The sequence below is a fragment of the Vidua chalybeata genome, chromosome Z, assembly GCF_026979565.1.
Source record: "Vidua chalybeata isolate OUT-0048 chromosome Z, bVidCha1 merged haplotype, whole genome shotgun sequence".
Taxonomy (NCBI): domain Eukaryota; kingdom Metazoa; phylum Chordata; class Aves; order Passeriformes; family Viduidae; genus Vidua; species Vidua chalybeata.
This window is the reverse complement of record NC_071570.1, coordinates 31,314,071-31,455,678: the sequence shown is the minus strand read 5'-3', so window position 1 is coordinate 31,455,678 and position 141,608 is coordinate 31,314,071. Positions and strand designations below refer to the sequence as shown.

The 141,608-nt window shown below is 39.1% G+C and overlaps 3 protein-coding genes across 9 annotated transcripts; 1 reads left to right on the top strand and 2 right to left on the bottom strand.

The window, feature by feature from the left end:
* Positions 1–21,498: 21,498 nt before the first annotated feature.
* ERCC8 (ERCC excision repair 8, CSA ubiquitin ligase complex subunit) lies at positions 21,499–50,906 on the bottom strand. 6 transcript variants are annotated; one of them, XR_008428651.1, is made up of 13 exons: positions 50,782–50,906; positions 48,717–48,812; positions 48,465–48,566; positions 40,198–40,321; positions 38,491–38,572; positions 37,756–37,824; positions 35,187–35,253; positions 33,836–33,939; positions 32,682–32,806; positions 30,075–30,272; positions 25,128–25,212; positions 24,205–24,262; positions 23,588–23,674 (listed from the first exon to the last, which is right to left on the bottom strand). XR_008428651.1 is itself a non-coding variant. In XM_053932240.1 (12 exons), exons 1-12 carry the CDS (start codon positions 50,856–50,858, stop codon positions 21,796–21,798), a joined length of 1,200 nt encoding a protein of 399 aa, XP_053788215.1. In that variant the 5' UTR covers positions 50,859–50,906; the 3' UTR covers positions 21,499–21,795. The 6 variants fall into 6 exon arrangements, 5 of the variants coding, with proteins under 5 accessions (XP_053788215.1, XP_053788220.1, XP_053788216.1 ...); XM_053932240.1 differs by lacking the exons at positions 24,205–24,262; positions 25,128–25,212 and adding an exon at positions 21,499–21,864; XM_053932245.1 differs by lacking the exons at positions 24,205–24,262; positions 25,128–25,212; positions 50,782–50,906 and adding exons at positions 21,499–21,864; positions 50,418–50,503.
* An 83-nt stretch (positions 50,907–50,989) lies between these two features.
* NDUFAF2 (NADH:ubiquinone oxidoreductase complex assembly factor 2) lies at positions 50,990–118,686 on the top strand. Of its 2 annotated transcripts, XM_053969103.1 has the most exons (4): positions 50,990–51,228; positions 95,220–95,309; positions 104,346–104,386; positions 117,594–118,686. In XM_053969103.1, exons 1-4 carry the CDS (start codon positions 51,102–51,104, stop codon positions 117,849–117,851), a joined length of 516 nt encoding a protein of 171 aa, XP_053825078.1. In that variant the 5' UTR covers positions 50,990–51,101; the 3' UTR covers positions 117,852–118,686. The 2 variants fall into 2 exon arrangements, with proteins under 2 accessions (XP_053825078.1, XP_053825077.1); XM_053969102.1 differs by lacking the exons at positions 50,990–51,228; positions 95,220–95,309; positions 104,346–104,386 and adding an exon at positions 116,284–116,623.
* A 1,260-nt stretch (positions 118,687–119,946) lies between these two features.
* On the bottom strand, positions 119,947–121,435 carry SMIM15 (small integral membrane protein 15). The gene is made up of 3 exons (XM_053969104.1): positions 121,352–121,435; positions 121,177–121,233; positions 119,947–120,455 (listed from the first exon to the last, which is right to left on the bottom strand). The coding sequence occupies exon 3, from the start codon at positions 120,427–120,429 to the stop codon at positions 120,205–120,207; it is 225 nt and encodes a 74-aa protein (XP_053825079.1). The 5' UTR covers positions 120,430–120,455; positions 121,177–121,233; positions 121,352–121,435; the 3' UTR covers positions 119,947–120,204.
* Between the last annotated feature and the right edge of the window lie 20,173 nt (positions 121,436–141,608).

Here is a 141,608-nt window from a genome sequence, read left to right as displayed (position 1 = left end):
GGATTTGAACTGAAAGAGGGTAGGTTTAGATTGGATATTAGGAAGAAGTTCTCCATTGTGAGGGTGTTGAGACACTGGAACAAGTTGCCTAGAGAAGTTTTGGATGTCCCATCCCTGGCAGTGTTCAAGGCCATTCTGGAGAGGGCTTCTGAACAACCTTGTCTAGGGAAAGGTGTTCATCCCCACAGGGTTGGAAATAGGTGCTCTTCAAGGTCCCTTACAAGCTAAACTGTTTGGTGGTCCTATGCCAGCTGGTTTTCTAACTATTGTGAGACCCACTGGTATGGTGTTAAGGGGTTCTCCAGATGCCCATAGATCTCAATTTCACTAGCATGGACAAGGGAAAATGCAACATGGCTTCTTGGTGCTGCTTTGGGATCTGTGGCAACTAAGTGTCATGCAAGGCAAAACCAGGAAAATGTAAACATTCCTTTTTTAAAAACAAAACACAACTAGTCAGCTTTGGCTCACTGCTTTAGGGAACACTCCCACCCCCCAAAAAAATGCAGTATTCCTCTCATAGAGGATACTCAGGATGACAGTAACTGTCCCCAGTGACTCCCATCTAGAGAAGTATAGAGCACAAAGAAAGGTAACCAGGAATTTTTAGTGTGTAAACAGGTGCTCCATTTTAGTTGGTCTATCACTTTAGTCCATACAAGGCTAGAAATGACAGCCTTTTGAGATGGTTAGCATGGAGATGATTGAGTCAAAGACTGCAAAAACAAGGAGTAGGGAGAGGATATGAAGGCAACTTGAAGAAAACGGGCAAACTTATTTGATGATGTACAGAAATGCACAAGATGAAGGGTCTGTGAGCTAACACTGTGAAATGAATACATGGTCAATGTCAATGCAGAGATGCATAAAGAATCTCTGAGTTGGAGGACACTAAGAAGCTCAAAGCTCAAACCTGAAGTTTGTGATAACAAGAGGCAGAACCAGCATAGAAAGCTTGTTAAAAGTGTGGAAACATTATGAGAGGCTGACAAATAGATGGTGGGATGTGGAAAACTTAGCTTGTAACAGAGATCCCACAGAAGCTCCATAACACTGAGTGATTGATTAGGGTGGGGAGTAGGAAGAGGATCTTGTCCTTTAGGATTTGCTTCATGCTTCTATTGGAATTGTTAGGATTATGACAGATGATGAAATCCCTGGGCTTTTGAAAGAGCACCTTAATAAGATCATAGGGTTTGGCCAAAAGGGATATGTCAAAATATGATAAACCATTGAGCAATACTGTATGTCTCACCTAGGAGGGGAAAACCAACATAACAAAATTAAATCATCCCCTTTTCCCTTCAGTATTCAGAAGTTAGAATCATTTTTTATTTCTTGGTTCAAACTTTTTTTTTCCCTAAAATATTGGGCAAGAAAAACCACAAATAAACCAAATAAACCTTAGAAACCACCATATCCCTGCTCAGAGTCCCTTTGGAACCTGAAGAGTAGTAAGTCTTGATTTTGTCCAGAGGGATGTGGCTTAGCCACCAACTATTATTCCTCCCGTGTTGAAAAATCTGTTTTGCCATGCCTGATAGGGCTGCCTTGAGTGAGAAAAATGTGACACTGGGGTGCATAGCAATAAAAAGTAGGTTACCTATAGGCTTCAAAATTACACAGCTGTTGTCATTCATGAGAAAAAGAAAAGCAAGCCAAAAAACACTAACCCGATACAAACTAACAGCTCTAACACATTTGATGCCAACAGTGTTAGCATCAACAGCTTTTCTTTCTTTGGAGCCGATAAAGACAGTAAGAATCCTTGCTTTCCATGCACTTCAGGAGCAAAGGTAATTTGAACCATCAAGCAAGTCTGTGAGGGTTGGGAGAGGACAGAAATAATGGTTGACCTGTTCAGGGCAGGTAAATCATTAATATGCAGCAGGAAAAAGGCAGCATAAAGGAGACAGCTGTGCCCTACACACACAAAGAAAACCGAGACACAGAGCAAGTCAGAGACATTTACCTTGTAAAAGAGGGAGCTAGTAGCAGACAGGTTTTCTCACTTCTTAGCATGTGAGAGCTGCACATGATATTTACTGTAAATTTAAGTAATCTTTTCAGTTCCCTACATGCCCCATCCAAGAATAGGACAAGAGATAAACATAGACTCTGGAGACAGCCCAATGGACTTTACAAGATGCTAAAGACTTAACTACTAGTGTATAATGAACGAAGAACCGTACTTGCCATGAATAGTGATAGCCAGTGCTTTACCTTATTTTTTTACCTTACTAGAATCCAAGTAGCTCATATGCTTTAAGAGTCTTTTAGAGATAAGTGCTCTCTAGAGCTGTATTTGAAGCCTTGAACGGCTGATTAGCAGGAGAATCACAGGAACCACTCTCTAGTCCAGCAACAGTGTTAGGTGCTTTTACTGACACAGTACAACAACAGATTATCTGAACACCAACAGATATCTGCACACCAATCTTGAAGAGATGCCAAGGTAACCCAGATTTTGTTTGCAAGCTTTACTTTTCTGGAGAACACCTGGTTTGCCTGTGCACTTGTAGTAGTGTTCTGAGTCACAACTGCCAAACCTGTCTGAGGCAGGTTCTGCTGCAAGCTGTCACAGCACTGTGTTGGGCAGCTGGATTGACAAAAGAAGGGCCTTCTATGCCCCCTCTCATTTTCCTGTTGGAGTTACTTTCAGACTTTTCTTACTGATTGTTGCAGAAAATATTGCTGCTTCTTCTAATCCTCTGAGCCAGAACAGTGCCTTTCATTTAGCTGAGGCTTTCTGGTAATTTTTCTACCTAGGTCTCTTCCAGAACACCATGGATGGCCCCTTGTGACTTTCCAGAGCACCACAAAGGAATTCTTCCTCAGACATGTATCATCAACTTTTCTATGGGACAAGGTGAGAACATGACTCAGTCCTGTTCGTATCTCTCTGGATGAGCTGAGTTTTGCTTGAGGTTTCCCCTCTGTCTGGGGACACAGACTGCAGGTGACTGTACAGAAATGAGTAGTCACTGCTGGGTTTGCATGGCTTCTTGGCACCACAACATACTCTGCTATTGTCAAGTCAGCCTGTTTCAACAGCTATGTATTGACCTACATGTTGAGTTCCAGTTTTGGCATTTAAACAATAGTGAATTTGATGAACTCTTGCAAATATGACCAACCTATTCAGATAGAGAACTTTCCATGTAAACCCACCTATCTCAAGTAACAATTTTAAAACCATTAGGTCCATAGGAAGTTCTTTTGCCTCTGAGATTGATGTTAGGCAGGAATGAAGGAAGAAGGGGCCACAAACGTAGGGTGAATAATGACTATTGCATAAGTATAAGAAATAAGTGTATGAAAAATGTCACTAAAGGGAATGTTTAATAGAAGCAGTGTCATGGTGTCATACATATACAATATACATATGTAATATATATATTCTACTATATATGTATAATATAAACTTTTTGCGTAATGTATATAGTAAACACATGTAGAATATACTGTAAATACAAATAAACTTAGAATGCATACACGCATATATAATGCACTTTATTATATACACACTGGGCTTCTCAAATGAAAACTGGTAGTGACTCATCTCCTCAGAGATGAGGACTGCTTGAATGCAGGCTGATTGCAACTCAATCTATACCAGGAAAGAAAATTAAATCACCCGCATAAAGTGCATTGCAGTCAGCCAAAGAAGCCTGACTGAACATAATGAGAAAACCAAAGTACCCCTGGCCAGCCTGTTTCCAAAAATCATAATCTTGAATCAGCAGATTTTTCATTTTAGTCTGCCCCATCTCTAAAAACTGTGAATGGAAAAAAGAGCTGGACAGTGGCTGTTCTGGAGCCTACATCTTACAGCTTTTCACAGCTGAGAATTCTAATTCAGATGCTATCTACCAACTGTTTTAAATCTTTCATAAGTCAAATTTTACATGTATGTGTTACTGACAGTGATGGGAGCTAAAATTTTATCCTGTAGGAACTCACACAGACAAAGCTAAAGGAAGTAGCAATCTTTTTAGGATGCCGGAGGGCAATGGGACCGTTTCCTGTTCCTGGGCCAGAACAGCATGCTGTATTCACAGCCTTATCCATGAACTGGGTTCATAAACATGTCTGGAAACATAGGCTCCTTTTAGAGAGTAGGAACTCCATTACTCCAAAAGGATTCTAACATGTATCATTAAAAAAAAAAAAAAAAAAAAAAAAAAAAAAACCAAAAAAAAACCAAAAAACACCAAAACCAAAGGTCGACAAAGTGAACACTAACTTTGCAGAACACCTGCCCAGTGCTGGTTAGGCTACAGTTGGCCAAGCTGACAGGTGCATGCTGTGGTGCAATCCACCAGAAGAGCTTAGACCAGTAACCAGTAGGAAGATCAATAACAATAAGTACATGTTACACCATTTCTGAATCAGAATAATCAACAAGGATTTTACCTGATTAAAAGTTTGTTTTGGGCTTTTAAAAATAAGCAAGATAATGAAGCAAGCAAAGATAAACCAATATAGCCTATGGAAACTCTTTGGTGCTAATGAAGATGTAGCTGTCTGTGTCATCTCCACACACCATGTGCAGCACAACATCTGCAAGGGTAAGAAAAAATAAGATCTTTGGTGTAGGCTTGAGTACTTGCTGGTTTGCACTTTGAACCTGAAAGAGACAGACTCTTTATCCAAGCAGCATGCGGTGACACAGATGCATAAATAGCTCTCTGTCATATAATTTTCCTATTTCTTCATTACTGAATCATCACACTCTAGGAGCTCATGGGCTGCCGTGTTCCACAGGAGGGAAAGGGATGCTGTTAAAGAGTTCTCTCTCTGCTATGTTCAGACAAAAGCTTCAACTAATTTTGCCAGATTGCAGACATTTTGCTGTGAGAATGCATTACAAAGATTGTACACCTGGGTGAAGGAATGAGAACTGACCTTCAAATCAAAGCCCTTGAGTTATTTTGTTTATTTCATACTCAGACCAACAAGGCTCAGGGCATAACTTGTAAAGCAACTGAGTGTCAGAGTGAGAAAGAGAAATGTAAAAAACTTCTGAGGAAGCCGTTGAAAGCTCACCTCTCCCTATTCAAAAACCAACCATCTACGTTTTCCTCCTGTTCCTTCTTGTATTTCTTATGCCAGTGTCTACAAAGACTCCCATAAAAGCCACTAAATTGCATAACCTTCCTAACAGTGAAGCAGTTTTTCTTCCCTTTCTCTGCCACTCTCTGAGATATGAAGAAAAATGTAAGACTAGAAAAGGGAGCTTTATGATTAATTATAACAAATCCACAGTCTATTCTACCTTGACAGATATGACATTACTCAAGGAATGCAAAACTACAGTAAAATTATACCAAGAAGTTACTTTCTAAAATTGATTCTTGATCACATTACATGCAGTGAACAATACATTGTGGAAACCTAATCCTTTAATGGATTTTCATTTATTTATTTTTTATAAAAACATTCTGCAGATGGATTGGGAAGAAAAGCAGGAAAATAAAAGTAAAGAAATGGATAATCAAGGGAAAGAGGTACTCAACACATTTCTGCGAATATGTTACAGTTATGCCTGCTTGGAGTCCCCATCTGATTTTAAACAAATAAGGTTGTTTTTGTTCCCATTCTCCCCATGACAATTATGTCACCTATGCTTGTTAAACAGTCCAGAGATTAAGAAGATACTTTGAAACTGAAGATATAGCTACTAATGCTCAAGGCAAGGTAAACCATGGGAAAATAGTTATGAGACAGACATGCTGTTTGAGACACTCAGGAAAGGAGCCATAGGCAAGATAAGTTTCAAATGGATTAAAATAAGTACTGCCTCTTTCTAAATAATGGTTCCAATAAATTTAGAAGTGACTAGTTTATCAAATGCAAGAACTTGCTAATTTAGTTTAATTTTTGGAGAAAATGGTGAGAAGAATAGGCTGGGAATTGCAACAGATTTTTAATTGTGTGGCATGTAGTTTGTACTGTCTTGTCATAGCTGGCTTCCACACACAAACAGATTGGTATTGAAACTGAGCATCTTCATTGACAACATGCCTGTCAGAAAATTCCTGAAAAAGAAATTGCATAAGCTAATTACTAATCAATCAAACAGAAATCTTTGTTATATTTCATAGTTAATGACACTTCTGTGGTCTCCCATATGTGTAAGACTAGGACACATCAGGCATTTTAAATCAGGCTTTTGAAATGAAGCAGAAAGAATAAACAACAAAGTGAAACTAACAAACAAGCCCCAACCAAAACAAAACAAAAAATGTGCCCAAAAAAACAAGAAAAAAAAATCTCCAGTCATGTATTTGTTTTTCTAGCAGTGTTGCAAAAGGCATAATGGATATCTTTTCTTATGATGCAGAAATGTGGACACCCAATGGCTTTCCTTTATGAAAGTATGCACTGTGCAAGCCTGTAGTTACATCCACAACTTATTAAGAGTCACAAACACTTAAAAAGTCACGAAACCTCACCATCTTCCAGTGCATCTTCAGATGGCAGGTGTACTGCAAAGTAGCAGTGGCAGTCATGAAGAAAATGCTGGAGGAGTCATAGATCTGTTTTAGTCTGGAGAGTGAGAGAGCACCATATGCCACCCTCAGTGGGAAGGGCATTCATGTTTCTCTTTGGACTGAGGAAGACACTGATCAGAACAGTTAGATAAACTGCCTCTAAGATCTTATAAGGACTTACCTGAAGCATCTTGCAGAGATCTGGTGCTAGGACAAGTTACAGTCTTCAGTCCCTTCAAATAATGAGTTGAAGCTGTGCAGGGAAAACAGCAAATACAGAAAATGTGTACAACAAAACTCTGGATGGAGAAGATGACAAAGATCTCACCTCATGCTGTTGTTACCCAAACAAAAACTCTTTCATGCTCTGTTCTGCCCATGGTCTTCTCCTTCCTTTTAGGCCAAGAGGTCATGCCATGGAAATAGGCATCAAGAATGTCCTTTCTTATAGGACATATAAGATAGAAAAATCTTATCTCTTTAGTGCCTTTTGAACATTCTCCAAAGGGTAGCAGAGGGTTTTAAGACTTCAACAAAACAAAGGGAAAATAAAACCACATGCTCAAATAGCTAAGATGTACTCAAAATTCACTCTACATAAAACTATCTCTAGCCTTCTTCAAACAAAATATTCTGATCCTGTCTACACTCTCCTGACCAGCTAACACAGCCATGCATATACCTCACTATCTTTTCCTCCATGGGGTAGAAGACACTGTTACAGAAACTTTTATTCCTGCATTTCTTGTTTTATCCCTCTTTTCTTTAACCTTTACAATCAAATCTGATATTTTCATAGGAAAAAAACCCTGATGCACCACAATGCAGCCAGCACATCAACACATGCCTTCCTATTGTGATTAAAATTCTCCTTCTAAAGGATATTCATTTACTTATGCATGTCATAAGAGTTCATATAAACATATCTGAACTCCTTTTACTCTTCCTAGCTCTTCCTAGCTCTGTAACCACAGCAAAAGTAAACCCAGAGCAAGGAACTAAAGCCTGCCTCAAGGACTAAGTAAACTCTCTTCAGTTTGACTAGTCTGACAAAGCTGAGCTGTACTTAATAAGCACCATGTCAGGAGGAGAGGTGACGGGAGAGGAGCTGGCCCTATGAGGTTATCGAACAGTTGCCTGGGCTGTTATTTGTCTGTGCATCAATCCACTTCGGGGATTTTACTGGCCTGACTTTATTATCAGCTCAAGCAAAAAACCCTGTATACCCCTTTGCAGGCCAACACAGATTCATTTACGTTGCTGTTATTATCCTTGATCTTCCAGACAGCCATGAGAATATCTTTTAAGGAGACACTAGTAGCAGGCAGAGTTGTGACATGCTTGTAGAGACTAAGTAGTCTGGTTTTTTTACAAAGTGCCTGAAGTTCCTTTATTCCATTCCACTTACCTAAATGGCACTTAGAACATTTCAGAACAATGAATTTTACAGATAAAGATGCTACTTAATCTGTTTAAATGAGGGAAGCAGAGTTATCAAACTGTGAGGGTCTAGGCTTAAATATATCAATAGGTACATGCCCAGAAAAAGACATTCTGCCTTGGAGAAGCTGGAGCCTAAATCCAGTATTGAAGAAAGAAAACCCACCGAACAAACTAGTGAAACCTACAGTCTCAGAAACCAAATGGTTTCTTAAAACAAACAAACAAACAAACAAACAAAAACCACCAAAACAAAAAACCAAAAAGAACCACCACTATCTCTCTATTCTAGCTGAGCAATTCTACTTGTCAGCAAGAGACTTAAAATGCATCAGGGCATATTTTTGTTACAGGATATATCTCAGGCTTATATTGATGCTCAGAACCTTTTCCCAGGCAGACTTCTGACATTTTTCACAGCTGCATCTGGGGACATGTTAAGCACCTGCACAAGGCACCATTATGCTTTAAATAAATAAATAAATAAATAAATAAATAAAGCCTTAAATAAATTAATACAGCACTACAGCTTCAGTGTAGTGCTGTATTTATTGCTCTCCTCCTACTCCTTTTTTTACTATGGTTAAATAGTAAAATTCTAGAGTAAAATAGAAAATATCAAATGGCAGAGAATTATTTCACTTTTAGGTGTGGATGGGCACTGAGAAAAAAAATCATAGAGTGGTTTGAGTTTGAAGAGACCATAAAGACCATCTAGCTCCAACGCCCCTGTCATGTGCAGGACACCTCCCACTAGACCAGGCTTCTCAGAGCTCTATCCAACATGGCCTTGTCACTACCAGGGATGGGGCATCCACAACTTCTCTGGGTAACCTGTTCCATTACCTCAGCAGCCTCACAGCAAAGAATTTCTTCTGGAGAAGTCCTTTTAAGGGTGCTCGTTTTCATACCCCTACCCATTTTGACATGCCTTTACACCCATTCTAGAGTAGCCAGAGGCAAAGCAATGGGCTGTAAGAACACTTCAGAGATTGGCTGAGCATAATGCAACTGTTTGCAATTGAATCTTATTTTAAAATCTCAACATTTCCAAAAAAGCTGCACTTCCTTCATTGTTACCTCTGCATCAGTCTAGGGACTGTTATGGAATAATACATAGTCTGATGTTTTTCATATGGAGACATTTTGGGGGCTAAATCTTCAGGGAAGTTTGCAAGTCCTACATTCATAGACCAGTTCTGCACCTGAGGTACTGTTTTCTCCGTGCATGTGACACGCACAAACTCAAAAATTATTATTTTTAGACAGAGCATAGGAAAAATTCAGTACTTCTAGAAGTTAAAAATTTCTCTTAAACTGGGTAGCAGAAAACGAATAACTGATGCTACTTGTAATTTCTGTGATTTTGACATGGCTTCTCAAATATTTCTGAAGAATATTTTGAAACCTCCTCTTTAATCTTTTCCCTTCCTGAAAACTATTGTTTCATAGAGAGACTTACTGCAGTTGAGGTATTATATATATTATATTTGTTGTGCTCACGTTTTCTATTGAGAGATGCAGTAAGAGAACAAAATGGAAATTCTAAACTTAGGTCAAGATTTTCAGAGACATTTCATGTTCTTGAATGCAGCTGAAATGCTTTTTTGGTAGATATAATATAATGACTATTACTTACTGTTACTATCTAGTCACTCTTTCCTTTCTAAGGCAGCTTGTCTCTTTGTCAGATACTGAAGATGAGGAGAAGAAGTTACCTTCAAGTACTTTTGTTTTTTTCTGGTGGCAATACTTTGATATATGAAGCCATACAGGAATTAATGACCTTTGTCAGGACATGACCTCTAATTTTCTGGTCTAATCTTCTGGTCTAAGATTCTGCAAATTGCAGAGAATACTGAAGGAAGTTATCCTACATATATATAGAAATTAATGTTACAACAACCACAGCAACAAAAAAAAAGTTAAAAATACGTAAATGAGAAAAACCAACAACACTCCCTTTCTCCCACTCTCTTTTTGATTATCAGTTGGGTTACTTCTTGTTTTTGGATATCTGATCTTTGTCTTTACTACAGGATTCATAAGCTTCCAGATCACAAATAATTCAATCTAAATTGTGAAATGATTTCTACCATGATTTTATTATGACATATAAATAAATATTTTGATATCATTAAAAGAGGACTATGCAAAATGCCAAGTGGAAACTTCTCAATGAAATTGGAAATTGCTTTTCATCAAGTTGTATACAGGAAAGGTCAAAATATTTGTTAATCCTGTAAATTCAGATAAAGTTGTAAAGTTTTTAAAATTTGAACCACATTTGGCCCCCAAATTCAACATGTGTGGATACCTTTTGGAAAATGCATATCAATGCCAGAGCATTGAGTTTTCTTGTCTGAAGTAATACCGTGTGATCTAAAATACTAATTCCAAAGCTTTGCTTTTCCAGCTGTACATGTACATCATTGTATAGGGTTTGTGTATCCAGGTTCTGGTAGCAGGAGTGGCTCCTGTGAGAAGCTGCAAGAAGCTTCCCACGTTTCAGACAGATCCAATCCTAGCTGGCTTCAGGATGGATCCACAGCTGACCATGGCCAAATCAAGAAGGAAAGGGAAGTTGTTGCACAGATGTTAATACACTCAGAGAAGAGCAGAGTGAGAACAGGAGAGAGGAACAGCTCTACAGGTGCCACAGCTCCACAGTGCAGGGTGCTTCAGGCACTAGAGCTGAGGTTTCCCTGCAGCCTGTGGTGCAGACCATGGTGAGACAGCTGTGCCCCTACAGCCCATGGAGGTCCCTGGGGATGCAGAGATCCACCTGCAGCCCCTGGATGACACCCACACTGGAGCACGTGGATGCCTGAGAGGAGGCTGTGACCCTGTAGGAGGCCCATATTGGAGCAGGTGCTTGCAGGGACCTGCCCACCCATGGAGAGAGGAGCCCATGCTGGAGCAGGTTTCATGGTAGGACTTCTGACCCTGAGGGGGACACACTGCAGCAGGCTTTTCGTGAAGGACTGCACCCTATGGAAAGGGGCCCACACTGGAGCAGTTTGTGAAGAACTGTAGCCTGTGGGAAAAACTCTTGATGGAGAACTGTCTCCCATGGGGGACGCCCCATGGTGGAGCAGGGGAAGGCCTCTTTTCCCTGAGCAATGACAAGAACAACAGGTGATGAATTGACTATAACTCCTATTCCCTGTCTCCCTGCATTATTATGGGGAAGGAGATAGAACTGAGAAGAAGGGAGGAGTAGGGGAAGGTGTTTTTAATTTTCTCATTATACAGCTCTGATATATTTAGTAATTCATTTAATTAATATCCCCAAGTTCAATCTGTTTTTTGACCTAGTGGTCAAAAAGTGGTCCCTTCCCCATCCTTATCTCAACTAATGAGCCTTTTATTTTCTCTCCCCTGTTCAGTTGTGGAGGGTAGTGACAGAGCAGTTTTGGTGGGTACCTGACATCCAGCAGGGTCAACCAACTACCAACTACTAAAAAGCCCTTTTAATGTCCCCTACCTGGGCCTGATTTGCTGTATTCATCCCTTTCCCTCTGTGCACAGGCACTCATGCAACCCTCCTCTGTTCCACTCTCAAAGTGCATAAGCCACTCAGAAAACCCACTAGAAAACTTCATTACAGTCAAAATCACCAATAGATTTTGCCACTGAAAGACATGTCCTACACCCGTTCATGGTTAGGGGCATTTGCGGCTCCCGACATTAGGTGGCACGACATTAGCCTGTTTTCATGCCTTCAGGTCAATCTGGTAAGTATGAACAAGCTATAGAAGCATTACAATAGCGGAGTTTCTTAATGTGGCAGGATGGGGTCAAATGTCAGGGAAGTGCTTGCTTTTTCACAGATGCTTTACTGGTTAATCTTTAATAGTTAAAAGGTTTTTAGATTAGAGTTTCTAAGAAAACACCTTATTTTTTTTTAATAGGCTACAAAGAAAGGTGGGGAGAAGAACAGTCTAAGTAATATAAAAAGGGAAATAGATAAAGGAGAAAAAAAAAAGGAAGAAGAAACCAGAGAAGATATAGTGGAAGACTTTCTCTACAAATTCCTTTCATTATGCTGCATTTTATTTTTTTAAGAATCTACCAAGACATAAGAGGATTTTCATTCATGGAGACCAAAGAAGCAATCCAATTTTGCAGCAGAGCTTGCTTTCTTGCCACTTGAGGAGAGGTGACACAAAGTAAATTTTAATAATTTTGAACTCTATCACCCAGTTGCCAAGGACATGCCTGTAACCAACTGTACTGTCTTTAACAGCCCTGAGGAGTTCAAAAACTGTAGACACTGTGGTTCAAAAACTGCAGGCAGAGATGGCAGAGTGGTAAACAGGGCTGGCTGTCCCTGATTTTGTCATCTCTGGTAATACCTTTGTCTTCTTGAATAGGTAATAGCTCTGTCTGTAATAACATTTGGTGGATTTGGAATAATACAGAGTAACTACTTACTGGCAGACTTGTGCAGAGTTTGATCAAGGAAATCTTCTCTGGTTTGTGTAGCATGAGCTCAGATTTTATTAAATTTGGGAGAACTCTTACTTTCCTTTATTGTCAAAGCTTTTTGACAATAGCTTTTAACGAAGCCAGGTGTCTCTGTCAAGGCACTGTAAAGCAATGCTACTTAGACAACCCCTTTATTTCTTGGCTAATTATCCCATAACAATTTATAAAAATTTATAATACAATTCATAATATTTATAATCTGTGGATGCAATAAAATGCTTTTTTGCTTTCCTGTTAGCATTAGATTAAGGTTTTCATCCTTTATGAAATCATTCATTTGCTTAATGTACCTCTACTAATAGTATTCAGTGGTATGAGAACTGAAGGGGTTAAAGCTTTAGGATAGCAGAAAGGAAGAGGAGTGGGTGATATGATCATGCAAAAGAAGCAAGGTCTAGTATTTATCAGCTATACTCAGTTATCCATTTTCTGCGTTAACACTGGCCTGGGACACCACAACAACGGGATGGCATGGGATGCTGTTGAAAGCACAATGCAGAATCATCTTACAAAGTGGTAAAATCTCAATTCTGCATGGAGCAGATCTTGCAGCTCAGTACCATGGAATCTTCTGTCTTGGACATAGTGACAAGAGACAAGGCAATGACAACATTTTAAGACAAATTAATTCTGTTTGGACTAGTGAAACTAGTGAAACTTGAATTTGACAAATTAGATTTGCATTCAACAAATCCTGATGTGAAAGGCAGCAATATTAATTTGGGTAAAAAAAGAAAGATCATCTACAAATGAGCATAAACAACAAAGCTGACGGTTTATATTGCAAAAATTATTATAAAACTGAGAAATACTTTAATATAGCAGTTAGTAGTAGTAGTAGTGATGATGATTTACATCATCAAAGATTTCTGTAATATCTCAGCAATACTTTTATTTAACTCTCTTCAGATAAACTAGACATTGATTTATATAATCATTTTTGTATATGACTGCAAGATTTTAAGAAGCTGCAGGTGACTGAGGAGAATAATGAACACAGATCAATTATAAGAAAATATTAAAATGCCAAGTTTTCAAGACAACATTTTTGACTGACTTTAATGAATAAATGCTCCAGCTGTGGAAACCAATGAACTGCTAGCTCATAGAAAAATATTGTACTTGGTCCAAGCGAGCTAACAAGCAGCCAGTGTGATTCTAGAAACTGCATGTATATGTTAATACTGAGTTATAAAAAAGCTAATGAACTCTCCCTCCCATTTTCCTTACTCTGTGGTAACATTTCTGCTCTAACAATGTCTCAGATCAATGTTCTTCTGCTCAAAACACTACTTCCTCTGTATGCACCTAAGCACAACACGTAACCAAACGGAATTCGAGAAGAAAGTGGAGGACATGCCTAAGGACTGCCCAGAGAGGCTGGGTGATACTTCAAAGCAAACAGAACTACCAATTTTAAGATAAGCTTGATGAATTACATTGGATATATAAAGGACTGAGGACTTTGGTGTACAGACAGGCAAAGATTATGTCCTGGCTTGGAGAGTTGTGTGGGCATGGCTATGTGCAGCAGAGAAAGGAGATGCAAATTAATAGAAAATATTATTAACAGCCTGCTGCGGAGAGAGGAGACATGAGCTAGGAACCATGAAGGACCTTGATTTAATTTACCCTAGATAAAGCAATGGAGATAGAGGGAAGATGGAGCAGTGTAAAAAAACATTGCTTTCACAGCTCCTATGACCTGCTCCACATGGAGGAGGACTTTCATCTCCAGGCCTGGAAGATCAGGACAACAAAGAAGTGAGCACTAGCCATGGTGATGCACCACTGTAGCATGGAGGATTGTCCACACCCTGTGTAACTTGTGGCTTTTGCATATGTAAACTAGAGTGGCTCCTTTGTTTCTTGTATGTGCTCATATTGTCTGGGGTAGAGTTATTTTTCCCCACAGTATCTATCATGGAGCTATGTTTTGGATTTGCACTGGAAACAGTGTTGATAGCAAAGGGATGTTTTAGCTGTTGCTGAGCAGTGCTCACACAGTGTCAAGGCCTTTCCTGCTCCTCAATGTGCCTCACCGGGTGGGGGACACAAGTAGCTGGGAGGGGACACAACCAGGACAGCTGTCCACAACTGACCAGAGGGATATTCCATACCATATAGCATCATGCTCAGTATATAAAGCTGAGGGAAAGTGAAGAATGGGGAGGGGCATTGGTCAGGGGTGAGCAATTGTTTTTATTTGCTTCAATTGTCTTTCTTGAGTTTTATTTCTATCTCTTTGTAGTTTGATGTTTTCTTTGGTTGTTCTTTTGTTGTTGTGGGGATATTTTGTGTATGTTGTTTTTTCTTTTTAATTACAATTTAAAATTACAGTTGTAACTATTTCAATTATTTAAAAATTTTTATCTCAACCCATGAGTTTTCTTATTTTTATCCTTCCAATATCTGCCCCCCCTCCATCCTTCAGGGTGGGGGGGAGTGAGCAACCAGTAGTGTGGTGTTTAGTTGCTCTGAGATTAAGCCATGACACTCTTATTTTTCTTGTGCCTGTCACACTTAGTGCTTGAGCAGTCTTGTGAACTACTACCTTTTGACTTGCATAATTTTTCCTCTTTCTGGCAGGGAAAAAACTTTGCTAACACAGTTTTCAAGGCCACCAGAATATATAATCAGCCTTCTTACTGTGATATGAGATGTACCAGTAAGACCTTTTACATGTTTAGGCTACACAAAGCAAGCCTCCTTAAGTAGTGAAACCTATAGTCCAACACAGGGGAATTCTGCTAAGCAGCAATATAATTCTTATACTACAAGATTCAGCAATTATCACAGGTATCTACATTTAATACAGCAGCTCATTGCTGAGTGTTATTTAAATTACTTTGATATACTTCATTAGTCAACCTAAACTTCAATAGTTAACCAGAGTGGCAGAACAGGATGAAGCAGCTATTTCAGACATTCATTTAGGCCCTCAGGTATATTAGCTGTCTGCGAAACAATTAAGTGTTCTGGAAACTTACTTTATAAATAATGATGAATAGTATTCAGATGTCAAAGTTCCATGCAACTCTAAACTAGACTACTTTTTTCTTGGGAAATAATTTGTGCACTACCCTGAGAACATGCAATACATTCCAAGGACATGCCAAATGTGACCGTTTCCCACAGATGTGTAGGAGAATCGCTCCGTCTAAGGCTCCTGTTGCAGTAGTGTCAGTTTAAAACCACTGAACAGCATCAGCCTGTTTGAATACTTAGCTTAACTTCAACTCTCATAGGCCATAATGCACAATTCAGGTACAAAAATATATTCTCTGGGCCATATATTCCACCTGGAAGAACTACTGATGGGGGAAAATCTATCATTTTATTAAGTCCCAAGACATTTTTTTTTCCATCTTTGCTAGCATGAGAATAATCCTCAACTGATTTCCTGTGGTGTTACAGAACAGTGTGGGAGGTGATAGCAACAGTAATTAACTGTTGAGCAACACAAGACACTCCCTTTCTAACTGCCACAAAACATGAGAACTTGATATTCTTAACATACACCTACTCTCTGGTGTATCTTTTATCACAGCAAATATGGGCTCCCCAAACAGCCACATTCATTGTGTCCTTTGACACAGTGTGCCTACAGAAAATAGGAAAGAAGCCTGTCAACAAAGCTCCATCCATCTAGGTGAACCAATGCAGCATCCCCAGGCAGGTGGATCAGCACGTGGTGGGGCTGCTCACATCTGCTGAACTCATCAGCTTTGTGTCACGCTGCTGCCTGCAGAAGACATACACTAAGCCCGACAGAAGGATTATCTTTTTTTCTGTCACTCTGTTTTCTTCCCAGGGGTTTCTGTCCCCCCTTTCTTAAAATGGCAAAGACATGTTACTCATACAGACCAAGATATATTTATGTGGATGAAATTAAAATACTGCAGGCAGGCATTAATAACTGTATTTCTTTCAGAGGCCATCCTGGACTACTACACAGAAGATTAAGAATCAGCTTTAAATTCTATATACAAATGGAACTGGCTGGGTACCAAATTTAAATTTAATTCTTGTCAGTGATCTCCAGCAAAATCATAATATATTTCTTCATTTATAAGGAATATGTATTTTGAGGTAACTTTTCTAAAAATATGATTCAAAATTTTCTTAAAAGGTTTTAATAATTCTGTTGGGAGCTAAGACCTTTAATGTAAAATAGTCTATTCAATGAAAGCCTTGCAATTAGAAACAAAAGAAAGGGACAATACTCAGTATTTTCCAAATGTGAAGAGAACAGCAAAAAAGTCTTTTAATAATCCCCTTTTCTCTGCCTCCCACATTAATCTATTTTATATTAAACAAAGGCATATACATATCATTTTTGTTGCTGAATACATTACCTGGTTCTTGCTTAAACATGTTACTTTAGATTACAAACATATGGCTGTAAAAATAACTGGTTGGACCGATTTAAACTGCTGATTATAATCTCCATTTTGGCATGAGGAAATTTATTACAAAACCTGTTTAGGACTGCAGATGTATCTCTGCCTCACAGCTGTAAGAAAAGGGTGGATTTGCAATCTTCCCAGTGTACAAATCTTAGTGAGTGTTTGAAAGAGTCCTTAGCACAAAGGTAAAATATTTCACTAAAATATATTGGTTTTTTTCTAAGTTGGAAGGCAAATGGTGATAAAATGAAAATTAGGAAAAATGCTATATGCCTATGCAATTAAAATATTCTTTCATGTGTAAATAAAATGCTTCCTTAATAGCCACAAATATTCTTTTTCAGTCTTTTGGGCTCAATGGAATTTGGCAGGACTGGGCGTGGGTAAGGGCTGCCGGCATGTTGGATGACATTGGTTAGTTGTCATCTGGGCAGAGCCTGTGGGCTGGTGGGTAAGGCTGACTACACACACAGACATGATTAGAAGGGATGAAGATGTGGAGAGTAGTTATGCACTTGCCTGAATTCCTGGCCACTCAGTCATCCCTTTTTATCCTCCATTCCCATCATTTTTATAAAATAGACTAAAAGAAAACAAAAACGGTGGATGATGGAAGAAGGCATATCCATTTCATAACTCAGCCTTAACCATACAAAAGGACTTTATTGATATGTTTTACATACTTTTGTTTAGTTGGGTGTTACAACCACTAACTGCTGACCACTGAAACTAATATATTGCTTTTAAGAACATCTCTCAGGTGTCAAAACCTCAGCACCCATCTGGGTGGCAAAGTATGAGAATAACTGCATAACAATAGCACTTAGCAGCCAATACTCAAGCTCCTTCTTTAAGGACTACTTTAACCATGCTAAAAAAAAACTCTATTTGCACAGATGTTGTTGTTTAACTGGTATGCCCATAATGTGACTAGGTATTGCAAACTTAATGTGTACTAAGCTAGCAGTAAGCTTACCCATTCACTATGGCAGATGCTAGGCCAATGTGCACTAAAGAGCCTACAATTCTCAACTAGTGAACCAGACCCTTGCCTCCATGTAAAAATGAGGTAGGACCAAAACCAAGAACTATCCTCCAAAGGTGCCAAAGCAGCTGTATTTCAAGTACTTCTATATCTTCTGTGCATAGATATATGTGTATGTATATGTGTTTACATTCAAGGTAGGATAAGAACTATAATACAAGTATTTAAAAAAAAAAAGGGAAGAAAAACATAACAACCAATCCTACTGATGTTGGCAAATCTGAGATTTTTTCAGGTTTACTAGGATGGGGTTCTTAAATTATGGGTCCTAAGCTGACGGAGGAAATCATTCTTGATTAAAAAAAAAACAACAAAACTGTCTTGTGAGAAGCTTGGCCTGACAAGAAACCCAAACAATGCAAAAAAAGGTGGCAAACAAATCCCTAAGTTTCAAGACTCGTCAGTCTGTGTGCAAAAGCTAGTACACCAGGCACAGAAAAAAGGGCAAAGGGAGGTAAATATATGGTGTCAACCTGTAATTACTGGAGAGAGAGCTATATAGAAATTTTCAAGTGCTAATGCTTTCTTCCAAATCTGTGAAGGAAGAAAAAAAGAACAAGGTTTTTCTTGGCTGTCTTAATATCAGGTACTTGTTGAGCATCATAACCTAGGCATAAATAATCAGAGTTCTATCTTACAGCCTCCACATAACTCAACTTCCACTTAAGCTGAACGAGACTTGTCTTAGGCTCTTTGTATTTCTTCAGTTGGACTAGCTCAATCTGACTCCACCTTCATTGTTTCCTTAGGCTAGAAGGAAAAGAAAACTCTTTGATCTCTTGTAAGAACAAATAAATTTTTCTCCATCTTTTGATACTTACTGTATCAAGGTCAAATAAAAATCTCTGCCTTGGCACACAAAGAAAGTCTAAGCAATATTCAATTCCCAGAACAGCCTGAAGAGATTAAATTCTCTAGAATCTAAGATTAGATTCTCTGTGTTCTCTGATACAGCATGACTAAATCCCAGCACCACTAGTGAGATAAGAATGCAGTTCATTGCAGCCTAAGCTCTCTCCTTAAACTCTTAACTTTTACTGTTCTTAACAGTAAGAATCTAGCTATGAGCTAGTTGACTCTCAAGTGAGTAATTTTGTTTCAGTATGAACAGAGCACCCATTTTGACATCTGATTGGATTTTTATATGTGGTTTTTTTCTGACCGATGGGTAAGGATGGGAAGTGTGATTAAGTCTATACCACTTTACTTGTTCCACTTTGGGTTCTGAAAGAGTTTTGATACTATAAAAATACATGTCACAAGCATATAAGCAGAAAAGCATAAACAAAGGGGAAAGCTCAGACTTATTTCTAACATTTAACTTACACACAAGAAAGATACTGCAGTTGCCGCTGATATTGTTGGCTTATTACCTAGTTCTTGGCAGTGAGAAATCATATACACTGTACCTTCACTGTTCTTTAAATCTTTTCATTTTGAGGACACCAATACTCAGTAATTAAGTACAGCTGCCATAGGAATGCAGAAGATATAATTTTTTTTTCTAAAAAAAAAAAGCTTAAATAAAAAACACAACTATGGAATGAAGTAGTGAAGGAAATAATAGCAAAAATGCTATTCTTCAAAGTAGAATTTTCACAGAAACTGGTGTTTGAGATGCTGGCTAGTACCAAGAGGTTTTGAAACTTGCAAACTAAACACCGCATGTCAGCAACTGCCATTATGTGGAAGGCTTGCAGGTGCTGGGTTGTAGAATGCGTCTGGATTCTTGCCCACATGAGAGACAGGTGTTTCTCATTTTCCTCATCAGAAACACCTCTCCTCCAGCAGAGGACAACAGTCAAGAAGGAAAATAATACCACCAACAACTGGTATCAGAAGAGGATTTGGAAGGACTCCTATGAAGAAAATATTAGCTGCCAGTAGGTGCAAGAAGCCCTCAAGGCAACTAATTTCTATTTTCAACTGTTTGAGACACTAAACACAAAGGTATCTGGGTAAGAAGATACTTGGACAAACAATTCACAGCCCACCTCTTCTTGAGCTGACTCCTTCATTCATGGTGCAACTTAAGCAAAAATGAATGTTTAAAAGTTTGTTTGGCAATAGTGCATCAAATCCCTCTCCCGATGTGATCTGAGAAATGCTTCTTAGGAACAGCACCCAGACTGAGCCTCTCTTGACTTACCTGTAAAACCACTGTCTGCTCCCAGGAATTTGTGATATCTAACAAGCTCCTGTGTTTTAACAAACAGCCTTGGACACTTTTTTTGCCTGAGTAAGAACCCAAGTGTGATAATATGTTTTCTTCTCACACTTTCAAAGGAAGTGTCCAACCCAACATGTAGCCAGGATAGAACATTGTTATGACCAAAGCCCCTCTCCTGCAGCCCTACAAACAGTGCTCCAAAGTGAGACCCTTTGAGATCTCCTGGAGTGGCAGCTGAGACCAGCAAAGCCCCTGTGAGTGGGGCCTCTCAGAGCCAGGGAACTCCCAAGTTTGCTGTTCTCTGAGGATCCCTGAACAGTGATACCCCCGATTCCTTGAGGCTCCACCTTTCACAAAGGCATCTGAAGTGGGTATTTCACTACTTTTGAGGGGAATTTTTCACCTTGTACAGGCTCTTTGTGTCTGTGTGTGCGCACGTATGCATATTCTGTACCAAGTGCACAAGAAATGCTGCTCTCCTAGATTTTCTAAGTACTTTCTCCTAGATTCTCTAAGTAAGTAAGTTTAGTAAGTTAAGTCTGTAAGTAAGTTACTGCTGTGGTATAGTAAGTCCTACATTAATCCTTTGCTAAATCATTTAACTTCAGTTATAGTTATGTGGCATAGTTTTTTGTTTATTTTGGACTGGATTGATTGAGTCTGGGTTTTCATTTGCTTTTTCTCAGTGTGCCCTTAAGAGTGAACCTTTAAAATTAACCTTGTCTTGCTGTTGCTTTTATACTGGACCTGTTTTTACCAATACTTTTACTGGTGATGCTTTAAGCAATCTGAAAACATTCTTTAGTGACAAACTACATTATGTCTGAAGCACAAACTAGTGACTGAGATTAGACAATAACCCCACAAAACTTCTCCCTTTCAAAACAGAGCAGGCATTAGGACTACAAATTGTTTTAGATGAAAACAGTTTGGAAGGATTACATTCAATATTTTTAACGTGAAATGTGATCTATTCTCTGCTTTGTACTGTACCTCAACCCTGTTTCTGTCCAGGAATCCTTCATGTTTGCTAAAGATGTGTGACTCATACATAGAAGGCTGGTCTTAAAAACCTGCTAACAGGAGCAACAAAAACTCTAAACTAGTTTCTATTCTTAGCTTTCTGGGGCAGATTCAGGTATTAGATGATAGGGTCACCATATAAATACTTGAATAGAGGATCCCTGCTATACCTCTTTCTGAAGTGAATACTGCATTTATGGAAAAACATGCAAAACTGAAAATGCAAGAACAGGCACAAACATCTGTTGACTCCCACAGCACATAAGCACTTGAGAATGGATACAATCTGCTCCTTCAAGACATTGATAAAAGTAAGCTGGAAGTATTTCTGAGCTACTCCTCTTTAACGGAAAATCTTCTGTATCATGTGTCTTGGAAATGAATGGGTTATTTCCTCATGTACTAAAGATAACAGAAACAAGGTAATTTTGACTGGTCCCAAGGGCTTTTATTTTTTTGCTTTATCAGCTGTTCAGCACTGAATAAAGTATAGTGATGTGTAAGTACAAAAGTCAGCAAGTATGAAAAAGTAATCCTTTAGATTTAAATTTACAGTGACAGAGAAACACAGAGAACAGTGGAAAGTTATTTCTGAAAGACCTTGCTCTAACAGAACTGTACCTAAAATCCAGTTGTGATAAATCCAACAATATCCAATTCTGTAAAAGTCTGTGAATGCAGTGCCAGAATGTCAATTTTGTATCAGCTCATCATTTAAATTCAGCCTTCATCATCACTGCTGCTCCATGCGTCTTCATATGCTGGATTTACATGTTGTTGAGGCAGAGACTAGGGAAAATAAAAATTCTCAGTGTTTTGCAAAATTAAAAATACTACAATAAAATACGGGCAAAGCTAAATGCACTTTTTAAATTACTACATGTAGACAAACTATTCTATTTCTCATAAGTACTGGATTATTTTTAACTACTTTTTTAGACATTGTGCTGATTAGACATGATAAATTATGAAAAGAAATAGTACTATATTTAATTTCAATTTCAGCATAAAATATCTGGAGGACTGACTGGAAGTATTACAAATATTTGGTACAAAATGTAACAAATGTAGTAACTGTGTTTATTGTGTGCGACTGGTTCAATTTAGATCATAATATCCTCGGCCCATAATAACTTAGCACTACAGTTTCAGGAAGCAGCCCTGGCCTCTATCCACATCCAAGAAATATTTCTCACCTCAGCCCCACTAGGGTCCAACTAAAGGGCTTGTGTAGCTGTGCACTGTACTGAATCACAGTGACTTAGGGTAACTTTTTTTCCTTGTTTACTGCTATTCTGGGTTCAGATTCTGGTCATACAAGCACTCAAATACCTATTCTAGCACCTGAGAGGAAACATGAATTAATGGCCTGTGGACAGCAAAACAGCTTCTTACAGAGACATCTCATCTACAGGGCTCATCTACAGCATTTGCAAACAGCAGCTGTAGCTTAACAGATTTCAAAACAATGGCATATATTACATACTGCCACTGCGTCTAATTTAAAAGAGCAGTTCTAATCAGAGCTAAGTAAATAATCTTGTTGCTGTAGATTTTTGTTTTTCAGACTAAGAAAAATATAATTTTTTCACATCAAAATTTTCATGGTAAAAATGTTAATTTCAGGTCAACACAATTTGGGTTTAGGGTATCAAACCTTTGGAACAATTTTTCTTGCCTGCTTAGGTGCAGGATAGTTTTGAAACACAAAAACTTAAAAAAAAGCAAATATTACAACAATTTTATGGTTTTTATAATTTCTTCATCTAAAATGGAATGATGCTGAAATTTTAAAAACTGAAATTTTCACATGTTATGGGCCAAAACATTAATACACCTTCATTTTTCAGCATCAGTACAGTTTGTCAGACTCTGATCCCATGAATGGTTTCAGTTCCTTAAAATATAGACTTTTCCTCACTCAGGCTGTTCACTGAAGTATTTCTTGTCTGAGAGAGAGAAAGTATTCTACTGAAAAAGTCTTACATATGATCTTCCCTGCAATCAGCCTGAATGTCTTACCATGGGCACAAAAATAAACATATTTAGAAACTCCTTTATTGTATCTTCACATCAAAAATATTTGTAAATGAAGTGTGGTATCCCTAATCTTACTACTTAATATGCAGTATATTCTTAAACAATTTAAAATACAATCTAGCACCTCTACAATTCCAAAACAGGACAAACTGCAGAAAGCAGATTGGAAATTAGAAATTAAAGAAGCAGAATTTGAAAGACCCATAGTCAAATGACATGAACTACTCTTAACAAAGTAGGAAGCTAACAGCCTGCAAAAGATTTGACTAGACTACAAGAGAAAGCGTCTTCTCAAAACCCTAAAAGAATCAAAAGATTGCACAGAAATGATAGGTGATAGGTGACTCTCCTCTTAATTAGAAATTGTTAAAAATGTTGGTGGTGAATCACATACTTCATACTAACTTTCCACGCAACCTTCCCAAGTATAACAGCCATAAAATAATACAGTTCAAACTCAAAAATTCACTACCTTTTCAGAAATATCATCAGGAACTGGCTCTCGGGGAGATGGTATCCACGCAAGAATATTGCAGTCTTTGCTACCACTATAAAGTTCCTGTAAAAAAACAAGCAAAAGTTACTTTCATACAAATTTACTGAATAGTGACATAGATACCATACTGGGCAGAAAAAAAGGTAGTGAATATTATTTAAAAATAAAGGCAAATAGTCAATTTCTAATTTATTATAAATCTGGATAAGTAGCATTTAAAATAATATGCCAAAACAAAATTAATGTTTTTATATTTTTTCCCCAGATTGCTCACCATAACAGCAAAACCACATTGAAATTAACTGTATTGCTTAAATACATTTTTCTTCTTCCCTCTCTCTTAGCTCCTGAAAAGAAACCTATTTTAACAGTTAGGCACCTTAAGAGATTGTTTATGGACAAGTTAAAAAAACTTGCAAACAAGCAAGAATCTAGCTAAATCCAACACAAACAAACAAAACAAAACAAACAAACAAAAAAACCCAAACAAACAAAAAAAAAACAAAATAAAAAAAACCCAACCAAACAAATATTTTATTATAATTAAAAACCAGGAATAAACTCAGAAGAATCAAGGATCTAGTAATACACACCAGAAAAGAGAATATGTATGGAACAAAGAAGTATTAAGTAAATGTAGTTTCAGTATGCCTAGGGAAGGAAAAGAAAAAATAGAGTACAGTATGAGGCTTATACCCTGTTGGGAAGGCACAGATCAGAAAGACTAATTTATTACTTTTAATATAAATAACTCTTATTAGTTATTATGGTAATGACTAAGGACTGAGATCCTATTGCACAAGGTGCAACACATGGCAACAAACAGTCCTTATGCCAAACAGCTGTAAGTCAAATATATCTTAATTTTCTTACTGTTCTGTATTAAAGAACAGTTCTGTACTAAAGGAAATACAGACTTCTCTGTCACTTTAAGATGAGATTTTGTTGGTGAGAAATACTAACACAATCTCTGCAGTAAATTTTGTACCTGTAACACCTGCATTTTCTGATGTGCTACTTAAATTAACAGGTATGAAGATATTCTCATATGCCTGCAATACTGAATTATATTCCTGCCTATTATATGTGATGTCTGACAACACTTGAGTATTGTCATGTGTTTAACTGCCTGAATGAGCTACATAGTTTTTTTTTTTGTGGTATTCAAGCTGACAGTATGAAGTATGAAAGGCTTGCTTTAAGTATGCTGGCTTTTACACTTAAACTAGCAACTCTCTGCATATGTGTATGAGTATGTCGATTCAATGTAAGCTCAATGCATTATCACAGGTCTGTCTTTGCAGGAAGTTTCCTATATAATTTATATATAATTAGAACTGCATGAATTATGTTGACATTTGGTGCAGAAACTTAATTCCTACAAACATTTATGTGGATAATCTTATTAAAGCAAGCTGCCATACTTTTCAAAAACTGGTACTATGCAATAAATTGTTCATGCATAAAAAAAATTCAAGATTAGAGTTTACAATTTTGAAATAACCATCCTACTTACCTTGCTTAAAAGAAGATATGGTACACCAAAGTATAGGTCAAATTCTACTTTATTCTGTCAGCAATACTCTGCTTGGGCCTTCTGTCTTTGATAGAATACAGAATATCACTAAGAACTTTAAAAGATCTTTCTACGCCAAAATATCTCATGAGCAATGTCACGGTGACATCCGCATACTTCCATTTTAATCCTTCTTACCACTTGTCTCACTTTCTGATCCTGGTATGGCAAGATCTTCAGCTAATATCCACGGCATTAAGCAATACTTACAATTAATTATTACTACCTGAACTGGTGACTCACACCATAAGTCAATCAAAAGAAGAGCTAGTGACCTCTATGTAGAATTGTGTTATAATACAAGACAGACACATATATTGCACTACAAACATGCTCTATGCATGCTTATAGTACAATATATGGAAAGACTGCAAATAAAACCCAATTTAACTTTCAGTTAACTTTATGTAATAGCCTACTACTGGATTTGCCAAATACCTTTGCAGATGTCACTAGCCTTTCTTGAACAGTATGAGCAGCAGTATGATTTAAATAAAAATTGTTTCCTATTGTATGCCTACTATTTTATGACATGTTATTAATACATGATGATTTATGTGATTTCTTTTTCTGAAAGGGAAACATAGGTCTTGTTTGTTTATTTAAATCATTCTAAGCAGATAATATGGCACACTGGTATCTAGTGTGTTAGATCCAACTGTAAACATCATCTAAGATATTGCACAATGAACATTTTCTCTTCCACACCACCCTTGAAATTACTGACCTCCTATTAAATTAATGCTTCTTATAAAAGGGCCAAATTCTGCAGTTCTTATTACTCAAGCAGTCTTATTAACTTTACAGAGATATTTATGTAAGAACAGTACAGGCAAACAATAATATAGTGGATTTTATGGTTCTGTTCCTAGGATCAGACAAGGCATATATACACACATTAACTAAAGCTCATACCAGTCTCTGGAGACAGCTCCGTACTGTACCTCAAACATAAAGGGTATTTCACTCAAATATGCTAATTAATTTGGATAAGAAGAGATAAAGACTAGTATAATTGAATTTCAAATAGTTAGCTGCTTGGTTATCAGTGATTGTATTTGATTATATGGTTCCAAGGAAACATAAGACACTTCTCTTCTCAAATACATAATTGGTGCAAAGTTTAAGTTAGAGCCTATTCTAGTTATGAGGTGAAACAAAGATAGCAATTAAAATACAGTTAATGAACAGAAAGAACATGAGGGACTGATAGGAATCAATATCAGTAAGAAATTCTGAACACAGTAAAAAATAGTGAGAAATATCTAAGGACCAGACTTGAGGATGGACAGTCACCAGGGTTAAAGACAGCAGGAAAAGTTTACAAGACTGTTAATATGGAGAACACTTAACAACAGAGAATACTAGATGGAAATGGCCGAAACTACAGAGAAGATACAGATCTTGTTTCTCATAAACACAGGGTACTAAAGTCCAATTAAGTGCTAACAAGTAACAAAAAAGTTACAAAGCCATCCGCTTCACATTTCACTAGTGTATACACAGATTACATCAGACTTAGAAGAGCCACCAAGGAAAACTTCCAGCTTGCTTAATTATATTTTGATATGTATTTAAAAATTACAAAGCTGAAAGTGAGATGATAAGCCATTCAGAAAGAAGAAAAAAAAAAGGCAGAATAATATAGACAAGAATGAACTGACATTTTTATCCTAAACAAAACAATGGAATAGATTATTAAATTATTAAGTTACTGTAGAGTTAAAATATAGGTATATAAATATCACTCAACAGAATTTGCAATACAGCAGGTTTTGTTAAGCAGAAGTATTTTACTTAAAATTAGTAACAAAATACAAATATACAGTTGTGAATAACTTTGCAGCATATTGATTTAAAAATGCTTGAGAGAGTAAAATAGAAGAGGTGACTATAAATTTTACAAACAATATTACATTCTCAGGAAAAATCTTACTGGCAAAATCATAATTTCCATTGGAATTACAGGAAGACTGATGAATGCAGTTAATTGTGTCAAGATAGGATAAGATACTTGGAAGTGCATGTGTGAACACAGTGAAAATAACAGTAGCACTACCTTTGGTGTTGACATCCTGATTAGAGTCTGTGTATTTGGCATGGCCTTGGCATGGTTTTTTGGTAGCAGGAGAGGGGCACAGGGGTAGCTTCTGTAAGAAGCTTTGACCATGTCCAACAGAGCCAATCTCTGATGGCTCTAAAGATGGACATGCTGCTGGCCCAATTAGAGAGGTTGATAACGCCTCTGTGATGACATTTAAGAAGAAAATCATAACAGTGCACACACATTTTTTTCCCTGGGGTGGTGAGGCAGCATGGATGCCACCATCTGGGTGCAGCCCATGGCTTCCCCTTGCCTGGCCCGTGCCCCAAGCCAGCTGTGCTGCTGGCAAAGAGGGCAGGGGCAGGAGGGGCTTCCCCCTCCCAGCATCCTGCAGGAGGAGAAGCGTTAAACAGTGCCAGCTCTGTGGCAGCCACCACTGTTCACGTGGTGCTGGCACGGCCATATGGCTGATGGCGAAAACACGGCAAACGACTCCCCAACACGGAACCTAGGTGAGATCAACTTCTTGGTGCTGTGGGATCCTGCAGGAATTGTTGCATTAGTGGAACTTGTTGGCAATGGTACCTACGAACAGCAGTTTTACTTCTAGATAGAGGAAGAAGTGAGGAGATGTGAAGGAAAAGAACATGGCAGCACCAAGGTCAGTGCAGAAGGAGGGGGAGGAGGTGCTTCAGGTGCTGGAGCTGAGATTCCCCTGCAAGCTGTGGTGAGGACCATGGTGAAACAGGCTGCCCCCTGTAATGCATGAAGTCCACAGGTGATGCAGAGATCCACTCACAGCCCATGGGAAAAGTGCTCATGCTGGACTGGGTGGATGCCAGAGAAAGCTGTGATCTAGTGGGAGACCCATACAGAAAGAAAGGGCCCCCACTTCCAGAGACAGAGGGCCCTTGCTTCCAAAGTACAGCAGCCCATCCTTAGAGGATTGCACCCTGTGGATGAATGACCCACACCACACCAGTTTTTGGGAAGACTGTTTGCCCATGGGAGGGATGCCATGGCATGGCAGAGAAAACACCGCTCTCCCTGAGTGAACAGAAAATCATCTCCAGTGATGAACTGACCAAAACCCCAGGCCCTGCCTCCCTGCACTGCTGGTGGGAAGGAGGGAGGGGGTGAGGTAAAAAACAGTGTTTTAAAGGCCTATTTTACTTCTCATTATCGTCTTATGACTCTTTTAATTCTTTTTTTCTCTCTCCTCTGCTCAACTGTAGCAGAAAAGAGTAACTGAACGACTCTTGTGGGTGCCTGGTATTTGGCCAGTGTCAAACCATGACATATAGCAATATGTTTCTCAAACTATTTAATACAACTAAAAACAAAGCATTTACAAAAAAAGAAAATCCAGTCACACTTCTACAGATGGAACTGAACTCTAGAGAAAGGTGCTTCTGAAAGAGAATCAAGAGTCACATCAGATAAGCAAATGAAGTTGTTGACATCACAAACTTCTAGATACCGTGACTGATATAGTTCTTGTGTGCATATGCACACACGAGAGATCCTTTACCTTGGATCTTAAATGCCAAGGTAGACACACCACATGTAAAACAAGTAAAACATTTTACTTTTTTAAAACATTTCTCTATTTTACAGAGAGATCTAATTAGCCTCACCTCTTCAGTTTATCAAAAACCAAAGATAACTTTATATAAATACACTAGAAGTCTTGTTGGGAAGCTATTCTTGAAAAGACAAAAAGCTTTTCAAGAACGTTCTGGAAAAGATGTGCTTTAGCCACAATATGAATATTGCAGTTGATATACCTCACTGACTACTCATATCAGAACTGCCTTCCAGATCTAGTGAGGCTGATTAGCTTGGGGCCTACCGTGTTTCCATAATGTGTCCATAATTTTCAGTGAAGTCTGTCTCAGTGATACAGTCTCAATGATTCAAACAAAGCTACCGGACTCAAAGCAGAAGCTACGAGAATCACTTCTATGATGCTTCATATGAGAGGTCATGAAAAGGTATCTACACACCCTTTCTGCCTCAAATATTTCTGCCTGATACTCAGAAACAACAGGCAAGGAAGGGAAAGCTGGAACATGAAGTATGATCCTTAATACATGAGGGCAACTATGTAATGGCCTGAAAATCCATACTATCATCCATTCTGCTCTTGGCACAACACATGCTATATGAACAATCTGTTCTAAAGTATCTCATAACAAATTAAGTTTTGTTATCCTAAACTCTTATTACAAGAGAAAAATATACTAGAGAGGGATAGGAAAAGAAAAAGAAGCAGAGAAAAGGAAAAAAAATCTGTCAGTACCATGATTCCCTCTAATGCAATGGTATTTCTCAGTTGAAATGTTCTCTGACTAATTAAAGAATCTCACAATGTTGTCAGCATTTTATCCAAAGTGTAACTACAGGATCTTGCTATATTTGAGCAAGATCACCTTAGCAAAGTATTTGAGTGCTTTCTCAGTACTCACAGCAGTACTAATACACTTCACATTCTTTCTTAATGTGATTAGTCTCAGGTATCCCTGAGAAAGACAACTCCTCTTCAGTTTTACAGAAAACAAAATCCTTCATGCATATGCTCTATTAGCATATGCAAGCAAAAAAATTACTAAAGGTAATATTGAGAATATGTGAGACAAAACAAGCAGTGGAAGGAACCTAATCCAGAAAATGTCATTCCAAAAACGTGACTAAACTTTTCCTGGATGTAAGCCACAGTATTCCTTCTTATGATCTTTGATTAAAGCATACACCTAAAAAGTGAATACTTTTATAGTGCAAATGGTATGTCAATCTGCATAAATACTCCTGTTTGTCTGGAATACTGCTTGTATTTTACTTACCTGAAAATGAGGTTGAAATACACAGCAGTTGACAGTACTATAATGCCCTCTAAGCATAGTTATCAGCTCTCCTGTGAAAACTGTATAAACAGCAATGGTACTTCCATACGGAACAAAGGCAAACTCTGGATTACAGCCACAAGAGACAGCAAATTTGAGTCCTTTCCTACTTTCATTACAGACTTTCCCATAGTTCACCTGCAAAGTGAAAGATCACATAGTCAGCTATTAAGTAAAACCTCAGGAAATTATATTAAAAGGTCAATTTTACTTAATATTTAATACTCCATAAAATTAATTTTGGGTTATGTTAATATATCTCTTGATATTTCAAAGTATAGATGTCTATCAAGAGAATGATTTTTATGTTCATTAAAGTTTACTCTTCTAAATATCAATTTTAAGAATGAGACAGAAAAAAATGCCTGAAATTAGCAACACCACACTAAGAAATAGAATTTGCACAGGCTGTTGCATGCCAGATCTGCATCAAGCATGTAAACCGTCACTGAAATTAGACATGGTTAGGAATTACCACCTGTTATAGTTTAGGAATGGTATTTTCCAATTCAGTAGTTCTGCTAAAACCACTCACTCCCCTGCCTCAGATTCAAAGTACAAAAGGCAGAGATCACGGGTTGAGATAAGAACAATTTACTGGAAATAGCAATAAAAAACCAAACAGTAAGAGCAACAATATTAATAACAAAAGATATGAGACAATGAAATTATTTACAAGTTCAACAAAAGAATAGTGGACCATTTTCTCCCAGGGTAGCTTTGAAAGGAAAAATTTCTAAAACTGTAATGGTGAGGTGTAAGGGAAGTTTGCAAATTAAAATAGTATAAAAGCACCTTATTAACACCTGTACTAATGTCTCAAGCTATAGTTTCATAGAGTTTCAAGCTCCTGACAAGTTTTATACAGATAAAAATCTCATAAAAGATTGAAAGTTTCCAAACATGTTTGGAAATATTCCAGTTGGCTATATCAGTCTGATTAGGTCAAACATCAAAAATGCATTTATGAAGAGACAGAGAAATATATTCATGGAAACAGCATAGCCTTCCTCTAAACAAATTTAATTAAAACAAAGCATTACCATTTTGACTATTTTTTCATGAAGAAAATGTGTTGTGTTAGAATATTTACAAGATGAACTTCACAAATTTCTTAGCTTATAGTCAAAAGATTTCACAATTGGAATTTTTTTTCCTTGCTTAATTCTAGGCCTTCAGTTTTAGGTAGGGAGATTTAAGATTAACACAGAGAGCTTTGCTAATAATGTAAACAACAGTGACATTGTTAAAAGAAAATCATATGTATGGCTTAGTTTCTATATGTTTTGAAAGATATAGAAAACAAAATTTAAGTCAAAAGCATGGACTAGTCAAGGAAATAAAAGGACTATGGTGTAAACTTGTATTACCTGTACATGCATTTATTGTTTGCTGATGCCTTGAAATTATTTTAAGCAATACCTCTGGGCAGTGTGTGAAAATACAGTACCCTGGACAATACAACTCTGAACTTTAAAAAGCAAAGCAGGGACAAGCTATTCCACACCAGATTAGAAAACTGTAAAATAGCCTATGAAACAAGCCAATGAACTAACAGGCACAAAAACAAAAAAACAAAAAAAAACAGTGATCCAGCTGGTAATGGGAGACTGAACAAACTGTATTATCTACTTTGGTGGTGGTGATTTGAAGACAGAAAGATGTTTGTGTATGAGGTGCTGGGAACAAGCTGGCAAATATGAATACCATGGGTCTTTTTATTTAAATATCTATACGGAATTATTTTTGCTCTGTTCTGAAACTAAGCAGCAGAATTAAAGATTTCTGAGGTATACCAAAATTTCTTTCATTCCTGATAGCAATGACAGACCATAATTACCGCTGACTAAAATTCCACAGACACTGACTTACCTAGTTTGCTCTTCTTTCAAAATAAACAAAGAAAACTATTTTCTTTACTGAACAGAAAATTAAAACAAGAACCTTCAGCACAAAAAAATCCACAAGCCATTGAAAAGACTGCAGTAGCAGTAGGGGTTTAACACATTTCCCACCCCTCATTACTGCTGCTGTGTGCTTCCAACACAAATCTGGAAAGATGGATGAACAGATATTTTTAACACTGCCATGCAACTCCACAGGAGAGATTCCACGAAAAAAGAAAGAGATTTGCAGGAAAGCCAGGCAGCCAGTGAAACTCTCAGGTACAGACAATTGCTGTATGGATAGTTACATCAGCAACGAACAGTTTCAAAAAACCCAAAACTTTCTACCAACAGTCACTGCTTATTCAAGTTTTTATTACTGTATGAAATTTTTATAGCTATACTCTCAAATTCATGAACTTAGAGTTACGATATTCAATCTTTAAGTAGATTAGGCTTCTTCATATTCTTTTTCTTTATAATAAGTAGAAGAAAAGAAATCTGAAAGAAAAAAGCATTCACCAAATCTTCTAGTGATGAAATTGAGCAGCTATATCCTTTATGAAAATGAAATCCAAGTTCTACTGACAACTGCAGAAATTACAAATCTCTTAAAATTAAATGAAAGTAAAAACACAACTGAAGTTCCTTGAAAACTTACTAAGGTGTTTTCTCCAGTGGAGCTATTCCAGAGTCGCATCCGATCATCTGTACCAATGGTAAGCAGGTGAAGTCCATCATTTGTATAGCATAAACCATTAACTCTCCCATTGTGAGCAGTGTTTGCTGTCAGGGAAAAGAACTGTCTCAGGTTTCTAGAGGTAAGTTACTACTTTGTATGCATTTTTACTTCAATGTGGAGCACTGGAAGTGCTGTTTAAATGGTAACATTCAGTTAAAAATAATTTATTTTTTTGTTTATAAAAGCATCTGGCCAGCTAACAGCCACCAACAGTGCTCCTCAGGGTGCAGTTCAAGGGACAGTTCTGTTCAATCTATCATCCAGTTTCTGATGCCCCTAGCCTGTCAGTGTTCCAGAGGCATTTGGACAACACCCTCAACAACATGCTGTAGCTTTTGGTCAGCTCTGAAGCAGTTAGGATAAGGTCTCTCTGTACTGTACTGCAGTACCTAATTTAGGCATACCTTTAGGTAGAAGTGTGAACTGCTTTTTAAAGATTTTATTAGAAAATAATTATTATCTGCTATTGATTCAGTTCATATACATTTCAATAAATTAAAAACCATATAAAATTTATATTAGATAACCAAAAAATCATCTTGAACCTTTCTAACAAAAATAAAGTTGAAAAGAAGTTGTGATTGAACAAGTCAACATGTTTTTCAAAGGAATGTATGAAATGGCACCAGTTATCTTTGGAGTTACATCAAATTTTGTTTTTCATTAAACAGTATTTCTTCTTTTTTGACCAGGTACTAGCTTTCTTTAGAAAATTTTTCTCTCAATAATTTTTTTAGTTTCAATCAATTATATATTTATATAAAGGCTAATCCACAGCATAAATGAATTCTTCCACTCACGAAAAAGATAACAAAATTCTCCTTTTTAGAGGAAAGCCATTTAGAATAGATACACCACTATGGTTAAGGCAATCCCTGTAAACAACGTCCCAAACAACAAACACTGACTCTATAACAGAAGTAACTGAACAAAGCTGAATGGCCTCTGTTATGTACTAAGTTACAACTGGATTATCACTACTCCCCTTGCTGGTCTTAGTATATAAAACATTCGTAAAATGTAAGAATGACTCCAGTTACATATGAATTACCACCAGTTATATTTTGTATTACCTGTCTCAGAAGATGCTTTGGACTTTTCTCCATTGTACTGATCAAGTGTACTCAGACATCCAGAAGCTCTCCTCACATCCCATAATTTTACTCTACCATCAGCACTAAGAAAAACAGATTTGCTAAAATTAGGGAAATTGAGTGTACTATGGTTCAGAAACTGTCTTTGGTCAAAACACCTGGCACTCACCTTGGTCCAGCAACTATTCTGAACTACTCATCATGTGGGCACACTCAAGTCAACAGAATTCCATCAAAAATATTTTAAGGTAGACTTCAGACTTTCCTTTACATGTATTAATAACTTCAGCTGGCACACTATGAGGACCTAACACAATACACTTGTCTCTTTGATTACAATGTAACACCTTTGCATACACAGAGAGCCTGGGAGTAAACTTGCTAATTCTTCTGTTGCCTAAACTGTAGCTACAGACTTCAGCATTGTCTGTAATAGTGGTCTGAGAATTTGAGCTTTTGATATCACAGATCTATTGGATCACTGGTGCAGAAGCTGTCTACAAGCAAACAATTTTTCATTTGCTACAAGACAAACAACAACAACAACAACAACGACAAAAACCACAAACAAACAAACAAAGCAATCCCTAAACAACACACTGTTAAAATATTTTCCAACTTTGATAAGCCTTTCAGAAGCCTGACTTCAGAAACCAAAGGTTTGCAAATCTGGTAAGTTCACTAAACTTATAAAACAGCCATTCCACTGAACTCATGAAATAGCTATTCTTCTCTGCAAAAGAAAAAAAAAACACGGCATCTAAAAAGCAAGAAATGTCATACTATAATCAAAAGCTAACATACACAGACGTTACAGAATAGCCAAGAGGATTTTTTACATTAAAAACGTCTGAACAGAAAACAAAAAAAGCCCAGGAATATCAACATACAATTCATATTCATTGAATTACTATTGCTTGGAAAGTTACATCAGCTAAGCTACCCAAGTTATTCCTTTTGATGTAAGTGATTACCAGAACAGTAATTTGAGCTAGACATGTTTTACTTTAGTACAATATGGATTAGCAATGCACACACTAATAAACAGTAAGAAGCATCTCCTTAATATTCTACTATTTTCTTATACCAGTAGTTACAGTTAGTGTTTCAAAACTCTGTACAAACTTACTATAAAATAAGCATGACTTGTTGACAGCTCTTCAGGTTTCATTTTTCTAGGAAAAAGCTATAAAATTGTGAACAAGTAGAAGTCAACGAAGAAAATTAACTCCAGAAGTGCATTTGAATTGAAGTAAGTCTGCCTAAGGAATGCATAAAATTTTTACTGACCAATATTTCACTACATTTAACAGTTCAGCAACATGCTTACCTTCCTGTTGCCAAAACATATTCGTGGCGTGGGGACCAAGACACTGCCAATACTTCTTGTCTGTGACCTAAGAATTACATGAAAAAGCTTATTATACACACCATTTTAGGTAAATAACTGAAAGTAAAAGCAAATATTTAGTTGTACAGAATTCACCAAGCCAGAATAATTTAAATTGTAACATCAATTAAAATTTTGTGAAACTATATTATTTTCGGACAGAAGCTATTTCTCCTTTTTCCTTGAGTGGGATTGCAGTGAGCAGAAAATGATGCACACAGTATTTCATATGTATAATTTTTGATAATAAAGATGGTTTTACCTATGAAAAATACATTACAGCTCAGTCACAGCTTTTTGTGCAGCACTGGTAATTTCATACATGGAAGAAACTTTCCATTTATTTTTCTTCAAATCCTTTAATAATGTTAAATTTAAACTATATCTGCCTTACAATTAAAACTTTACTCATTTTATCCTCTAAGAGTTTTGTCCTGAATTTGCAGTATTTTTTCCCTTAACTATTGAAGTACCAATGAAGCTAGTGAAGGGTGTTGAACACCTGTTGTGTTCCTGCAAGGAACAGCTGAGGGAGCTGGGGGCTTTCAGTATGGAGAAAAGGAAATCTGAGGGGACCTTACAGCTCTCTAAAACCACCTGAAAAAAGCTGTGGCCTGGTGGGGGTCCGTCTCCCAAGTAACATACAACAGGAGAGGAAGTGGCCTCAAGTTGCACCAATGGAGATTTTGATTGGGTATTAGGAATAATTCCCATACTTTCCAAATAAAATTCTGGCAGGAACAGGTGGACGAGGGCAGTGGTTGAGCCATTACCCATGGGGATATGCAAAAGATGCATAGATGTGCCACTAAGAGACATAATTCAGTGGTGGATTTGGCAATGCTGGGTTAAAAGCTGGACTCAATGATCCAAAAGGTCCTTTTGTATATATGTATGTATGTGTTTTTTGGTTTTATTTTTTTTGTACACACACATGCACAGATACACACACTTTAAGACGTGGCAAGTTATGTTAAATAACTACAGACAATGGGAAGGATAAGATGTCCTAAATGGAAAGACCACAATCATGCCTCATGCCATAACAGAAACATATTGCTGAAAAATAAACTAGATCATAAAATACAATTTTGCTAACACAGTCTAGAGATGGTGTGAACCACCTTATTCCTGGTGCACCTTCTATTACGTGCTTTCCCATTACCTGAATTAATCAAAGCACTGTGATGACCAGGATAATAGGAAAAACCTCCAAGATACAGGTACTACAGGATACACTAAGAAGGCTTAGAGCAGACAGATTGATTTGGATCCATTAATTAAACTACAGCCATGCATATACCTCCATTTCAGCTGCTAGAGTTAGCCTATGTGAAAATATTTATACATACGGTCTGATTGACCATATGACACTACTGATTTCTTCAGTTCTGCAAAGAATTACTAGATTATGCCTAATCAATAACATATTCTCCTTCCACTTATTCCTCCAATATTGCACTTGAGGTGACAGGCTATTACAGGCTGTGTACAAAGACACAACAGAGCTTGTGCCTGGAAAGCATTAACTCTTGTGCCAAAATTAAGAAGCCCTGATGAAACCAAACAGGATCTTTAAAGAACTATTTTTGTCACTGCTCTGTCTGGAGCTCTTGGTTCTAGGAACAAAACATGATATGGCTGTTGTAGCCAATTAAATTTGTAGAAGTTTAACAGTTTAAGCTCTGCATCACAAAAAAATCACCTAGGCTCCTTTGAGATTTAGCTGGCTAGTGAAGAAATAAAGCTGCATTTGCACATTGCTGTGTCTGAGTTAATGTTTCTCTACAGTTGAAGCATTAAGATTTGCCTCATGATTGCCTTTTCTTGAGCATGTGTATATATATATATATGCATACTCCAGAAAGTACACATTAGAAAAGGGCCACCAAAGGCAAATTCTCATTGAGTGGCAAAAGTAATGGATTATGGAACAATAAAACCTTACATTTAACTGAACTAGGAAAATGCAAAGGACTTGGTAATATCCTTCTACAGAAAGCTTGTTCTACAGAAATCAGAAACTTCTGAACAAATCCATTCAAACACCTCTATGGGATACTTTCTTAAAAGCAGTGAAATTTTCTTTTTGTTTTGGTTTCTTTTCTGGGGGTTTCTTTTTTGGGGGGTGGTGGGAAGTTTCTCTTGTTTTACTTAGTCTTCTTTTTTAGAAACCAAGTAAAATATCACTTGTTGACCACTCCATAACCCCCCAAATCAATGACTACATTTAACCATGTAATAAATAGCAATCAGTATTGATTAGACCATGAAAATGCCCAAACATTGGTAGTAACTGCCCATTGACTAATGTTTGTATTCTGCAATTCATTAGCTCCAGAAAAACACCCAGAAGAACCTCTTGCCACTGTGTAACTTTCACAAGTGGCTACAAATAAATTAGTCATGTTACTGAAAAAGAATACATTGTATACAGTGCTTCTTTACAGGACTTGTTTTTAGTCAAAGTAGTTATTGTTTAACATTTATGTTTCAGACTAAAAAGTACCCTGCAGAATGTGAGAACTGGATCCAGACTTCAAATCACAGAGCTGTACTTTGGGGCTTTTGGTACCAACTGTAACAAGAGAAACAAAGACAGCTAAAAAACCCCCCAGCATGTGAAAGAACAACAAAAAAATCTTAGCAGACAAAAAAATAGAAGAAAAATGCTAGCTGCATAACTGCTTAATTCACAGTCAGAGCAATGCTTCTATTAATATGATGCTTCAAGCTTAATGCTTCGGTTAATAGATTTACATTTTTAGTCCAAACAAATTTACTATGTAACAAACAAAATTTAGAAACTGGAAGTAAACAGGATTGTACTTTGGAAACTTAAAAATACCTCCTCAAATATATATTTTTTTTTTGCTAAACATAGTTAAATCGTGTACATGTAAGCAATACACAAATCTATTTACAAAATTTACTATATTTGGATCTAATAACCTTTAAATGATAACTTATGTAATGAAAGAATCTAATTACAACTAAGATTTTTTTCAGTAAGGAGAACTGATTGATGCATTATTTCAGAAGAACAAATATGATACCCTCATGCACCTCATCCAACAAATGGATAATATTTTAATGGACCAGTAAACTTGCATCTTATCAAGACTTATTTATGTAAAAATAAGACAGAGTAGGGGGAAAAACCCAACTGAAATATTATTTGCTTATTATTATAATCCTTATCTATCTATCTATCTATAGCTGTTTGTTAAAAACAGATACATACCTGCTATTAAACAATGCTTTGTAGCAACTGGAGACATGTGATGGCTATAGACTGTCCCTTCAAAGTGAAATATATCTGCAGGCTGATAATAAAAATATTAAATTAATTACAATGAAAGTATATTAACAGAATGTAGATGCTCACCATTATTTTTCAAGTAACAGCTACGAGACTAATACAAATATTACTATTTACACAGTAATGATAACTCTCCTGGTTAGAAGCCAGATAACACAAACATCACAGAGTAAGCCTGTTTCCAACAGCAGGACAGCACCAGAGCCCAGAGATGACCCAAAAGACAGACCAAGAAAACTGACAAATGAGAAGCATGAATGGAAATGATTACAGTTATCAAAAAATAAAGCTAGTAAGTAAACAAAAAGTTAATAATATAGAAATAGTCAACAGGAAGAAGGCACTTCAGACTAAGTTTAAAGCCCCTTTTAATTCACGAATAACACACATTATTTTCAATTCCTAAAAAAATAAAACAGTTCCATATAAAACTATTATCTGTCTCATGATTGTTTAAAACTAATAGAATATATTTATTTTGATAAACTTTAATAGCTACTTTAATAAGTACAATTGCTTCCAGGTAAACTGATTTTTTTGTCTCATTCTAAAATACCATATATGAAAAATCTCTTAAAATTGAGTTGTTTGTATTTTCAAAAATACCATTTAGTGGCTGAACAGGTCATTCAATAACTTTTATGAGTACATGGTGTCTTTCAAGAGACGGTCACAAAACTATCTAACTACCTGAAAACTTAATTGTTTATGAGAAGATTTAGCAACTGCAAACATAGGTTTATATAAAAAAAAAAAAAAAAACCAAAAAAAACAAACAACCCAAAAAAAACCCCCACACTAAAAAAACCCAACCCAAACCAAAAAAGCTATAAATTTGTTCCGTATTATGTCCCTAGAATGACAACCTCTTTTCAAAAAATTATTTCACCATCTGTGAAATAGCAGTCAAACATTATCAATGTAAATTCCCGATCCCTATCTATGAACATTTACATATCAATGATACTATGAATCAGTGTAAATGTTCATAGGGAACAGGACGAACAGCAGTCATGAATTCACAGTTCAACACAAGATGTGAGGACTACTGAATCAAAGCAACATAAATTCCTAAAGAACCTGTTTACCTTATTAATGTCAGTTACATTGGTTAGCATGGTTTTAATGGTTTCTCTCATTCTCTACTGATTTTTAGAAATGGTGTTTATAGTGCTTACAACAGCAGAATTCTGGACCTAGATCCTGTATGTCAAGACTATCAGTCCTTCAAAAGTGCTGGTTATTAGATGCTGGTTATTAAAAATAAGTAGTTACTGCCATTAGACTCAACAATCCCCAAGAATGAACTGCAGACTAGACCTTGCTGGACAAGTTTACCCAGCAAAAATTCAAATAGCTGTATTCCTGTTCATAGCAAAAGCAGAAAGAACTGTCCCAAGGGTTCCAAGCTCTCCGGCAGTTCAGACATTCAGGTCTTCAGAAATGGGCAGGTACACACCAAGGTGTACACAAATGCTAGGACCATCATGCCACCACCCTGCTGCTGTACCCACAGTTCTAACAGTTTTCATCTTCAAGATGCATAGTCCTCTTCACCTCTGTGAGAACTTCAGATATGCAATAAATAATGTACACAAAGAAGGTTGCAATCTGTAGAAACTCACTTACTTGTAAAGTGTTTGTATCCCATATTTTCAAGGTTTTATCAAATGAGCTCGATGTAAACATGCCAGTGTCATGAGGATACCACTGGACTGTCTCCACACTGAATTTATGTACATCAGGATGACTCCTAAAATCAATGAAAATATTCCAACTGGTTAGAGTTTTCATAACCATCTTGTAGTTGTCTTGGTATTTAATAACAAGTTGAAACCATAAACATTTTTCTTAATTTGTCCTGAGGTTTTCAAGAAGAACTGTATTTTTGTTGGCTTGATTTTCATTCAGCTAATACTCATTACTTTGAAGGGTCTTGATTTCAAGAAACCACAGATCATTACATTTTCAAAATACGGTAACTGTAGCATATCTCAAGACATAAATCACAAAAACTGTCTTTTGAAATATTTAAGTTGCAATGTTTACAGATCTTATGTTAAATGTGATGGCCTAATGCTACAAACCATTTATGCTTCTTAGAAATGGATCCACTGAAAAATACAATCATACATACAGTTCAAAAAATTCATTAGTATTAATGAATAATTACAGCTACATAGTTATTGGCAATTCCTGTCTGACAAAGTCACCAGAGAGTAGCAGCCTAAGTTACTGAGAGTCATTTATATTTGCATTCAGAAATCAAAGAGGGAGAACAATAGGAAACTTTCAACTGAACTGTGGCTATTTAGAGACTGCAATAGAATTAATAATTAACTGTGGCAGAAACAACAGACAGCAGAGCCAATCTTGACAGGATGCAGACTCAACTGACCAGGCTCTGAATAATATATGTCATTCAAATACCTGGTAAATGACTCATATCTGAGCTGAATGCACATGGATCCAGCTTCAGGGGCCCAAACCCAGCTGCTTGCTTACTCTACCCTCTGCAGTGGGATGAGGGAGAGCATACAAATGGTGAAGGTGTGAAAAGTTGTGGATTGAGATAAATACATTTTAGTAAGTGAAAGGGAACAAATCAAAACAAACCCTATGAATCTGGGGAAAAAACAAACAAACAAAACAAACCCCCAGCCAGTGAAGCGATGCAAAAGTAACCCCTTACCATAGGCTTAAGACTGCTGCACATGACATTTTACAGTATGGAATATCAGTATATCTTGGTCAGTGTGGGTCAGGTGTTGCAGCTGTTTCCTCATAGCCTACCGTCCACCCCTTGAAGGGGCAGTAAGGAATGGTGAATGGCTTGACACTTTCAAGCACTGTTCCGTACTCACTAAAACATGAGTGTGCCATCAAGACTGGTTACAAGTCCAAAAAGTACTACAAACTACCACAAAGAAAATTAACTCCATCCCAGCTAAATGCAGTACTTATGACAAAACTGCAGCTAGAAAAGGGTTAATGAGATTTCATTACTTCAGCTCTTAGCTTTGCATTGTTCTATCAAATGTCCTGGCCTCCACAAGCAGTAAGTATTGCAGGGGTATCATTACGCAAACAGAGATGTAGATCTTCAGTACTGCCATGTATAGAAGAGTATGCACCTCTCAGCGTACCTATGCCTAGCCTAAATTTGTGTACAGCAGCACTGCATAACTACCTTTTAAAGGCAGGAGTGGATCATCACAGAGGAGAATGAAAATCAACACCTTTCACCTCTGAAGGGAATTAAAAGAGACATCATCTCAATGGGATGCTGAATTCAAAATAACTAAATACATGACAACAGTCTTACACTGTTGCAAACTATGTCAAAATGTAGTGAATTATGCTGAAGGGAGAAAACCATACATACTTGCTCTTCTAAACATGAGTGTTGGCATACCTTTAAAATATCCCATCCAACACTTGTGATTTGTCTTTGAACAGACCTAAATTCTCAACTAAATGAAGGCCTTCAATTCAAAAGTGCTGAAGTGCCATTTTTAACAACTCAGCCTCAGCCATCTATCAAACTGTCTCCTCACACTTATAACATTGATTCCTCCTTAGTCAAGAATAAGGTCAACAGTAAATGTTGCTTAACTCAACACTGTCTCTCAAATAAGTTGAACTGTTGATGCAGAATAATGTTCCCACAATCCAATCAGCTCACTCACTGCTCCTGAAAACCTCTTATGCATGATGGACAGCATGGCTACATAAACAAGCCCTCACTTCCTCTAGGCAAACCAGGAAGGATGTGACTGGTATCCTGGGAACAGGATGGGGAGTTCTAAACAGCAAGACTCTGACTTATTAAGGAACAAAACTAGTCACAATAAATAGTGATTTAAATAAACTGAAACATCCTCTATGATCTTCCCTTTTGGCTTTTGGAACAATCAATGGTTTCAAATGGCTATATGACTTCAGTGGGAAGGTGTTAATGGAAAAGACCATAAATTGATCACAGATGCACCTAGTATAGTCCAAACCAATGTTTCTTTACCAATTCTATCCAAGCTCAACTGTGGATGCACTGACGACAGCTACAGTCACAAGGGAAGGCGAAGAAACCATTACTCATTGAAATTCGAGAGGAAATTTGGGATAACACAACTGAATTTCAAAGAAATTCCAGTTCTACTGGTACTTAGTCCATTTTACCTAAAATCCCATCAGCAGCACAGCCACAGCTTTTGTGTTAACAATACAGAATGCTTCACTATATGATATAGACCCAGTCATTGCATTAGGATTAAACCACAGCAGAACTATATGCATCCTCTGGAGCACAGAGTATGGGCCTGAAAAGATGGAAATAAATGGAAGACTACTGATGCCAACATGTGCATTGCATGAGGGCAACAAGGATACATTTCTGAACATAACATCATCAAAACCCAAGGCATTTGTTGTGACACTGAGCAAAATTCTTCTCATTTTGAGATTCATCCTAATGAAAACTTGGAAACCATGTATATTGGTAAAGGATGAGCTTTTATGAGACCTTCTTGTGATTTTGTATTTGTGGACAACATTACTGTAGACACAAGTAATCACTCTCATATCTGTGCTATAACTTTGCCAACTTTATGGAATGTAATTTAAGTTATTCAGCTCCTACTGTATCCTATTAAAATATTAGAAACTAATTATACTCTGATTGCAGCCTACTCCCATTGGTATGAACCTCATGCTGCTAAAGAAATCATTATAGCGTGAAGACCTGAGCTGCTTGTTGGAAACAAATGCAAAAAAATGGACAACAGACTTTGTTTACTGTCGCAGAAGAAATAAATCACAGGATGGAGTATGTGAATAAAGTGGTGGGACACCCTTTTTGGATGGTCACTAAAAGCTACCAGAATTCTCAACAGAGTACTTCACCCTGTTGTCATGTTGTGGATGGTAATCTAATAATCATATTGTATGTTAACACTGTATGAAACAATTAGCCTATTGGCTACCCTCAATAATACCAGATAACCACACACTAGGAATGTATTAGATGATCTGCACTGTATAAAAGTGTGAAACATTCTTAAATTCTATTTGGATATTATGAAGTTTGAGTGACTAATCATTGGTGGATTATGTGGAAAGATGTCTGGGGGTGAAATGGGAGGAAACTGAGAAGCTATATTCACACCCTAACAGAAGTTATAATGAAGGAATTATAGGGTGAAGTGCAGCTGCTTCTTCTGGATGGAATGTGGTGAGCATGACTGAAAGCTATTCCACAATGATTGCCCATACAAACAGCCTGCAACCTCAAGCACCTGCTAAGGGGGATGAAACAGGGGGTGGAGCCAAGACACCATGGTGAGGCACTGTTGAAATCCCTGCAGGGAGGGGTACTTTGTATCTGATAAACCACATAGCACCTGTCCCCCAAGGGAGACAGAAGATGTCCTTCTATTGAACCAGCAACTGTGGTGAAATCACTCCTTGGATGAACTTGGATCATTATCATCTAACTGTAATACTAACACAGACCTCCATCCCAAAGTCCAGAATCACAGAATTCTCAGGCAGACACAAGGATGATCAAGTCCAATTCTTAAGTGAATGGCCCATATAGGAATCAAACCCATAACCCCTGGCATTACTAGCACCATGATCTAAACAACTGAGCTAACCTCAAGTTACCCACCTCCAGGGTAAGATCGCCCCTCACTGAGCATGTGCTCTGCATTTTATTGATTGTATCTTTAAGAGCAAAGGGAGAGAATTTTACACCATTTAGTCACAAAGGTGTAATACCTCAAGCTCCAACTAAACATAATGGAAAAGTATAGAAGTAAGTCAAAAATTGTGAAGTTAGGGAAGATTCCATTGTAACTTTTGGGATCAGCCAACAAGGTGATCTGTCTTCTTCCCCAGAGGAATGAAGAACCTAACTCTATGTGCGTTTTACTAGGGATTAAATTTTGTCTGTATATTGGCCTGAACATGTTTTTACAGTCAGAAACAATCTCTGGCAGGCTTCAAACCTTAACCTGTCATAATTTTCTTTTATTAATAAACACTGTTATTCCATAGTTAGAGTGAGTCCTTCATGGATACTGACACTCACTAGCAGTGGGTAATATACTTGGATAAAGTGGGAAACCCCACTGAGGGGGTCTCTCTTATGCTGTTGGTGTGTATCCCTGAACAAGTCAGTTGAACCACCCTCTGATCCAGCAGGACTGTTCAGTAAAGGGTCCCTAGAACAGGGTGCTGAGGGGCTGGTTGGACACAAAGGTCTCAGCTTTCCCAGGGCACTGACAGACTAATCTAACACTAGGGGTTGAGGAAATCTTCCCTTTTCACATGACATCTATAGTTCTGATTTCATCTGAGCTAATAAACCCTTCTGCTCACTTGGGTTGCTACAAAGCAAAAAAAGACACCTTTAAAGAGAGTTAGCCTGAAGCCAGCACTGACAATACTAGGCAAGAGATATTGAGAAGATTTTGAGCTTAGTTTAATGACTTCTGCATTGCTTCTCCAGCTCTGAGGCATATCCTAGAATGGCCTGTTACTCTGGCACAGTGCTAAAAGTCAACAAATTTTATGCCTCTATTCTTTAGGGAGGTGTGCTGGTTTTGGCTGGAGTAGAATAATTTTTTTTCACAGTGCCTAGCATGGGATACGTTTTGGATTCGTGCTGAACAGAGTAACATAGAGATGCTTTTGTTGTTGCTGAGCAGGGCTTACAGACAGCTAAGGCCTTTTCTGCTTTTCAGACTGACATGCTGGCAAGGGGACTGAGAGTGCCTGGGAGGCTGGGAGGAAACACAGTCAGGACAGGTGATCCCAGCTGACCAAAGGGATATTCCAGATCATGTGACATCAAGCTCAGTATATAAAGCTGGAGGCAACAAGGAAAGAGGAGGAGACACGTTTGGAATGATGGCATTTGTCTTCCCAAGTAACCATTATGCGGATGGGGCTCTGCTTTCCTGGAGATGGCTGAAGAAGTGAATTAATTTCTTGGTCTGCTTGTGTTTGCAGCTTTTGCTTTCTCTATAAAACTATCTCAACCCAGGAGTTTTCTAGATTTTAGCCTTCCAGTTCTCTCCCTGATCCCACTGGTAGGGGAGTGAGCAAGCACCTCTGCAGAACTTGGTTGCCAGCTAGAGTTAAACCATAGCAAGCTAAAAATCTTCAGTACCTGCAGAGCCAGGAAATCAAGCTTGACTCAGAGTGAGCTTACTCCTGGAGAGGCATTTCTACGCAATGTGCAGAAAAATCTAAACCCATGGAACTAATTATCTAGATACATTAACTGTAAGTGTACAATACTGGACTGTTATCAACTCTGCACAAGAAAATCAATTCTCCCATAATCCACAGGGCTGAGGAATGCACTAATGAACTCTTGAGTAGCTCTGCAGAAATCACCTTTGATCTGGCTAAGCTTAGTAGTGGCTACATGCTGTTCAGGATAGTTTCATGTCTCAGGATGTACACTGTTCCCAGTTCATTCCATATGAAGTATTTTCATCCATTAATCAAATTATCCCAGCCTTTTCTACCAAAGACAAATACAGATTTAATTCTATGGATAATAGGTCACTGTCATTCATTCTTCCTAGACATGTTTTGAGAAGTAGAGACTACCTTAAAGATAAGCATTATCTGCATATTATCTAGAAATGGGTACTGTTCGTTTACTCTCAAATGCCATTTTTTGTCACAGGTCAGCATGAATCATATGAAACCAGGTAAAGCTCTTTGTGCTCACTCCCAGGAAAACAGGAAAAGTTTTATTTTTGTATTTGCAGTAGTGGTCCTATATTCCAGATGTGAAACAAAGGGTAAATCACAGCCTACCACCAGGAACTACCTCTTTTGTTGTTCTATACTACTGGATCATCAGCAAGCCCAGTTCAGGGTGTATTAAGAAAAGCTTTAAAAGGCCTTTAGCAAGATATACTTTAAGCAACTTTGATACCAGACCTGTGTTCTGCCCTGCAATCTTGGAACACAGGCAAACTTTCACAAGATGTCACAAGATGTCAGCACTATATCCTTCAAAGATAGGAGCTAGACAGAGGAAAGTGTTTCTGCAGTATAAATTCACTTATTAAGTCAGGAACTCTGAATAATATTCCAAATATCTGAATATATATATATATATATATATACTGTATATATATACTGAATACTGTATATATATATATATATATACACTGTATATATATACTGAATATATATATATATATACTGTAGCTAATTAGCTAGTAAGTATTTAAAACATACTAGGAAGCTTTATGAATACTACAAATAAATAATTGAGGCACAAAACCTACTAAGGTTATTTAAGCAATAATAATCATAAGCCTGTCATTTAGAGCAGTGTCACACAAAATCCAATTCTACTAATAAAATTTGTGCCTTGAGTGGAAAGAAATAAAAGACACGTCTATGCAAATTAACACTTACTGAATAAACAGAAAACCAACTAACCATCCTCCTAAACAGATTCTTCAAGATGGAGTATTTCTACTGATCTAACTGAAGTTAACAATAGCCTGATTTTAGCACAGATTTGATAGCTTTTACATGATGCCTTCTTAGTATGAATTTCTTCAATTTGCTGCATCTGTTTCAGAATTCATTTCAGTTTTGAGACTTGGAGATGTATAGTCATTAGAAGTTCTTAACTACAATTTAAAATAATTTTGTGCAAGAAGCCCGGCCATCAACACTTGTTCTATTAGCTATGTTCTGTTAGCCTTTTTCTTTCCTATGACCCAAGATATTGTTAAGGCCTTTTATTGTTACAAATCTGTTCTGTTCTTGTATAGTTGACTCATGAAGCCTCTGACTCTTAGACCTCAAATAATTTGCAGACTGGGAAAAAATAAGGGGAAAATGCAGCTACCAATCTATTATGAAATAGAATATCTCTTACTGTGAGTCTTTGGTGAAGTTCTAACCTACTAGACAAGCCTTTTTCCAAATAAAGGAAAAAAGAGCTTTTGCTAGAAGATTTAATGTCTATAATGGAAAAATTTGTATTGCCTGCAGGGATGGCCTGACAAATCAATAAAGGTTTAGACTCTTTATAAAAGATTACACACAGCACGGTAATACCCTGTTCTTTAGAAAAACACATCCTATTTTTCAGTAGCACACCTGTCTTCATTCAAACATGTTCTTAAGAAGTTTTGTAGAAATCACTTCTGTACCTGCTGAACAGCTGATGAACTAAAAATAGCTACTAGTAAAGCTGGAAAGAGAGAGAGTGGAAATAAAACAAAACTGCAAATAGGTATTGGATTTTTTTCCAGACAGTTGAAAAGAATTGTGCAAATAATTGCATAATAATCTTGCTTAAAAGAGTATTTACTCAAATATATGTATTATATATATTTGGGGAATACAGGAAATATTTCTACAGCAGTACCAAAACTTCTTTCTCAGTTACTGGCATAGAGGCACCAAATTTAAAAATGAAACATTAAGAAAACTCACAGGTCAGAAATGATGAGTTAGAGGAAGGTCTGGGTTTCATTTTTTTTCCTGTCTTCTTTTTCTATTAAGGTTAGAATACTAGGTCTGCCTTCTTTTTGTGGTGTCTACAGCAACATAAGACTGTCTAACTTTAGTTTCCATGTGAGTACAACTGGTATCCTTAATTTTAACTTTTGAAACTGCCATAGATTCGCTCAAACAATACCAGAGTTGCTTTACAGATATTGTAACTATTAGAGTAGACAAATCAAGCATAAAACAATTAGCTCTTGCTACTAGCTTTCCAAGATTTCTGGCAGTATTTTCTACAGTCTTTTTAAACTAGAAACAAGAACAGACATTAATTTGCAAGTTTAATTTTAGCCACATAAGAGCTATATCGTGTACTTTTGAAAGACTTTCAGAGTACTTACCTTCCAACTGAAAAAAGTGCTTTACAAGTGTAACTTGGTTTCCTGCTCAAGTTTTCAAGGTCATAAAGTACAATAACACCATCCGATCCACCAGATAACATGCTGAAAGTGTTAATGAAGCACAAAAGTTAAAACACTCATAATCTCGAAATGCTCAATGTAATGATCATGTTCAACAAGACAACAAATCCGTAGTACCAAAACACAGTGAATTACTTATGTACATTTGTACCAACCAAAGTATATACTTACTATCTTCCCTCAACAGGCTCTATATCAAGGGTGTTGATACCACTTCCGTGTATTCTTTCCACATCTCGATCTTTATTTAATTCCAAACTTACAACCCTACCCAGAAAAAAAAAGGAAGAAAAAGAGATGAAGAACAAGAACAGAATAATTAAATCTTGTTATGTACCTCTGAACAGCTAAAACCTAGTTCCATGCTCCTTCAATGCATTTAACTTGCCATTTTTTTGCAAAACTACATAATACAGAGATAGAAATAAGTCTTGTGAAGTTGGCAGAAAAAAAATACTTTGTTGTTTGGAATGTAAGGGAGAAATAAATATGTAAAATGGGCTCAAAAAAAAAAGTAAAATTGCATTTTGGGTCAACATATTAAACAAAACCTGGAATGTAATTTGAAAACACTAAAAAAAAGAAATATTAAGAAGCTTGTAATCACCACAAATATTGGCTACTTTGAAGCTTCATCATGTATCATCCTTTCAGGCTTCATCCTGCTTGGAACTACGGACACCTAGTGGATGAAGTAATTTAGTTTACCAAGTTTACAGTACTTCTTTTATTGAGACCAAGTTTATATGCTACATTTTCTGCAATACTAAATAAAAACTAGGCGACCCCCAGTGATAAAGCTTCCACGACAACATTTTCTGACCTGCAATTCTTAGCGTGTATTTTTGAATACATTAATATTGCAGAATCCAAAGAGATATTCGGCTTCATTAAATCATACTACCAGATATAAAATTTAGCCTTGCAACATGATCAGAGCCTCCTACAGCACCATTTAGTACAAAGCATAACACCACCACAACAAAAACATAACTAAATAGGTAACCAAAATGCTGTGAGTAAGAGTGCCCCTACTCAGCTTCAGCTCAAGGGGCAAAAAATCCTGTTGTGACAACCTTAGGCTGCTACAGGCAGGCCCCAAATATCATGTCTGTAGACATGCTAAAAAAGCAGCAAATCATTTAAGCTCTCTTAAACTATGTGAAATATAATTATGTGAGAATTCACCTAGAATAAGAATTCTGACATACACAAGACACCCAATTTAAAACCTTTGAGCTCCAGATGGAATTTCAGGAAGCAAGAAATCCCCCTGTGTGGAAATGGGTTAAAATATATGACTTCAAAATGCAGTTATAAATAAAATCCACTTAAGACTAGTGATTTTTTTTATTTTAAAGTCAAAATTAAAAAGTTTCAGGAGGGAAATGCTAAGCAGACAATTGTCCAAGTAAGGTTAAGTCCAGCCAGTGAGTAACCGTTCTTAACACTGAATGCTACATGACTGCAGAGGGCACAGAGGGACATAACTGTATTGTCAATATGCACCCAGAAACAAGCTTCCTGAGCTACCAAAATTAATTTCAATTTTAAATATTTGTTTTACAATGATACAGCATCCTAAAGCCATAAATCACCAACACAGATCGAGAAGTTGTGTGAGTAACTGAACTAAGGTAGGCTTTATTTGATTTATCTTGAAATACATCTGCAAAGTAGATTCCCTGGTATTGAACAAATATCACATTATAACCTTCAGCAGGAATATTAACAAACCCGTCTATGCTGCCACCTATTCCCACAAAAATTGCTAAGAAACTCCCTGCATCTGATTCTTATTCAACCTGCCAAAAGGCCGGGTTTGGGAAAAGGCAGGACGAGCAGATGAGGGCACACGAGAATTACAAACACCTGTTTGCTCACAAGCGGAGCACAGCCGCACGCAGATCGAAGCCCCTGGTGGAACCACGCTGACAGCAAGGGCGGTAACTCAAGAGGTGCAGGGAATGAGGCACAGTTCATTGCGCTGTGCACACTCTGCCCAGGGCTGAGCACACCGTACACTAACTAACACCAAGGCTGCTGACCCACTGCTGCAGCTCCCCCGCTCCGGCCCCCGCGCACAGGGCGGCTGCGGCAGTTCAGCCCTTCACCCCGCCCCGGGCCGGGCCGCCCCAGCGCGGGCCAGGCCAAGCGAGGTTCCGCGGCAGGGCGGAGCCAGGGGCTGCCGCTCCGGGGCCTCCCCGCGCAGGGACACCCGCCCCGGCCCCGGTACCTCCGGGTGCGCTCGGCCCGGCGCAGCCGCGCGGGGTCGTCCAGCCCCGCCTGGCGAGCAGCCATGAGCCCCAACATGGCGAGAGCACCCGGCCCGGTCTCCGCCGCGCCGCCATCTTGTGGCGGGCGCGGCCGGGATTGGCTCGGGGCAGGCCGGCCCGCGCCAATGGCAAGCGGCGTTGCTGGCGCGCCCGGCCCCCATAGGCGCTGCGCACCGGCTGGCGCGAGGCGGCGGGGCCGGGAGGCGGCGCGTGCTCCGTGTCTGTGTCCCGGTGTCTGTCCGTGGGCGGCGGTGCCGCGATCTTCCCTCGGGATCCCGGCATGAGCCGTGCCTGGCAGGCTCTCCGCGCTCTGCGGCTGCGGTTCGTGGGGCCTGCCAAGGAGCTGGTGGGCACCGACCAGTTTGGCAACAAGTACTATCGGATGCCCAAGCACGAGAGCCGCGCAGGTACGCACCGGGGCGGCGGCGGCAGGCGGGCCTGGGGGCAGCCGTGCACTGCGCCACTGCATGGCCCTCCACCCGCCCGCCGCTGTCCGCAGCCGTCGGGGCGGCTGGAAGGCGGCTGATAAAAAGTTACAGCGGCTGAACAGTAGCGGGAAGGAAAGTGCCGCGCATCGGGAAACACGTGCGGGTTTCTGGTGCTCTATTGTCAGAAAAACTGTAAAGCCACTCACTGGAGGGTTTCAGAGCGCAGCCTGTACTAGGTAGGTAGGCAGCAATTATTTGCTCTTCTTGGTAATTCGGAGCGCTTCTGCATAAGATTGTAAAAGCTAGAGTCCAGAGAAGGGTAGTGGAGCTGGGGCAGGATCTGGAGCACAAGTCCTGTGAGGAGCAGCTGGGTGTTCATGCTGGAGAAAAGGAGGCTCAAGGGACACCTTATCGCTCTACGACTGCCTGACAGAAGGGGGTAGCCAGGGGTCGGCCTCCTGCCTTAGGCAACCGGTGACACGACTAGAGGAAATAGCCTCAAGTTGCACCAGGGGAGGTTCAAGCTGGACATCAGGAAGACTTTCTCCTCGGAAAGGGCTGTTAAACATTGGAATGGCCTGCTCAGGGAAGAGGTGGTGTCACCATCCCTGAAAGTGTTTACAAAACCACTGGACGTGGCACTTAGTTCTATGGTTTAGTTGACATGGTGGTGTTTGATATTAGGTTGCACTAGATGGTCTCAGAGGTCTTTTCCAACCTAACTGGTTATGTAATTCTGTGAAATTAATTCTTATGTGTACATTTATCCCACTCCTGTAGAAAATACTTTCCTAGGTTTCTGCCTGTGTTTCAGGAGTTCAGATACCCTTATTCTGTATGTACGTAGAGAATAGGAGAGTTCATATAGGAAGTACTACTGCTGTGATTTTGTGAAAATACTACTTGTGAAAATTCTGATTTTTTTTCTGAATATTTGTCACTGCTTTGGCTTGATCTATAAAAACCTTAATCACTCAGCATCAGCAGAATGACAGAACTCTGAAAGAAATAAGCATGCCTTCTGCTAGCAAAGAAGAAATTGATGTGATTTTTTAATGAAAATGTTAAAATGTTGCTTTTTCTGTAGTACTACGTGTATCAAAGTATTGTGCTGTTATAAATTTCATTTCTGTGACCTCATGATACCTATTTTTTTCATCCATTTCTAGTTGACAGACTGTCATTCACTTTCCTTACAAAATGGACTTCCTTGTGAATGTTCATTATTGTTTTAAGATACAGTACTCCCTGACTTTTGTTGTCTGGGGTTACTTGGATGTAGGAGATTCTGTTTCCCCAAATACTGGTGACTCATTTCCACTGTAATTTGTGCCTTTACTTCTGTGAATGGCCATCCTTGTGCTGCCAGTATAGAAAATATATGAAGTTTCATCTATTCCAGAGCAGGAAAGTATGCCAGTTTTCCCTCAGGCTTGTGGCTAAGGAGAAAAATCATTCTGTGCTTGATCCCTTTGTACTGTACTGGATTTTGATCCAATATATTGCAGAGTGTGCAAAAAAGGCAGGTCTTGATTTCTCTCTCTTCACTTAGACAGGGTAGATCTGTCAGGACAGGCTGGGCTTTGTTTCAGACTGACATCTCACCTTGAGCTGGAGGTGAGAGTAAATAGTGTAGGTTTTGTTGGGATGAAGGGAATAATTGTGGCGACTAAAGAAGCATCACTGATGTGCAAGTACTGGTTTAACACGTGTTTTGCCTTCATTCAAATTGTTCTAATGAGAACAGCATAAAGGTATGAGTTTACAAGAGTACTGTAGTTCTCTGGGGCGAATATAGAAAGGATTGGCCTTCAGAAGTGGAAGAGAAGAAGGGTGTAAAATAATGCTCTTTCAGTCTGGTTGTCTTATTTCTCTTGAAAGAGAGAAAGTGGATGTTTAAAATTCCTAGACTATGAGAATAAGAAGTCATTAGATTCAGTAAAGAGAGTAATGGCTGGAAATAAAAAAAAGAGTTAAGAAAAATTTGAGTGCCAATATAGACGGAAAGATCCTAAAAAAGTAACAATACTGCCAGCAGGAATATGGGAGAATTCAAAATTAGAGTAGTTAATTTCCTGAAAGCATGAAACTTGAGACTAGGTACATTGTTTACTGTTTATCAAGAACTTTTATTTTCAAGTGGGGAAAAAACTATCATTTTGAAAGTCAGGTCGCACCAATAACAACATAGTAAGATAGGCTTATTTGATGTAAAGATGGTTCTGTATTTAATGATATTGTGTAAGTGGTGGATTTTTACAAGATCATCCTAAAGTGATGACAGTGGTAAAATGCAACTATACCAAGCTTGTCGTGAGAGGAACATCCAGCATAACTCATTAACTCTGAGATGACTCTTCAGTTGGTTGTGATAAAAGATGGGAATAGACGACGGAGTAGTGGTGATTGATGACTCATTTCAATATCTTGGACAAGTATATCACTAAATAGACTAGACTTATCAATGTAAGTAATTTATTTTTCTTATTATATGACATACTGGCAGGGCATTGCCATAGCTTTGGTACATGATTAATTGTTCTTGCAGCAGAACATCGAGTGGTACTTAGAGTGTTCATATATTTTTAATTGAAAAACAAATTCCTCATACAGTTTATGCATTTATTGCAGCAGCGTTGTGCTGTTTCTCCCAGCTCCGGGCATCTCCGGCGCCTTTCGGCACCGCCTCCCTCCAGAACTCGGGCTCGCCACTAATTCCTGTGTGTCGCTGCTGCTGCACGCCGGTCGGGGTTTGCCAGGTTCTGTCGCCCGCGTGAGGGTCCTAGGCAAAGAGGGAAGGAATTTGTCCAAATCACCCACAAAAGAAAGCAGGAAGGCTTTATTGTCGCAGAGAGCTGCGGTGGGGGGTTGCCACCTGCGATTCCCACGCCCATGTGGGGAAATTGTGCCGGCACTGGGGGGGAGCAGGATGATATAGGGAGTGTGACAGGGAGGGCAGACACCCCCCCGCCCAATGAATACTGACGCCGTGGTGATGACGTGTACTACAGTGACCAATAGGAACACAGCAGGGGCAGATAAGGGGCTTCGGGGCGAATGGGTCCATGGGATCGGGGTGACAGACACAGAACTCCTCAGGACTGGACGGGGGAGTGGTGACAGGAGTGACGGGGGAACACTCCAATGGCAGGCAGCCTGGAGCTAACAACCATGGCAGAGGGGAACACGAGGGTACACAGGATTCGGCTAGCTAACATAGATTAGAACCCCTAATCTAAACCCAAACCTGGGATGCAACAATTACAACCAAATATATCTTGCTGGAAATAGCTGATTCCATTTTCCATTGAAAATAATTTATAAAGACTCTTAATAACCATTTTAGTTTAAAAATGCAGGAAGATAAGGGGCCCTAAATACTCAAGATCTGGTATATAATTTTCTAATCAAAAGGCTGATTAATGAGCAGGTTATATTTACATTTTCAATATATTCATTTGCAGTTTTATGTATTGTAATGATTAAGAGTTAAAATGAGCAGTATAAAGTACCACCATATACAAATTTTTTTAAGAACAGTAAGCTATCATCAAGAAGTCAGTTTATTTCAAAGATGATGTATGAGTGTTTAAAAGCATTTGGCTTAAGTTTTAAGTTCTCTTTATGGGAGCAGCAGACTCAGGTTTGATTTGATTTGATTTGATTTGATTTGATTTGGACCGTCAGCTTACCAGGAACTGCTGGAAAAAGCAGGAAGCATTCTGTATTCCATAGGTTGCACAAGCTCTGCATTGGGGGCTGCGGTGGCTACCTACCACGACCTCAAGAAGACGAGATGTGCTGGCTAGCACTGCCCGTGTGAGGCCGGGTGGCTGCCACGTTGTGGGCACTCCAGGGAAACGGCGTCTGCCACCCTGATAGTGCTGAGTGCTGCAGCGTGGGTTATGCAGCTTTGGTAGCTTCACACACTGAGAGGAGATGAAGAGATGAGAGAAGGACACTTGTTTACGAGCCCAAAGGGTCTTTATTCCCCCAGGCGAGGCAGGAACAAAGACGCTCTCAGGGTGGGTGCAGAGACAAATGCCGAAGAAACAAAAGATGGCTGAAGATTAAATAGGGAGTGGGCAGACAGGGGTGTAAACCTGTTTCGCCCAATGGGGACAAATGAGAGAGGGATGACATCGACTATAACAACCAATGGTAACATAACAGAGGTGGGCTGCAGCGTCGCACTCTTTCTCCCAGGTCCAGGGCAGCTCCAGTGCCCTCCGGCACTGCCTCTCCCTGGACTTCCGGGTCTGCCGCTTCTCTCCCGTGTGCCGCTGTTACTGGCATGCCAGTTGGGGTCTGCCAGGTTCTGTCGCCTGCGCTACAGGTCTGAGGCAAAGAGGGAAGGAATGTCCAGATCACCCACAAGGAAGGCAGGGAGGCTTTGTTGTTACTGAGAGTAGGGGGGTAGCGACCCACACTTCCCACTCCATGTGGGGGAAATAGCCCCGGGACCCAGGAGGGAGCGGGATGATACAGGGGATGTGATAGGGAGGGCAGACGCCCCTCCCCCCAATCCGTGCGGGTGATGCGATGATGACATAGAACAGTGACCAATCAGGAAACTGCAGGGGCGGACACCGAGCCTCGAGCTGAGTGGGATTGTGGGGATGGGGCAGGCGGACACGGGGGTTCCCGGGGCTGGACGGGGGAGTGGTCACAGGAGTGGCAGGGGGGGGAAAATCCAAGGGCAGGCAGCATGGGGCCAGAAACCGTGGCAGGGGAAGCACAGGGGTACCCAGGACTCGGCTAGCTAACACAAATAAGAACCTCTAAAACCCAATCCCAGGATGCAACAGTGGGCACAAAGTCTGGGGACAAATAGAAAGGCTAAGGTGGGGTGATTGATACAGAACTTTCTTGAAGAAGCTGGGGGTGGTTACAGGATTGACAACCAACAGGGAGTGAACAAACCCTGACTGATGGGACCAAATAAGGAGAAAACAGGGAGAGGTGAGAAGATTGACAGGTAACTGGGGATCTGAGTGGCAGGAACTCTCGGGGTAAACAACTTGGAACAAACTACGGTGAGGGGAAGAATGGGGGAGTACAAGGAACAAACCTAACTAACATTAATAAAACAACTGACTAAATAAAACCAAACCACAACAGGGGGCCATTTTTGACCTAAGTTTCTGATGCTAAGAGCTTAAGTTATTCAGTACTCTTATCAAATACCATTGAGAAATACATGTGGCATTACCAAGTTTCAATGGTAAATTTTGTTGCTAATAATTGAAAGCAAGCACCAACTTCTGTGGGAAACATTTTCTTCACATGAAATGCCTACTCATATTTGCATAAGCCTGTATCTTGTGCAGTAAATTCTCAACAAACCAAAAATGTATAAATAAGTAAGAATCTATATAAGGAAAAGTACAAAGTATTCAGTTGCATTATGTATCTGTGAATTGTCTTATATCTGATTGAATCCAGTCTTCAGTAGATGTACACTTTTTAATAAAATTTAGAAAGATTTAAGGTTCTATTGAGACTAAAGGAATCCTCCATATAGTTTTAGTTGCTCCTTGTTTCCTGTTTTAAGTAGTGGCCTGTCACCTTCCTGTTCATCAGAAGTTTAGAGCAGAATTTCTGCTTTCCTTCAAAATATTTTATAAAACACAGCTTTTTATTGAAGACTAGACTGAAACTTTCCTGTATTGTTTTATGATGAATGGCAGAGAGTGGAAGAAGCAACAAATCTCCAAAGCATATCTTCAGAGATAAAAGCTATGGTTTTCTTCTGAGTCTGAATGTTAGTTTCCTCGCTAACAGGAATGAAGTCTGAAGAAGAGACAGAAACTGGTTGTGATTGTATGAAGCATTTGTAAGCTGATTATTCAGAACTGCAGATAATTGTAAGTCATATTACTGGACATAAAAAGTAGTTTCTCAAGTTAGTTTTTCAAATGTTGGTGGAAAGCTAATAAATTTTAGTTTCACATGTCTAATGTTAAGATACTAATGAAACACAAAATTTGAATATTAAGTCATGAATAGAAAACCAAATTTTAGAGAATTTAATTTGCTTGTTTATGAAAATAATTCTATGGAGAAGGTGAGAGATTGTTTTTTTTTCCAGGTACAGACTCACACCACAGCAATACCAGTCAGAGTTTTGTCCAGGTGGTGGCAACATTGTTTCAGAAACAGAACAGCAAGTACTGCCAGCTCTCTTGAGTATTCCTTTATGGAGAGGTTTTAGAATGCAGAAACATAGTTCTAAAATAATTGTGTGTATGTATCTTGTACAGAGGAAGGACTTGCACTGCAGTCTGCTAGTTTCTAGGACGGTAATTCTGGAAATGACAAAAGAGCTTTTCAATCTGGGTGATACATTACGTAGCAAAGCAATTACACTTTGAAGAGCTCATTGCAGGTTATAAAAGCATTAATATTTGAAAAACAAATATCTTTGTTTGCAGTGATATAGAATCATAAATGTATGAAAAAGACTTCCAAGTTCATTTAGTGTAACCTAATACCAAACACCACCATGTCAACTAAACCATAGAACTAAGTGCCAAGTCCAGTGATTTTGTAAACACTTTCAGGGATGGTGACACCACCTCTTCCCTGAGCAGGCTGTTCCAATGTTTAACAGCCCTTTCCGTGGAGAAATTCTTCCTGTTCTCCAGCTTGAACCTCCCCTGGTGCAACTTGAGGCTATTTCCTCTAGTCATGGCACTACACTGGCTACCCCCGTCTGTCAGGCAGTCGTAGAGCAGTAAGTGTCCCCTGAGCCTCCTTTTCTCCAGGATGAACACCCCCAGCTGCTCCTCATAGGACTTGTGCCCCAGACCCTGCCCCACCTCCATTGCAGTTCTCTGGACTCACTCTAGCTCCTCAGTGTCTTTCTTGCAGTGAGGGGCCCAGAGCTGGACACAGCGCTGGAGGTGTGGCCTCACCAGTGCCCAGCACAGGGGGACAATCCCTGCCCTGCTCCTGCTGGCCACACCATTGCTGATCCAGGCCAGGATGCCATTGGCCTTCTTGGCCACCTGGACACACCCTGGCTTGTGTTCAGCCACTGTCACCAGCACTCTCAGGTCCTTTTCCATTAGGCACTTGCAGCCACCCAGTCCCAGCCTGTGAAGATGTCTGGGTTTGTTGTGATCCAAGGGCAGGACCCAGCACTGGGCTATATTGAGCCTCACACCATTGGCCTCAGCCCATGATCCAACCTGCCCAGATACCTCCAAGAGATAATGCTCCCACTCAATTTGGTGTCATCTGCTAACTTACTGACAGTGTATTCAATCCCCTCATTGAGATCATCAGTAAGGAAATGAACAGGCCTGGCCCCAGTATGGAGCCCTGGGGAACTCCACTGGTGACCAGCCACCAGCTGGATGTAACTCCATTCACCACCACTCCCTGGGCTCAGTTAGCCAGATGGTTTTTAGGGAGATAAGCGCATCTGTCCAAGTGACAGTGCCAGCATTTCCAGAAGATTGCCGTGGGACACTGTGTTGAAGGCTTTACTGAAGTCTGAGTAGGTAACATCCACAGCCTTTCTCTCATCCATTAAGCAGTTCACCTGGTCATAATCAGGTTGGTCAAGCAGGACCTGCCTTCCCTAAACTCATGCTAGCTGAACCCGATCCCGTCGTTCTCCTGGATGTGCCACATGAGAGCACTCATGATGATCTGTTCCATATGTTTTTCTTTTAGCTGGCAGAAGTAAACTAGCAAGAGGCATGGTATGTTAATCTCTCTGACTTGAAAAAACAGGAATAGCAATAAGTAGTCATATGGACAGGTAATAACTTGCATATTATCTGGCTGTTGCTGCAGCCAGGTTTGATCTTCAGTGTGTATATTGGTGTTAAACAGAGATGCTGATTTGTTGAATTCTGTCTGCTACTATTAACATTCATATGCTGTACATTTGCAAGTTAATTGTTGTGCATTTGGCTTGAAAAGCTGTTTTGATTTTTTCAGTAGAGGTGTGGGAAGAGGTAATGATTTGAGTGGGTATCTTTTTTTAGATTTCTTCGGTTGTCAAAAAGTCAGATAGTGTGAAAAAAAAAAAAAAATTCCATGTGTTAGTAACTACAGCATATAGAGAGACAAAGGTGGTGTAGTGCTAAAAAGATAGATGTTTTCAATAGGTAGAAAAATCGTAGCAGTGTTTTAATTGTGATGATTTGAACAGCCGACACCTGTAGAGCTGAGAATAATAGGGTTGGGTATGTTGTAAACATGATCAATTACCAACCATACCAATCAGGACTATTGGTATATCATCATGCCTGCTTTGTGGCTAAATTCCATGCCTTTACTTTCATTATTCTGAAATGCAAGGAGAATTCAACTTACTTTTCTGCTTCAAAAGGAGAAAAAAAGTCCATCATTAATATGCAGAAAAAGAACAAATCACCTATGTTTAAAGTTTTAGGGTTTGAAATCATGTTGGAATCATGTTGGGAAATGAAAGAACAGATTTTACAGAATAGAACAGAAAAGAGTTCAAGTAGTCAGTAGCAGGTACAGGGAACTTTTTTTCTAATATGTGTGTATAATTAATTTCAACACATTATTTACATGAATGTGGGTAATCAAGATTATAAATACTATATACATGCTTTGTTACTTGTGATTCTGATGTGAAAATTTGCAGTGTCCGTTTTTGCTGGTACCTAATTTTGTGTATCTTTTTTTAGGAATTGTTTGTTACTCTAAAATAAGAGTGCAAATAAAATTAAGCCTTTAAATAAAAGTGGTGGGGCTACCCACCAGTGGTGTAATTTTAAAAAAGAAGATAAAATGACAAAGAGCTTAACAGAAGAGTGCAGTTGAGAAACCATGAGATTAAAAATAGCTGAGTAATGTTGGCATGCTACCCTATGGGCCACTGTAACCTTTTAAGGTTGTCCTGAAGAATAGAGAAGATGGTAAAGAATTAGGCCTGGCTTCTGCTTTGTGCAATAAGTTTATTGTGCTCTATATGAATCTTTAAATTAACAAAGTTTTTGTCACCAGGAGCTTTATAGTTTTAAGGTCATGTTTGCCGATACAAGAACTACTTTGCTTTGAGGAAAGGGAAGAATCAGTTTCCTACTCAGGAAGAGCACTGAGAAATGAATGTGACAGGTTGAGGGAGTGGAAATGTTGAAATAGGGAGGTGAGATCTTAAATTCTAAATGTCCCTTGTTTATGGCCATCTGTGTACGAAAAACAATGTTATTTCATCCTTCTTGAAGTGAAGGAGTGATTTGACTAGCCTCTTTCAACTAGATGAACTGGAGACACCATCAGCAGGAATTCCAGTCAGTATGAAATTTTTAGAAGAGGTCAAAGAAATGGTGGATTCTGGCAGACTTCTGCAGGCATTGGTCAGTGCTGTAGGAACTGAAAATGTCACTAGCTTTGGAGTGATTAAGTACATGTGCTGATTGATATTTTGTGTCTGTAAGAGGGATATCAAACTCCAGGATGACAAAAAGTTAGTGCAGACAACTACAAACAGAAAGATGGAATGGAAAGATACATAGCAATATGCAGCAGGATGTCCACTGAATAGAGAATCCACTACAGATGTTGCTGAACAAGTCATATTTCTTCAAGTAGAAGTCTGTGCAGCAGTGGGGGAAGATGTTGGAAAATTCTTTTAACTCTCAGACAGTAGTATATGACCCCTGTATTTGCGGTTAGTGCTTAGTTTTGGACCACACAGTGCTTAGTACAAATACCATAGGTCAGTGTGGCCTTGTGTTGACTCCCTGTTGTGACTAATAAGTCTTGTGACACCTAGTACTTCATTGTTAATTTATACTAGTGATTAATATGTACTAGTTGATGTCTTAGTTTTGAGAACACAGATAGAGTACTGGAGTAAAGAATGATAAGTCCATCATGACCTGACCACATATTTGAGATACTCTCAAGGAAAGAAAATTTGTCAGAACATCTGGGACCATAAAAATGAATTTTGAGGAATGGGGTGTTCCCAAATGACCACAAGAAGACCCTCAAAAGACTCATATCCAAATAAGTTTGGGCTACAGGGAAATCTCTGTTTTGACACCTGCAGCACCTTCTTACCCTTGTTCTTTGCTTTACTTTGGTGTCTGCAGAGTTTTACTGTTGCATCCTGGGTTGGTTTAGTTAGGGGTTTTAATAATGTTAGTTAGCCGGTTCTATGCACCCCCATGTTCCCCTCGCGATGGTTCGCTCTGGGTCACTTACCATTGGAGCTTCCCCATGTCAGTCCTGCAGCCACCCCCTTTTCATTCCTGAAACTTCTGTATCAGTCACCCCATCCCTGCATTCCCATTCATCCTGGAACCCTGTATCCACCCCTGTCGTGTTCCCGTTGGTTGCCGTGGTCCACGTCACCCCCCTCTTGCCTGTCCCCATTGAGCAAAGGGGCTTCCACCCATGTCTGCCTGCCCCTTATTTAACCCCATGCATCCTTTGTTTCGTTGCCATCTTGCCCATGTGGGCACTAAGAGCGGAGACTGCTCTCCACCGCAGTGACTGTGAGACAATAAACCTTCTCCAGCAAACCGCAAGGCAAGGTATGCCATTCCTTCACCTCTTCATCTCCTCCCAGCACCAGTTACAGAATGTGGCAGCCCATGCCAGTGCGCTAAGCACCAGAGCGCCCGGACACGCGGCAGCCCCGGACCCCTGGACAATACGCAGAGCCTAGCCGGGTTCCCCAAGCCACCCGGGACCAGGGAGAAGAACGCAATGCCACATTTTACCTCTCACATATTATCATTATTCTCTGGTTGCAATTTCATCTGTGTAACTATTTTATCAATGGTATCAGGGAGAAGAATGGTCCCCCTGTTATCCAAGAGGAGGCAGTCAGAGAGCTGCTGAGCTGCTGGATGTTCATAAATCCATGGGACCAGATGGGATCCGTCCCAGGATGATAAGGGAGCTGGCAGATGAGCTTGCAAAGCCACTCTCCATCATTTACCAGCAGTCCTGGCTCACTGGTGAGGTTCCAAAGGACTGGAAGCTGGCCAATGTGACACCCATTCACAAAATGGGTGGGAAGGAGGATCCTGGTAATTATAGACCAGTTAGTCTGACCTCAGTATGGTTATGGAACAGTTTATACAGAATGTCATCAGAACCTAAAGGATGGCCAGGGTATCAGATCCAGCCAGCATGGGTTTATGAAGGGTAGGTCATGTCTGACCAACCTGAACTCCTTTTATGGCCACGTGACCCCTATGGTCATCCCCATGGTGGATGCAGGAAAGGCTGTGGATGTTGTGTACCTGGACTTCAAGGCCTTTGACACTGTCTCCTACAGCACACTCCTGGAAAAGCTGGCAGCCCACGGCTTGGACAGGAGCACTCTTTGCTGGGTTAGGAACTGCCTGGATGGCTGGGCCCAGAGGGTGGTGGTGAACAGTGCTGCATCCAGCTGGGGCCAGTCACCAGTGGTGTCCCTCAGGGGTCTGTGCTGGAGCCAGTTCTGTTTAATATCTTTATTGATGACATGGATGAGGGCACTGAGTCCTTCATTAGTAAATTTGCAGATGACCCTAAGCTGGGAGCATGTGTCGATCTCTGGGAAGGTAGGAGGGCTCTGCAGAGAGACCTGGAATGGCTGGATGGATGGGTGGAATCCAGTAGGATGAAGTTCAATAAGTCCAAATGCTGAGTCCTGCATTTTGGCCACAATAACCCCCTGCAGCATTATAGGCTGGGGACAGTGTGGCTAGATAGTGCCCATGCAGAGAGGGACCTGGGGGTACTGGTGACAGCTGACTGAACATGAGCCAGCAGTGTGCCCTGGTGGCCAAGAAGGCCAACGGCATCCTGGCCTATATCAGGAATGGTGTGGCCAGCAGGAGCAGGGAGGTCATTCTTCCCCTGTACTCAGCACTGGTGAGGATACATCTTGAGTGCTGTGTCCAGTTCTGGCCCCTCAGTTTGGGCAAGACCTTGAGACGCTTAAGCGTGTCCAGAGGAGGGCAATGAGGCTGCTGAGGGGCTTGGAACACAAACCCTGTGAGGAACAGCTGAGGGAGCTGGGATTGTTCAGCCTGGAGAAAAGGAGACTCAGAAGTGACCTTATTACTCTCTACAACTCCCTGAAAGCTGGTCTTTTTCACCAGGCAGCTACTGACAGGACCAGAGGACAGGGTCTCAAGCTGTGTCAAGGGAAATATAGGTTGGATATTAGAAAAAGTTTTTCACGTAAACAGTGATAAAGTTCTGGAATGGTCTGCCTAGGGAGGTGGTAGAGTCACCATCCCTGGATGTCTTTAAAAAAAGACTGAATGTGGCACTCAGTGCCATGGTGCTACCAATGCTGCTGATGGGCTTGGCCTTGTGCAGTGATGGGTCTCTGCTGGAGCTGTCTGGCCTTGCCTCATAGGGGAGCTTCTCACAGCTTCTTAGGGAAGAGAAGCTCTCTGTAGGCATCCCCTCCACCAACAGAACCTGGCCACACAAACCCAATATAAGCGACAATGCGTTATTTTTCTCGGCCCCGGTCAGCTCCCGAGCGCCTGGCTTGGGCACCTTGGCTTCTCATCAGGGCCAGCGCTTGTCATGATTCCCAGGCGCTTCTGTTGCAGTGCACCAGGGCAGGCTGGCTGCACTTTGCCGTCGGCGCGAGGGAGGAAATAAAGAAGCAAGGGAATCATCCAAATCCATCTGCGTGGTGGCTGGAGGCTTTAATGGCCACGGGAGCCGCAATGGAGAAGCTGCAGACCTCTCCCAACCTTGTGTGGACGAAAATGGCCCCAGGACTGGGGAACTGCGGGATGATATAAGAGTGGGACAGGGAGGGCGAGGGCCCTCCTGCTCAATGAATACAGATGCTGTGGCGATGACATGGACCACGGCGACCAAGAGGAATGTGGCAGGGGCGGACACGGGGCCTCAGGGTGAGCGGGGTCGCGGGAATGGGGTGACAGACACAGAATCCTCAGGAGTGGGCAGGGAGTGGTTACAAGAGTGGCGGGGGGAAGCTCCAGTGGCAGGCAGCCTGGAGCTAACCACCATGGAGGGGCGGGAAACACGGGGGATGCACAAGGGTACACAAAACCGGCAAACTAACAAAGATCAGAACCCCTAATCTGAACCCAAACCTGGGATGCAACATCTCCCCGCTTTAAAAAATATAAAAAAGACAGTTGCTTTGACTTGGTCTCTTGTGCAGTGGCCTCTTCTCTCAGCTTCTTCTGCTGCTGCGACCGCAATGACTGGCTCGCAGGTGGAGAGGGCCTGGAGGTGATGCTGGGGCTGGTTCTTCCCTTGGTGTTTGGGGATAGGGGAACTGGGGCAACAACTTTGTTACAAACACGTGGACTGGGGACATACATGGACTGAGGCAGCTGTAAGGAGAATGCTATTTAGGGAAATGTTGGGTCCCTTCTCTCCTTGTGGCACCTGCAGTTCCGGTCTGTCTAAAGAGCTGTTTAGAAAATTGATGGTAAATAATGTCTTGCAAAGCCTCTCATGCGGTGACAGCACCTGCACATCTCCCCGCTGCTTCCGGAGGACCCGCTTCAGTGTCTGGTGCATCCTTTCTATTATGGCCTGGCCAATGGGGGAGTGAGGAATCCTGGTTTTATGTTGGACCCCCATTCCTGCAGGAAGTTGCTGAACACTCTGGAAGTATACACTGGACCATTGTCAGTTTTAATTGTGGCTGGGACCCCCAAGGTGGCAAAGGCGTGTATGAGGTGTTTTCTCACGTCTGTGGCCCTTTCCCCTATGTGGGCTGAGGCAAAAACTGCTCCCGAGAAGGTGTCCACGGCTATATGGACATTCCTGAGTTTCCCAAATTCGGGGACTTTGGTGACATCCATCTGCCATACCTCACAACTGTGGTGGCCTCTGGGATTCACACATGCTCCCAGTGTTGGTAAAGCTGCCTCCTGACAGTTGGGGCATGAGGCCACAATTTCCCTGGCTTGGTCACGCCACAGATGGAACTGGCGTACCAGACCTGGAGCATTTTGATGGAACTGCTGATGGCTGAGCCTGGCCTGATCGACTATACTTGGCTGGCCTCCCAGCTGTACTGGGGCTGCCCAGGCGTCTGCTCTGCGGTTCCCCTCAGCAATAAAGCCTCGGAGATCCATGTGTGATCTCACATGCACCACATAAAAGGGAAGCTCACGGTTAGAGACCAGGCGTACTAATTTTGTGAGCAACCCGAAGATGACCTGATTCGGGACCTCCTTTGAGACTGCACGTTCAGCTCTAGACACTGCTCCTGCTACGTACACCGAATCCATTACCAGATTAAAGGGTTGATCAAATTTCTCAAAAGCCCTCACGACAGCATCCAACTTAGCCACCTTAGTTCACCTTAGGGGAACCTTCCACTATCTTAACATCAGATTCCCACAGCTGAGTCTCTGGGTCCTTCCAAGTCACCACTGACTTGTGGGACTTCCCTGACCCGTCTGTGAACACTGTCAGTGCTCTGAGTGGCTTCTTACTTTGTAATACTTTTGGTAACAATTTGAACTCTGTGTTGAACAGATGATGGCCAGGATGTCCGATTTGAATTTGGCCTGAGAAGCTGTCTAGAGCAAACTGCAAATTTTCATTTTGTCTTAAAAGGTGTTCAAAGGTCTCTTTGGTCATCTTCCCTGCAGATGTTTTGATGGGGAGGTGGATACATGTGAAGTCACATCCTGCTAGTACTTGCAGACAAGCCCTGGCCCGTATTATCAGCTCCTGTGGCCTGGTGATACTCTTGGACTGTTTGTGGCCAAGGAACACCCACTCCATTTTTAAGAGGGGGTCCCGTTGGCCCTTGTCCCACTGGAATATCATTCCGTATAAATGGGGTAACTCATCTACGATGATGAAGCGGAAAGGCAGCCCTGATTGACAGCAATGGACTTGCCTGCTCGCAATGGTGGTCTGGACCTTCTTGAGTGCGGCTCTGGCCTCCTGGGTCAGGACTCTCAGGGAACCTAAACCGTCATCCCCCTCCCTTTCTGCTAACAAGTCAAAAAGAGGGGATAGTTCCCTTGTGGTGAGTTCCAGCCATGGCCTGATCCAATTTAACGATCTGCACAAGCGCTGGATGTCATTCAGCGTCTTGGGGTTGTTACTTACCTGAATTTGTTGAGGCCTAATTGTTCAGTTGTTAATTTCTAGGCCCAGGTTCTTCCAGGGTGGTAGCAACTGTACCTTCTCCTTTTGTAATTCAAATCTGGCCACCAACAAGGCGCTAACAGTGTCTTCCAGAGCTACTTGTAGGACCTCGCTGTCAGGGGCACAAATCAGCACATCATCCATGTAATGATAGAAAATACAGGATGTCCACTTGGCATGCACTGGGGACAGAACCCTGGCGACATACCACTGGCATATAGTGGGGGAACATTTAAGCCCCTGAGGTAGTACCGTCCAGTGGTAGCGCTTCATAGGGGCTTCTCTGTTGATGGAGGGTACAGAGAAGGCAAAACGGGGAGCATCATCCAGATGGAGTGGGATTTGGAAGAAGTAATCCTTGATATCAATTACGGCCAAATTATAATTTTGGGGTAGCATAGATGGAGATGGCATACCTGGTTGGAGAGAGACTATGTCTTCCATGGCTTCATTGATTTTTCTTAAATTGTGGAGGAGTCCCCACCTGTCCTTCCCCGATTTTTTAACTACAAACACCAGAGAGTTCCAGGGGCTGTTAGTTTCTACTATGTGTCCCTTTGCCAATTCTTCCTCCACTAATTTTGGGAGCACCTGCAGTTTCTGCTTACTCAGCGGCCACTGCTCCACCCAGATGGGCTTATCTGTGAGCCATGTTAATTTCTGTGTGGGGCACTCCTTAATGGCCACACCTAAAAATGCCGGGGGGAAATTCCAATTTGGGTCCCCACTGGGACATGGCGTCTCTCCCCCATAATGTCAATTTACAATTGGTCACGAACGGATGTACTGAGGCCAGCAGTTTGTTCGGACCCTTAATTTGGATAATATTCTTGGATTGTTTTGCTGGTTGGGGCCCGCCTAGTCCTAAGACTGGCGTGGCCACGCTTTGTAGCTCCCAGTGTGATGGCCACTTGTGTGGTGGGATGACCGTCATGTCTGCCCCTGTGTCCAGCATCCCCTGAAGATATGCAGAATGCCCCTCGCACTTGAGTTTGCACCATACGAGGGGTTTTTCCTCTCCCAGCTTCCCAGCATAAAAGACTGAGAGTTCCAAGTCATTGCACAGAGCACGGGGAATAGGAATTGCCTGTGCAGTGACTTGGCCCTTAGGTAGGAAGGGGAGGGGCGGACGCGAGATAGAAGAGCCTTGGATTAAGAGTGGAAATTACCGGAGGAGCCTCTGTCTCTAGTGGGGTGCTTTTTGTGTCTCTGGCAACGAGGTACCTGCAGTTCAGAAGGTCTTCCTTCCTTGTGGTTTCACAGCAGCAGATGTGCGATAGAAGCTCTGCGTCTGCTATGAAGAACACCCAGGGTGCTCTGCTGCACCCCTGGACGTGTCCAAAACGGCTGTGGGAATACCCCGAGCTTGAAGTTGCCCCTCACTCCATTCTCTCTCACCCACAAGATGGTCCAAAGTGATTGGCTCTTCCACGAAATCCAGGCTGTGTGGCCCCTCAGATTTCGGGAAGCAGGTCTGCTGCCAGTTTTTTCTACCTCCTCTCCCACAGGTTGTATTCTGATGGGAGAAGCAGGCAGCTAAACAGACGCTTAAGGTCTGCTGGCACTATGGTTCTAGATGTTAAAGTTGCTTTTAGAATGCCCTTAAAGAATGGGCTTGTTCTGCCGAAATTGCGCAACATTTTGCAGACCTCATTTACTGATTCGTAGGGAAGGGGTGTCCATGTAGGGCTCTCCCCTCCCCTTGTGTAGGAGGCTGGAGTGTGGAGCGACTGCTCGACTTTGTAGACTGGGCCCCGTCTCCTTCCCTCCCCCGGGTATCTGAGGAGCGGGAGGATGTGGGGACAGGGTGGACAGGGCGGGGAGAATCTCCTCCCTGGGACAGTGGGGCGGAGGTGACAGAGCCCTCCCTGTCGGGGGCGGGTGGGGCTGATGATGTAGCAGGCAGGACATGGAAGGAGGGAATGCCCACCCGAGGGGGAACAGGGGTGGGGGAGCAACCCGATGCCTTGAGTGTGCGGTGCCCATGCCCACAGGGAAGCAGGAAGGGGTGGGGTCAAAGGTGGGGACAAAGGGAACAAAGGAGAGAAAAGGATTGTGGGAAGGAGAAACCCCTCCACGTGGCCGTTCTCCATCTTGGGAAGACAAAGAACCCGACCATGTGGCCGCGGCCTCCTCAGGGGAACAAAGAAAAGGGTTCAAACAAACAGAACTGCACGGGGTAGTGCCAGAACTGGGATTTCTGATTGGGAAAAAGGGATTGGAAAAGGGGTTTGGGGTCAGTTCCTCAGTGAAGTAGCTAATTTCGCTAAGGTGGGGGAACCGGGGCCTCGGGGGAGCCAGGAGCAGGGTCCATGTTTGTGGAGCTGCCCTGCGCCTTAGAGCAGCGGAATACTCCCCCCTGCCCACCCGGATTAGGGGAAGAAAGGGTAGGAGAGGAAGGTGGGGAAATGGGTTCAGGGGAAGCAACAGTTTTTCTCTATGGCTTTTTCCCTTCCCGGCTTGCATCCTGCACAGACTCTGTTTTTACAACCTCCGATATTAACAGATGGAGCTTGGGGAAGCAGTCTTTCACGGAGGGATCTCTGTCGATTCCCTCCGCTAATCTGGCTCCTACCCACTCCCAGAACTCCGTTTTGTAAGCATCCTCTGCAGTTATGTGGGGGAAGGAAAAGCACAGCCACTGTACAAACTGTTTAACCAAACATTTGGTTAAAGAAGAATTTCCTTAATCTGGGAATAGAATTCCCTTTGTTGAGTATTTAGCACGGTCCCCATGCTACTTCTACCCACACCACCTCACCCCAGTGCAGAAAAAGCAAAAAAAACCCCAAAAAACCGTAAAAGACCCCGGCGGCCGCCGCTCACGTTGCGCGCTGCGTGTTCTGTACCCTCAGAAACGCAGCAAAGCCCACCCACGTGAAGGGGAGTATTAGCTGGGTACCCCCTTGCCACTAAATACTCACCAAACCAGAATCTTCACAAATAAAATTGCTACCAAGGTTCTCACTCCCGGGAAGCGTCTGTTCTTTGGCTTTGTTCTGTTCTGTGGCCATGAAAAGTTGCGCTTCCAATCCCACGCGGGGAAAGCACTGCGTGCTTTCCTGTGGGTGGCAGACTTCACTGACTTACTTCGGGGAGTTTGTGGTCCCGTTTTCTGTCCGGCACAAAGCACTGTTCCGGCATGCATCACGACTCTGTGGTGGCGGCGGCAGTTTTCCGCATGGACTGCGCTCACTCATCTCAGCAGTGGAGCTCGCTGGTCGGCAGCGCGGCTTCGCGGTGGCAGCGGCTCTCTCCGCACGGCTCCTGGGCTTCTTGTCGGGGCTGGCGCTTGTCGTGATTCCTGGGCACTTCTGTTGCTGCGCACCGGGGCGGGCTGGCCGTGTTTTGCCGTTGGCGCAAGGGAGGAAATAAAGAAGCAAGGGAATTGTCCAAATCCGTCCACGTGGCAGGTGGAGGCTTTATTGGCCGTGAGAACCGCGATGGAGAAGCTGCAGACCTCTCCCAACCTCGCGTGGACAAAAATGGCCCCAGGACTGGGGAACTGCGGGATGATATAGGAGTGGGACAGGGAGGGCGAGAGCCCTCCCGCCCAATGAATACAGACGCCGTGGCGACCAAGAGGAACGCAGCAGGGATGGACACGGGGCCTCAGGGTGAGTGGGGTCGTGGGAATGGGGTGACAGACACAGAATCCTCAGGAGTGGGCAGGGAGTGGTTACAAGAGTGGCGGGGGGAAGCTCCAATGGCAGGTAGCCTGGAGCTAACCACCGTGGGGGGGGGAGAAACATGGGGGATGCACGAGGGTACACAGTACTCAGCTATCTAACATAGATCGGAACCCCTAATCTGAACGCAAACCTGGGATGCAACAAATATATATATATATAGCAATGACTCATTATTATGGCTAAGAGTGCCCCAATTTAGCAGTTGTAACAGGAAGATATACAATGTAATGAAGAAATTCAGATAAATAAATTGAGCACTTTGATACCATGTTTTGCTCTCTGGATGTGCTACCCAAAGACTGATAGCAGTCAAGGTGAAGGTTCTGCTTCAATCAGGGGAGGAGTTCATCCAGGACTACAGTTCATATTTGATTAGTATATACGTTAGTCATGAAGGTCGATAAGTAAATTTACTGCTGCATTGTTAAACTTAAATCAGCTGAATATTGATACTGTTTCTTGGAATATACAGTATGTAAGAGAGGAATTAGAAGTCGTGTCTTTATTCAGCATCTTCAGTACAATAAATTGATACTCAGAGGAGACTGCTGGCTGCTTCTGCTCTTTCTCCTGTAAAGCAGACCTACCGATTAGGAATTGAGGAAGAGGGAAATAAAGTTACCAGGCACTCAGAACGTAAAGATCTGTGTTGTCCAGGCTGGTGGCTGTTATCTGGAGTAGATGCATCCAGATAACAGGGTGCTGAAGGAACATTTGCTCCCATGACCAGGTATAAGGAATGATGAGGAGTGATTTAATTTGTAAAGAAAAGAAACTGCTAGCAAGTTGCTAACAGTTTTTGTTAGCAAACAATTGCTAACAGTAGCAATTATGGGGGGGCAGGAGGGGGGTGGGGAGGACGTAACACCCCCAAAACCATAGGCAGTTAAGGATAGTAGGTGTTGTCTGCTTGATGGTCCTGCACTCTCACTCCAAGTGACACTTGCTGCTACTTTTTCAGACTACGATAAGGAGATCCAGGCACAGCAAGTTCAGTGTTAGCCTGATTTTTTTTTCTATCTAGCAGCTTTCCTTGTTCTCCTATCAACAAGCCTTCATTTTGTGTTGAAAGAAACTAAAAAACAGATAAGCCTGCTTCATGCACTAGAGCTTCATTGTTATATGAGAGTTGTGAAAGGTTGAGGCAGAGCAAGAGTACCAGGACACTGCAAAGAAAAATAAAACTGTTTAAATATGCCTGAAAAGTGCTAGAGTTGATGTTTAAACATCAGACCTTATATACTTGTACTTTAGAGGTGGTGGCTTTTCCTTACAGGCTTTTCCCTATGTTAGCTACAGTGCTGGCTAGTGTAGTCATCACAATATTGAAACAATTAAAGGTTCAGATGAATTGGTCCTCCAGAAATGTTAAAAATGTTTGTTATGGTGCCAACAAGCTCTAATTGTGGAACTATACCTGAATGTTTCAGTTATAGTGACACAACTTTCATAAGCAGTTGTAATGTGTATTTTCCTATTTTTAATCAGTCAGGAAATGTTTGTTAATATATGATGGCTTGATTATGGTCAGAAGCATCTTTATGTTTTCTCTTTTACTACATAAGGTTTTTAAAATGCAGACTTTGAATGGTTTTCCATAAGAAATGAGACAAAACTTACTCTTTTGAAGCCAATGACAGAATGTCTTATCTTCCAGAATTCTACTTTTTGCCATTTTTGCAAAATACATATTGAGAGAGTTCTGTATTTTAATGGCTAATTTAATGCATGTAGTGTGTTCTGGTGTTTAAACTGTAAATACTTGATCTAGGCAATATGATAGAAACACTGAACTCTAAAATTGCCAAAAATTAAGCTTCTAATAGTTCAATTTTCTGCAAAACTACTTGGCTATAGTAAAATTACCATCCATATTTATTTGTGTGATAAAGTAAATCTCTGATCTGAGAGTTAGTAGAGTCTAGTATTTTTGACAAAAACCAGCAGTCTTCTTCCTTCTTCTGGCTGCTCATGTCTGCTTTCTAATATTCATTACAAGTGTTTGTGCAGCCTTGTGCTAAGTCTGTTACCTGTCTGACCTAGTGTGCTGGTTTTTTTCAGCAAGAGGAGTTACTTGGTCTGGTTCATGGCACAAGCTGTGTAAAGAGCTAAAAAGCATCCAGGAATGAGAACAATCCCAACTGGCTACTTTCTGTGGCTCGTCTAGTTTGAAATGCTAGTTGAACTACTAATCTGGGTATTCTAATTACTAATTCTAGTAATTCTAAAGAGTCAAAGGCTACATTTTTACCTATCTTTTGAAGATTTGCAAATACTGGTGTTGTTTTTCTTAGTTCCCATTTGTAATAGCAATAAAACTTTTCCACTGTTATCTTACACAAAACAAAAATCTAAGTTAAACTTATGTAATGATAATAAAATAATCAAAATAGTAGTTGTGATTATTATTTTTATTTTATTTTATTTTATTTTTTATTAGTTGTGATTATTATTATTATTTTATCTGTTTGGGATTTTTTTTTTTACTACTCAGCGTAATAACTAACTCTGTAAGCGTTTCTTCAGATCAAAATGGAGACATTTTTCTATGCTAATAAAATGCACTTTTAATATCTCAGATATTTCTATATGGATGTTTTCTAATTTCAGGGAAAAAAATTTGTTTAGTCTGTTTCTGATTTAAGAACCAAGAATCAGGATCTACAAGCATTGACATTGGTTCAGTGTAAAGTACCAAAACTTCCTAGGTTGTTCCTGAAATGATTAAGTGGGAAATGACAGGTAGTTTATGAAATCATCTGGTTTTGTGACATTTTCATCATCTTGGATTGAAAAGACATGCTGTGTAAGCAATTTCTGAGCCAGAGCTGGAAAATGAGCAGCTCTGGATTTGTGTCTGACCCAGATATGTAATAGCATGGGAAAAAGTCCAAAGAACTGGAGCCAGAGTCTGTTGTGAACCTGAAGGTGAAATGAGGTTGACTCTGTTGATTAACATGAATTTGTTATTGATGAAAGGGAGAGATCTTATTCATCCTTTACCTTCTCTTCTTTAAGTTGACAGTAGCATTCATGAAAACTGTTTCTGAGCTAGTTTAATTCAGTTGAAAAAGTTGTGCATGTGGTTCCCTGAGTTAAAAGCATGGGACAAAGAAAGAAGGTGGAACCTTTGAGCTAAAAGTGGGAAGGAAGGGAGACGGGTGACTTTGGGTAGAGGAACATAGAAGACTGCCAGGGGAACACATGCCTCCTTATGTAGTATTTCTATTGGATTACTGATAAGATTCTGAATTTTGTTTTGTCTTAGATTAAAATAAATCTCTTGTATGAGAAAGAAGTGATAATATTTGCTGAAATTGGAAGCTTACTATGATTTGTTGTCACAAGGTTTTGGCAGGTATATTAAACTGTTTTTCAGTTCTGGAAGAAGCCATTTAACCCTGTCACAAGAAGAGAAGATTATCAAATTGAGTATTTTAACAAGCTTTATAGAAACGTTTGCCAATGGAATATCTATTAAAAGGTCTGTGAGCAGATCCTCTACAATAGTAAGGTAATGCTTCTGAGGAGGTCCTTGTCCATTCCACACCAGGACTTTCCTTTGAGAGCAGGGAGGAGTTAGGAAGGCACAGTCTCCTGCAGGGCATATTTGATTTTAGACTTTTGCAACAGGCACGGTATTTCCAAATGTGATTAATGCTATCCTCTGAAACAGACTATAGGTATTATCAAAGAGATGTAATTAATTAGTTTCTGAAGTAATTAATCGGTTAACTGATTTCTGCTTGTGTCACCCAAGCACCTTGGAGCCATTTACAGCTGTGTCTAAAATTGAAAGAGGGCTTCAACTAGTTACACATCCTAACCTGCCTCCTGAATGACAGCTTGACACTGTCTCTTGCTATCTTTTTTTTTTACAAATTGTGACTGTATCTCTGACCTTGTACCTTTAGTATGAAGGGTAGTTATCAAACTATCTTGTACTAATACATTTGTAAGTTCTTGAAGTATGTAAGACATCAGGTCTTTTAGTATGAATTACTATCTCATGACCCAAAAAAAGACTGTGTTGAATTTTACCAAGTAATTGATTAGGGTATAAGTATTGTTTAGTTGGCCATGAAAAGGAGTCACCTTATTCCAACCAGTGTGGTCCTGGCAGAGTGACAGAGTAGGGGTAAACACTCAAGTTGTTCTAACCAAGGGAAAATGGAGATCTCTCAGATTCTATTCTACTGTCTCTCTAATCTAAAAGATGATCTAAGTTTTCACCTGGGGCGCCTACTGCTATGAAAATCTTGCTGGTTCCTGGACTTTACCATGAAGAACTGTAGGAAAGTAGAGGTGCACTTTCTTGAGTTTCCCACTTTGCCACTCTTTTGGATAAGAAGAAAGAATGAGGTGATGGGTGAAGATGGAAACTGGCTTTCAAGCATTTGTATTAGCCATTCCTTGCTAAAATTTATGAATCTGTTGTGCTGGAAAAACTGTTATGTTGAATGCTTTTTTTTGCCTCGAAATGTTCCCAAAAACTTCTGCATCTTGAAAAAAATCATTTGAATTGTCCTTAAAAGTCTAAAACAGCAGGAAGTTTAGATATAAATTTAGTTTCAGACTGCTTACCAACATTCATGTACTTACCATGCAAACTGAATGCATTCAGTAATCTGGTCTGTGGTATATATTTACAGAATGGCAGGTACTCTTTAAAAGGGGTTGTAATGGAAATGCCAGTACAAAGTTACATTACCTCTGTGTCCCATATTGAAAAGCAAGATGTATTCATTTACCATCTGTAAGGCAGTTGTCTTGTGTTAAGTGGGCAGTTTTTCCTTATCTCTTCCACAATCAGTCCTCCCTCTGGGGAGACATCTGCTGATAATGGGCCATTGAGTGTCACTGCATGACTGATAAGAACTATAACATCCCATTGTGAGATGCTCCGTCCAGAGGGAGGAGCCAAGCATTCCTACCTGCATATATAGTCTTGAGTTTCTGGCCCACGAGCACAGCTTTTTCTGCGCTGGATTTTCCCAGAGGAACAGCTGTCTCTTCCACTGCCTCTTCAGAGGAAGACTGCACCCTTTTTCTACAGGATCACTACTCCAACAGAACTACACCTGACACTCCAGGAGGACTGCAGCCACAATTCCAATTGGACTGCTACCAACATCCTGTCCAGCAGGGTGTCAGGTTGTATTCTGACTCTGTCAGTGTTGTTTTGGTTCACTGCATAGTTTATTTTATCTTTTTATTTTCTTCCCTAATAAAGAACTCTTATTCCTGCTCCCATATTTTTGCCTGAGAGCCCCCCTTAATTTCAAATTTATAATAATTCGGAGGGAAGGGTCTACATTTTACATTTCAGGGGAGGCTCCTGCCTTCTTTAGCAGACACCTGTCTTTCCAAACCTAGATACACTCTTAATCAAAAGAAGGGAACTAGGATTAAAATACATCAACTTGCAGACTGTCCTCTTTTTAGCTGAAAGGGATCGTGTTCCTTCTCAAGTGCTCTTGAATCCCTGTAGCTGTATTATCCTGGCGTAGAGAACATGAAGGAAATTGTTCTCTATTACCAAGGTATGGCATAACATGAGGAAGGACTACAACTACCTAAATGTAAATGGGCAATTAAGTGGAAACTGCATGAGCTAGAAGAGAAGAAATCGATAATCTGTTATAGTAGCACAGTGGAAACCAAAGACAGAATCAGTGTGATGCTGAGTCCTGTTCAAATGTGTAAAGTGCAAATTAGGTCTTCTTTATAGAGGGGTGAGGGAAGGAAATAAATTTTACCAGCTGTTCTGTAAAATTGGTTTTGTTTTTTTTTCTTCTGTTGGCAAACATGTCCTGAGATCAGGTCTGACTTCAGCGTCTAGCTTCTTGTATCTTCAGGTGTAATAGATATATTAGATAAAATAGGCATTACTTAAGAATAAAATCACTGATGCTAGATCATGTGTTCTGCATGTTATCAAGTGTGAATTTATAGAGGCTTGTGGTTTAACCCCAGCCAGCCACCAAGTCCCATGCAGCACTTGCTTCCTCTCCCACCAGCAGGATTGGGACAAGAGTTGAAGGGGTAAAAGCTGGAAATATTGAGGGGTGAGATAAAGACTGTTAAACAGGGAAAGTGAAATCCATATATATAGAAGAAAATCAGCTATCTCAAGATAGCAGTGTAATGGTTACTGAGGAAGATAAGTGGTGTCACTCTGAATGTCCTCCCCTTACTCCTTTTTGCCCTGCTTTGTATAGTAATGTCACCTTGTCTGGAGTATACCTTTGGTCAGCTGGGGTCACCTGTCCTGGCTGTGTGTCCTCCCAACCTCCCAGGCACTCCCAGTCCTCTCACCACCATGGCAGTAATTGGTGGTGAAAAACCAAAAAAGACCTTGGCTCTGTGTGAGCTCTGCTCAGCAACAAAAACATCTCTTTATTATCAACCCTGTATTCAGCACAAATACAAAATGCAGCCCCATGCCAGCCACCATGAAGAAAACTGCCTTTACTCCAGCCAAAACCAGCACAAGGCTGCTAAGTGGATTATAGGCATCTTGACTCATACACTGACATTGCTCCATGTAATGCAATAGCAGTGATGATTCCTTGTCATTTTTCCTTCAGCCTCCCTTACTATCTCTTTCTCCCTTCAGGTGTTTAAGAAAAAATCAAACAAAAAAGTATGTTAGGAAATCTCAAATATTTAACTTCCTCCTTACTGCAATTTCATTGTCTGTCGATGCCTGTTTTCTATCTTCCATATTCTACCAAACAACAACAAAAAAAATCTTGAAAAGAAGCACCTTCTTCTGAAACTAGAAGAAAAAGAATTAAATTGGAAGAATAGTGAAGCACAGTTGCTGCTGGTGAAACTGTATATAGTTTATATACAGTTATTTCAAATTTTTATCTTATAGTAGGAAAAGACCTGCTGTAGAACTACTTCAAAATTTTCTGTACTGCTGAGGAAAGAACAAGAGCCATATCTACTTTTCTTTTATCATCCTGTATGTTGTGGCACTATTTTTCCCATCTGTGTTGTTTAAATTTATTTTCAGATTTTTATTATGCCTATGAGCCACAGCAATGTCTTGCTAGTGTCTAGTACCTACTTGTCATTGAGATGGAAGGATAGCCTTTATTCAAGATGTTTAAAGTTGATGCCTAAGAAGAGGTACTGTAGATAAATATGGATAGTAATGGCTATCCTCATTAGCAAAACCACAACCCTTTCATGGTGGAAATTTTATACTTCATGTCAAATAGAAGGTAAAAGAAAATTTTTAAATTACTTTGTGGTTATTCATGGAGTTCTTCCATTTAGTGAATAGAATCAGAAAATAAGTTTTGCTTGGTTGACACAGACCCATATGTGATTGAAGTCCACGTGTCTCAGGCTATAGAAAGAGGAGAAGGGTACAGAGGAGACTCCTCCTTGCATAGGAGTTTGAAAACAAAGGACCCTGTAGTCCAAGTGAAAAATAGAAACCTTGTAGAGGGTCTAAAGACACACTTGAATTCCCACAGTTCCTGACTAGATAACTAATCTTTGCAGCAGTATTACAAATTCATGAGTAGGGTGGGATGCATATACCTTGATGTGGGAAAATTATTTTGTCATAATTGTGTCTGAATGGCAGATTTAGCAGTGTGGAAAATCAGGAAAATGATACAGAAAATATCCTATGCAGAAAGAACTGACACATCAGAGAGAAGTCCTGAGTACTAGAAAGAAAGAAGGCGAATGATGGCATTCATAATGAATATGTGGAAAGGGAGGATAATAAGACCTGGTTTAGGCATGCAATTTTTTATATGAAAATTATACATGTATTTGGAGAAGCCAGTCAGAGAGATGGTAAGACAGAAGGAGGCAGGACTAAACTCTTAGTAGAGAAGAATTTGTTTCTATGTATAAGATGGGTGAACATTGTGATAGGAAACTCAGTAGAACTATGGTGGGTGCTTAGCAGTAATTTGAATCAGAAAGAAATAGTAAGAGTGATTTGATTTATATTGTGGTATCTGTACTACAAATACTTGTCTGAAGGGTGTTTGTGTTGCAAAGATTACAGTGTCTTCAGAGGTGAAACACAGGAAGACAAGCAGGGATGAAGGACAGGCAGTGCCATGAGGCACTTGCCCTGTAAGTAGTCCAAGATAATTATTAGTTACTTATTTCTGAGAGTAGCTGTTAGAACAATTGCTGTAAATGCAGTAGTACACTGGATCTTTTCTAGCTCATCTTGCTGATGCAGTAGAAAAAGCTGGAAGCCAATGAAGTAGCATAGACAGAAAATGCAACTGTAGTGAGAAAGGGTGTGGTACTGTTTTTGGGGGTTTTTTGGGTTTTTTTTGGTTGGTTTTTTTTTTTTTTTGGTGTTTTTTTTTTTTTGTTTTGTTTTGTTTTGTTTTGGTTTTGTTTTTGTTTTTTTTTTTGTTTTTTTTTTTTTTTTTGAAAGCAGTATTGTTGACGGACTCTATAGAGGAAATACCATGAAAGGCCAAATAAGTAAACATTGGCAATAAGGTGAGAGGTGGAAAAGGGTTGGATCAAATCAGAAATTTTCCTCATAATGAATATAGTTAAAAAACAAATGGAATAATGGAATTAAAAGGACTGAAAAGTTTTGAAAAGCACTCTTTGGTGGGAGCTTTAATATTGGGCGGTGATTGATATTTGTGATTCGGTCCATTTATAACTGATTTTTTAACTGGTAAAACAGTTTAGAGGGGGAAAGTGAGCAGAAATGTATCAGCATTTGAGATCTAGAGGAATTTCATGCTGCAGTGTTTTGTTCTTTTTTTTCCTCTGCTGTCTTGGTTTGACACTAAAGGTCACTCCAGAATGAGTGGCCTACATTTATAGGTTCAACCAATCCCTCCCTTTCCAATCCAATTGGTTCAACCAATTCCACCAATGAGGAATGAGTATTAGTAGATACAAATGAAAAAAGTACCAGTTGACTAACAAGCAGAGCAGCAACAGTCAAGAAATAACAGCACATAACTACCAGATACAAAATTGCTAAGTCATACAGACTCTTCCTAAACAGAGACACAAAATACTGTTTATTCATGACAACTACCAATACAAAATGTGTGTGTTTTTCCTCAAATTAAACCACTGTGTATTAGTCTTTAACATATAATTTAAGTATTGCAGAAATGTATAGTGTGATATAATGATGTCAGCTCAATCTCTACAGCACTCATTATTTTTGGGATGATGCACCTCTTCTTAGAAGGCAGTATCTTTCAGTTTAATTTGAACTGTATTTTAGGTATTGGTCCAGTTAACAAACAATAAGAAATTCCATCTGTTCAATTGTGGAGAAGAACATTTACTCTCTGAAGCGCATTATAATTTCTAAAACTGACAGCGTAATCTGTTGGGTTTTGGGCTTTTTAAGTTTTATTTATACTAAGGTGACTCTTGGTACAGTGTTGATTCAGAAATAAGTGATTTTTTATTTAAAACTGACCTATCTCAAATTGTGAGGTTTTTTTCTGTCACTTCTATGGCCTTGCAGAAGCCACACAAATTATAATATGTATGCAGTATTCACTAATATTAATTCTCTCTTTTTCACCTACCTCCCCCTCATACCCTCAAGCTGTGAAAAGTATAGCAACCGTTGTGCATAATTTTAGTTACAATTCACAAGTAGCAATAACATTTGACCCCTTTTGACTACCCAGCTCATTTGTAGCTAGCATATCTCTGAATACATGCCTCATGCACATGCCTCTTTTTCTCAGGGTAGTTTCCCAAGGTGTGTTCTGTAGCTTGCCTTCTGTTGTGCTGAAAGACCTTGCAGATGATGAAGGCAATACTTCTGTGAATTTGGAAATTTTTGTGTTCTTAGATGGCAGTTTGTAATTTACTCAGTATTGCTTTATTTTGTGTCTTTTCAATAGGCATTCAGATTTATTTTTTAAGTTAGCGGCAGACTGAAACTTCTGTGTTACTGTAAAGTTTACACAGTAGGTTAAATCATCACTATTTAATACTTTAAAGTGTTAATGTTTTAAAATAATTATGTTTTCATAAATCATATGCAATAGAAGACCTCATAACTGCTTGTGAAATTGAAACAGTTTATAGGAGGTAATTTCTAGGCAAGAATGGATAGCCGCATGAATAAGATGGCAAACTCTTGGACTGACATTGGCATAATGGGGTTCTGATGCATTTTTTAAGTGAACAGGCGTGGATGCAGAGATTCTGAGGTGTTTCTGTAAAATACTGAGCCATTTCTGTGCAATGAGGTTCAAGAATGCGTTGGCTCTCGATTTGGATCTGTAAGTATATATGTCTACCCATTTTATCTAGTTGGACTAAATGAAATTATTTCAATTAGACCAACTAAACTGGGGAGAAAAGAGAGGACTAGAAGGAAGATTGAGCTGACTAAAGAAATTATGACATTACTAATTAGGAAGACATACAGCATAAGGAAGTTGGCCAAAAGTATAAAAAGTTGACAGAGTTGGCTCAAAAGAAAAGATGCTATTGGATGCATGAGAAGATTTGTGTAAATGCGATGAGTAAAACATTACTGAAGATGAATGAGGACTGAAACACAGTACTTAATTCTATGTAGAGAAAAAGAACCTGCAACTTGTAAAATGTAAGACAGAATGCAAAATATATTTAACGTAGACAATATAAGTATTATTCATTAGAATATTTTTTAAAGCATGGTAAAGACCTAACAAATACCATGTCTGCATCTGAAAAACGAAATAGTGGACTAAAAGGAAAGTGATTGGTAGTTTCTTCAGTATAGTAGGTGTTAAGGTAGTGTAAGTAATAGATGTTTCATTGGTGCTAAAGAAACTAAAGTGGTGGAAAAAATTGTTAGAAGACAACTTTCCTGATGGATGTATAGGATATGATGTTGGATTAGTCTGATAGGTTCTACGCTGTATCATAGACAGGACTTCCACTGTTTGCCTTCAGAGAAAAGGTGGATCCCCTATGCTCACCTCTTTTTTTTCCAAAGGTGTTCCATTCTGCTGGATGGGAGAATCCATACACTCCTGTTTTCCTTTTCAGTGCTCTCCTTTCAATACTTCCTCTGTAGGACAGTACACTGAACATGCTATTTGTGATGCAGACTACAAGAGAAATTAAACTTAGAGAGTCTTTAACATCTCTGTCTGCATGGTTGACAGCTAAATTCTGTAAGACTAATGTCCTTGAGGGAGGGAAGTTTGTGTAGTGGAGTTGAAATGTCATAGGAAACAACTGTGAAACAGTTTTTTGATGGTAGCTGGTTAGTTGGGTTTTTTTCCCTTTGTCAAGAGAAAATAGGCAAATAATAAAACAGTTCGAGCTAATCTTTGAATAAATGAAAGAAAGACATTGAAACTTGTGCTAGTTTTAGTGGTGACTAGGAATGCAGCTGTAAATATTAATGAACATGGAAGGTTAGGATTTGATGGCAGATGCCTAGAAATTGTTTAGTGATTATATTTTTCCTTTTACATCAAGATTTAGAGAACTCTTCTATTGTGTGTACAGCTTCTTTAGGATATTTGGTGATTCTAAATTCTTTTTGTTGATAATCTCATTGATGGAAAACATTTGAAAATTACACTTAATGTATAGAATAACAGAAAAAGGATAATGTTTGTTTGATTATGCATTAATTAGCATGGCATCACTCCAAATGAGGCTTTCAAGGCTATCATAAATAGTGATACTGGAGATTGCTGAGCAACATGATTATTCTTACAGTTTTGCTAGTGGTTCAGAGGTCTGGAACACAAGCATCTCTGCAAACCTGCACGCAGATTTCTATTATACTGAGAAAAAATTTTGAGAGGCTGGATATTAACCTTGTTTCCTTTTAAAAGAAAAACCTTGTGTATAATGGGGTGATGCAGTGTTATTATAGATGCCATTATCTAAGCAATGCTTATAGAATTCTAGAAATGAATCAGGTTTTGCCTGAGGGATAAGCTGACATTTCCATTCACTTTTTAATTTCTCTGGGACTTTACTGGGTTAATATGACAATTTTTCTCTAGGGATCCATCAGCTGATGGAAGTACTGTGATTCTGTTTCCTTCTCTCTCAAAGGTAACAACTGTATTGCTTCTTTTTTCTCTTCTTGCTGGTGTCAAGTGCTTTTCTACAGGCTTTTCCAGAGAGAATTTAGTTACAAGGTTATGGCACTGGACAACTGGCCACTGTTGCAGTATTCTTTGTGTATCATATCCCCGCTTCCTTGTCAAAGTGCCATAAACTGTGAAGGCCACGTAGAACATATGAGAGTTCATGTTCCCAGAGGGGGCATGTGGTGAATCAACTGGCTGTCCTCCAAATAACAGAGTTTTAACCACTGCATGTGCCTGCTTTGGAAACTATTTATTGTTTGCTTTATAAGACTTAGTTAAACTTCACAGCAATTTTCAACAAGATATTTTTCAAGTTTTTTTTTTGAATTGAATGATTAGATTGCATAGGGATTACCTTGCAACAGGACATTTGGATGAAAAAAAAATGGATCTGTTGTTTTTTTATTATTATTCACTTCACTTTTGCCTGCTTCCAGTATTAGCAATAATTATGCTGTATTTTAAAAATCAGCTTCATAAGGTAGTAGTGCTCCCAACCTTTTTAAGCAGTCTTGCCATTTACAAACTTTTTTAGTTGTCTTTGGATGAAGGTGAGAAAAAGGAAATCTTCTTGAACTTCTATGCATGTGTGTGCAGGAGGTGTTATTAAATTAAGAGCAAAGCTTTTTAATGTGGGAGGAAAGTCATGCAATCTGCAGATTGCAGTAATGCAATCTGTACCTTAATACCATAAAAGTTACAAATTTTGTTGTACTTCTGATACCTGGCCAAAGTACAGGTTTAGTGTTATCCTAGGTTATATTGGAAGGAAAAAGGGAATCACACTTCTTCAGTGGCTTTATAGTGCAGAAGATGGCATTGGGGAAATACATAGATCATACTGGTTTTTAAAGGATCACAGATGGGTTTGTACTGCTGTGGGTTTTCTTTTATATATCTTTGTGTGGCTTATTAACACTGTTTTCCGTTTTCATTTACTTCCCTAAGTTTTGAATTACTTTGGTGTTTTCAGTTTTGGTAGGATGCCTAGAGGTTAGCAAACGTGACTCCACACATAAATTGGAAAATTCTGCACTTTCATGGATTCGATGGAAGTTTAATCAGCTTCCTTTGGAAGTGCTTCAACACCCTGCACTTTAATATGACCTAGAACTTGGAAGATAAGGATAAAATATAAGTAATTTTTTTTGAGAAATTGTGAAGTTTTGAAATAATACAAAATAAAGTTAAATCCTAAAGAGGCCAGCTATTAAATGATTAATCCAGTTAGGAAGGATTCTTTGTTCCTGTGCTTTGAAATGATTAAAAGCTCTTATAAGTAGTTCTCTAAATATTTTGAGAAATACAACTAGATTGTCTTGTTATGCCTACCTTCCATTCTGGTAGGCTCCACAGATAAAAATAACCAAATAATAGTCAAGAATCTATTATAATGAAAGCTATTATAATACATTTAGTAATTACCACTCTTGCTACCTACCCGAGCAGAATTCATAACTAAAACTTGTGACTGGAAACCATGTGGATAGAACATCTGCTTCACTATATAAAATTACTTGTATTAGAGGAGAGATTGGTGTGTGTCTTTGTTTTGCTGTTAAAGCTAATAACTATATGACAACTAAAAGTGAAAGTATCAAGATTATTTGATCTGGATGCTGTAACTCAATGAAACGAAATCAGAGTTCAGTCCAAATAACATTTTCAGCAAAGTTGAGGGGTGTTTTTGTCATTCTGAGCAGGAAACATGCTAAGAATAGCAAATTTATAAGGGTCAGTTTAGTAAGTGTAGGAAGCCCAGTAATTTTCCTCTGAGCGACATGCCCCTCTGACCTATCCATTTGCCAGAGCATAAGATTTCACCTACTGCAAGTCCTTCTCCAGCTGCATACCAGCATTCTTTCCTGGGGTGTTTTTTGGAGACTAACCTTATTTTTGACAGACTAGCGCTCTTGCATATTTATTGGTTGTTAAATCACTGAATTAATTATACTGAAGTTTAAGAAACCAGTGAGGGAAAGTGTGTAGATCAGTTTTGAGGCTTTGGAATTGTGATCAACTCTCAGGTCCTTCCAGTTCACATAAACCAGAATGCAGGACAGGTAACTGAAGGAGGGAGCAGGGAATGGGGAATGACTCAGCTGAAGAAATGATGTAGTGATAAAAGAAGTAGAAATGATAAAGTGATTAAGCCATAGTACACTGAAAATCTTTTGCAATGGAATTACTCTGTAGCTCACTTTTAGGTTTCTTTCCTCATTCTGATAATGAACTGAAAGTTTGGTGTATACAAAAGAAGATACCCATTTGAATTTTCTCTGAACTGAAAGACAGGCTTGTGTTTTAGAATGTGGTATTTGTATGGAAACATCCAATACAGTGTCATTTTTTTCAGTGATGGTGAAGTGCAGTTCAGTAAACCCTTCACCCATCCCACCACAGTATTTATCCCCAGAGAGGAAAAAATAAAGTCAATTAGTTCTCAACCGCATGAATATATACATCATCATTAATTGTGAATTTCTCTCTGTGAATATTTCTTACTTCCTTTGTATATAATAAACAGGCTAATTAGTTGGCTTTCAAATCGGTTAAGTGGTATTGTTTTATATATTTCATGTCAATGTATAAAGAAGAGAGAAACAAATATTTGTCTAAAGCAAAATATTTGAACTGCTATAATATACCTGGTAAGCTATGTGCGCCTCCTAAGCTACTACAAGAAACAGTAATTGAATGAGAAACTTTATTTTGTTTTATTATCTTCAGAAAAGAGTAAACAGTTTGAAACTTTACTAAAGTTTTGATTTTTGTAATTTATGCATCTATTTTCTGTTTTCCATCAAGATTTAATATAAGTTGGGACTTAGAAGAAACAAACTATCTCTATGAACTATTTTGGCACCACAGAAAATTCTTTAAGTTCTATTGCAGCTACTTTCTGGGGGTTTATCACTGCAAAATACTGTAAAACGAATAGCAGATAAAAAATAACTGATTTGAGAGTATTTGGAGTGTTTTGAAGGCCTTTTTATTTTTCTTCTAAAAAGAACAAATGAGATTTAATTTTTTATGTAAAATAAAAAAGAAACAGATAATTTTTCTTGGGTTACTTTTAACCCTTTCAGTGTCAGAGTTGAGATAATGAAGGGGAAAATTATTTGTCTCAGTCTGGCAGGCACTATATATGGGCTGGCTCTATTTTAGTGCAGCTCAAATTCTAACATGGGAAAATTGCAGAAATTTACAATTCAAAGTGGGTTTCATCAGGGAGAAATCCACAGATTGTTTTGACACTCAGTTAGAAATTCAGCATGAAGATGGACATCTCATGAAATTTGCAGCTGCTGATTGAATTTATATTTCCATAAAGGCCATCAACAATAGCAGCCTGCAGGGGAAGTGGGGGGAAAAATGACAAAACTTGTGAGGCTAGCATTTTTTCCTCCATCCTGTAGTAACAAATTACTTGTAATAAGGTCCTATACTGACCATGATTAAAGAGAAATATAGGCAGCCAGAAGGGAAAGATTTTTCAGTTTAATTGATTTGAACTAAAAATGTTTGAATTTTGATCTTTTAATATACATGCAGTCATCTGTACAGTATGTAAAATGCAACTGTAAATCAGAAGTGTCCTTACACTGAAAGATAAGACTCTTACGGATAATTACAGAAGATTTATCATACATGTAATTTGATTGTATAATAAATTCCCAGTTTAGAAAATGAACAGTATTGAAATATACTAATATAGATTATCTTTTTAGGGGTGAAAATCTCATCTCATCTGTGGCATACTCCCTCTCATTCATACACAGATAGGAGAGAATGTGTAAGATTTGGATTTATTTGTCTGAGTAACAAGTCTCATTATGTTCATAATTTACAAAAAAAAAATGTAGTCACAAAAAAGAAATTCATGTTATCAAAACACTTAGTAAGAAATGCCATTGAGACAAATATTATGATAGAATATAACAAATTTGTATATTTCTGTCCCTTTCTGTCTTTATGGAAAAAAGAGGACAGGAGAAGAAAACTGTCAAATATTTCTGAAGTGTCATCTTTTTTAATAGAAGCAGTAAAGCACTATCATTGTCAATCCTTGACAACTTTGTTTCTGAATATCTGTGCATCTTAAGACTGTGGAGCAGTTCAGTGTTGAGATGTTTTCTATAATCTTGATGTTAGAGATTTCTGCCTGTAGCTCTTAAAGCACCGCAAGGCAGCTATACACACCAAGCTGTGTCCAGAAGTCTTTTCCTCATAATTAGTAGTCTGCATTGGTGCCATCCTTTGCTGCAGTTAAGGAAGGTCAACAAATAAGAGTTTTGAGGTCAGTAGGCACTCAAGTGTTGCAGAAACTAGAAACGGAGTTCTCCACAGCTGGGCAATGCAGAGTTTAGTATGGTGAGACACAAGTCATGTGTTTTTGATATTTAAGAATTAAAGTGCTTGTGTGACATCTTAATACAAAGACATAAGGATCACATATCTTAGCTGCTCACCCCAAAGAATGATTTGGAATGCTAATTAGGTTAATTGAGCAACTTTGCAATAGTGAAAATCTCTCTGAGTGTCTTTATTTCTGAGAGTTTGCATTTTAGAGATTAAATTGATAAAGCATAATACAGTAACTGTTTTTAATTTTACTACCAGTAGGTTTAGGAACCTACTAGTCTTTAATGTAACAAGAAATGAAATTGTTTGGTTATAGAGTTTATGAGTATCACAGCTTGTGTTTTTGGTAGCTGTAAACTCTGCCTGTCAAACACTTGTATTGCAGTTATTACAAGCTATACAATTCTAAAGGTCGCCATCCAAAAGTGGTCATTCTTTTCTTTCTCTGGCATCAGGGTAAATGCTTTCACATAGAAATTTTTGTATAAACTTATTGACAACTATTACAATAGTTGCACCTGGTGCAATACTCTTAAATCTATGAGCATTCAAATAGGTATTTAATGATTAGGTACCTATGTACATACTGTGAAAGCACATAAACCTCAGTTTTTTCTGTTTAGTCTACAATTTAGTTAAGCTGGGACTGTGGAACTAGAACAGGGAAAATCATCAATTGTATATTGCTTTTTATGTGTGTATTTGCTCATTCTAACTTGAAAAGAGACCACACAAAATCTGAGAGTTGAGTAGAAAAATAAAATAATGGGTTGACTCAGATGTAAAAAGCTTCAGCTTACAGTTAGTCCTTGTTCTCAGCTGTTGTACTTTAAGTCTTTTTCTGCTCAAATTAGGTTTGAAAGCAGATCAGGTATTGCTGCAGTTCCTTGAGTATGTGAAGGCTTTTTTTAATTTCTTCACCACCTACACCACTCTGAGCCCACTAAAATCAGCTAAACTATAGGGTTTTTTCTCCAGATCAGTGTTACTGGAAAGTACCTTAACTAATGGGTGCATGCACACAGGCTAGCTTAAAGAAACAAACTTTTGAAGAGAGCTTTGAAAGTAACCTAACAGTGTAAAGCTAGAGGGTAATTAAACAAACCATCCCAAAAACCTGTTGAATGCTAAATGATTTTACATTACTATTAATCAATTAAAATATTGCTTACCAGTGTGTGTTGTTTAACATTGTTTACAAAAGTACCTTTGTAATACTTGTTTATCTCTAACCAAGTAAACGAAACATTCTTTATTTTTGTGTAAATGAAAGATGCCATTTTGTAGAAAAAAGAATAACATTTAGGGCTCTTTAAATGTTTGTAGGATATGCATATACATGAAGTGGGTAATACATCTCAAGGATTTTAACTAACTTTTCTTCAGAAGTTTCACTATTGGGTTGACTGTGGCTGAAACAGGTGGGTGTTCTTCCCTAACCTCCACAATGGAAAGCGAACACAATAAAATAGTAGTACCAGTATTCTTTAATCCTTCAAGTGCAGTACAGTATTAGCTGTAATTGTGTTCAGACCCTGTATAAGACTGAATTTTTTTTTGCAAATCTCACACCTGTAATCCTTTTGTAAAATTCATTAAAATATACTAACCCCCAAAAGAAGTATTAGTACCCTGAGAATGTATGTGCTGTAATAACTCTATTTATTCTAGAAAAAGTGAAGATGGTAAATAAATTTTTTTAAAAGATTCATTGAAAACTCATTTCTAATTGAAATGTAATGAATCATCCAAACCAGTCCATAACACTGCCGTGTTGGGTCATATTGCAAAATGGATGTTCCTTATAGCTGTGACTTTCTTTTAATTTTATTTATGATTCACACCCTTGCTGTCATTTACCCGTTTCTATTCCCTATATCACTGCCTTTTTATCTCCCTGCATTATGTTTTTATTTATATGAGTACAAGTTATTGTGCGCTTCCTATCTGCTTGCTAAATTCCCTTTATACATGCTAAGTTCCCATTTTAAGCCATTTTCCATACATTTACAGAATAAATTAAGCACCTCATTCTTGGATTAATTCACATTTTGACAGTAATTGATAGAAAAGTGTTTCTTGAATCTGATAGACCAAAAGAAACCAAAAGAACAGTTGGGAGAAAGCTTCTCTGTGGCTGACCACTTAGCTTCCATCAGCTCACCAAGGAACTATCATTTGTACTAGTATCGTTTGCACTTCAGTTCCCAAAAGAATGTAATGTTGCGTAATTCTAGTAAGCTTATCAAAGACTAATTTACAAAACTGTGCTTCTTTTTAAATACATGGGCTTCACAGATGAGGAGGAAGACATAAGGCTTTCCAGTGAGCAGGGAGTGGGAGCTGATGGCACTGCATCCTGCAGCCCCTGTACCCCGAGGCTACAATGGCAGTGGATATTTAGCAGAGAGGTTTGTCCCTTGAAGGAAATTTTTCTCAAACAAATGTTACTTAATTTAACTGCCACAGTCTACGATACAGCAGGTTTTCAAAACATAAGATTTGTGTGAATATACATGAGTTCCATGGGCACTGATGCCAGAGGAAGTTACTGACTTTGTCAACTGGCAATCCTTTTGGGAAGTGAAAAGGGACTGTGATGTTTGTAGTGTATGTCAGTCTTTTTCTTTGACAGTACATGCTCCCAAAAATTGAAGCAATTTCCCTGGCTTTAAGCTTTCAGTAGAAGTCTGAGGAAATGTCTTCCTTTGGGAAGAAATTAGTACTTGCAGACAACTCTGGAAAGCCAAATGTATTTCTGTTAAAATGTAAATATAAGTAGCAAAATTGAAACACAATTCTTGACAGTGAGTGCCTGGTACTTACAGCTTTTGTAGACTTGCTGAGTCAGCACTTAACAAGTGTAATAGCACTTGATCCTGCATTGCTGTAAAACTGGAAATCACTGATCTTGTTCATTTCAGGTTAATGGAAATCAGAACCATCGAACATCTGTGGCCTTGCTGGCTCTTAAAAGTTAAAATGTGTTTCTTTTACGATTTTATAAATCATAAAGCATTTTGGATAATTTAAAGTGTTTATTTATGGGAGAAAATATAACTAAATCTGTAAGTGATAGATGTTAGGTGCAAATACTTAACTTTTTATTTCAGGATACTGTATTTATTGTTTGAATTAATAAATTGAACTAATAAGTAGAAGTTATTAATTTGTCACTAAGCAAAAGTTAATTAACCTCATAGAAATCTAAATTTGGAAAAAACCCCATAATTCTTTGGGAAAAAGACATTATTTTAAAATATTTATGTCTTTCCTAAGGTAAAGATAATTATTGCAGAAACACTGGAAATATGACCATGAGAAAACATAAACACAGTCATCAGTGAATAGACTCTCTCAGCTAAAAAATCAATGCAAAGAAAAGATAGTGGCTTTCACGAACCAATACTCACCATTAACATGGTTGTCTTTTATATCAAACTTTTTTCCCTTCTTCAGTGGAGATGAAAACTCTTGATCCTGTTCTGATAGTGATGGGCTGCTCCTGCAGCCTATAGATACGTAAAACCATGTTTGTTTCTTCTAGAGAAGTAGTTCTTCCTTTGCTTGGTATGAAGAACTGCTTGTAGACCAGTTGTTTTGGTAATTTAAGTACTGGTTCACATTTAGCAAATCTACAGTTCATTTGGTGGTTACCTGTTGTGGTTTGGTTTTATTTAGTCAGTTGTTTTATTAATGTTAGTTAGGTTTGTTCCTTGTACTCCCCCATTCTTCCCCTCACTGTGGTTTGTTCCAAGTTGTTTACCCCGAGAGTTCCTGCCACTCAGATCCCCAGTTACCTGTCAATCTTCTCACCTCTCCCTGTTTTCTCCTTATTTGGTCCCATCAGTCAGGGTTTGTTCACTCCCTGTTGGTTGTCAATCCTGTAACCACCCCCAGCTTCTTCAAGAAAGTTCTGTATCAATCACCTCACCTTAGCCTTTCTATTTGTCCCCGGACTTTGTATCCACCTCTGTTTTGTTACCATTGGTTGTTATAATCTGTGTCATTTCTCTCTCATTTGTCTGCATTGGGCAAAGCAGGTTTACACCCTGTCCGCCCACGCCCTGTTTAACCTGCTGCCATCCTTTGTTTTGTCGGCATTTTGTCACTGCATCCACCCCAAGAGCGTCTTTGTTCCTGCCCCGCCTGGGGGAATAAAGACTCTTTGGGCTCGTAAACAAGTGTCCTTCTCTCATCTCTTCATCTCCTCTCAGTGTGTGAAGCTACCAAAGCTGCATAACCCACGCTGCAGCACTCAGCACTATCAGGGTGGCAGACGCCGTTTCCCTGGAGTGCCCACACACGTGGCAGCCACCCGGCCTCACACGGGCAGTGCTAGCCGGCGCATCTCATCTGCTTGAGGTCGTGACAGGTAGCCGCCACTGTTACCAAACGAGAGCTCCTTGTAAGATACTGCTGAAAAAAATTTTAGAAAACTTTGTTTTGAGTAGGTGAAGTTTATGCTGGATTGCTGACAAGGAAATAAGAGTCTGTTAGTGAATGAAGTACTGCGACAATGCATTATTTTTCTCAGCCCTGGTCAGCTCCTGAGTGCCCAGCTTGGGCGTCTCTGCTTCTCGTCGGGACTGGCGCTTGTCGCGATTCCCGGGCGCTTCTGTTGCTGCGCACCAGGGCGGGCTGGCCACACTTTGCCGTTGGCGCGACAGAGGAAATAAAGAGGCGAGGGAATTGTCCAAATCCCTCCGTGTGGCGGCTGGAAGCTTTAATGGCCGTGGGAGCTGCGATGGAGAAGCCGCAGACCGCTCCCAACTTTGTGTGGATGAAAATGGCCCCAAATTCCGGGGGGACGTGGGGTTTTATCGGGGGTGGTGCGAGGAAAGCAGAGGCCCTCCTCGCCCAATGGGGACAGGCTACGGGGGAGTGACATGGATCGGGGTAACCAACGGGGACGTGGCAGGGGCGGACACGGGGCTCTGGGGTGAACGGGGTTGCAGGAATGGGGTGACAGACACAGAAGTCTCCAGATGGGACGGGGGAGGGGTTACAGGAGTGGCGTGGGCTAGCTCCAATAGTAAGAGATCCAGAGCTGACCACCACGGGGCGGGGGGGAAACACAGGGTGTGCATGGAGATACACAGAACTTGGCTAGCTAACACAGATCAGAACCCTAATCTGAACCCAAACCCGGGATGCAACAAAGTACAATTTAATCTCTTCAAAGTACATAGCACTTCAGTAAAAAGGTATGCTTTAAAAATGTGTCTTTCATCATGAAGTTTAGAGCACTGCTGTTCAAACTGGAATTTAGGCCATTTGCCTTAAATTCACAAATGCTGCAAGTTCAGTCTGTGCATTAAAAAAAAAAATCTAAGTGAGTGTTTCTTCCATGGACTCTTAGCATGCAGACATTGCAAATCAACAAGCCAAAGAGTCCTGATCCTGAGTTCTCATGAACATCTGATGTTCATTCAGTTTGAATGGGAATTGTTACTTTCACAATCTAATAGTGTGTGAGAGGGAGGTCCTCTTTCCAACTGCTGACTGCAAAACATGCTGATATTTTATACGTGACAGGGGCTTTTGTTCAGGTAGCTCAGTTCAGGTACCAGAAACATCCAGTTCCCTGTTCCTGGTCCCATTTCTGCTCTCACTCATTATGTGTGCCATAGTTTCTTTAGCTGCACACATTGTGCAGACTTGTTTGAGGATTAACAGGAAATCTTCTTCAAATACTAGTTTTGTAAACAGTGAAAATCAAGCTAGGGCTCCTGAAGATCTTTAGAATAGTGTGTACACATATTTTTTTTTAGAAATTGCTGTTGATAGTAATAATTTGTTTATAGAACCACAGTTTTGGGATTCATTATCTATTTTCATGTGAAAGATTCTTCAATGGCTTTTTCTAAATGTAAAGACATGTATATAATATTTAATGACTGCTGTGGATTAACTAGGATATTTTGCCCATAGAAAGACTCTTCCTTAGAAGTTACTGAAAAATTAAAATATTAATTTTATAACATCTGTGCATGTCTACTGTTAACCATGGAGTTTTTTGTGAAAATATAACCTGGTTTCTGGGCTCCTTAGTGTATGGATAAGGCTGTAGAAATTTAGAAACTGCTTCATTATGCCATTGGCTACCCCTTTATGTTTCACTGAGTATTTCCTTTGCTGGCTTTGACTATCCCCTTCTTATTCCAGCAGGCCACAAAACTTCTGCTAAACACTTTTGTTTTGGAGCTTTTATACAAATTCACTTCAGTCCTGAAGCATTGGTTTTTCCATAGACTGGGACTGAAAGGTTTCAAGAAAATATGTGAAGTGAGAAAATACATAAATGTAACATATGTAAATACTCTATAACTTGCTGAAAGATCTGTCAGTTACATAGTCTTCTTGGCCCTTTTGCTGGCTTGAATACTTGTGCAAATCTTGGCTACTTTGGTGTTCAATCTAAACGATGTTGTATCTGTTATTCTGTGTTACTATTCTGTACGTCTGCTAAATTCTTTCTGAAGAGACCTGCTATCTTTTTAAGATGCAATTGGATATATTGTGTTATGTATATAATCCCAATTTAAAACATTAATCGTTCTTAAGTGTTTCTAACATACAGTGGTCACATGAAAATGAGGTTAAAGTTAAAACTGTTCTTATGGTGCTATTTTTAATTGCTTCATATGTATGCTTTTACAAGTGAAGTTTCTTGCATTGCTGTAGCAAAGACCCAAGTATTTGTTTGAAAATACGGGGATGAATTAATAGGAAGCAAAACAGTCAGTGAAGTCAATCTTTAGTATGAAAAACACTTCCCTAAACTGTAGAATGTTTTAATTACATCTAAAGAGGCCTCAATGCAATCTTCCCTACAAAAGCCTATGTAAATTATTTGTCAGTGCTGGTCTGCCAAAAAAAGCCTAGGGGACCAAGCAAATCAGACAGTTATCATCAGTTGAAGTTAATTAGTGTCATGTGTACATCACAAATGCAGAGATTCTTAAAAGCCACTAGCAGTACTCAAAATAACATATTTGGGAAATAATTTGAGTTTGGCTCTACAGTGTGATTTGACTGTGGGACCTGGAGGGTGAGTTTTTATGAGAGTTTTATGAAAGTTTGCAGCAGAATAAGAAGTGGAATATTTTGTTTAATAATACCAGTCACAAGTTGTGGTGGCAGTTAGAAAAAAACAGTTATTCACTACTCTTTCTAATAGTGATTTATTCAGATGGTGTAATACTCAAATTATGGACAGTTTCTTAAAAGGTGCTGTTCTAACAGTAAAGTCTAGTAACTTTGCAAGATTGGAGAAGAGTGTTTTTTTCTGAGACTTGTATAGGATTAGATAGCCCTAATTAGATACCTCTTCAGCTTTTCTGGAAATCTTCTGCATGGGAAGAAAGTAATTCTGTAGCTTTGTTTTGCTTTGTAGATGAACAGTGTAAGAAATTAAATCATCCATGGTGTTATTGAAAAAAAAATTGTGTTACAGTTAGGTACAAACTATAATTTCATCATCTTATAGGAATTGTATACTTTTAAAACAAATAAGTTTCAATCATATAACTTCCAACACTGATTAAAATATCTAATTTTGAAGATGAAGGCATTCTACACAATAGTCTTTGCCTGATGGCATATCTTGAAAAAATAAAATGTTGCATTGCTTAAAAATAAAATATAAAGCTAAAGAAAAATCTTAGAAAAGGAATTTCACATTATATACAAGTTATTTTACTGTATTAAATACTTAATAATAAATAATAGTTTTGAGTTTAGCTACTAATGTTTCCAAGTGCCAACTGGTATCAGTTTTAAAATAACTCAGTTGAAATACTTGTTGAAAACACACTGAAGGAATGAACTGCATTAATCACTTCATTATGAAATAAAATATTTTATGCAGATATACTTAGTGTTTCCTCAAAATGTCAAATTTCTCCATATCAGCACCCCAGGAAGAGAAGAAGCTGGTAGAAAGAGCGTAGGTAATACTGTTAGGTTTTTCCCTATGAGGGATGGGAACCTTGCATATATTTCCAGTACCTGCTAATTTAAAAAGCAAATTAAAATACGGTTTCTCCACACAGTAGCATAATATCTGACAGTCAATCTACTGTGTACCACCTTAAAGTTTTTAATTCTTCTTCAGCAGTAATAGAATCAGAATGTGGGATGTAGGTTCAGGTTCCCCACGCTGTCTCCCCTTTCAATATACTGAGTGTTCCCTATCAGATTCCTACCTTCTGGTTTTTGGTTTTTAACAAAGAAAATATTTAGTTTATAGGTAGTTATGAAAAATTGCACAAACACAGGGCAGAAGCCAGTGATTGGAGATGATGTGGCCTCATGGCTTTGTAGACCTAACCAGTGAACTTTGAATACTGTTTTTCATGATCAATAATACAAGTCAGCTTCAAATTAGAACATGGAAGCTTTTCTTGAAGTTACTGAAATATAATGTTTCAAATGGACACCTAGATGGTAATGATTTTCCCAGTATTTTAATTTTTTGTTTTCATCCTGTATGCCGTTGCACTCACATGAATAAATACAGTTTTTTTCAAAATTATAAGTCAATCAACAATTAAAAATATATATAGAAATACATAATATAAAATACCTATTATATAAAAATATATAAGTATAATTAAATATTTTAATATTATATATATAGCTATATAAAATTATATATAAAATAGATAATATAAATATATATTTTTCTTTCTTTTTTTTTCTGCTTTAGGGCAGATTATACCAGAAAGAAGATTTGTAGAAGCAGTAAATCGTGAAGCATATCAGTATCAAATTGGTGACTTTCCAGTAGAATGGGAAGGTAAATATCTTGGTTTTATTTCAAGATAATTTTGCCATTGAATGTAGGCTCTGTATTTTTAATGGAAAGCCTGACTATGTGAACGAGTCATTTGTTATCTTTCATTTTAAGTAAGGCAGGTTTTTATTTAACTGCATAACAATATGAATTCTTAAAGTAACCTCTTTAAAAATAGGATAAATTTTGTTTGAGAAGTCAGTACTTAATGAAAGTAAAGCCTATGTGGAGATTACTTATTCCTATTAAATGTGAAAATATTTGTGCCTGTGGAGGATCTGATTGAATAACCAGCATGAAGTGCATTAAATAAAACAAAACTTCCTTATTATTCCTTCACTGCAGTGTTAATATGTAGGTCAATGGTGATGGGGCTGCTTTTTTTATAGTGTATTTGGTTTCCTATTCTCTCCCTTGTGCAATCTAGTAGAGAGTTGGAGAACCTGTTTAATAAGTAACCATTTTGTCCAGCTGCTACTGATTAAATTCTTGTCTGAAAATTTGTGATACAATAAACATTTCAGGGAAGTTAACACATTTCCTGATCAGCTCTTGGAGAAAGAGAGAAACAAGACGAGTATATGTTGGTCTTTGAGGATGTTAGGTGCTTGAGCCAAGTGTGCGGTTAAATGTGACTTAAAATCCAGGACTCTGCAGCATAAGCAAGGTAATCCCTGAAGTAGAACATAGAAGCTACTCATTACTCAGCATGCTTTTGGGAGAGAAAAATACCTAGGCATCTCCCAGAAGTTGGTAGGTTTAAAGCAAGCAGATTTTAAGCAGTATGTATTTAAGCTCTGCAATTCCTCGTCGTTGACTATTCTGCTTGCTGAAAGTTTGCATGAGTTCAGTAAGAGGTTAAAAGTATTGGTGGAAGAAAAAGTGTTCTTATACACAGATATTATTGTGGTTTAATTTGTCAATGAGCTGCAAATGAACTGAGTCTACAACATGTTTGGAACAAATGTCTTAGTATACTTACTTTACCTCATTCTCTTTCCTTTATGCTTGATGCTCTTCTTTGAGGGAGATGATACTGAACAAAGAAAAAACTTCAGGCCCATTATATCCCTTCATGGAGTCAATAGAGAAATAGAAAACATTCTTATCTTGTTTTTTATCGTTGTCTTTACACTAAGTCCTAGGATTTTTGCTGTGATCAACTGAGGCTAGTAGTAAGAGCAGAAAGCTTCTGGAAGGTGTTTCAACACTATTGGCAGTGTTTGCCAGCTACGGTGACACCACAGTGTCAACAGTTTCTGTCTTCTGCTGCAGTACCCACAGGGGGTTGGCAAGTCTCACTCTAGTTGTTTCTGGTTCTTTGTCAGTCCAAGAGAGCCATCCTTTGAAGGAGAGCAGCAACCTGATAGGCTTGTCCTAACAAAATCATCTGGTGCTTGAATGGATGAATGCTCTTTATCCAGCTTTCTGAAGGTCTTTTTCCTTATCCAAAAGTTCTCTAGCTATCAATTAGAGCTCATCTTAGTTCTCTGTGACTGTCATGCAAACACTGCACTATAGACACCAAGAAGCATATATGAAGCTTCAGGTAACTCTGCTCTCCTGTGAAGGAATTCTCATCCATGACAATTCAGTAGTCTACACCTGTCTGGAATTAACAGGAACACAACATGGACAGTCAGACTGTCTCAGATGGGTGTGGGCTAATAGTCCTTTCACAAATGGTCTTAGACTGCAGTGTTCAACCAAATTGCTGTACAAACCCATTGCTTCATGCTGTTGGGATCTGTGTAGCACTAAAAACCTCTTCTATATCTCTCTTCAGAAATTTAGCACAAATCCATGGAATTTGACAGTGTGGTGCCTTGAAGGTTGCAGATTTTTGCAATGTCGTGTGTGACAAGACCTTGAAGTCAAATACCACGTACCCTCAAGGGCATGTGGACTTGCCTAAAAAGCTGCAGCTGCCAGACCTGAGACACACTTTTCAAATCAAGGCATCCTGTTCAGATTTGTTTTAGAGAAAAAGCGATTAACTGCTCAGTCCTGTTGTTATGACCTATGTTTACAGTTTTATTCCTTAACTTCCTCATCTTTGTAACTATGAGGTTTTCTCTTTGTGATATTGTCAGCAGATACAAATACATTGTCAGTAAAGAATTCACAGAGGAAAGGAAAATTTGCAGTTTGCAGGTTGAGTAATAGTCTTTTCCTATTAAGTGTTTGTCCTGATTTTGGCCAAGGACGGAGTTAATTTTTGCAATCACCAGGAGAGGGTGTGGCTGACAGGGTGTGGCCAGAATTCAGATGTTATACGCTAGCACCTTAGGTTATTGCTGGGAGTAGGGGAAGGGGACTCTGGCTTCTGAGAAGAAAGGTGTGGCTTCTGCTTGGGAAAAAACATGGCTGTGGTCATCTCACATCATCCTTGGTGAGCATTTTGCACGTAAATTACTCTGTCTTTTGTATGCTTTTATTATTAATGTCAATATATGTTTGTTTTCTTATCTCATTGCAGTTACCAGTAAATTGTTATCTCACTCCGTGATCTTTGCCTTTTCTGCCTCCCATCCTCCTCCCTGGCCACCCTCACTAGGGAAGGGTGGAAGAGGAGGGGAGAGGGAGCAAACAGTCAGCAGTGTGGTTTGGGGAGCTTTTGTAGGAGAAGTAAACTGGCAAGTACCATTCCTCAACCACAACACTACTGAATTTCTCTAGAAAGAAGAGATACATGCATGCTTTTTTCCCCAATGCATTTATTAAGCAGAAGGGTGTGTAGTGTATGCTTCTGAGAGATAAAGAGGGGAATTCTGGAAAAAAGGCTAACCTGTACTTTTTTGTCCAATGCTAGTCTAACCTTTGCAAATGGTTTTATGGATGTAGAATTTTAACAAGACAAAATTGGTGGGCATCGAAGCCCACCACTGGCTGCTGTGGGCATAGAAGCTGTTGAAAGAACTATTATGTCTTGGCTACATATTGTGGGGTGTGAGGGATGTAGGATGCTCTGAATTTCAATTCATCATTACTTCTTTTTTGCCTTCTGTAAAAAAGAAATTCTGAATTAGTTAAAAATGAGAAGGAATGGAAAGTGTAGATTGTTCAAATACTACTATAGAAGCCAGTTATCTGAGAAAGAAAAGTTTAATTCAAGATTTTTAGACACTGCTGAAATGCTCATTACATTTCTGTCCCAATTTTTTCCTCTTTAACATTGGTCTAGAAGTTTCCCAGGCCCACAGGACCTGTGCTGAACTTTCACTATGTGTCTTCTGTCCAGGTGCTTGAAAATATCCCAGTACATTCTTTCTGTGGGTGCTCACGTTATAATTCATGCTATTATGGATGCTGATCATTCCAGCAAATAGCCTGAGACTTTGCAGAAGGAGTTGTAAAATACTTGCTGTTTCCTCTGAACAGTAAAAGATTAATATAAAGTTAGAATCTTATTTAATATTTCCTACTTTGTTTTCTCTTTGCTCTTGGACTCTGCTGGGCACACACTTATATCTCTAGGGGTCTCCGCATCTCCTCTCCAAACCCTGAGTATGTACTTTGACATTCATGGCCTCTGCTTAAGTTTCTGCTGGCTCTCCTTCCTTTTCCTTTCAGGCTTTTCACTTTTAGGACTGTGTTAAAGAGTCTGTTGCCTTATCTCCTCTTTTTCTTGGGACCTGTAGAAAGCTGCTTTTACCTGTACCGTCTTTGTTCTGCAGGACTCAGGTTTTTTTACTTGTGGTCAATTCTAAATGGCCACCTCATTTAAAAGCAGTCATCCCAGCACCCTTTCCCTTTCTTTGTCACCCTGCACAAGTATATGACTCACTGTATGACTAGAAAAAGAAACCCCTTATGACCAAAATTAATAAAAGTACCATCCCTGGAAATACTTACAGGCATCACTTCTCTGAAGAGAACATCCATGAAACCAGGGACAAAGAATAGTGTAAGGAGTGGGAACAGGCTGTAGAGAAATTGGAAGAGGGGACAAGTTAAATCTCATTCTGTACCTAAGACATTCAACTTGGACAGCTGGTAACCTAAGGAACTGATTCTGGTGCTGTGTTTATCAAGTTTTAAATATGTAATAAAGTAAAGGAGACCAAGTAGAAAGCTATAAAGCATCATCTAGATCACAGACTCAAGCTGTGCAAGCTGTTTATTTGACTCTGGAGAGTCAGTACACTCTTGTGTACTGATCCTGGGAGTTTACTGAATACAATCCCAAGGGTTTACTCCTGGAGGACTTGTCTGGAAATTTTATCCTAAAGATGTTAATTTTAAGTGGTCTGCAGGATTGAATTATCTATATTCTCAGGCTTCTGAATTTTACAAAAAGTTCTGAAATGTCCATTAAGGCTTTTGTAAAGCTAAAACAGAATCCCTTATGCTATCCTCAGTGTTGTCTCTTCGTACATCTGAAATTCAATTAATTTCAATTTAAAAAATCCAAAATTGTATTTCTTCTTGTACTGTAGTTTTAAATTTAGAATGCAATCCATATGCAAACATTTGTATACAATAATAATACAAATATTGCCTGTTTTTGTTTCAGTGAAGTCTCTTATATTTTAGTTCAAAGTGTGAGTGCCTACTTTTCCGTAGGCAGTATGGATGCACACAACAGATATCATTTCTGTATTTTAGTTCTGAATGTTCACATACTGAAGTATGTCTACTTTACCTCCTCAAGACATGTCAGTAGTGCTCATGACGGGAGATCTGTAATTTTGCATACCACAGAGATTCATGAGATGGCATGCTTCATACAGCATTTTATTGGCATCTACTCCTAATATCTCTTTCATTTTTCTTGGTAACATTTAGTGATTAATGGGAGTCTTAATTTGCATGTTCACTTTTATGGCCATTGCAGTGTGTTATCTGCCAGTAGGAGTCTTAAAGTTCAATAAAAATTTCATGCATACTAATAAGAATGCAAATGAGTGCTGATGAAAAAATCAAGGTAGGAAATGTCCAGCTTACTTGCAAAATTCCTTTTAGACAAAAGTGGAATAAAAATGAGTGCATGAAGATAAAATTAGAAGCAACAGTTTTAAATGGAGGCAATGATTCATTTTGCCAAAGATTTGGGGGGAAGGGAAGATATTCTGGTTGCAGTCAGTACTTTCATGTTACCTTCTCTGCCAGGTTTAAAACATCTTGGCTGACAATGGTGAAGTCATTCTGTTTTGTTATCTTGGGGAATGGGAATGTAATATAAATATGTTTCCCAGCTATAACTGTCAACTTTTAATTAAGTATATGTATATATGTGTGTGTATATGTTGTTCAAATAAAATGTAATAAAGCACCTACCTACCTTGTTTCCATCAACAAATATTTGACTATGGTATAAAGCTGTTGAGTAATTTAAAAATGCATTCACCAAAGGTGTCATGCAGATCATAAAGGTACAAGAGCTTTTTCTTTACTCAACTGTATACATAGATATATTTTCCAAAGAGAATGCAAAATATATAAAATTCAACATATTATTTACTTGAATTTTGTTAAACATAGTGCTAACACAGTAGGAAATTGGTTATATTTTTGTACACCTTCATTCTTCCTTTCTACCATGAATTTTTCTTACACCTGAGTTATGAGGTGTTGGTGCTTTTTATGAATCATGTGTTGGGTACTCACAATTTTATTGATAACTTAAAAGTCAAAGATTTGAAGGGCTTTTAAAAATCTTCCTGTCTTAAAGAGAACCACATAAAAACTGGTGAGAATTAAATATATTAGAATCCTCCCATTCTTACCCCCAAAGATTAAGGAGTCATCAGGTGAATTATTAGTAAAATGCATTTCTTTTGAAAGACTGATAAAACCATTGGATGCTAAACTGCAGTGTGCTAAAATATACTGACATCAGATGATGTTTTCTTTGCTTTTTTCATCTTGAACTTTATGAAGAATATTTAAGAAATGGATTTGCACAGAGTAATATGATAATGTTAAATGTAACAAAATCTTATGGATATAAAAAGATTTTATAAAATACTATATTCCTCCCTCAGCTACATGACAGTGAAGAAATCTTTGATTAAATAATGACTTATGCAGTTCATGAGAGATATTAAAATTAGTTTACTTGTAGTAATTCAGAAAATAGTATCAATATTTATGCCAACAAGTTTTATGTACCGTTAAGCTGTAAAAGATTTGTACTCCTGACATTTATTAGAAAACAGGAAGGTTAATAGCTCCAATAAAACAAAGTATTCAAGTGTTGTTATAACTAGAAAGAAAAAGAGCACAGTGTTAAAACTGTGTGCATACAGTTCTATTACAGAACGTTTGATACAAAAAATCTTCCTACATTAAAGTTTGTTTCTTTACTTTTGAGTGTTGGTACTGAGTTCAGTTAATGAATGAAAATGTATTGTGGACTGGTCCTTATTTCACAGCCTCTGTTCACAGGACATATGTGATTGTGTTACCCCTCACTGTTTTGTTTGCAGCTTTTTAAATGAGGTAGATAATTAAATGATAAAATAATTTACTAGAAGTATTCCATTCATCTGAAAATCATTAGTCAAAGAACAACTGAAAGTCACAGGTACTCTTGAAAGAAAATCTATTGTAATATTCATATTTCAGGAGTACTTTATAACTGCAGCTTAATTTTTATTTCAAATTTTTTTCTTTAGGGATCAGTTATTATAATCATCTGAAATTAAAATGCAGCTGGTGTTTTAAGAAAATACTGCAATTTCAAATAAAGTAAATCAATTTTTACCTATTGAGAGCTGTGGGATTGAAAACAGTGGTACTGTCCTTCCACTGGTCAGAAGCAAGGCATGGCAAGATAGATGATACTTTGTTGCAAGTAATCTGTTAAATTTTTATAGTTTAAAGCTTTACTTTTTATGACACATTTTGAACTATTATTTTTCCCTTTTTTTCTCCAGCTGTATCTTTTATTGATTAGTGTCTAGTATACACACTGCTATATCTGAAATCTCTACTACTTTTTGCTTTTTGCTGAATGTTGTTGCCAAGTATTTCAGTAATCTGAAACTGTTGCTAAGTATGGACAAAGGTAACTTCCTTCAGGAGGAAATGCTTATGTGATAAGATTTTCTTTAATAGCATGGTTGGTTTATTACAGAGCATATGCAAAGCTGCCAGCTGAGAAGTGACAGTTTAATCTCTCATCTTGCAGATTTTGCAGTTTGAAATCCTTGTCAAATCTGAATGATTTTAAGTGCTACAGGTACATGCAAAAAGTTCTATAGTTCTTCTATAGATTTAATAGAAAGTCACTTAGTTGTATTTTGAGTTACATTATTGGGCAGTTTTTCTTTCCACTGACATAAAACTTACAGAAAGGGTGATGTTGATGCTTCATAGCTCTGTCACTTCTCCACAATGACAATAGATTTAGATCTATTCCTATTGTTAGGAATGCTGAGAAGAGATGACAGGGACTGCTTTTAAGAAAAGTAGTTTGAGAAAGACATTTAAAAGTACATATCTTCAGGATTTGGGCATCTGATAGAGAAGAACCAGAAGTATTACCTTGCTTCATATCTTTACAGGTATTTTACCATTAAACTTTACCATTAACCAAGGCTATTGGCCTTGCCATTCTGGCTAAATTCCAAGATGATCTACCATTTTGTGTCCCTTTGTTCATATGTTAATTGAAAGCTATTCTCGCTAAAACCAGTTGCTGAAGCCATGATGTTGGTGTTTCATCTTCTATGTAATTGCATTTTCAGAAGTGAGATGATGTTATGACTCTGTGCAGGTTTTAGTGTCTTAGGCTTACCTAAATCATTCCCTGGTTCCCCTCAAAATACAGCACAGATGGTATTAGAAAATTAAAATATAGAATATTTACTTTTTAAAGCATTTCTGTAACTTTATAGATGCCAACAGGTGAGGCCAGGAATTTGAGAGGGTTATAGCAACATGTTATTTTTGCTCTAATTTTCAAGCATAGTAATAAAAATCTTAATTACTCAAACAAACATATGAAATAACATTTTGCTGCATCTCAACACTTGGAAGTGGCTTTCCTTATGTTTGCTATTCTGTTCATTACTGGCTACTTGCATTCTGCTGCTAATTAATTTGAAAAATATGGGTAGAAAAGGCAAATTTCTTCTGTCCAATCAAGAACCTATAAATTGTGTAGATTAAGAAGGCATGAAAAAATGCTACTGTAGTGGTATTTCTAAAAAGTGGTGTCATGTGATTCCTCTAAATAATGTCTGTAATAGTTGGAGCTCTCCCTATCAATTCATTGACTACAAAGTGAGACCTGTCAGTGTCTGCAATGTGATATCTGGATTGTTGCCTCCTGGCAGTCCCAGCTAACAGCAGTGTTAGTGATGGGAGTAGGCAAATGTCTGTGGATCTCATTCAGAAAAACTGAGCCACAGGACAGCTGTCATCGCCACTGCTTTTATTCCTCCATTCCTCTGCTGTCTTTTCCAGCATGAATTAACTGAGATGGAGGGATCCTTCCCCAGTCATAGTACCCGCCCCTCCTGGCAGTGAGTAATCCCACAGAGCCACATGATGTGTTCAGTCCAGGCTCTGCAGTCCCTCAGTCAGGTCTGGGGCTGTACCTTTCACATCCGTAAAGGAATTCTATCTGGTAGCAGCATAAAAAAGTTTTCAGTTTTAAGAATGTCTGAAGCATTTACAGGAATCCTTTTTCACCAGAGTGGTCTAAGGCTGTTTACTTTCCATCAGTCAGCTTGTAATTTTCTCAGGGTGTACCTCAACTCTCTATTGCAAGCTCAACAATAAGCCTGTGACATAAGCCCTGCTTTTTAAGCCCTGTTTTCACAGCCAAGGTGTTATGTAAACCATGCCCAAGGTCTCCACACAGAGGTGACAGCATCCCCCACCCCTCCCTTCTCTGAAGACTGAGTATTGAAACAAGAAATAACATCTTGTTGCCTACATTTTGGGAAATGACAGGTTTGCCAGGTTGTGGTGAATTCTCTTGTAATTTTTTTCATAAATACTTGTTTTCTGTTACAAATTAATAATAATTTTGAGTTTTAATACCATTTTTGATATTTGAAATAATCCATTTGATTTTTTTTTCAGCATGGATAAGAAAAAAGAGAGACGATCCACCCACCATTGAGGTGAGATGAAATGTCTTTAAATTTTCAACTGTTGAAATGAAACTACCATAATTAATTTATAGTGAACTTATCTGTGCAGTAATCTGGCACTTGTGGAGGACAATTTAGTATGTTCCTTGCCTAACTGATGAAAATACACACTGACTAGATATCTAACACCTAGAAAAGTAAAATAAACTCCATTATTCTTTAGTCATTCTCTATGAATTCTTTTAAGATGATATACATAGGTTCTTTAAGATGATCATAACAATTGAAGAGTCTCTTCAATTTAAAACATCTTAAATTTCTGCTACAGGTTTTACTTAATGTAAGGTTTTTTCATGGTAGTTGATACTAAAATGTAGGTTTCAAACCCAGCTGCCAGTGGATTCATCAAAACAAGAAAACCAATTGTGCTAGCATTTTGCAGTGCTAATGCTACAGGGAGTTGCAGCTATGTCTTTTTCCATAAGAGAAAGCAGAGAAATGTCCCACAGTGTCTTTCATGCTGATGAGTTTGCATACACATACATGACTTGCCCAGCATTTCTATTATAAGTTGCTAAGCACCAGCTAGGAATGAGAGAGAAGATATAGTTTGCTGCACAAGATTCAAAATTACACCCAAGGAGGCAGACACATGACTTGCATCAGGAGTACCTGTGTCAGGTTCAGTTCCCTGAAGATATGTTGGCATATCCAGCCATTTGGTCACTGAGATCTTCTGGAACATCCTGGGCCGTGAAAAGTTGTCCTGACTACCTGTGTGTTGAGATGACCTGGGGAAGTTTGTCATTGAAACAAGCTCCTACACAACATACAGCTTTTCAACTAATTCTCTCTGCCCCTCTTTCACACTCGCCACCGAGGCTATAGAGACAGTAAGGACTATAATACTTCCATGAATTAAAGAACTATATTATAACTTCTATTATATAATATATATATTACAGCATCTATTATATGATATATGATATATAATATATTATATATAATATATGATATATTATATATAATAATATATGATATATGATATATGATATATAATATATAATATGATATGTTATATATTATATATGATATATTATATGTTCTATATTATATAGAATATAGAATATAATACATCTATTATAACTTCTATTATATATAATTATATATATATATAATTATTATATAATAACTATAATAACTTACATAAATGAAAGAAGTTTAAGTTAAATTTTTCCTTAGACCTATTTAAGGAATTAGTACATGTGGGTTTGGTTTTTTTTTTTTTTTAATATTTTCCCTTTCCTCCCCAGTCTAGTTATTTATGTAGAGCCATGGAACTGATACTACAACAGTTGCTCCATCTAAGTTTCTACTGACTTCAATTTAATTTCTTCTAGCTTATATCAACTGTATGCAAACAACTTTTATTGTTGAAATTACCACTTAATGTGATACTTGAAGATGGGAGGTGTTGTGTCTTTTGTTCTATCATTTCTGTGAGCCAGGTGAGAGAACTGTGGAACAATAGTGTTCTAAATATTTTACCTTCCACAAAAAGCAATTTATGGAGAGTGAAAGATTGCTGACTAATGGTGCATTCAGAGTTACAGGACTTCTTATAGTTTTAGTTTTGTGGGGTAATAGATCTGAGACATAATTTAGCAGCTAGGTAGTTCACCTGCAGGGCTGTGCATTTACTGTATCACAGAGCAGAAATGATAATCTAGGAATTTGAAAATAGTTCATTTTTCAAGTAATCTCTAAATAGTTTTTTTCTGTGAAAGAAAAAGTAGTTCCAATATATGTATGTTAAAAATTCTTCCTAATATTTTGAAAAGAGTACGCCAGTCATATTTTTGATAGATTATAGTAAAGCCTAATTTTTCTCTCTATTACGGAGAATAGTGTGGGGTGCTATATATGATCTACTTTTCTCCTAATTTGAAACTGGCACAAACCCTTGCATCTCAATATAATTATAGTAATGAAGCACATATAGCATATTGTTTGGTCCCTATTTGTAGGGCTGATTTGCTTTAGTGTTTTAGCTACATAAACTTTACTGGCTGCTATTCCATATTATATTCCCCTTTTGACAGTAAAGGTGGTATGGTAAACTGCTGTTTGACAGCTATGAAAGAAGGGAATATTTGTGGCATATTCCATGTTGAAACCCTGTATAACAAATCTCTATGTTCTTTTGTGTATATCTGATGAGACCAGACTATTTCTGAGAAAGGATGTAAAGCCCACAAATTTTACAGTTTTGCTTTAATGACATTTTGCTGTCAGTATCTTATTGTAACAGCCCTAAAGTTCCCAAAGCGTAAGTTTCTGGAGCTGTGCCCATGTCCCTACCTTTGCAGTCTGTAAAAATATTTTTGAATGGTTTTCCTCTCTTTCCTGTCCTTTGCCCTTCATTTTTTTTTTCTTTCTAATATCAAATGACATATGTTAAACTTTATTACATTTTCTGTTCTACTTCTGTTAGCCTACCATCTCCCTTTTGAATCTTATATATGGGGTTTTTTATATTTCTCTATCTTGTCTTTTATTATATCTTGGCTAGTGATGATAAAGTTTGCCCAACTACTCAGGTTACCAGTTTTCATGATGAATTTTTAATTGAAAATACTGCAGAGATACAGCTTCACAAAGCAGTTGGATCTTACTGATCACAGTGATGACCACATGTTGGGAACCAATTCTTTTGTAAATACCGTAGGCTAACAAAATGTCATTCATAATCATCAGGACATGTCAGTCATTTAAGTGAGAACAAATGTGAGTTGTTCCTCCCTCATAGTGGTCAGAATAATTGGGTTGTGACAGCAAATTAAGTCTGTTGATGATTTTCTTGAGACTTGATCATATTTTGTATTCAAGCCATTCTTTCTTCCACAAACACCTAACTGATTTTTTTTTGTTTGTTTGCTTGTTTCCATTATAAAGCTTTCACTTTTGCTCAGAAGAAGTTGCTTTACCTCTCTCTTTAGTTTCTCTTTCCTGATTTGTTTTTTTTTTTCTTAATGGAAGAATACTCCAAGTCAGCTTGTGCAGTGTTAAATGTACCACATCCTTAATGGTTTCATTCCTCCTTGTGTGCCCATCCCTTTTTCCCCATTTTTGAAGGAAGTCACTTGGCCTTCTGTATCTGGCTCAACATAACTCATGAATGCTGCTCATCACCTTGGTTATTTCTAACCTGGCCAGTTACATAAGGAATGATAATGTTGGAAGCCTTGGGTTTTAAAATAATTTTCTGGGATACTGGTTAACAGTTGGTTGCCTTTTGATCTTTTTCCAGCTTGAAATATGCCAAGTCTCAGCTCAGTTATGTTGAGTGATAACTTGACAAATTAGTGCAGATCACATTGTTTCTTATGTTCTGCTCAAACATACTCTGTTCCTATGGTAATCAGGGAATCTATCTTGATGTAGAATTCTGGATCATGCCTTTGCCCTGCCTGAGCATATGTACAGTACATATACTCCTTAATAACAGTGAGAATCTGAGCTTGAATACAAATATTTTTGCAGTACTGTAGCATCTTGTCACCTGTCCCTTTATATGTGTATTGAGTATGATCATATATAGTTGGCCTAGGAAAATCATTACCTTTATTCCTGTGTGGCTCTTGATACATTTCTTTATTATGTATATAGGAAATTAGGTGTATGTAGCAAGTGTTTTGGCAAGTAGGAAATATGTCACTGTCTAAGGACATTACAGTTTTAAATTAATGAAAATGTTTTAAAGGCTACTAATATTAAAATAATTTTAATCAAATGCTATTTTGTGGAAGCAGATTTAGTAATTTATCACTTTACATGTGTATTATTCCACCTGCTAAGCTTTAGTGTTGTCAGAATTTAATAAGAAAAGTTGTCTTGAGATATAGCAGTTGTTTTATAGAAAGGATGTTCCATCCATGGAATTTATTTCTTTGAGATGCTATTCTCTTCCATTCTTTGAGCCATAGTCCACCTTCTGTATAGCTCATCCAAAAATTTCCAAGGTAAATGTAAATGTGCTGTCTTGCATATGCCCCTACACCCCAGTTTTCCTTCAGGATACAGAAGTGTAAACCTGGCATCTTTCTATTTTGGATTTTTCACATCTTGTTTAGAAAGGAAAGAAAAGATGCTCATGAAGACAAGGAGGCAACCTCTCTTCAGGCCTTTCTGTGCCTAACTTCTATTTGATTTTTTTTTCTTATTTTAGAGGACATCGGATTTGTAGAGGCTTTTAAAGAATTCTGCCATCTATAACACAAGATACCCAAATATATTTAGAAATCTAATCCTTATTTTCTCCCATAACAGATCTTTTAGCTACACACTGCTTCAGACAATGTCCTGAGGTTCAAGGATATCTGAGAAACTTGGCATTATTTAAGACTATGTCTGTAGAATGGAGACAGAAATAAAGTTACCGACTTCCTTGGGATGTCAGAAAACTAATGAGGAAGCTTGCAATTATGGCAATGCTGAGAGAAACTGGTATGGAGGGAAATGTGGTTTATCTCTGAACTCACCAACATGGTATCCTTAAAGTGGTAGATGTGAACCCATAGTAACACATATTTGTGTACACAGGTCTTTGTACTAGATAGCACTTCCCTGTTGATATAGAAGCTGCTTCCTCTGTAGCACACACTGGGCTGCACAACTGCAAATCTCAGTTTGAACTGAAACCTCTCTGTTGCTCTGTATATGTGTGTTATAATAATATTTCATGGGAAGTAAAGTAGAATTGCATGTTCCTTTAATTACCATCAAGATCCTGAAAATAGTTTGAAATTGAAAACCACAGTAAATGGCTGCTTTTCTCATGCAGTATGTACTTGTTACACAGTAACAAAATTCAGTGAGTTCTGAATTGCACTGTTGGATAGAAGGTGAAAAGCTAAAAAAAAAACTTCTGTGATGATACCTCTATTCTTTCAAACTATTTCTAGGGTATCCATAATAATCTGTTTTGGCAAGCTCCTTGTCAAGTGAGGAAAAAAGATACTTCAGTAAGTTGTAATAAGCATAAGGTTTCTTCCTCTCAACCCCCAAATAATTACATTGAAATTAAATGTTCCCACGGTGTATATCCACTCTTCCCACTTGTTTGATCATAAGTGTTACTTATTTGAGAGATGGTATGATCAAATGGAGGTTCATTCATGTAGATTAGTTTACACAGAATTTACATTCCTTTAAGGAGAATTGAATGCAGTTTAGAAAAATGCTTTGTTTGACACTGTTGGTATTGCATCTTATAGTTTTGCCTCTGTCTGCTTTCAGACGCTTCAGCTGAGAAGTTGTAAAATGAGAACACTGATACAGCGATTCTACATTCTTACATAGAGATTAGGGCTTAGCACATGAGTAATTTACATCTGAAGCCACCAAAAGCTGTAATATGATTAACAGGTTCAAGGAAAAACATATTTTAAAAGTCCATGGATAAACATGTCTCTGAGCAAAATATTTCCCACCATTGTTGTCCAGAATCACAGTCAGGATTTGGGCCATATTCAATAACTTAGATTGCACTAAATAGCATTTTGCATGGTAAATTATGCATGATTCCAAAGAGGATTATAATTTGGTGAAAAAGGGCAATAAATTTTGACAATATAAAGAACTGAGTTATGAAGCCCTTAAATAGAAGGGAGTAGCCATAGAAGTCAATGAAAAAAAATAAATTGAGCATTTGCAGAAGCCATCATATTTTGGATTTTTTCCTCTTGTTTATTTTTACTTTCTCTTCAAGTTTGAAATATAGCTGCTTGCCCAACCTCCAGAGGGGAGTGTTGGGGCACAATTTGTCCCTTTGCTTCTAGATTGCACATGCTGCAGATTCCAAGGCGGCAGAGGAAAGAGCTGCTGCTGCTCTTCTGCTCCTATCCATGTGGGAAGGAGTGCTTGGAGCACTGGTTCTGTGTCCTGATTCACTGACAGCACAGCTGAGCAGGGATGCAGAGCAAAGGGAAGCGTACCAGGAAAGGGCTGGTACAAATTACATCATATGTAGACTAGGGAAAGCAAGGGCCAAATGGTGACTGAGTCACAGCTACAGTTCCTTGTTTGCTCTGTGGGGATCAGGGCTATGCGTTGCCCTTTATTCAGGGCAGAGTGCAGTGGTGCCAGGCTAGTTTGTGTTTTTTGCTGCTTCTACAAAGTCTCATCGGTAATCTTGAATATATGTGTAGTTGTGGACAAATATCTTGGCAGAACTGTAAAAATAAAGGCACAGTCCCCTACTGTCTCCATGTGTTGGTGATGTGCTTTACAGTCTGGTGTGTCTTCCTTTTGCCTTTTGCTACATGTTCTTACCAAACACATGTGCTATACTGTGGTGCCCTAGAAATTATGTCAGCTCATGCCAGAGATTCTGTAGTTCATATCTAGCACTGTAGTACTTCAGTAATACTAAGCACTGCTTGTCTGCAGATTAAATTTAAACAAAAATTACTGTGAGTTATAATTAATATTTAACTGATTTAGCATGGTAGTAAATGTGGTATTAGCACTGCATGTAAAACTAAATATTGTAACTGATCAGAGATTTGCTCAAAAACTGAACCTGCATAAAGCAAATCTTAAATTGATTTCATTAATGTTGTTTGTTGATGGACCAAGGTTATTTAGTGAGTCAGTGTTTGATTTAAATAACTATTTTAGCTAATCCAGATAAGCCTTTCTATTTCAAACTACTCCTCTGTTTTTGCCATGGAGTGACAGCTTTTCATTTACCACATTATTTCTCATTCCCAATCTGATACTGCTGGGCTCATGTTCAGTTGCTGAGTTATCAAGATCTGCCCTGGATCAGAACATTCAATGCTTCCCAAAGATGAGGTCCTCTCTCTGCCTCCTACTCTTAAAATATGATATAATAGCCAATTATCTCATCTTGCCTACTTAACTTGTCAAACTGGAAAACGGAGTTTAGTTTAATCATTTGGTGACATTCTAAAAAATGGTGATTCAGCTTAACTTCTAGCATTTTGCCCAAGTTTCAGTTAATTTGATAATGAAGAAAAATTCTGACCTGTTAAATTGTCTTATATGAATTGTTTTTAACTGCCAAAACAATTTTTTCATTCCATTTGTTGTTTTTTAAATTTTTGTCAACCTACAGGTATGAATTTTTAACAGGCAGAGTTCTAAGTTCAAGTTAATTCATTATTAAACATAAAATATTCATACTAGACACAAAATGTGAGTATTCTATGAATTGCACCATCTACAGTTCAAAAAATCTGTCCACTGTTTCTCAGTTCTGGCATCAAACAGTAACTAGCTAACAAGATGCAAATCAAGAGAAATCATGAGTATTTCAACTTATGGTAACTTGGGAAGTTGAAATAGTTTCTAAGACAACACAGAGAAGCTATTTATTTCTAATTTAGTCAAAATACAAACCCATCTGAAAAAAAAAGGTGACATTTTTTTCAAAATTAATAATAAATAAAAACCTTGTAATTAAAGGGTTAGCTGTTCAGAAAACCTTCTGGAAAGTGTCAATCTGTTAAAATAATCCTTAAACCCTGCCCCTTAGAAACTATACATTGGTACTGCATATCTGCATTTGCCTGCATCCTTAGAGCTCTGTTCACGACTTTGTGCTCAGGAGTTTGAAAATGTTTTGTGGGACGCAGGTGCTGGTGTCACTATGGCTGCTGGAGGGCCAAGGGGCACACAGAGAGGGGAGGGCTGGTTCCTCAGGGTGTGAGGTTCAGCTGGTGCTGCAGGATAGAAAGGGTTCAGTACCACTATCTGTCTGTGGAGAAGAATATCAAGAAGTGTTCAGCAAAGACTGGTTACTGAGCCAGACTCCACTTGAAGGAATGAGTGTGTCTAGAGAACCCTCTTTTGTATTCATGACATCTTCTTTCCAAGAGGAACTCATTTTATTCATTCTGTAAGGCTGCTCATTTTTTCAGGAAGGGGAAAGAAGTGACAATATGGGAGTATTTAAGAGCAAAAGAACACTGCTTTGCAAATATTTACCCTACAAGGCAGCTCTTCCAGTACAGAAAGGTAGGCTTCTAAAATCCTTTATCTAGATTTTTTTCCTTTTGTGGAGTGGAGGTGAATACAGATTCCACACCACAGAGGATACTTTGTGATACAGCTCAGTTGCTGGAGTTAACTGAGAGCTTCGAAAAATACATAGTTTGTAACAGAAGTGAAAATTTCATGCTGGTGGCAGGAAATACAGCCCGATGCTGTTTGCAGAAATACCCTTGGAAGACAGCAACATGTCTAGAGCTGTGTTGCTCCTAGGAGCAGGCCATCTTTCATTCTTTGATCATGCAGCTGTTACCAATACTAAGATGTCAGATTATGCAGAAGTCAGCAGTTTTGTGGATGAAAAACAGCTGCCTCAAACTCCACAAAGGGCTACTTTGGTATTTCCTTAATAATAATGTTCTTCAAGAAAACCTTAGACATCACTTTCTTAAACTCTGCCTTCCTAAGGAAGAAAGACACACAGCTCCAAAGTCAGAGGTGTTAAAAACCTCATACAACATAAAATAATCACCAAAGCTGGACAACCTGCAGTGATAAAATGTCTTGTTTTACTTTACACTTAAAAATAAGCTGCAGAACATGTATTTGGACGTAGCTCTTGGCATATCACATGTATCCTATTCTGTATACTGGGAGCTGATACGTTTCAAAGTGAACATCTGCACACAGGGATTTCAGCTGCTTTAAAATGTGGCTGGATATCTTAAGGCTTTTTTTGTTTTTTAGTTTTGCAGCATAGCCCCAGTTTTTAGAGTTTTCTTTCAGTAAAAATGTTGAAGGACATTTCTGATGCATGTATTTCCTCAGAAATGCTGGTTCAAACAACTTATATAATTTATTTGTACAAAAAGTGAGTGTTGGAAGAACAAGCTAATCCTTTAAAAACTGCAGCTATCTGATAGATAATGTGTTCTCTGGGTTGGATAGAAAGATTTTGTACTTCACTTAATGGTCAGAGCACATTACATGTTAATGTACTTATATTTTATCAGAAAGCTTATTAGGGGGCAGTTTATAGTAAAGATAGCCATCTTATAAAATACTGTGATTCATCTTGAAGAAGGAGAGAATATAAGTGTTCTGAACCTGACAATGTAACTTAAACAAACAAAGAAAAAAAACCACAAACAAACTAACTTTTAGCCCTTAGTTACTTTTTATAGCAAATCAGACAGTAAAGGATTGCTTATCAGTGGAGTCTCAAAGTAAGAATGTATTTGACCCAGTTTTTCTAACATGCCAATTGACCCAATATTTCCAATTAATATTTTCTTTAATTTGAGCACAGGAACCCAGTGATTTTAGTGTGTGGTAACTCATGTGTTTGTGGCATGAGTTTAATGCCAAAAATGAATGTGTGCATTTTGTAGTAGAAAAATTTTATCCTGGTAAATTGTATAGAAAATTCTCAATAAGTCACTTCAGTTTGGTGGGTTTTTTTTGCAATTGCTAATAAGAATAATTTCTCATGCTGTTTTGGTTTTTTTTTAAGATCCACTTTTTCATTTTACTCTATCACAATTATACTTTGTCCACAGAAAGCTGATTAAAAGAGCCTTATTTGAGTCTGAAAACCAGAGAACAATTGTATATCAACATTTAAAATGGACTTGGAGTACTTGGTGTTTAGTTACAGCTGCTCTTACCTGATTAAGATAACTTAATGTTGAAGTAATCACTTGAAGAGATTTTAAATTAATAGCTGTTTGCAGTAAGTAGATTATGTTTGTATTTCAATAAATCACTTCCCATTGTTTTACCAGAGACAATGATGCAGTTTTCAGTTATCACAAAGGTGATTGCTTTACTTGTTTCTTAATAGTTATTTAATACAAGCACCATAGGAGTAATCCCCTTGAAATCAATAACGTTGTGGTGGATTTACATAGGCATGTGGTAAACAAGGGTAGAATTGGGAGATGCCACAAAGAAGTTTTGCTATACTGACAGTTGAAAATTTGATCTTGTAATGCTTGGCAATATTTCTATTGGAGCATGTGAGAATTTTCACCCCTCTTCAGTTTGCAAAGTCATTTGTGTATTACTTGCGTATTACCATTCAATTTCCATTTGTATGCAAAGGGTTCTGCCTCTGCTCTGTGTATCTGTGAATTTAAGTACAGAGGCAACTAAGAACTAAGAAAAGGGGTTACTTTCCATGGTACCTCTAAGATAAGGTGTATTGGGTTTGTATGGCCAGGTTTTGGTAGCAGGGCAGCTACAAGGGTGGCTTCTGTGAGAAGCTGCCAGAAGTTTCCTCCAATTCTGGCAGAGACAGTCCCAGCCAGTACCAGGATGGATGTGCCTCTGGTCAAGGCTGGGCCCATCAGAAATGGTAATGCCTCTCTGATTATATATTTAAGGAGACTTTAAAAAGTTTTGCAGAAGTTTTGTGCTCACAGAAGTGCAGGGTGAGAATATGTGAGAGGAACAGCCCTGCAGACACCCAGGTTAGGGGAGAAGAAGGTACAGGAGGTGCTTCAGGCACCAGAGCTGAGGTTCCCCTGCAGCCCAGGGTGAGACCATGGCCCTGCAGCTGTGGCCCTGCAGCCCATGGACATCCAGGAGGATGCAGAGATCCAGCTGCAGCCCCTGGGAAAGACCCAGGCCAGAGCAGGTGAATGCCTGAGAGGAGGTTACGAACGTGTGGGAGGCCTGTGCTGGAGCAGGGTCCTCATAGGGACCTACCCACCCATGGAGAGAGGAGCCCACAGTGGAGCAGGTTTCCTGGTAGGACTTGTGACCCTATGGGAGATCCATGCTGGAGCAGGCTGTGCCTGAAGTACTGCACCCCATGGAAGGGACCTATATTGCAGCAGTCTGGGGAGGACTGTTGCTCATGAGATGGACTTGTGTTGGAGAAGTTGACGGAGAACTGTCTCCTATGGGTGGGATCCTGTGGTGGTACAGGGGAAGAACTCTCCATGAGCAACGGCAGGAACATATGATCAACTGACCATAACTCCCATAACTTCCCTGTGTCTCTGCACTTGCTACAGGGAGGAGACAAAGCTGGGAAGGAGGGAAGGGTAGGGGGAAGGTGATTTTAAGATTTAATTTTACTTCATCATCCTGTGATAGGATTGAGTCTGTTTTGCTTGTGATGGTATTTGGTGCGTGAGCTCTCATAGTCCTTAGTTTGTGAACTCTTTATTATATTTTCTCTCCTCTGTCCAGCTGTGGAGGGGAGTGACAAGCTCTGGTGGGCATCTGGCATTCAGTCATGGTCAGCAAAACCTACATAAGGTTTTCTTTAATTACTGCCTTTTAAGCATGCTTAGGTGTTCATAGTTGCTATTTAAACTCTTGTCAGTACCACATGTATTTTAACACCTAAATTCCTAAAATAATATCATGGTCTCTTGTTCACAGAGGAGTGTACTGCTATAGTTTCTCCTTAACTCTATATACTTCTAATCTGGAGAAAAGAATTCAGCCTTTTTCTTAATTCTGGAGGCCATCTCTATCCACATGGATGACTGGAAGGTCAGCATAAATAGTCAGCACGTATTCACTGCAGATAAGTCATGCTTGACCAACCTGATTGACTTTTATGATTAAACAACTACCTGGATGAAGGAGGGGAGAGCAGTGGAACCTTCACTTCAGCAAGGCTTTTGACATGGTCTCTCACAGCATCCTTGTAGGAAAACTCAAGAGGTGTGGACTGGATGAGTGGACAGTGAGGTGGATTGAGAACTGGCTGAATGGCAGAATCCAGCGGCTTGTAATCACTGGCCCAGGGTCTAGCTGGATGTAATCAATCACTGGTCCAGGGTCTGGCTGGAGGCCTGTCACTGGTGCTGTTACCCAGGGTTCAGCACGGGGCCCAGGACTGTTTAACTTACCAGTGACTTGGGAGAAGGGACAGATGCCTCCTGAGCAAGTTTGCTGAGGATGCAGAGCTGGGAGCAATGGCTGATACCCCAGAGGGCCGTGCAGCCCTTCAGAGGACCTCAACAGGCTGGAGCCATGGGCAGAGAGGAACCTTCTGAAATTCAGCAAAGGCAAATGCAGGGTCCTGCACGTGGGGAAGAACAACCCCAGGCACCAGCACAGGCTGGGCTGACCTGCAGGGAGGCAGCTCTGGGGGTCCTGGTGGCCAACAAGCTGTCCATGAGCCAGCAGCGTGTCCTGGTGGCCAAGAAGGCCAGTGCTATCCTGGGGGGCATTAGGAAGAGCATTGCCAGCAGGTGGAGGGAGGTGATCCTGCCCCTCTACTCAGCCCTGGTAAGGCCTCACCTGGAGTGCTGTGTCCAGTTGTGGGCCCCTTAGGACAACAGAGACATGGAGCTGCTGGAGCACATCTAGTAGAGGGCAGTGGAGTTGATTAGGGGACTGGAGCATCCCTCCTACAAGGAAAAGCTGAGGAGAGATGACTGAGAGGGGATGTGATCAATGTCTATGAGTATCTGATGGGAGGGTATCAAGAGTATGGAGCCAGGCTCTGCTTGGTGGTGCCAAGCAAAAGGACAAGAAGCAATGGGCAGACACCGATGCCCAGGAAGTTCCACCTGAATGTGAGGAAGAATTTCTTTATTGTGCGAGTGACCGAGCACTGGAACAAACTGACCAGAGAGGTTGAGAAGTCTCCCTCACTGGAAATAATCAAGCACCATCTGGACACAATCCTGTGCCATGTGCTCTGGGATGACCCTGCTGGAGCATGGAGGTAGAATGAAGTTGGACCAAATGACCCACTGCACTATCTTCCAGCCTGACCAATCCATGATTTTGTGATTTTAGTTATTTATTTTGTAGTCTTGCACTAGCAAGACCCCAAAGGTTGCACATGCGTTTCTCCCAGAACTGTGCCCTGAAGCACAGGTACCTAACACCACAGGCATAGTGAATTACAGGAACTGATGCAAATGATAATTAGCTACTGTAGCTAATTCCTACACAGGAAACAATGCAAAAAGTAGCCTTATTGTTAATGTATTTCCCCATTCATTGATGTATTTAATTTCTTAATTTCTTATTTTTGCTCCAATAGAATAGTAAAGTGGACACCACAATACATACAGTTAGGGTTGAATTTGCAGTTGTGAAAAACCAAACAATTTTGCCACATTTTATTTTACTTTAATACCTGCAAATGTGGGTTATAAAATTAAGAAATTACTGTTTAAAACGTTTTTTTGCAACACTGTATATTGCATTTGCTTCTGACTTAATTATCTTTCTATTGTGTTTTTAGGAAATTCTTAGGAATGAAAATTATAGAGAAGAAATGAAGCAGAAAGTCAAGGATGTATCTGAAAAGGATAAGCTGCTTCAGGCCAAAGAGTATGAGGAAGGACTTGTTGCTGAACCAAGTCATACTCAGGTTAAAGGCCACGCATCTGCCCCTTACTATGGAAAGAAGGAGCCCTCACAAGACCCCGCAAGCACTGCAAATATCTTCCAGCCAGGTGCCTGGATGCCACCAGGCAGTGGTAGTAGTAAAAATAAATAAGCAATTTAATGGACAGATACTGTTAATGGATTAATATTTTAACAGACAACATGCATAGCTATTATATACTAGAGTACAATAAAGCCGTATTAAAGCAGTTTCAGTTATTTTTGCAGAACTATTCAAATAGGCTTGATCATGACAAAGTATGTAAAGTGTTTGGGTTTAGTGAAAAAGAATTCATAGTTAAAAGACTATCTAAATTTTCTTAAAGTCTAAATTACTTTTTTCCTTGAAGTCTAATTTAGTTTTAAAACTGTTCTTAATGTAAGAATTGTTGTCTATTCACTTACATTTTCTAAAGCCTTGGCCAAGATGTCTCTTTGGAATAAATCCCTTGGCAGTGCCAGCATGCTTTCTGCTGGCAAGCAGACGGAAAAGTTGATTTCATTAACAGGAATCACTACTAGACTGCACTGATTACGCAGTGTGTATTTATCGTAGAGATGGTTGTGTAACTTAAAACAGTCAACAAATTTGAATGTTTGATTTTAAAACAGTCAACATATTTGAATGTTTGATTTTAAAATAGGCAACATATTTGAATGTTTGATTTGCAGACAGCAATTTGCACAGGGTAAAATCAGTTAAAATACATATAACTGCTATAATAGAAGATAGAAGTACTTGATAAAGCTGCTGGAAAATAACACTAGGTCTCGGACAAGGGACTGTCATGAATATTTTTAAAAAATACTAGTTTTTATTCCTGGTGTATCCATGGACTTCCCTAGATGATTAGATCATTTTGGCCATAATTTAGATACATAAAATGTGCAGATTATTTGCTTAGAGATGATGTTTGAGAACTTCAAATAAAAATAAAGACCACACATTTTTTTTTCAAAAAGTATCAAATTTATTTACGGAGTGTATCCCTCATCAGTTTTCCTCCCTGTGTTTCAAGCTATCGAAGGTCAAACACATACATATTTGACAACACTGCATACAAAACATGGAGATTTAATCTCACATACTTATAAAATCCCCAGATGTCATAATCTAGTAATGCTTGCTTTCACCAACAAAATTGAAAGGGGATCAACTTCACATTTACTTAAAAGTAATTTCAGTTAGACTCCCCACTTCTGATCCCCCTTGGTGTCAGCCAGCTCTGTAGGTCTCTTCATTTGAACAATGGTATTATTTTAAGGTTTTATTTTTAAACCTGACCAAAGAGTAGCTGCTAGAATGCACAACTCTGTGCTGCTGTTTAGAAATATGCAAAATGTAAATCTTAATGGCTACAAGCTCTTTTGAGCTAGACTACGTAGAGGCCACCACAGACTATTACTAAAAAATTAGGCTTTGAAAAATTAATCAGTTATATTAAGAAGAGATTAATTGGAAAGAAGGTTAAATAATTTTGATGTATTTACAACACAAACGTTTTTTGACTATGTCATCATCTTGCAACCTGTAAGGCAGCCAAGTTTCAAGGGCCATGAGAACAAAAATTCTACCTAAACTCAAGTCTTAGACCAAAGGTAGCCAGGAGGTTACTGTCACCAAAAGCACTGTCAGCAGCTTGTACATCATCCTTGCACAGCTATCTGCTATAGCAGAACACCAGGCCACCTGGGTCTTTGGTCTCACCCAACTTATGGCTATTCTTTGAGGCATAAGGAATTTATGAAGGCAAAAACAAATTAGTTACAGGTGGAGTATTCAGGTGATTGTTAGGGAAGATCAAACAACATTACTATATTTTATAGAACCTGAATGCCTTAAGAGAAATGAAGTTAATAATGAAACAAGCAGTTTCCTGGAACTTGAGCTGAAGTTAAAGGCTGTTGATGGCTTGTAGTTCAGGAAACAGGAAAAGCTAAGGTAGGTTATTTCTGCAGACAAGCAGCAGCATCAAAGACAATGCAGCAGCCACTATGGGCACACAGCCATATGCAGTGACCTTAAATTAAATCAGTCATGTCTGCTAACTAATGCTATAGCTAGCTTGTCTGCTCAAGGTATGCCAAAACTTGCATTTCTGTAATCCAGTTTATTATTCACATTTTCCCCTAAACTTGGCAATTTAAAGATACTTGTTAAGTCATAGCTCAGCTAAGAAAAAAAAAAATCTACCTCCAGAGCCACCAAGAGGTTAAGTTTTTAATTTAACATGCAAATTTAGAAAAGCAACCTGCACTAGAATACAAGTAGTAAATATAATTAACAAATGTCGCTTGGGCAAATTTTAACACAAATCAGCAGGAAAAAAATACACTGGAAGTATTAAATTTCATACTTCAAGAAATAACAGGATCAAGTATCAAAGGACAATTGCAACACAAAATGTACAAGTATTTCATTTTAAAAGTGGATTCCTTGCACAAGGAAGGCCATTTTTGCCCATTTAATCCTTCTTTGTTCGTTTGGCCTTTGCAATGTTCTCCTGGCGTTTCTGTTTCTTCTTCAGCTCTCGTTCCCGGGCCTCAATCATTTTTGCAAGCTTCCATGACAGCGCTGCACTAATTACAAACAGTGGCGTGAGAGCCAGGATCACAGTTGTGAGAAAGCCGTAGGGGTCCTTGGCAGCCCACTCCACGATGTACTCAGCCCAAGCCTTAATATCAAACATCTTTTCTGTTTTCCTATTGAGAAAACCTGTAGAATATAAAAAAAAAAATAATTTCTGAGTGCTCATCAAAATAAAAGCACACATACTGAAGAACAAAACACAAGAAATTCCACCTTCACATGGGGAAGAACAACTTTACATTGAGGGTGGCTCAGCACTAGAAAAGCTACCCAGGGAAGTCATGGAGATATGCAAAGCTCACATTGACAGGTTCCTGTGACACCTGATCGAGGTGACCCTGCCTTGGCAGTGGGGTTGGACTGGATGATCTCCAGAGGTCCCTTTCAACCCTACCGATTTTGTCATACCAAGTACCATTTTAATATAAGTTGTCCTTGTTCACTATCAAAGGGCAAGATCATTTTTGCTAGAAGTTAAAAGCAGTGCATAGTATGTGAAAGTGTAATACAAAGCATTGATCCTAAGTTAAAGTTCAGCGCTTATAGAAAAATTAGGCGTTTAATCCAACAGAGCTGCAAATGCTACCAAGATTGTATTGCTAAATGGGAAAAAAAGTGCGGTTTGTGGTTCTCTGAAGTGAAAGAAAGGCCAGCCTGGTTGGTTTATCTCTCTATAGGTTTCACCAGGCAGGCGAGGGAGCCCCGGCAGGGCTTTGGGTACTGAACTGGCGGCAGTGGGGCAGCCAACACCCCCGCAGCGGTGCCGGCCCCGGCTCGCCTCCCTGGCGAACAGCTCGACCGCCTCCCTCCGAGCTTCCCGCCCCCGCCTCGGCCGGCACCGCCTCACCTGCGGCGCCGGGCACCCTCCGGGCCTGCCGAGCGGCGAAAGGGCGAGCCGAGCTCCCTGCGAAGAGAACACACGGGCGGGCCGTGAGAGGACGGCGATGTCCCCCCGCCGCCGGCGCCCCCCGCCCGAGCCGCGCTCCTGGGGCCGCCCCCCGCCCGCCGCTGCCCCGCGGTACCGCGGCCCTGGAGGGCTCCGGGATTCCGAGCGGAAACAGGAAGGAGGTGCTTGCCCCGCCCAGCCCGATCGGGCGGGAGCGGCGAGCAGAGCCCGCCCGCCGCGGGGCTGGAGCGGCCCCGCCCCGCCGCGCCCCGTCCGCGCCGCCTCTGCCCGGGCCCCGCCCGCAGCCAGCGCGGGGCGGGCGCCGCTGCCCGCCGGGAGCCGCGCGGTGGGGAGTGGGAGGGCTCGTCGCTCCATTAAGAGAAAGCTGTAAGCCGGGAAGAAGGAGTTTCCGAGGTATCCGGATGGGTCGTTCACGTTCTGCTATAGCCTCTGGAAACTGGAATGCGGCTCTCAGCAGAGCTGGGAGTCCCGTGGTGTCTCCGTGCGCTCGCCCGTGTTGGGGCCGCTCGGCGCGAGGAACGATCGGGAGCAGACCGCGGGTACCTTGCCAGTACCTTGGCAAGTTGCCACCTGTATGTCCTGGTCCTTTTGGGACTGCTGACCCGCTCCGGTGGGCGCACCGTGGCTCTTCTCGGGGCCACATGGCCGTGCCGGAGCGCTGGCTGTTGCACTGCTCCCCAGTGGACTGACCTCAGCAAAAATACTCAGCTGATCGCCGTTTATTCTGAGCCTTTCATCTGCTCATACTGAAAAATCAATACCAAAAAAAATCCTGTTTTGCCTTTGTATGTTGTACCAAGCCTTCTCCATTTGCACAGACACGCATATGTGAATAAAAACTTAGTTATGTTTCCAGTGCAAAGAAAAGTGTAGATTAGGATATTAAGTTAATACATGAGAGGATCTTGCAATCACTCAAATTGTATTAAGCAGTTCAGGGTCAATTCTCTGTACTATACCAGCAAATGCCATCACAGCAATCTGCTTTCATATATCTTTATGTGAATATTTATATTATTGCAAGGGCAGAATGCAAGGGCAGAAAACAGGCAAATAACATTTTGCTAAAGCGTTACTGACAAGACAATTGGCTAATAATCTAGATTGCTTTAGTTTCAGTATGTGGAATGCAATTTTTTGCTATGTGGAAAATTGCATTATTTGTGTGTTTTTATTAAAAACCTGTCTGTTGTGTTCAGCCTCTTGTAATATCTTTTCAGGACAGGACAGGACAGGACAGGACAGGACAGGATAGGATAGGATAGGATAGGATAGGATAGGATAGGATAGGATAGGATAGGATAGGATAGGATAGGATAGGATAGGATAGGATAGGATAGGATAGGATAGGATAGGATAGTTCTTTTGAAAGGTACCTAAAACTATTACCTGGTACAACTGCCTGGCCGCTTCAGGGCCAAGCAAAAGGTACAGCACATTGTTAAGAATTGCACCCTGAGGAACACCGCTGGCAGCTGGTCACCAGCCAGATGCAGCCCCAGTCGCTGCACCCCACTGAGCTCTGCGCTTCAGCCAGGTCTTCACCCAGCACACTGGGTGAACCCACTGTTGGACAATATGTTCAGAAGGCTGCTGTGAGGGACAGCAACAGAAGGCTTAATCCAAACTTAAGAATTCTTAATCCTTTCTAAATCCAGGAAAACTACATCCATGTCCTTCCCTTCAACCACTAGGCAGGTAACCTTGTCAAACAGTACTTTCCTGCTGTGAAACTTTGTTGACTCTGCCTGATAATTGCATTATTCTTCAAGTGCCTTTCAACTGCAGCCAGTGTGATCTTCTCCATGTTTTTTCCAGGTACTGAAATTGTACCAAGAAGTCTTCCTAGATCTTCCCTCATGCCCTTTTTGTAAATTGAAATAATGATGGCTAGCTTCCAGTCCAGGACCCCCAAAGACTCCAAGATCTTTGGGAGCTATCTGTACATGCGTCTCTGTACTTGTGTTACTCCACCATTTATGTGAGCATTAAAACTCTTAGAGTAAGTTATGGGTCCCTGTTTGTTCTGTAGTTTGTAAATCTTGGTAGAATATAACAATATCAATTTATTGGATCCTAGGTACTGTTTCTGAGATGTTGTATCTAATGGTATCACAATAAGAAGATTTTGCATGTTGTATAGCTAAGTAAAAAGTAGGTGGGTATTATGTAAGTATATCCTATTTCTGCTAAAATTGTGTCTTCGGCTAGAGGGGACACAGTTGCATTTCTGATGCTTGAATGTCAAATTCAGATACATTTTCCAAAATAAGCACTGACTTAGTCAGCAGCTATTTACAAGCTTTTTTAATATAACCACTGCAAAATTAATTTCTCGTTCCTATCTTTCACATAATAGAAATTGTCTGATCTGTCTGCCTTTCAGTTTTTTCTCTGCCTTATAGTTTTAAAAAGGAAAAGTACCTGATTCATTGTGGCAGGGAAGAAAGAAAAGGAAGGAATTTTAAATTCGCTTTTCCTAGAAAACAGATTTTGCATAATCACTTTTTCTGCTGTCCTCCTCCTCCTCCTAACAGTTTGTGAAGCTATTCACTGGTTATATTGGCAAAGTAGTAGAAGTCTTGTATGTAATGATTTTGCTTCTTTTAAGATCTGTGAAAGCCAGCCCAGACTACCACATTGAATGAAAGCTGCAGTGCATCTTTAATAGGAATGAGGAGGTGTTATGGGAATACTGCAAGATGGGAGGCTTCATTTGTGGCTTGCACTTTATGAAATTCAGAACAATTCAACCACGAGGCTGTGGTAGATCAGGATACTTGTTTTGGTTTTCTGAATTCATCAGCTGTTGTACTTTAGGTAGTCAAAGAGAGAACAGAAATTTCAGAATTAACTACAACTTGCACAAAACAACACAACCCTTAGTACATCATTAGAGTGCTTTAAAAGACCATATTAAGCATGTTTTATGTTAACCGTGGTTTTGTTACTAAAGTGCTATTTTGCAAATGTGCACTTTCTTTTACATCTAATATAGAGTTCCTTTAAATGACCCTGTTCTGTTATTTATAGTTATGTATGTGCCTGTGTGTATTTTGAGACAGTCATTAATTTTATAACTCTCAGGGAAGGATCCACTGATCAAAAATCACAATGAGGGAGTGGGCAGGGAAATGGAAGCAGCACTCCAAAAATCCAGAAATAATAAAATAAGATACAATGCTGGGAATGCAATACAGGCATGGAAAGTGGGAGAGTTATTTGCATGAAAGCAAAGCTTTTGATACACCAACAGTAACTGAAGGGTCTGTGAAGTGTTTGGCTGTGTGTGGTGAAAACAAGCTTTGAGTAAATGTATTCATTTCACTCAGATGTGTTGACATTTATCAGTAGTCCAGAATCTTTCTGTATAAGGAAACTGCTAAATATTTCCCTCAGTGTAATCTCTAGCTACCCTTCTCTCATTTGTACCCTTCTCTCATTTGTACAGTCTGAGGATAAACTAATTCCTTGAAGCTAGGGGTTTTATCTCCAATGAATTCTCCAGTAATCCTTATGTGTACTTACTGATGTGCTGGGCAAGGTGTAGTCCACTTGCTGAATATCTCTGTTTCTAGAAGAGCTAATTGGAATTCTTGTGCCATTGCACAATGGTGGGGGTTTTTTAGGAGTTTTGTAAAGTAAAAAGACTGTTTATTTTTTTCTCCACCCTGTTGAATAGCTAAGCTGTGAAAGCTTTATTGGCAGTTTTTTGACCATGTATTCACAGTACGTGCCAGCCAATAAACATTCTGGTTTTTACAATTGTACTTAAGCCAACAAAACTCCTTTGCAGCACTGGGGATTAAGGATTCTTTTTCTGCTACAAACCTTTAAGAACTTTAGTGTTTCATGTTGAAGTGGATTTGCAGTCTATCTTTATTCTGTAAATTGCATGATCAACCCCAAATATTTGTAGTTTGGCTGTCATTCCCTACAGTTAGGTCTGAGTATCCAAGACAAAAGTGTAAAAATCATGATTAATACTGCTGATGTACTAAATTACTTCAAACAACCCTTATAAATTGTTCTACTCCTATATATATTCAAGGATGGGACATGTTGGGACAGTGCAAGACTCAAAGATAAATATGCTGCATGCTTTTATATCTTAAGAAGGTAATAGAACATAGAAGTAAATTTGCCTAATATTTGATTAAAGAATGATCAAATGCTCCTGTACTCTAGGTGGACTCATTAATGTAATAGCATTGTTTTTACTACTGTTGTAATGAATAATATAACTGAAGAACTGAAGTGTATCGTGCCTTACTCTAGCTTTCATATGTTCTTATTGAAGGTGTTATTGTAGTTCAAAAAGGAAAAAGAATTATCCAACACAGAAAAATGAGCTATTCAAATGGTAGGGATCTGTATTATCTTATGGTCATGACTGATGCAAGTATTAACTGACTTCTAGAATTTTGGATTATATGAAAGGGAAGGAGAAGAAAAAAAATCATTATCAATACAGCTTTATAAATCCTCAGATTTTTTCCCAGAGGTAGTTTAGTGTAGCAGGTCAGATAAGAAATGGGAATCACAAGAAAATATAGCAGCTGTGACATTAGGCCTGATTTGGAAAATTTTAGCCATCTCCACAAGTCTCATCTCCATTTCAACAAAGTTGAAAAGCACTGGAGAAAGACTGGTAGGTCTGAACAGTAATTCAGGCCCTCCACAATGCAGGTCTTTCTCTGAAGCTGCCTGGTTATGCTCACAGACAATGGAGGGCCCTAAGGATTGAGGATTAAACACCTCAGTGAAATGCCAAATTGAAGTGCAAGGAATACAAACCAAACAGCATATCTTCCACTGAATCAACTCCATGTATAGTAGGTGCTAATATTTATTCACCTTCTTAAAATACTTTGAAGTTCTTGAATAAAAAAAACACTGTTAGCATGACTATTAGTTGAACTTCTAGGATTCAGGTTTTCCTTGATTTTGTAGAAGCATAAGTTTAACAAGCAATTTATGTCTGTTACAAAGCTATGTGCAAGTAAGGGTTTTAAATACAACTTTTTCAAGTTCAGGGAGTAGGGTTTCACTTCTAAAACTTCTTCTTATGTTTTTACCCTATTTCTGTTTATAGATATTGGTATTTCTAGTGTGCAGCTAGACATCTCAAAACTGTGTACAGCTGAGTTAATTTTTGTGGCTTCTCAGCAGACAAGACAAAATTGAGAAGAGTAATTGACATTTAAGTCTTAAATGACATCCTGTTTTAACTTGACTGACATACACTCTAAGCTAAAACACCTAGAGCATACATAAGTCCTTTGTATGTTCTGAGAACTGGAGAACAAGAAGCCACACTTCTGTGTAATCACCACATTTAATCATAGGAAAGCTGAGCACAGTTATTGTTTTCATATTTTCTTTCCAAGAGCAGTAAGAAGTAACAATATTTATTCATTGAGTGTTACAGCTGCTTTCTGCAGGTCACACTGTCCTTAACTGGAGTTGAAAAAATGTCCCAGAGTAGTGTCTGCAACAACCTCTGTGGTGGTGTGATTTTGTATTAAACTTGTGTTTGTCCCCTGTTCCCTTCCCTAATCCCTCCTCTTCGCAGTTGTCAATTTTCCCAAGCCCATCCCTAACCTCCTCCCTTCCAAGTTGTCAATCCTCCCCATCCCTGCCCCTTTTTCCCAGAACTCTCCCTGCCAATCCTCCCTGTCCCAACCCCTCCTTCCAGAGTGTTCCCTCTCTATTTTTTATACTCAACGCCCTATTTGTTACTTTGTGTTATTCCACTCCCCTATTTCCTCTGACAGGTTTACAATAGTTTAGTCCCACCTTTGACCTCTCCCCAGCCTTAGCCTCATTGGTTAATGTTCCTACACCCCTCCTCCTGAGTTACTGTATAAAAACTTCTGTTCACACCTCCCCCCCCCCAGCTTTGTCTTTAGTCTTTGGTTTTACTTTTGTCTACCTAATAAACTCATCCAGCCTTTACCGCAAAGACCCATGTCATCATTATCTGTCCCTGTGCCGGACCAGCAATTACTGGGAATTGCAGAGCTCACAAGGGGACTGTCACGCCCCTGCTTTCGCGGCCCAGCACGCCCCCGGCGGCGCACTGCAACAAACCTCTTTTCTTGAATCATCATGATCTGCATATTTTGTAAGAATGAGTTCCTGATACTTCAGTAATAATTATATTGTTTACTATTTCAATACTTTGAAGTGTTCATTACGTAGTCAGGGTACATCTCACAGCTCTTCTAGTGTCTTTGCTAAATTCAAGTTCAAATAATACATTTTCCTCAACAAAATTCCTTTTCATACCTCCAGTGGTTTTGATTTTCTTTTTTCAGTACACCAGGTATTCTAGTGTAAAAGTGAAGTTGGAGACTGTCATAATACGACACACTTTAATGAGTTAGGACTTCTGTAATAGTAAGGCACCCTAATTCTAATTACTTATTCCTTTTTGGGCAACTAGACCTTATGGTATATTTTTCCTGTGTGTTTTATAGCTGTCATTTTCTATCTGAACATGGCAAAATCTTTTTTTGTTTCTTTGCTTATGTGTGTTTATAAAGTTTGAACTTTTTATAAAGTATTGTGATCACTCTGCTGCTGAAAGACACTTTATAAGTCTTCAGTACTGATAATGAGGGACCATTTCAAAATTAAGTTAATTTAGAAAAGTAGTATATGCATCAGTCACAGATCTGAAAGACAGCCAGCATTGTTGCTGCTTCCTGCTCTATCTTATATGGCAAGAAACTGTTGTCAGTGGAAGTGGGAGTCTGTACCTTGTGTGAATTCTTAGCTCTATGAAATGGAATGCTTTAACAGTCTGTAGCATTATGTGTACATCCCTCTTGCCTTCTTCTTGTTAGCAAAGGAGTCTTTAGCAAAACAAAAAGAAAATTCCAGTATGTTCCCTTACTTAGTTTTCATGCTAAAATTAAAACACCTAAAGCTAGAAGCTTTTCAGCTCATTCTTAGCAAAGAAGAATGATTAAACCTAAAGAAACATCCCCACAATTAGAATATCTAAACATCAGCTAATCTTGATGCTGATTTTGTTATCTGAAGTACCTCAATCTGAGGATCACATGTTTAAATTGTACTGCATGCTCAAAAGATAATCAGAAAAGTAATTCCACTATTATGGAATTTGTACTCATTTATTTCTTCTTCAGATTATAGGAAACAGTGTTCTTACTAGAGCCTTCACAGCTGAGAAATCTCATGGACATAAATTTACTTTCATCATAACAGTGGGGGTCAATTTTGCAAATGTAACAATGTATGTTCTTGAAATTGAATTGTTCATGACACACTTACCATTTTGGGTAAGTGTCAGCTTGTCTCTCTTTGCCAATACCAGGTCCAGTCCTAAGTTTCAAACATATGAAATATACTTTTAGAATAACATCACTAAGAAAAAACAACCAGCTAAACTTGTATAACTTAGACTGTCACCAAATACAGTAGTATACATCTGATTTGTTTAGAACGAGCCTGACAGATTAGCTTACAAAGCTCAGACAGCCAAAAGCTGCTGTCAGGATGTTTTACACTGCAACAAAATCAGGTGCTTTTCCCTCAATTGTTTCTCCATTCTAAGGCATAGAAGAGAAGTAGATTCAAATGCTCATCTGATTCCCTTGGTAGCAGAAATTCTATGTAAGAGGTCAGGTATGCTTTTAAAGGTAGAGGTGTTTCTTTCTGTACTCATGCTTTTTAAGAGCTCTACCTGCAGAACCAGCATGGGGATTTATTCTGAACCCTCCAAAGGATCCCTGCTGTACTGAGCAGGAAACAGTAAGGGCAGGCCAGTTTGAGAGCAGGCAAGCCAGGCGTGGAGGTAGGCAGGACACTGGCATGGGTGCAGTCCCACAGTACCTGAGCATGAAGAGCAAAGCAGGTCTAGTAATGGCATCAAGGCTCAGGTCGTAGACCAGACCACCAGGCAAGCCTGCAGGAATGAGGCAGTCCAAGACCAAGACAAAATATGAAGTGATCAGATCAGGATCAGAGCCAAGAGGCTGGAAGGTGGAAGATCAAGTACAAGTAGAGACTGAGGGCAAGAGCCTGAGCTTAGAAGCTGCTCTACAGCAAAAGTGGACAGAACCCCACCACCTACAGCTTTTTCTCACACCACTCTTTCTAGGCACACCTCTGATTCAAGGTCACAGAGCTGCATGAAGCCAGTGGTGAGCTTGAGCCTTTGACAGCTAAATCATAGAATCAGAGAAACATGGAATATCTCCAGTTGGAAGGAAGCTTGCAGGATCATCAAGCCCAATTCTCTGCTCCTTGGAAGTCTGCTTAAAACTTAACCTAATTATGACTAAAATTATCATCCATGTGCTCCTTGAACTCTGGTAGGCTTTTCGTCATCATCATTTCCCTGGGGAGTCTGTTCGAGTGACTGGCCACCCTCTCAGTGAAGAACCATTTCATAAAGTCCCATCTGAACTTTTCCTTAATGCAGCTTGGTTCCAATTCCTTGTGTCTTATTGCTGGGACCAGAGAGAGGAGATCAGGACTATCCCCTCCCCTGTTCTCCTAGAGGAAGTTGTAGTCTGCAAGGAGGTCACACCTCACCTTTATCTTCTCCAAGCGAAAGAAGCCAAGTGAACTTAGCTGCTGCTCCAAAGTTTTATCCTCAGGATCTTTCACCATCATGGCCACTGTTCTCTGGACATACTCTAATGGTTTGGTGTTCTTCATATATTGAGGTGTGCAAAACTTTGAACATGGTTCCTGGAGAAGAGATGCATTTGGGGCCCTAATAAATCTCAATATTCCAAGATCCAATAGAGATCTATTCAATTTCAGTTGCCTTCCTTTGATGTCTAGAGAAAGAAATTAAGATCCACTGCTGTGGTTTTGGCCATGGTAAGGTGAACTGCTCTGCCTGTAGCCAGAACCAAACTGCATGTAGACTAGGTGGCCACAGGGGACTTCATCTGTTACATGTTTAGTGAATATTCTGTTAAATTGAAACTAGTGCTCCTAGTGGCAACAATGCCTGTTGATGGTGGCACTTAAAGAAAATTTTTGTCTCCTATACATAGTTTTTATTTCCAATTAAAAAACATACTTTTTTTGCTGTTGCTTTTATAACAGTCTTATTCAATATTATGTTACGTTGTGTAATGATCCTCCAGATTAAGAGACAGGACTCTTTTATGAGTCTGATTCACTTTATTTCCCAACAACGATGTCTTTCATCTACCTTGAATCATGAGGTAGGTGTTCATGTTCTGTGTCACACCTGTCCAAGTTGTTTGTTCTGTTATTTTACACATTGTATAATGTTTACTGGAGAAAGCCAAGGGCTATGACATCCTTTTTGTATGGAAGTGTTTCCTAATGTGTTTGAAGGCTGTGATTCAGCCCAGCCTTTTATGTCATTCTGGTGATACCCACAAACGGCTCCAAGCTGAGGAAAGATCAGACCTTAGACATCTTGGTCAGATGAAGTAAATTCATCACTCCTAGTCCAATTCTGCCTTGCCCATGTTGGTGTTGTATTTCCTATTGACTTGATTGGAATGAGAGTCAAACACAAAAAAATGACATTGAGAAGCATGATGCAAAAGATATACTCAAAAAATCATTGTTTCCATCAGTCTAGGAGGCAGGTATTGAATTGTTGGGCTTTTTTGGGAGCTGCATCTTCATTTTACACCACTGGAGAACCTGCAGAAAAAAAGAAGTTGAGATAACCTGCAGAAAAAAAGAAGTTGAAGGCAGAGGAGAGGGCTATGTGAATTGTTTAGAGATTATTGCTGAATTTCATGTTGGGCAAGTGCTTTACAAAATGCCTGTGCCTCAGGAAGACAAAAAATTAAAACAGACGCACATAATCAAGACAGGTAAAACATGTAGGAGGACTTTTTCCTTCCACAGTGCTTTCCTCAAAAAGTACAAAATAGTTGTGTCCCAATCCCCTGTATCAGGGATTCAGATAAGATCCCTTAATGCTGGCAATGGCTGACCAGTGAGGAGATATTCTCAGAAAATATTTTCTTCCTTTAACATGCTGGTGGTGCCAGAGAAGTATAAAACATCTTGTAACTGAGGATTGGGATGCCGCAGTGGTGGGTTTATTGATTCCTTCATAGGAAATAGCTATATTAATAGTCCCATAAATCATAGGTAGAAAAAAAAAATGTGTAAGTTAAATATCACCACTTTGCCGCCATGTGGCAGAACTTGGGATTCAAGAAGTTACTTTATATTGGCCCTTTGGAGAGAAATCAGCAATCCTTCCTAAGAGGTGCTGATAAGTCACACACAATCAAATCTGATTTTTTTCAGAAATCTTCAGTCCTGATTCCAGTATAGCAACTTTTAAATTAAGACTCTGACTTTCAATCAACTATAGGCTGTGCAAAAGTCTATTGAAAAAAATCTGTTGAAAACAAAAAATACATTGAAAGGCAACATAATAAATGCAAATGTAACAAGGTAGTGATTTCATGAAATGGTATAAGTTTAGTGTTCACTTGAAACTAATCTTTTATTATCTGTCCTTTTGTTTTTTTTGAAAAGCCGGCCAGTTCAGTACTGTGGTCAGTAACTAGGAAAAGCACATGATGTCTTAACATTTACCTTCTGCATTGGAGTGCATCACTTCATTCACCATCTCTGAGACGTTTTCTTGTAAGCAGGTTGCACTTTGATCTTGGTTGCAAATCTCAAATAATTGGCGTTCTATACAGAAACTTTTTTTACTGCATCTTAGTCAGGAGTTCTCCCATGGCCCCACTTCTTTTCTAGCTGGGGATGTCTGTAGTAAGAATGCTATAAAAGTGTATGTGCTGGTGTGTTATTAAAGATCTAATTTTAGTAATGTTCAAGATAGGAAATGTCAAACTTATTTTCAGAGATATCTCTTCTGTCATTTTTCAATTTTACACCCTAATAGTCTATTGAATTGCATAATACCAAAACTTCAGATACTGAGATGTAGCATACCACAGTCAAAACCGAACTGCACTGTTGTCTGTAATAAGCCAGGCAAATATATAACTATATGCATATATGTTCATATATAATATATGCATATATGTATATAAACACATATATAAACAGAATAGTGTTCTATCATACTGTATTTGGGGATGTGTATTGTATGATCATGCAATATGAAAGAACAGTTAATACCAATGTCTACCACTGCTATTTTAAAGACACTTGGAATTATCCTATGTGAACACCAGAGGGAATTCATTTAATGTCTATGCAGAAAGTGGTAAAATAAGAGGAAGTTTAATTCTATAAGCACAATTCTCAGTTAGACCAAAACTTATTTAAGAGGCACCTGTCCTATCTGCATTTATATCTTCTTTAATGCCTTGGCATTTTGTTTGCATTATGTAAAGGAGCCAAAATATGGATACATCTGTCTTTGTAGCTAGTATTACTGCACTTACATTAAAGGATTTTATTGTTTTGATTTTGGTTTGGAGGAGAAAATTGTATATAATTGTTTATTACTTGTTTGGTTAACATTTTGAATATAAATACAATGCACTAAATTACCTCACAGGCTGCTGAAACTAGATACAGCTCAAACCACTTCAGCTTCCAGACCACTTCAGTATTACTTTAGCGTTATTGTCTGAGTCTTTCTCAGTTATGATTTGTGATATTTGAGAATGTTATCCTAGTTGACCATAAGTCGCTCAAACATTGTGTGTAACTTTTTCTCATTACACAAAAAAAAGATCAGTGGGCTGCTTTCTTGGTATAGTCTACATTCATTTTTATTTATTGATTTGATTTCTGCAACACCAATTTGATTTTGTAGTGTATAAGGATATACTAGTGCTTCTCTAAATCACTCATGCACCTTTTAGTTACACAGTTTAGTGCTTTTAGTGGTAATAGTTTAGAGAAGCTGCCAGAAACCAGACAGAGCAGCAGCATGCCTCTAGCTATATCTTGCATATTTGTGTATTATTAGTAAGTGTGTTTATTTGGTATATTTGGTACAATGATACTGTGTCATTTCTTCATACTGTCTTCATTGTGGAACAAGTAAAAGGCGTACAGTGCCCCACAGGTCTAAGCACCTGTCAGCATCTAGCCTGGTGAAAGCTCTTGAGGCTTCAGTGCATACTTCAGTTCATCAGATTTTCCTGTTTTTGATGCTACTATTGACATCTTCACCCACAAAAAACAAAGGCACTCTGGGGACCAGTGTTATGAAACTCCACCTATGTTGTTCTTTGTTATTTCCAGCCCTTCCCTCTCTCAGGCCTCATCCTCTTTGAACATTAAGAGAAGAGGATCTATGTAGCATGCCTGCAATGTTTCTAAATCCAGGGGGAATCAGATCCCAGAGCTTAGGGCCTCACTTGAGGAGTACTCTCTTATTCCTGAACTCCCAAGTAGTTTGGGAAGTGTCAGATTTGGGATTCTGCTTTTGGGCCACATCTATCTAACACATATCTAGTGATGACATACAAGAAATATAAAAAAGGAAATAAAGGATATGTAATTCTTTTTTCTCGGTATTGCTTAGCATCCCTAATTCTGAAGGTCAGAAAACTTTTCAAACAGAACTACATCTTCACAGAAATATATATATAATAAAATGTTTTCTGCTTATTAAATACAGCTCACATTGTTTGGATATTTGAGAGTTCTAAGTGAAATAGAAGTCAGACTATGAAGTGTCCATCTGAGAGAGATCATGATTTTTCCTATTATTTGGTTGAGATTTATTCTTCCTAGAACACATGATGCAGTGATAAGGGCCAAGTGTTTGCCCTGTACTTTGGTCCAGTACTGAAGATGTGTGCAGAGACTGTGGCAGACACAATCTCCGTTGTGGACTTGATTGAAATATCTAATTTCTTACACCTTGCAGCCTTTCCTAAGAGTTAGAATCAGAACCTGGAATTTCCATTTATTTCAGAAACTTTCTTCTGAAACAAACAATTACATTAGTTCAGGGCAGTTACACTTTGCCTAAAGCAGGAATTGAGACGAATATGTTTTGGGACAGTTTTTATTTAGATTAATTTTTAGGAAGCATATGGTATTTTATATTTTATGTTTTTATTAGCTGTGTATTCCTCCATATGAAGGACCCTGTATAACTGCTAACAGAGAGTCAAAGTATTTCTATTGTAAAATCCTTGGTGCAAGCTAAAAGGTTGCCTTTCCTAGGTTAGATTTCCACAAGATTTTTACCAACAAAATAGCTGGATACTTGGAAGTCATCTCTTTGTGACTTAGTATAAAATAAAGTGGATAGCTTTATAGAATTAGTCTGTTTGCAGACACGCATATTGGGTAAATTTCTCTTTACATTTTCTGCTTCCAAAGTGAATTAAAGGCAGCAGAGCTCAGTTTTGTGTCGGATGCTAAGAAATTTGAAACTGCCATAGCTTTTCAGTTCTCTGACAAATGTTCAAATAAACTTATTTTTTATAATAAGCTAACTTTCTAACCCGTTGTGCTGCTATGTTGACAAATGCTGCCCCAGGTGAAGGGCAGGACCTATGAGCTAACACACCATAACACCCCATGCACACACCACTGCTTCTCCTTCCTTGAGTCAGCGAGATTTTTCCAACACATTTTTCCACGTGCCAGGGCATGAGAGCAAGTAAAGGTGGGGAGGAATTGCCAGTGTTGGTAGCAGCTGGCTGTTAAATTTGTTTGACAGTAATGTCAAACTACATTATCAGTAACCTATCCATGGAATTAGTCTGTCATACTACAGAAACGCATCAAGTCTTTTGTATCCAGGTCCTTTAGGGGATGAGATAGGATGTGAGTCTTTTAAATAGCAAGAATAATAAGGAGCAATTCTCCTGTAAAGCAGATTTTCAGATGGTGGCCCATGGGACATCTCTAGACCTTAGGGCACATCAGCCAAATCTGACTCTAACAGTTTCCAATCCTTAGAACAAATCTAGGTTGTAATGTCACCCAATAAGTGTTTTGTGTAACCCAGCATGAAAAGCTTCTAGAGGCTCCCATTTGAATTGGCTCTGCTAGGCATCGTAATATCTACCACCTGCATTTCCATCACTTCTGAGCAAACGGGTGATGATGCCAGTGGTATTGAGGAGGTCAGAGAAGGCTGCTGAAGTGGAAGCCCACAACACCTTCTTCTCTACAGCATTATAGACTGAAGAAGACTCACTTGCATTTTGCAAGTGCCAGAAAACAGCTGTCCTCTGAGAGATCACTTTTTTGTCTGTATGGCCTCCTCTCTCAAGCTGCTGGCTCTGTATCCCTGCAGGTAGGAGTGGGCTTTCCAGAGACAGACTGATTCTGTCCCTAATGCTGTTCCATCCCATCCCCATCCTGAGTCGCATTCCATTCACACAGATAATTTTCCCCTACTTCATGCACTGAATTTTTCTTCTGTGCTTCTAACTCAGCTGTCTCTCTAGCAAGAACTGGTGTAGGAATTCCTCTTGACTACCTGCTACAATTGAGCCCTGACTCCACATTATAGCTGCTAGAAAGAAATGATGGTTTAAGGGTGAAATTTATTAGACTTAACTGAAACATTCAGTTTGGGAAAGAATTAACTGTAACTCTGGAAATACCTCCTTGTTTTGTAGTGCTAAAGGAATGTCACATGAGTAGACCATCCATAAACAACTTACTGTGAATATACAAGTCAGATAATCCCAAATGTATGTACTGCTCCTCTCCTCCTCCTTCTCATGATGTAATGTAACAGTCCTCCCACACAAAATGATGTGATTCCCCACATTACTCCAGAAGCACATGTAGTTGCTTCAGATGGGTGCTTCATACTTTTCAAACCAGACACCTTAAAAAGCTAGTATAGCAGTCCTCATAACCAAGAGAATGGCATTCAGTAGACGCTTTTCCTCAATGTAAAATGAATTTGCACTACATAATTTTCATTTCTAGAGCAGGCTTGCTTCTCACATGGCATAAACATTTAGTAAAAAAAAAAAATCTCTCCTTGTCTCCATAAATAAACACAACTTCATGTTTCTATGTTTTGCATTTCAGTATAGATATAGATATTTTTTACCTGCCTCTTTCCAGCATGAAACTGTGCTTATCTCTGTTCATTTTATCATAAACAACTTGGTATTGACCACACTGCTTTGAAAGAAATTTGTAAACCAGAAAGAAACATGCAGGAGAGACTTTATAAATACACACAAAGCTCTTTTCATTGCATCTGGAAATAAAAAGTGTTTGTATTGAAATTTCATGGCAGATATTAGGGAATCAATTTTTAACATGCATAGTTGGTTAACCTGTATGTCCATAGGGAAAAAATACCAATAAGGAAGGAAAAATCAATCATATATAAAAAAATAAAATCTTAGTTATAATAAAACCAGTTTTATTAATGCTAACATTGTGTATATAAATCTCTATATAAATATGAGTTATTGCACATCACATAAAGGACAGTAGCCTGGTCTCTCAAGTGAGTGCCATCCCAAATAACAAGAAAAGTAGGGAAAAAAATGCTGTAGCACCCTGGCAACAGAATCTCCCTGGAGTCATATAATATGGAGGTGGGATTTTGTGTTCTCAGGCATACCCAACAAAGAAAAGCACATGGAAAGAACTTCACCAGCTAAAGGAACATCAGAGTGCCTGTCGATTTGCTTTTCTTATTATTCTTTCCCTGTCAGTGTGATACCTTTCCAAGTCCCACACCAGTTACTCAGGCCTCTCAGAGCCTCCCTCCTCAGAGCAGGGTATGGATGCTGTTGTGAGCTACAGAAGAGTTCAAAAGCACTGCCTGACCCTGTGCTGCAAACTGGGATACACGGGTCATCTCGCTTAGGCTTGCTCTCACTTTCCACATGTTTATTTCACAGAAAGTATGTGTGGTTTTTGTGAGATTTTATGCTGGCTGTAAGCACTGTACCATCCAAAAGTATCTTTGTGTGTAAACTGACAAAGTTTTTGAGAATCTCTCTGAGCTACAGAAGAGTTCAAAAGCACTGCCTGACCCTGTGCTGCAAACTGGGATACACGGGTCATCTCGCTTAGGCTTGCTCTCACTTTCCACATGTTTATTTCACAGAAAGTATGTGTGGTTTTTGTGAGATTTTATGCTGGCTGTAAGCACTGTACCATCCAAAAGTATCTTTGTGTGTAAACTGACAAAGTTTTTGAGAATCTCTCTGGAATCTTGTAGCCTGGACCTTCTCACTCAGCCTCTTGACCAATACCATGGAAACACGTAAGTCCAGAACCTGGCCATGGATGCTGCTGTAGCACACATGAAGAAAGTATTTCTCTAAATAATGTTATACTTTTTAAGTATTCCTGTAGGTACCTAAACCCTCTTCTTATGGAATGTCAGCAGCTTGCCTCACAATATCCTTGAGGTAGCCCAGGGAGATGTTGCTATAAATTATTCTTATTCCTAAAGAATAAAATGCTTGCATAACAAAAGCATGTATTTTCTTTTGGCTTTAGAAGGAATTATTTTCTGTTTCACTTTATTTGGTATTTGTATGGATAAATACTTAAAATGCAGTGGATGTTGCCATGGAAAGGATACCTTTGAATTTCATGGATAGCTCTCACCTTTGTTAGTAAACCATGATCAATTTTTGTTTTGTTGTCCAATGTACTTTACTATTCATAAGAAAACAAAAAGGAAATTGACTTTCCTTCTGTTCTTCTTTACCAGAATAAATCCAGTGTTGCATTCATTAAACGTAATTGCAGTCCTCTTTCCTAACATGGAAGTAGGAAGCTAGGAAATAAGTATATGACAACCTTTTAAAAGTAACCTCTTTCTTTATGCATTCAGAAACTTTTCTAATTTACCTATTTTTGGACATGCAAAGTGTTTCCTTTAAAAAGATGAATCCCTATTTTCTTTTGAGCTTAAGGAAAAATTTGTAAAAAGACTTCACAATAGTGACTAAAATATGAGAATATATATTTATAAGAAGAAACTACCCATCTACATGTTGATTTAAACTCATGCAATGTTGACTAACTGCATGATTTAGTGCACTTAGAAGTGAGTGCCTGGATGAATTGGCAATATGAACCTCCTTTTTGGGACTGGTTTAAGCTTGGATATATTAATGGATATAGATGTCTTCCTGTGTTCACAAGTGTAATACTTCATCATTTTAAAGAAAATAAAGCAATGAAAATGGACATTCTCTCCTGCATTAAGTGAGGTTCTGTCAATATTTGCTTTGAATGGCTGTTTGCTTAATGCAGTTAACATGGAGCATAGTCTACTTTGTCCACATTTCCAAGTGTTGAGTAAATGGCTAAGGAATTACAAAATTAGTTGTTTGAAATTTAGCCAAAGGGATTATGCCAATTTCTACAGACTGTGTGTGTCTTACAGGTAGAAAATAGTTTTTATTTTATCACTGAAGTGTTATAAACCAGCTGCAAACAGAAATGTTGCAGATTTTGTTTTCCTGTTTTTAAGAGAAATACCATATTATACCCGTTTTCTATGACTTTTATTTTTAAGTCATACTGAACAAGAAGTATAAATAAAATCTCACTGAGATTGTTATACTTTTTATACTGTGTTTTCCATGCACAAAAATATGATTGTGAATTCAACAGTGAGCACAAAAGAAAACAGCCTTTTAGAGATTTTTTTCTTCCCCTCCATGTTTACTTTATAGAGTACCATATAAAGTTCTATTTGTAGGATAATGTTTCACAGCTCAAGCTGCCCTGATTCTGTGCCTATAGGAAACTTCTTCTTTTGTTCCCACAGTTCTAGTACTTTATCAATTTAATCTCAGGGTTTGTTTTTGGGTTTTTTTTTTTTTTTTTGGTTTTTTTTTTTGTTTGTTTTTTGTTTTTTTGTTTTTTTGTTTTTTGTTTTTTTTTTTTTAATAAGGAATAATTCTACATGTGTGTTACTGACACAGGCCATTTGCAGGCCATTTGCAGGTGATGAAGGTAATTCTTACTAAATATACTGCACTCAGTACACAAATAATTGCTGTTATTTCAGCTGGATGGTCCTAAGGACTAATGCGATTGTACCTAATACTATCAAACTTCAGAAAAATATTTAGATACTAAAATTTATTATTAGCCATGTATTATCAGTTATAAATAAAACATAATTTTGTGGATAATGATCTATATTTCGGAGTAGACACTGTATTTTTTCCATATTAACAGGTTATTGGGATGTTATGGGAATATAATCACGTATCACTGACTTTTAATTATTGGTCATACTTTGTGTTTCAGTCAAATAAATCAGCTTATAAAATATCTGCAACAGGAATCAAAATGAATATGACTGAACTGGTTACTGCTATTTCTGTTATCACTGAGCTGCATAATGGGACTACCTGCTCATGTGGAAAGTAAAAGCTAAGTTCATGTGGATTTTTTTATAATTAGTTGCTGACAAATAAGGCTTGGTGCTTCCTGTGCTCTTCTTCAGGTACTCTTTCACTCTGAAATTTATGGGAAAACCCCTCATCATACCTTTCAACATCTGTTAGCTCTAAGTATGATTTCATGTTCAACATCTACCCTCCTTTTCTCATAGCCATGCTGACATATCTGTCTCTCTGTGAACTGTCATAATGAAATAATGGGTGTCCATAACTGCAAAAACTCCTGAGTTATCTTAGAAGCAGGGAATAACCTTTTATGGGGGAGCCTAAAGTCCTGAGCCTCAGTGTAATGCAACTGCATATAGAGTGGATGAAATCTTGGCTCCACTTCATGCAAGTGGCAAAGATCCCACTGCCTTCTTCAGCAGAGCCAAGATTTCACTAATTGGGTATTTGAAGTAGTAGCCTCTCAAAGGCTGACTTGTGGAGAGGCATTGGCAGACCAGTGGTGATCCTGCTGCAAGCCCTCTCCTCCCAGAACTGGAAGCAGCGCCTCCTGTCAGCTCTGATAAGAGGCATTGATTGAAGAGTTTCAGGGTACAAGAGTAACAGCAGCACAGATAAAGTTAAACTAAAAGTGATAGGATCAGTTTCAACATATAGGCTGATTGAAATTACTATAAAGCCAGCATATTTCAACTAGATTTAATTCTAAACAAATATATGTGTTTGAGAGCTTTAATAAGGAGAGAGGTGAGAATGACTTGGTGATCTTGGAGGTCTTTTTGAACTTAAGTGATTCTATGAAAGGAATACAGTAGATGCAGTTGTGAAGAAACATGAGAATAAGAACAATGTACTTAAGATTTGTATTCATATGGAGTTGCTTTTAGTCTTTGCACTTCCTTGTTGCATCCCGGAGTTTGGGTTTAGATTAGGGTTTTTAATTTATGTTAAAATGGGTTCTGTAATCCCGCGTTTCCCCCGTGTTGTTCCCCCCGCGGTTTCTGGCCCCATGTTGCCTGCTGCCGGCTCTTACCCCTGTGCCGCTCCTGTAACCACCCTGCCGTCCGGCCCCGGGAAACCCCGTGCTGGCCACCCCGAGCCACACGGTCCCGCTCAGCCCGCTCTGGCTCAGTGCCCGCCCCTGCGGGGTTCTCTGGTTGGTCGCTGTTGCTGGCGTCACCGCCACGGCAGCCGCCCCTATTGGCCGGCAGGCCGTGGATCCTCTCGCCCTGCCCCTCCATAAAGCCCTATCCCGCCGGCAGTCAGGCGCCATTTTCTCCCATGCGAGTGCCGGGAGCGTTCGCATCTTTCCATCGAACCATGCCATGTGTGACCAATTAACCGTTCCTGCCAAGCACGGAGTAAATGGACAAATTCCTTCCTCTTTGCCGGGTCCCTAGCGCACGGTAACAGAGGCTGGCCAGCCCACGCGCCCGAGACAGGGAGCCGTGTCCGGGAACCCGCGGCAGAAAACCCCGGCAGCACGTGGAAGCTACGCCACAGCCGGGCTCTCAAGAGCCACGTGCAGCCAGGGAGAGCAAAAACCCATGCCACAATTGGCATCCGAACGTGGGGCCGAGGCCAGCGCTCAGCTGATTGCGTGGACGGAGGTTCACCGTGGAGCTCCAGGAACAGCGCCGGGAGCCGCCGCCACCGGCCAGGGGCCGCGCCACCGCCAAAGGGGGAGCGCCGCCGCCAAGCCAGAGCGGGCAGCGGTCCATGCCAGACCACAGCTCCGTGCCGGATGGAAACCGAGAGCAGGGGCTCTCCAAAGTACGTCAGTGAAGTCTCTGTCACCCATGGGGGAGCAGACAGTGTGTCCTGCGTGGGACAGGAAGTGCAAACTTTCGCAGCCAGGAGGGCAGCAGAAAGAACACTTCCCGGGACTCCCGGACCCTGGTGGCAGCTTTTCTTTGCAGAGACTTCAGTCTGGTAAGTATTAGTTGTGGAAACGTGTCCAGCTAATACGGGGAGGGCTGGCCGTGTTCCCGAGGTTGGGACGTGCGGCACGCAGCATGAACGGCAGCCGCTGGAGTCGCCTGCATTTTTTTGCTTTTTTTCTTTTTTACTGCC

What these genes read in the sequence shown, in the direction of transcription:
- ERCC8 (XM_053932240.1), bottom strand. Translation starts at nt 50,858, where the DNA reads ATGTTGGGGCTCATGGCTGCTCGCCAGGCGGGGCTGGACGACCCCGCG. An exon ending in TATTTCAACCTCATTTTCAG is followed by an intron (nt 23,675 to 30,074) that starts GTAAGTAAAATA and finishes GTTTTTTTACAG; the next exon opens with GAACTTTATAGTGGTAGCAA. An exon ending in CTGATGATATTTCTGAAAAG is followed by an intron (nt 21,865 to 23,587) that starts GTAGTGAATTTT and finishes TATTTTCCCTAG; the next exon opens with TCTCTGCCTCAACAACATGT.
- NDUFAF2 (XM_053969102.1), top strand. Translation starts at nt 116,291, where the DNA reads ATGCAGAGCTGGGAGCAATGGCTGATACCCCAGAGGGCCGTGCAGCCC. An exon ending in TGCCCCTCTACTCAGCCCTG is followed by an intron (nt 116,624 to 117,593) that starts GTAAGGCCTCAC and finishes TTGTGTTTTTAG; the next exon opens with GAAATTCTTAGGAATGAAAA.
- SMIM15 (XM_053969104.1), bottom strand. Translation starts at nt 120,429, where the DNA reads ATGTTTGATATTAAGGCTTGGGCTGAGTACATCGTGGAGTGGGCTGCC.